The sequence below is a fragment of the Tachypleus tridentatus genome, chromosome 1 (genome assembly GCF_004210375.1).
Source record: "Tachypleus tridentatus isolate NWPU-2018 chromosome 1, ASM421037v1, whole genome shotgun sequence".
NCBI classification, from domain to species: Eukaryota; Metazoa; Arthropoda; class Merostomata; order Xiphosura; family Limulidae; genus Tachypleus; species Tachypleus tridentatus.
In genome coordinates, this window is record NC_134825.1 from 141,328,263 (window position 1) to 141,463,359 (window position 135,097).

A 135,097-nucleotide genomic window follows, 5' to 3' on the forward strand; every position below is an offset into this window, starting at 1 on the left:
TGGTTGTGATTACTGTGTTTTTTCGTATCATATTTTTGTGTTTCAAGATCATACTCAGTGCGCCGTTATTTATTTCTTCGATATGTTAACTTCTAGCATAAGCCTAAGAATTGATAAAATATTTCAAACTTTAATTTGAAAAAAAGAAAAACTTCGTGGAAAGGTCTATATTTTTTATGCATCTAAACTTTTATTTAATTTACACGTGAGGTAAAAAAATATAATTGTTTTTCCCTTAACTTTCCATTTAACTGATTAAGGCACTCGACTCGTAATTCGAGGGTCATGGGTTCGAATCCCCGTCACACCAAACATGCTCGCCCTTCAGCCGTGGGGGCGTTATAACGTGATGGTAAGTCTCACTAATCGTTGGTAAAAGAGAAGCCTAAGAGTTGGCGGTGGGTGGTGGTGACAAGCTGCCTTCCCTCTAGTCTTACACTGCTAAATTAGAAACGGCTAGCGCAGATAGCTCTTGTGTAGCTTTGCGCGAAATTAAAAACAAACCAAACCTTTTAAACGTGTACTGTCGTCGTGATGAGATGACGTTTTAACATTTTTCTTAGTTGCTCTGTTGGTTTATGTGATGTAATAATTATGCTAAATTGTTGTTGTCAGATATGTGTATCAATTGTTACAGTAAGGGTTGTGAAGCCATTGGTTATAACCAAACTTGGTTCGCAGGCGAACTTTAACTTCGAAACCTACACCAAAATCTCTAGGTTTATCAAAACTAGCATGGTCAGGTGATTAGGTCACCCGACACGCAATCTGCGGCTCACGGGTTAGAATCCCGTCCCCGAACATGTTCATCCTTTCATCCGTGGAGGCGTTGTAATGTTATAGTCAATTCCACTATTTCTTGGTAAGAGTAGCCCAACAGTTGGCGATGGATGGTATTTACTAACTACCTTCCCTCCAGTTTATAACTGCTAAATTAAAACGATTAACAAAAATCGCTCATGAGTAGCTTTGCGCGGAATTCAAAATAAAAGAAAAACAAGTTCCCGAAAAGTTTCATATTCAACAATTCGCCTTTAGAAACGTGACCCCTTCCTCTCTCGCTTCCCCTACAATAATAGTTTTACGGCAAGTCTGAAGGGTTGTAACGCGAAAATCGGATTTAATAATACTGATCAGTGATGCACACATAACCTACTTTTAGGCTTAACTCTTAACAAATAAACCATGAGAAGCATGAATGCAAGGTAAGGGGGGATAAGTATTGTTTCTATAGTAACTACCACGCCAGCTGGTGTACGAGTACAAAATTTAATTTATTTTGATAAATGAATTACCATATTTGGCTCAAGATCCGACTTGTGGGCGCTCCAAAGTTAGAGTTTATATTTCACAAAACTACTTAACGCAATATAAACCGGATTACTAAATCCTCGCCTCCCCTTCTGTCCCCCCAACGACACAGCGGCATGTCTTTGAATTTGTAAAGCTAAAAACCGCATTTCGATACCCATGGCGGGCTGAACACAAATAGCTCGTTATGCAGCTTTGTTGTTGCGTACAAACAAAAACTTGTCTTTTTCTCTCCGATAAATATTACAAAATATACTGCTCTTAAGAATTAACTGTATCAAGAAATTTCTATTTAAGGCTACACTTCCTTCTTACGAGCAAGTGTCTAGTTATACTTGTAAAATAATAAAATATTATTTGTTACATCAAAGTATTATTGTTCGAGTGGTAGTTTGTGCTCGTATAACAATATCTGTTCTTTCTTTTAGTGTACACTGTTATTTAATAAATGTGTTACTTCCTTAAACTATGTGTTAGTTGTCTGTTAAAAACTTTAGCAATTACTCCTGTTTTTGAGTAAATATTGAATGTGGTCTAATGGTTAGCATGCCCGGACTGTGAATCCGTTGATAGAAGAACGAGCTCTATAAGAGGGACGGTTAAATCCCGACGTTTGATTGGACAAGAATAACTCGCTATCTTTCCTCTAAACCTGGTAGTTTAGAATTGGGGACAGTGTCAATAACCATTTGAACTGACACGAACAAACGCTTTAAATAGAAAAAAAGAAAAAAAAAAGAAGCGAGAGTTAGGGTTCTTAAATCGCAATATGCAGGGTCGAAACCCGACGGAAATAAGCTCCACCTTTGGATCTTGGAGACATTATAAAGCAGCGGTCAATCCCACTATTTGATGGTAAAGAGTAGTTCATTAGTATAGGCGGTGGGTAATGCCGGCTGGTTGTCTTTCTTCCTATCGACAGTTCAAAATTATGGACGAGAACGGATGGCCCCAATAGTTTTTTTACCAATAAATGAGATCGTACACTGAAGTATTAACAATTTTTTCAAATAAAATGGATAAATCCTATTAAAACAAATCTGTTTTGTTAAACCTAACTGGCCCGGCATGGCTAGGTGAGTTAAGGCGTTCGACTCGTAATCCGAGGGTCGCGGGTTCGAATCCTGGTCCCACCAAACATGCTCGCCCTTTCAGCCGTTGAGGTGTTATAATGTGACGGTCAATCCCGCTATTCGTTGGTAGAAGAGTAGCCTAAGAGTTGGCGGTTGGTGGCCATGACTAGCTGCCTTTCTTCTAGTCTTACACTGCTAAATTAGGGACGGCTAGTGCAGATAGCCCTTGAGTAGCGTTAAATTCAAAGTAACAAATAAACCTAACTGTCTCAGATGTTGATGGGTTGTTTTTAATTAGTGAAGTTTAATTATCCCAATGTCTTCGCTACGCTTTTATAAAAAGTTGTATAATCTTCTATAAGTCCGATTTTGTTTCTCGATAATTGTTAACACAATCAAATGTATTTTCGTGTTGTTGTTTTTTTTCTATTTGTCAATAAACAATAATATTGTAGAAGATGGTTCTCATCAAGCTTAGAAGATTTATAGTGTTAATGTGTTAAAAAAAAAAAAACATTGTCCAACACAACTCGGTTTTAAAAAGAAATCACTTAAATAATGCGCCTTATGGTTTCATATGAAATATCTTTTAACGTGGCTGACGTATATTAAGTCGTGTACCCCGTCACACCAAGCCTTTCAGCCGTGGGGATGTTATAATGTTACCACTATTTGTTGGTAAAAGAGTAGCTCATCAGTTGTGAGTGGTGATGACTAGCTGCCTTCCCTCTAGTCTTACAATGCTAAATTACGGGCGGATAGCTCTCGTGCAACTTTGCGAGAGGTTCAAAACAAACCAAATCTTGACCATCGTCCATATCATATACAATTCGAGTTAATAATTTATAGCCTTAAGTATAATGGAAATGTCAAACGTTTACTTGTGGTACTGATATATTTTATCACACAGACCCATAACAGTTTTATTGTCTTAATCTTTTACATGCCCTACAATAATTACTGTGCGCTGAATCCGAAAACAATATTCAGTTCTCTCCATCGCGTACATATATATTTTTAAAAAATAACATGCACTCTTACATAATTGATTCACCTTCACATTTTGTTAAGCTTAAGATATTGACAACCAATGCCAGTATATTTCTCCAGACCAATCGCGACGTGAAGCCCTAAACGATCGTTCTAGAATCCACGAGAAACACGTATTTTAATAATACTGAAAAATGTTTATTGTGGTAAATGAAATAATAATGTGATCCAAGTAAAACTTTGTTTTTCTTCCCGATTCGTCAAACTGTTGTTGTTATTTGGCGTCTTTTGACGAAACGCCCTCCGCTAGTACAGCGGTAAGTCTGTGGATTTACAACGCTAAATTCAGGGGTTTGGTTCCCCTAGGTGGGCTCAGCAGATAGCCCGATGCGGCTTTGCTATAAGAAAAACACTTATTGACAAAAACAACTTGGCTATCTGCACCAAATAACCGGCACCGAAAATGTAAAAGTGAAGTTATTATAAAATGTAAAAATAAATCAGGTCAAACAAAACAATGTCCACAATTCAGATAAAAGATTTAAATATAATTAAATGAGTCAATAGTTTGTAAAAAGTTAAAAACACAAGGAAGTTGGACGGTCTCACCATCACCAATGACGCTGTCCAACGTCAGGGTTAAACCCATATAAAAGACGTCTAAAATGGTGCCGTCGTTCACAGTTGTAACACCAGGGCAGTAAAACGTCAGCTGTTGTGACTTGAGAGTCACAAAGGCAACACATTGGTGGATCAGTGCCAGATAAAGGAAAATCATAAAAGGTGTCACCAATGTGTAGCTTAGAACAACTTTCTCTTTACAATCCTTACAGTAACAAGATAGACAAAGAAAAAGTTTGATCTGCAAAAGCTTACTACGAGAATATTGACAATGCGCTGGACATTAGCAGCTTTCTGGCTATTGAAGAGCAAGATTGGAAGTGGATAGCAACCGTACTTGTCATAGACTCTCCGAATTTTATCTCGTATGATTTTGGAACTGGTGGTAGAAGAGATGCTAATTCTGAACTTAATGCAATATTACTTATGGTTTTGGCATGCATTGTAAAACAGTGTGTTTCAAAAGAGTGGGATACCTGCTAAAAGTATCCCAGGCTCGAATTTGAGTCTCCCATGCCTTAAAAGGTATCCATGGACGAGGATACTATGGAAAACGTTTCGAGGGTTTAGGATTAGATTGAGTTAGCTGTCTGGACTATCAGTGAGTCACTGCTGCGCCACAGTCGTCTGTTGATGGCTTACAGACGACGGCAGGATCAAGTTCCGAGAGAGCAGTGAAAAGGCCAGTCGGCTTAGTCCAGCTTCCACCGAGTCACGCGGATCGAGTGATATTGACCATGCCCAGTATCTCTCAAAATAATAGGAAAATGGTCACAGGATTGTTATTTCCCAAGTGAAGTGAGAGAAGAGTGAAGAGGAGCACTCTGAGAGATCAATAGCAGTAAAAGACTAAATAGTTACATTAAAATAAGTACAAGTAATATTGAAAAGAGGTTGTGATTCGGGAGGATACACTCTAGAGAACGACCTCTCTCATCAATATCAGCACCATCCCAGAGGAAATTATGTCCATTAAAGTCCCCAGGATTAAAAAAGAGAGATGGCAACTGTTCAACAAGAGCTCAAAGGTCTAATTGTTCATGAGTCTTTCTAGGAGGCAGGTAGAGAGAACAAAAAGTCATGGTATGATCCAAAACAAGGATGGTGACGGCCTCCAAAGGTGTATCGAACTGCAAAGAGAGTGGGCACGAACTTATCGACCACCAGTGCCACTCTTCTATGCACTCGTTCCTCACACAACACACACACACACACATATATATATATACCAGTATAAAAAAAACTTCCGAAAGGTGATTGTATTGGCAGGTTTCAGAAAAGTTTCGTGTAAGGAAAGACACGCAGGATGATAAAAATCAATCAAGACCTTAACGCCATCCAGATTAGAAGAAAAACCTCAAAAGTTTCATTGCATCACAATGGCCATTTTTACTTAGGTGGAGAATAAACTTTGAAGAACCTTTTGGTTTACGACCACACCATTTTTCTTTATTAGAAGGAGGAATATCGATCTCCATAGAGTCTACCCTGTGTCGAATATGCAGGTCTCTGTCAGTAGACGGAGATTCTAGTGACTGTGGGCGTTAACGAATAATCGTTCTACAGCATGAGGCTAAAGAAGGTGGACCCGAGCAGACGCCAGAAGTCAAGGCAGAAGGAAGTAAATCCAAGCAGTCACTGGAGAGAATGATGGAGAGAGAGACAGGAGTAAACGTTGACTTGTCAACTTTCTTATTCTTAGAGCGCAAAAGGCTATTCACATGGCTTAAGAGTGACTGTTGGAAGCACAGGAAGATATGTCTGTACTTCCGCTGTAACAGTGGAATGTAGTGCAGCAGCACATGTCCGACATGTAGTAAAAAGCAACAACTTTCGATTCTCTGGATAAGAAATTTTATTATTAATATTTTAAAACTCTGTACTCCCTTATCCTCCACCCACCGAGGGCAAGAACGAAAGTAAGAGGGGTGGGAACCACAACTCATGTTGCACTGGTAGGCATCTTGGTGGTGTCATCACAATAAACACACGTCAAAGAAACACGAAATGATGCATTTGAATGACCAAACCGCTGGCACTGGAAATATTTGAGAGGATTGGGAACATATGGCCACATCTTACAATTCAGATAATCTGCCTTAACAATAGCAGATGGGCGTGGGCATGAGAACGTCAAGAGCGTTCGTAGTTAGTATAATTCCACCTTTTGGATTATTTGGAGAAGCCTTTTTCGATTTCAACTTAGAATAAATGAAGATTTGTTAAAAAGCGTTTTAGATTTACGTAGCTTGGTATTATAAATTTCATTTATTGAAATAATTAATTGTCGTTAATCGTTTAGTATAAAAGGGATATTATAGCTTTTATTTAATTTTTAATACGATTTAATGTTATAAATGGTTCTTAAGTAGTTCATGATGTGGACGATAGGGTATATATAAACGTAAGCAGAAATTTAGCTTGCATAGTTGTGTTGATGATGGAGTGGTCAGGATTTACCGAAGAAGAATTAGAACGAATCCGTGGTGGATTTGGAAAAGACATATCCAAACCGACTTTAACCGTACAGAATCGTAAGTGTAGCATAAAGATGAGAGGTACTATAATATGTTGACATTTGATAAGAACTTTGGGAGTCTACAAATATAGTAGTAAGCCTATTATTAGAACTAGGATTTGACATTCGTCAAAGTTTTGGGTGCTATTACACATAGCTGCAACATAAAATATATTATCATATAGTAATATGACATTAAATTATTAGCTGAGTTGCATTCGCTTTTAACAAATTCCATTCTTTGTCATATTTACAACTGTTGTAATTTTCCTATCTAAGTCATTATTAATATTATTATTGAACTTTCTTCAGACTAATTGTGTTTACGTTTTGGTTTTTGAAAGATATTTTGTGTATTTTTGTTACTTGCTTCATGTAGTTGAGAGTAGGTGTTTTAAAAACACTTCTCAGGCTCACGATATGTTTAACACGTTGTTTTTTTGTCTTGCATATAATTTTGTTATATTTTTTTTATCACAAAACCACTACTCTAGCTACCGTATTTTTCAGTGTGGAAGGAAAAAAATATTTTTAACAGTTATCATATATTTACTTGTTCAACATCAGCACAATCTTTTATTATTCTTTAGAAAACTTCAAAAGTAGTATCCATAATAAAATAAAATGTGGTTGTTTTATACATTTACATCAAATCATTGTTCATTCATTATGAAAACTTTCAAAACTTCTTTTGTGTAACTGAATTCACTGAAAACAAGCTCTAAAGGTTCATTCTCACTAATCTTCAAACTTGTCTTTTTGATGTCATTAAAGCAATTGCTCACATCATATTTTTAAATATCTTTATTACAGTTTCCACACTTTGGGAAAGAAAAAATGTTTGGTGCTTTTAAACGTTAAGGAAACAAACTGTTTATTTACCATAGAGAGGCATAACAATTTTGACATTTGGTGCATGGAAACACAGGGGGATTGAGACCCCTTTTTTGAGAAAAATAAATGCATCTTATGCACCAAAAAATACAGTATGTATCTTATAATTTAGATATATAATTTATTACTTTCATAAGCTTCAGACTTTGGTTGTCGTCTAGTCTTAGTAACATCCTGCTACTTGACTCAACAATTGAGTTACTGTTTAAATCAGTAACCTGGATGCTACAATCTTCTAAAGTTACACTATCAGAACTGTTTAATGGGTTTTCATGCATCACAAGATGTTTATATATAGGACTTTGTAGTTTTGCTTGTATCTGGTCATACTGATGTTATCTCGTTTAACGGACGTTAAATTTGTGATGGTACTTGAAGCCAACAAGTACTGTTTTCTGTGGTCAGTAAGTAAGATGCATCCTAATATTTCTTTATTGGTGCTTCCATTAGCATTATTGGTTAGAAGGCTTTAATTCTATTAGTTTCTTATTATTGATGAATATGTACAGCTGTATTATTCTATTTAAGTCATTGGAATACACAATAAATTCTTTTTTTTACATATTTATGTATATATGGTGTACTGTAGTATACATGACAACAGTTTGTATCTACAATTTGACTTTTATTTCAGAAACAAGTAAAAGATGACATACTCTTTTAGGAAGTTAACATGTTTATTTGTAGTTAAGCTTTCAGTTTTTTGTGTGTATATGTTCAAAGTTTCTATGCAAACATTTTGTTGTACATCAGAACAGAAAAACTGCTAATGGTATTCATAATAAGGAAAACATTGTTCCAACAGTAATTATGAAAGAACGAAACAACAAACCATGTTAAACTTTAGACCTGGATTGTTGACATCTAATTTAGTTTTTTCATGGCTTCAGAACAAACTTGTTTGTGTACGTACAGTAATGTTGTTTGTTTTTTTAATTTCCAACGACTGCACATAGAGATTTTGTTATCGAGGGTAACAATTATTTTAAAACAATTTTTCTTTTCTGGTGGACAATGTAAGAATCACAGGCCATCCCAAACGAAAGAGCTAAACCTGTTAAAATCTTGGCTGCAAAGAAAGCAGTTCGAGCTAAAAGATCCATCACTTCTACCACTTCATCAGAATCAAGTACAATAAGTCCTGAACAAAGGCTTTCTAAACCAGTTGCAGCAAAAAATAACAGACGAGCACAGAACGAGACCCAAGGAAAAAACATTCTTGTGTCGAGATTGGAGTCGCTAGATAAAAGTGAAAGGGAGTCGCATAAGAACTCTGAGTTACCCATAAACCAACGGACCTCTGTGGAGAGTTGTAGTGATGGGTCAAAGAGTTCTACTTTATCTGGACATGAGCAGGGAAATGGCAAGAAAGGAAAGAAAGAGCCCTTTGTGCAGATTGACTTTGAAAGGAAGCATGACCCTAAGTAAGTAGTTTAGTATTATTATTGTTTATGTTAATAAAAACTGCATTGAAATACTTCACAACTGATGACCACCAGATTTATACTGTAATGGAAATATCCTTAATACCTTTGTTTATGTTTAGTAAAAAGTAACATTTTTAAGTATTTCATGGATGCATTATATTTAATATTGCATAATACAGCTTATGGATTTGTACTTTTAACCAGGTTTAATTGTAAGGCTTTTGAGATTATGCTAATAAGCTGTCAATACATGGCCACAACATCATGTGTTAGTATTGTTTTTTCATTTTTAACTGACAAAATTTTTCTAAACTATGTATGTCATTTTTAATATATCTTCTCCTTCAGTGTGACATCACTGTTATATCTTTATCAGCAAATATATGAAGATATTTGTAGGTATTTGATAATATAATTCTTTATACATATGTGTATGTATAGATTAACGAAATGTACATTTTATGCAATAAATCATGTGAAATTTGGTTCTAACTGTATTTTTGTAGCAGATAATTTATATATACACATCTTTATTCCTGTCTCTATTGTCATTTTTTACTGTGTGAAACTACCTCACCATTTTTCAGTGGACAAAAAATGCTAATTAGGTCATTAACATAATTATATTTATGATTTTAAAACTGTAAGTTTGTGTTCCTTGTTCAAACACCTCACCATAAGACACCCGTTATAAATAGTGCACTCATATACCTTATCTTTAATTTCATAAGTGGGTTTCTAAGAAAACCTTGAGAGCCAATGTTTATAAGAACAAACACCACTTTCTGTATATTGTCATCAAAGCTACTAATAACTTTTTATTTCCATGCATTTCAGATTTTAGAGAACTGGAATTTCAGTTAGTAAAGGTGTGAATTACTGTTTCTAGCCTACAACGTGATAAAATGGTTACCTTGACATTACAAACCTCTGTGTTGTGGGTTTGTTTAATTAATGAAGTACTGTGATCAAAAGTTTATAGGAAAAAACTGAAAGAAGTTATTGTTTTCTTAATCCAACAAAACCAAAAGTACTATATTATGATAAAGAATGAAATTTATTTTACGGTTTAAAACCTGTAAGTATCTTCCATTTCTATATTGAAATGTGTGTCGTTACTTTAGATCCAGTTTCACTTAATTCCAGGAGTAGGTGATATTTGGCATACTGGTTTTGTCAGAATAGATTTTTACATTATCCATATGAAAACTGATACATATTCATACTCATCAAATAAATTATTTACTTGGGTTATGTATATGTTTGATATGAATACAGTATAACAGATGTGCCTAAATGCATTTTGTAGTTCATAGATGTTTCATGCACTGAGCAAAAAGATTTGTGTTCACAGACAAAGATCTCGAAGCATTATTATATTGGTAATTTACTGGTAACACAGAACTATGTATGTAGCACAAAAGAATGAAAATGAACCCATAACTTGCTTACAACTCCTTTTATTTTTTTACATTATATTTATTACACCACAGTTATGATAATTAAGTAATGTGATATCTAAGTTAAAATTTACTTTGTGAAAAGCTATTTCTGTGCAAAATCTATATACATAAATCAAACTTGTCTTTGCTCAGAGATTCTTTAATATTAAAATGTAAAGAGTTCTCTACACAGGTCTGGAGGTTTGGAATTCTTTTGTCACTTCTGTATTGTTACTTAGGTGTAACTTAATATCATCTGATTGTTTGTTCTCTAATGGTTGTTTTAACACTTGTTGTTTTACACAGTAAACAACTGTACTTAACTTCTAAAACTATGGATAAAGGAATTCACCTCTCAAGTTATTTTGGTTAATTTTACCTTAAAAGTTTGGCAATTTAATTGATTAATTAATGTAATTAATTATCTTGTTTGTATCAGTTAAAGTAACTTAGTGTTTCTGATCATTTCTGTTTTCATTTATTCTAATGTTTGATTAATTATGATTCAAATTATAGTGATTGTAAGTAAATAATTGAGGAATTGAAATCAGTGTTTCCAGCTATTACTGTGTTTGATTATTCCAACAAATAATCCATCAGAATCTGCCTGTACATATCATAGTTTCAGAAACGTAGTACTGATTGACTAATCATATATAATTGATTAATGTAGCCATTCATTGATCACTCAGTAAATACCAATGATAGGTCAGTTCTGCCACTTATATACATAAATTCAGTTAAAAAGTGAACAATTTCAAATGGGTAATATTAATCTAAAACCTGTGAATTTTTAATAAATGATTTTGGTATGGTTTCTTCATGTGCAGTAATTTTCAACTTGAATACATATTTAAAATTCAGAGTGGTAGCACTTAAAGCAAATAACAAAGTTCTGAAGCATATTATTAGAAATGTTGCTCAGTTTTATTTACTTGGAACTTTCTGGATGTTCCACAGACACATTTGTTTTATCACTAAGGGAGTTTTCAATAATGCAACAAAAATGATTTAATTCTTATTGTAATAAGTTTTTGTTATGTTTATTTTCTGGGTTAGTATCAAAACAAACATTTTCCTGCTGCACGTACATTTCCTAACATATTTATATTTTATGAGAGTTTGAAATATGGAAAGAAAAAGGAAGGTTTAACTTTAAATAAAAGTGGGGAGCATTGAAAAATGATGCGTAGAAACAGAGGAGAAAACAGTGTACAGTGTCTCCATCTGCAGTCCTAGTAGTTGAATACAAGCCACATCTATAGATGGGTTCCTTATGGAAAGGAATGTGTACGTGCATGTTTCTTCTGTGATAAGATGTAATATGATGGCTATTGTGGCCTTTTGTCCCAACACTGAAGTGATTCAAATATTCTACTGTAGATTTAAATTAGCAGAATGTAATTATAAATGTTGAGCAGACTAAAGGAAATGTTTCTAATAGTTTTTGATCTTTAGTAACAAAATAACTGAAGATATTTAAATGTAGAAGAAATTAGTTAATCAGTCTTCGGTCACAACCATGTTTGTTTTTTTAATTTGTTTGCTCGTGTTTGTATTTAAGCTAGCTGCCTAATTTAGCATTGAAAGACTAGAGGGAAGACAGCTAGTCATCTCCCCACCACCATCAAATCTTGGGCTATTCTTTTATCAATGAATAGTGGGATTGACCATCACAGCTGAAAGGGCTACCATTTGAATCTGCAACCATCAGATTACGAGTTGAGTGTCTTAACCACCGGATCTTTATTGAACAGTAATTGTAATGCAGTTAATGAAGTTGTGCCTAGGTTTCTGTAAATTAAATGTTCACTGACTGTTCCTGATAAGTAGGTCCATGTATTATTATGTCTGTTTGAAGGCTGAAGTTGTAAATGGTAAGTATAAATATAAACAATAACAAAGCTTTTGATATGTACATCAAAGTTGGATGGAGTTTGAGGGTATTGTGTATACAACATTGAAATTAATTGTATGTGAAGTTGTTATCATGTGTTTATAAGAATTAATAAAACTAAAAACTAATTGTAATTTTTCCTGTTATTCTTTTTAACTGATAATTTCAATTATTTTACTTTAAGGCATGAAAAGGAGGTTCTGGAAAAATTCCAGCAACGACAGAAGCACATGGAAGAAGAAAATGCTAAAAGAAGACAACTTCTTGTTAAAGCAATTACAGACAGGTAGAGTTCCCACTTTATTATAAAGCACACATTTTTACATATACCTTCAAATTAATAATTTGTTTTTTGTACAGTTCACTACAAGTGATGTCCACAAACTGACTGTATTCAGTAATTTTGTTATTGCTAGTTATAACATTCACTGCAAAAGAGCTGACTAAATATTTTACAGAATCCTTATTGGTTATATATAATACATGGGGAGGCACTAGTGGTAACTAGCAGTTATATATAGTACATGGGGGAGGGACTAGTGGTAACTAGGATGATTGATTACAATACTGATAATTATTTTTTATTTAAACTTTTTCTAATAGTTTAGAAAACTGTTTAAAAAATTTGAAATCTACATGTACTTATACTAGTAATCATTAGGATTCATTGGATGCTCTAGGGTTAACTTCTCTTGCATTTTGAAGTAAATTACAATTATTCCAAATGGAATTTTGAAGTAAAGGTCCTTGGAACACAAACTTGTTGTGAAAGTATATATTTAATATAAACATACAACACTTTTTGTAACAAACTTAAACTCTCTGACAGCCAAGCTTATTTTTACCAATTTATCTATTTAGGAACTGTTTATGAAACAAGGCCCTGCATGGCTAGGTGGTTAAGGCACTCATAGTCTGGGGGATGCGGGTTTGAATCCCTGTCACACCAAACATGCTTGCCCTTTCAGCCGTGGGGGTATTATAATGTGATGGTCAATGCTACTTTGTTGGTAAAACCAACAGTTGGTGGTGGGTGGTGATGACTAACTGCCTTCCCTCTAATCTTACACTGCTAAGTTAGGGATGACTAGCACAGATAGCCCTCATGTAGCTTTGTGCAAAATTCAGAACAAACCAATTATGAAACAAAATATTTCTATATTTCCAAAGTTTCTTGTATTTATCAATTATTTCATTATATCTTAAAACTATAGACAAAACTTAAGTTTCTATAGCTAAAAAAAAAATAGATAAATAAAGGTTGTACATAAGTTGTCTCAAACCTAATGAAAGCAAAAATATTACTTCTTTGATTTGTTTGTTTTTGACACCTCAGCAGGTTTTGGAATCATAATTCCTGTTCGCTTCCCATTGACAGTTTAGATTAAGGAAATATATTGGAAAGGGAGAAAGTAATCTACCATTGGTCTATCTATCTTTACAAGTGAAATGTGAACGAGCCAGGTGTAATAACAAACACTCTTTGAAGTAAAAATAAACTGGGACAATTTAACATTTTTACTGTTCTCATTGGGAACAGAAAGAATTAGACTAAAAACTAGAATAGTTCCATTTTTTCCTGGGATGTCTTACAACTCTAAGTGTGGCTCATTGGTTAATATGCTGAACAATGAAACTGAGCTTTGTGGTTCACATCCCATTATAATGCATGCATTTAGTCAGCTTAATCCAAACGTTGGAGGTAGCTAAGGTGGACCAGCTGTCTTCCCTTTAGTACACCACTTCAAATTTAGGGACAGCTAGTGTGGATAGCTCTCATATAGCTTTACACAAAATACAATACACAAACTTTATTATTGTTAATATGTCTATTCTAAAAATGCATTTAAGTGTTCTCTCTATATAGAATGTTACTGTAAATAAACTGGTAAAAGTGGTATAGTTCCCAGTGCTGGTAAACTTTGACTTGTGTTTTTGATGAATATTCATAATTTGTAAATATTTCCTCTCGGTGTGGATTCCTGTACGTGGTGAGGGGACCTCCGAGGGAAGGTTCTGATCTTTCAGTTTACCTCCTCTGGAATCTAAACATCCACCCATGTGTGTGCCATGCGTGGCGACCCGTGAAGGGGAGTAGAGGATCCTGGTGGCTGAGGGGTCCAACCTTAACACACCACTTTGGCCTTGAATTCCTGTAGACTGGTGGCCTTTAGGTGGCCCCCCTTGGGTCAATCGGCTGGTCCACTTGGGCTAGAGTCAACCAAGTACCAGTGTTGGAAGTTCTCAACAGGTGTTGTGGACATTGTGCCTGATGCTGGTGTTTTGCTTATAGTGCCCACAAAACCCTGGCGTTGCTGCATTGTCCTTGCATGACGTTGTAGTGCATCCCCTCGGAGGGCTCCATGGTGGGTGGGGTCAGTGGGTACCGAAATTTTTCTTTTTTCCTATGGATCCTCCTTCAAAAATGTAAATAAAATAGTGAAAAAACAGTCAATAGGTAAGCGACTACGTCTTGAAGACTCTGAGCAGCGATCTTCGACATCTGTAACACACCAACTTCATTTTCTTATATTACATTCTCTTTCAGAAAAACCTTCAGGGCAAATGTCCCCCTTTTTTATTCAGAAGGGGCTAGAGGGTCGTGCTGGCTCTCCAAAGTCAGTAAAGAAGCTTTGATCTGGAGACATATTAGTTGAAACATCCACAACCCAACACAGTGAACTCCTCTTGAATTCAACGGCAATTGGGGATATACCTATTGAGGTTTACCCCTCATGCTACCTTGAATTTATCACGAGGAGTTATTGTTGAGAGGGATTTGAAGAACGTCCCTGAGTCAGAAATTCTCGCTGGTCTCTCCACTCAAGGAGATTCTACTGTGAGGCACATCTCCACTCGCAAAGATGGAGTTACACTGCCAACAAATACCCTTGTTTTGACATTTACATCATCACGTGCACCTGCCACCATCAAGGCAGGTTATCTAATTTGCAGGGTATGGTCATACATTCCAAACCCTCTCCGATGTTTCCAATGTCAGAGGTTCGGCCACTCAAAGGCATCATGTTGTGGTTCCCTGACATGTGCTTGTTGTGATAGCAAAGACCACGATGCCTATGAATGTGACATGGACCCACATTGCATCAACTGCAATGGTTCTCACCCTTCCTACTTTCGTTTTTGCTCAACATGGTTGGAGGAAAAAGAGGTGCAGCATTTGAAAACAACCCATAACATTAGTTATCCTGAGGCTCGGAAATTGCTGCCCACCACTCCATCTCGGATATATGCTGCTGCACAACTACAGTGGGAGTGCAGTCAGATCACTTTGTGCCTCCAAGAGAATCGTTTTGAAAACAAATGAAAAGCCTTTTAACCTCCATGGTTAAAAAGGTTGAATCGACTTCCACACTCATCTCTGTTCCTCCCATACATTCCAACAAACCTCAAGATCCACATCCTTCAGTTTCAAATACAGGCATTTCTTCTGATACATCTTTTTCTCCCACTTCAAGAGGCAAAACAATCATTCGTTCGTGTCCTCGGTCATTGGAATCCCCCTCTCAATAACAAAGACCTGCCCACTCGACCCAGGGCAGGATCCATGGAGATTGATAGACCTCCTCCGACTAAGGACAGTAAGGAAAAAAGACGTGGTCGTAAACAGAAGGGTTCTCCAGCCACTTCGCCTACCCATCATTAAAAATGGCCACCTTGATACAACGGAACTGTCGAGGTTTACGTACTAATCTGGATGATATCTAAACACTGATTGCTTCCTACCATCCTGTATGTCTTTCCTTACAAGAAACATTTCTAAAACCTGCTGATACAGTCACCATTTGGCAGTTTTCTCTGTACAGAAATGATAGGCTGTGTGATGGAGGAGTACATGGAGCGGTGGCACTATTGGTTGATCAGCATGTGCTCACCCTGTCTTTGTCACTCAGCACACCCTTGGAGGCCGTAGCCATCTATGTTTCCTTGGGTCATACCATCACTGTTTGTTCTCTCTACCTTTCCCCTGGAGAGACATATGATCAATCAGACATTGATGCTCTCGTTGAACAGTTGCCGTCTCCCTTTCTACTCCTGGGGGACTTTAACGGACATTATTCCCTCTGGGGAAGTGCTGTTATTGACAGGAGGGGTTGCTCTGTAAAGCGTATGCTCTCTGATCACAATCTTTCTCTTTTCAATACTGGTTCTTCCACTTATTTTCATGCACCTAGTCAGTCATTTACCGCTATTGATCTCTTGGTTTGCTCCCCTTCATTATTTTCCCATTTTTCATGGAGGGTTGACAATAATCCACTAGGCAGTGATCATTTTCCTATATTTTTGAGAGAGACTGGCTGTGGTCAATGCCACTCTACCTGCATGCCCTGGTGGAAGCTGGATCAGATAGACTGGTCCACTTTCACTGCTCTCGCAGAACTTGATCCTGCCATCGTGAATCAGCCATCACAAGACGACTGTGTGGCAGCAATAACTAACTGTATTATACAAGCAGCTGCTCAGTGTATTCCTATAACCTCGACACGTTTTCCACGATATTCTCATCCGTGGTGGAATCCTGCTTGCCACTTGGCACGGAAGGCTCAAAAATGGGCCTGGGATACTTTCCGAGATATCCCACACTTTCGAACTGCATTGCTTTCCAACAGTCTGGTAGTACATCTATTGGACCTGATGATGTACACTATGACATGCTGCACTATCTCTCTCCTGCTTTTCTTGATATTCTTCTAATTGTTTTTAACTGGATCTGACAAGAGAATGTTTTTCCTGATGCTTGGCACCAGGCTATTATCTTACCTTTCTCTAAACCTGGGAAAGATCCCAGGATTCCTTCAAACTACCATCCAATTGCTTTGATGAGCTGTCTCTGTAAGACATTAGAGAGGATGGTTAATGCTCGTCTTGTTTGGTTCCTCGACTCAAACAACCTCTTCTTGCCCACCCAGTGTGAGTTCCGACGACAACACTCCATCACAGACCACCTAATGTGATTTGAAACATCAATCAAAGAAGCCTTTCTCAAATGCCAATATCTTGTATCAACATTCTTTGAAATTGAGAAGGCTTATGACACAACATGGAGGTATGGCATTTTGCGAGACCTCCATATATATGGGTTATGTGACCATTTACCCGTGTTTATTAAAAATTTTAATGGGCAGGAGATGCCAAGTTCGTGTGGGTTCGACACTTTCCCATTCTTTTGTACAGGAACTTGTGGTCCCTCAGGGCTGTGTTTTGAGTGTCATACTTTTCAGTATAAAGATAAATGCCATCACTGAACAACTCCCTCTCACTGTTGCAAATGGGCTCTATGTCGATGACTTTCACATCTCGTGTCAGTCATCGAACATGAGATATATATTGAGCAGCAACTACAAACTGCCCTCAATTGTGTAGTGAAGTGGACTACGGCAAACGGCTTTAATTTTTCTCTCTCTAAAACCGTTTGCATGCACTTTTGCCATCCTGTAAAAGCTGTACACTTACCCGGAACCAGTGTAGAATTTTAGATTCTGAACTCCATATCGGTGAAGTTTCACTGCCAGTGGTCCCTGAGACCAAGTTCTTGGGGTTTATCTTTGACCGTAAGCTGACCTTTATACCACACTTAAAGCAGCTACGGGTCAAATGCACAAGAGTACTGAACATCCTCTGTGTTCTCTCTATCACCAGTTTGGGAGCAGATCGATGTTCTGTGTTAAAGATATATCATGCTCTTATTCGTTCAAAACTCTACTATGGATCAATGGTCTATGGCTCTGCCAGACCCTTGGCCTTAAAGATGCTGGACCCCATTCATCATCAAGGACTTGACTCTGCATTGGGGCTTTCCTCACCTCCCCAGTTCAGAGCTTATACATGGAATCTCACGAACCTTCTTTGCACCTTTTCCGTTTGCAGCTGTCTTTACTGTATTCTTCGAAACTTCGTTTCTAACCAAAGCATCCCATTTGGGGATGTGTTTTCCTTCCTCAGTGGGCCTTACTTTATCAAAACAGACGATCTGCCATTGCTCCTTTTGGCCTTTGCATCCAGATGCAATTGGATGATTGGGTCTGTTCTTGGATAACATTGCAGAATCCACTGGTCAGCCCATCCCTCCATGGCTTATTACAGTCCCCATATGTGGCCTTTCTTAAGTCATCTGAAAAAGGCAGATACTCCTGATTGGAAGTACCGTCTTTTATTTACTGAACATCTTTCGAACAATCATTCCATTCCAATTTATATGGATGGTTCCAAATCGGGTAATTCTGTGGGGTCTGTCATGGTTGTGTGCAGATTTCCCCTTTACAGCTTCTGTGTTCACTGCTGAACTGTACACCATTTCTCTTGCCCTGGATCATGTTGAAGCTGAGCAGTACTCCGACTGCACTATTTATACTGACTCCCTTAGTTCTCTGCTGGCCTTGGAATCTCTTCACGTTGGTTCACACCCTGTTCTCACTGATATTCAAAACCGACTGGCCCATTTTTCATTAACATCTACTTCTATCCAGTTTTTCTGAATACCAGGCCACGTTGGTATTCGTTGGAATGCGCTTGCAAACACGGCAGCTAAATCTATATGCTTTGGCACAATCACCACTGTGCCTATTCCATACACAGACTATGGTCATGTATTCAAGGCTCGGCTCAGTGCCAGCTGGCAGTCCACTTGGAGTGAGCAACGTGACAACAAGCTTTTTCAAATAAAACCCTATATTGGGCTTTGGCCATCTAGCTTCCGTAAGGTTCGGAAGGAGGAAGTTGTTCTAACTAGACTACGCATTGGTCCCAGTTTTTTAACTCATTGTTTTCTTCTATCTGGAACTGATGCACCAGTGTGTAGTTTGTGTAACACTCAAATCACTGTAAGCCACATTTTACTTTCTTGCCATCATTAAGAGTCATAATGACAGCACTATTTTAAACATGTTCTGTTCCAGGGTTTGTCTAACATTGGATAGTGTTATTGGTGATGGTGACACTGTCCACCTTGATAAAGTTTTCAGATTTTTAATAGCCATTAATCTTTTTAACCTCATTTAAGTGTTGGATATTTATTCATTGCACCTTTTTAATTGTGGTTCCATTTTCAGAATCTCAATTTCTCTAGTTCAATTTGACATTGGAAAATGGCCAGAACATTAAATAACTCGACACCAGGACTGGAAAGGCCAACTTTAGGTTACTAACTATGCTGTTTGAACTACCCGTTAGTCGTCCTGGCAAGTTGTTATTATAATTTTGCTGCATGTCTTTTAACACTTTTATTACTTTACCTTTTGGTACTGGCCATAATGACACATAACCCGGAACCACGACTGGAAAGACCAACTTCAGGTGACTGACGGTGGTTCTTGTACTTATCTGTTAGTCTTCCTGGCGGGTTATGATAATTATCATTATGCTACAGGATGTCCTTTACAACTTCTCTTACTCTGCTTTCTCGTTTTTCAACGATGTTTTGTTTTACCTTCATTTCCTTTTATGTATTTTACGACATTTAATTTATTTTTACCTTTTTACTGGACGTTTGACGCAGATAGCCTAGCTGCTTTGTGCCATAAAACACTAAATCAATCAATCAATCAAATCAATCAATTGTAAATATTCTCTTGAATTTAACCAGACAACTTTGTTATCATTATAAATAAAAACTATAATGAATGTATTTTCCACGTAGAATCAGATTAGCTGAATAATGGTTCAAGGTTTGGGCTACTTTGTATGTGAACACTTTTATAATTGAAATGCCCTTAATACAACATGAACTTAAGTGTTTTGTAACAAAATAGATAAGTACTTGTGAATATAATTCTAGATATATTTGTATAAGATATTTCAATTTATTTAAACTGAGTGAATACATGTATATAGTTAATACAGAGTTCTTAACAGAATTAAAACATTGTTTCTTGAAACAAAATAGATCGGTATTTATAGGAATTATTCTGAATTTTAATTGTATAAATTCTGGAATTTATGGAATACAGAAAAAAAAGGACCCAGGCTGAAGCCAAGAAACTGTCAAAAATCCAGGAAGAACTAAACCATTTGGATTCTGTGCTCAGCATTGATGTGTCTGTTCTTCGTGACCAAATTGAAACTGCAAGTTTAGAATTTCACGAAGCTCAGTAAGTAATAAGTATTCTTTTGAAGTACTTTGTGAGACATCAGAATTGGATGTAAAATAGAAAATCTGTGTAAATTTATCATTTACAAACTTAAAATCGGGCTTTAGGTGAAATCAAGAGCACTAAGTTTGAATAACAGAAATTCCAGTTAAGATTCCACCTTTGTTCACTTCTTGTCTTTTATAGTTTTGCTCAAAACTTATGTCCTCCTTGATGGTACTAGCTGTAAACTACAAAGGATAGAATTCTGATTTGCCATTCTCAATGCTAACAGTTAAAAATAAAATAAATCCTAAGGAACAATTCTTATCACTTTTGTGTTTGTTCTTTTATTAGTTCTAGAATGTATAAAAAATGGGACATGGATTTCATTTGTGTGTTCTGACATCTTGTCATCCCTTGTTCCTTTGTGAGGATATTTTCTTTATAGATCTTTTTTTGTGAACATCAATGTATAAGTGTTGAAGTAAACATTTAGTTGAATACCCGTTGTATACAGTTGGAGAATGTGTTATTCTTGGTTTTTTTCTTCCACTTGATGTCTAGAAATACTGATCTGTATTGACTTGGCTTTTGTGAATTAATAAGCAAACATGTTTTATTCAGCATTTGTGTGTCAGGTCCCACCTAATTGACTTGACCATCTGTGGTCTTTTTACATTTTTTCCTCACCAGTGGTTGTGCTTTTCAACACCAATCATCTGTGGTTTGTTTTTTATTTTATTTCATCGACATTGTCTCCTTCAGCTTTTGTGTGCTTGATGTTTTTATATCTGCATGTCGGAGCGGATGTATACCAGCGTCCTTGCTTCTCCAGTATTTAGTTTGAATTGGTGGACATTTTCCACATTTGTAAGTTTGTTTAGCTATTCCTTGTGGTTACTTTTTCAGCATCTTTTTTTGCTACCTGAGGAATAGTATATTGCTATAGGTCAAGCTTTTGAAGAACCTTGTCAGCAACATCTTTAACTGCTAGGACTCGGTCCTCAACATCTTTAACTATGTAGATTTTCTCCATTGTATCATTAACTATGAGGATCCTGTCTATGACATATTTAAGGATCCTGTAGAATTGTGGCTCTTGCATATTTCTAGAAAGAGAAAATGTTTCAACTTATATACCAAAGTCTTCTTTACATTGAAATCAAAGTTGTTAACTGTGTATTGAAATTAATTTGGCTAGTACAGTTCTGTGAGGGTTCTTTCCTGTGCACATATTTCTTTGCACGAGCAAGCATCTCTGGAATTCTGTGTGGTGTCATCATCCATTCTGTGCAGGTTGTCAAGAACTGTTTTCCAGGGGGTTCTGTTGCCAAAACTCTGTCCTTGACTGAATGTGGCTTATAGTTTCAATAATTCTCCAGTTTTCCAGTGGTAGGCTGTGTCTAGAGTTTGATGGTAGACCCTGTTTTGTCTAATTGTGATCTGTCAATGCTGATATTTCCATATATATATGTAATTATAGTTGTATTCTTGTGTTAGTCTAATCTTTGGTTTGATCTATTTATCCAATTGTAATAAAGAAATGTTGATTACTACAATCGGCAAAATAAAGTTTTGAAAGAAACGTGTTAGAAACCAGTAAAGTTGAAGTTGAATGGCTGTATAGAAGAGAATTTTCTGATCAACAGTATAAAAATTTGTACAGTGAAAGGAAATATTTGTATTTTTTTTTTCTCTTCTGAAAAGCTGTGGCACAACAAAAGCTTGGAAGTTTTACAGGCTTTCCTTCTTATGTTTTAAACTTCCTTGTTAAGTTAATTTGTGGTTTATTACAAGATAGAAACATTATTTGTAAAATTGATTTAAATCTTTGCAGTTTGGTATGTTGCAATGAACCATTTCATTGATAGTTAATAAATTTCAGACAAACAGTCAACATCTAGTAGGCTTGTACTCAAGTGTTTTGTATTATTCTACAATTAGGAAGCGTTACGATAAAGCAGAGAAAGAGTATGTTGAAGCCAAACTTGATATGTTTAAAAAGATGGAGCAGAAGGAGGAGCTCACAGAGAGGTTATGTACAATAATAGAACAAAACGAAGTTCGCAAATCGCGTAAACTCTATGAGCTGATGAAGCAACTGGAAATGGAATCCACGATTGAAGAATGTGAAGCTATCGGTATTGAAAACGTGAGTAGTTCTTTATTTAAAGAAGGAGAATGTATATAATATAGTTTATCTACTTGTACAAAGTACCTGTTTTATACTTTAAATTTATTAACTTACTGGCTGTGAATTTAAAGTGTTTTAGAAATAATAAAGTTTGTTTTGTAGTTACAAATGTTTGGTGTAACGGTAACGGTATTTTTTGATGGATTATTTAGATTGAGTATTCACGATGAAATTTAGTTGAATGGATGGCAACTACCTCATGTAGAAACACAAGTGTAAAAGATGACGTTTCAAATTGTCATCCTCTACACTTATGTTTCTATGACATTGTGAGATTTTTGTGGCTTAACAATAACCTAGCTACATTTGCTAACAATAGTTGGAGCCCATTCCCCTACCTTACATCTGTACATGGTATTGTTAAAACTATAGTTCTACGTGTCTCACATAGAACTATTAACAACTGACTAACTTGTGACTTTTCTGTTTTTGATCCAAGGTACCTGCCAGATTTCCGTGCAGTAGTATTTGAACATGTAGCTTCTAGGTGTTGTTTTATGCCAAGTGTATTTGTAAGTTAATCTGTACCGCTTGCTTTGGAATAACTCTGCAGTCTCCATCGATACTAAAATACACAAAAGACAATGGTATAACTTACTAGTTTTTCATGTTGCTCGCTGAGGAAAGAACTAATTCTTTTTTTTTTAATGTTACTGAAATTTTATTCTAGTTATATTGTTTTATAATAGCAATTTTTGTACAGAATAATAAATCTGATCTAATGCTGTGTTACTGGCCATTACTTAATATTGTGGACTGAAATAAAGTGATTCACTAAACAGATTTATTTGATATCTTTTAGATCCTGCCTCATTTGTGTTCTCTCAGTGATGCCACCTATTCATACTGTACAACTATCAAACCACCAGGCTCTGCTTCTTCAACCAATAAACCCTGTTCATCACAAGTAGACAAAGAGTTACACAGTTCCATTTCCAAACAAGAAACTGTTCAAGATAAGCCACACACTTCTTGTAAAACAAACAGCGTAGTTTCAATTGAAACTGCACCAGTTCTGCCTGAAGAAAAGACATGCAGTCTTGAAAACACCACACAATCCTCTGGTCTTGTCAATAATCAAGGCTCCTCAATATCTTGTAATACTTTAAACAGTAGCTCTCAAGATGTCCAAGACAATGGTGATTTAAAGAACGGTGAACTTCAAGGTGCCTTTCTGTATAAAAGTTCAGAAACCGACAAGGTTGAAAATACACCAGTTTCATCTGTTACAGACCAACATACTCCCATTGAAGCCACCCAGTCTCTTGTGAAAGTTACTGATAATGGAAACACTTCAGTTTCATGTGAGGTAAAGGCATGTCCTCAGGAGATCCAGGTTTCATCTTGTGAAAGTCACAAGACACCAGAAAGTGATGATAAACTCACAGAGGTCTCCAAGTGTATAAGAGGTACACTAGTTACATATCCTGGAGAAGATGGTTATCTTAAAAATACAGTAGTATGTTTCAATGCAGAAAAACAAGACGTTAGTTGAAGAGTGAATAAATGATATTAAAATAATAAAACTACAATAAAAGCACATTATTCTTCCTGTCTCTGCACTACTACCACTGGAAAGGAGTGATGAACATTGGTGCCAAACATGTTTTAAAATAGTACTGACTAGATTACAAGTATTTGGTATCAGTCCTGGTTGAGTAAGATTGTATATTCCAAGTGCACATGGTTGAAACAAGTATGTTGCTACTGGTGTGTCTAGTTTATAAAACCACCAGCTCAGTCTTTTTTTTTTTTCTATCTTTAACCATTTTTTCCACAATTAATTTTTTTTTGTCTAATTGACAACGGTTACACCTTGTTTTGAAGCATTTAAAGCACCTTAGCGTGATAAATGTTTTTAATTTTAAAACACTTATTATGATTGTTAAGTATGGTATAAAGTGCCACTGTTAACCTTTATAAACACTGAAGTGCCTTTATTGTAAAAGTGTTAATTGTGCAATATTGTGTCTTGAAATACTGTTAACACTGATTTTATACAAAGAACCGTAAATAGTAATCACATGATTTGCCACTTCTACTATTAATTTCTTCAGTCCTGTGTGGCTGCTTGTAGACATATTATACAACTTCACTGTAAGGTAACCCGATTTTTATCTGTCTCTTTTTTTTCATTTTTACATATCATAACTCCTGTATTTTGGTGAATATTTTGTTATGTGAATTGTTTTTAGGTACTGTTATTTAAAAATTTCATCAGTTATTATGTTATATCAAACCGTTCATATTTGGCATCTTGTCTTTATAATTTGGTGTTTTCCCTGTATAAGATTACTTTAGAATTATGTTTTTTTCTTGGAAGGAAATGTTGTATTATTTATATAAAACTGGGACAGAATTGAGAGGTTTTTTACTGATGAATAATTATTTAGAATTTAATTTGTATAGTTAATTCAGAAAAGCTAGAATCAGACAGCTTAATACTATGTCCAAGTAAACAAACAGCATGAAAAAAACCGCTTAGACATTTTATATTCTGTTATGTTGCTACCACTGATGAAAGCCATGTGGACCTAGTCTCAAACACTGTATAGATTGTTTTTCAAGCTCAACTGGCATGTTCGTAATTTTTGTATCTTACAGAAACGTTTGAATTGAATTACTAAAGAATTCAATGAGTCACTTTAAGACTATAAAATAATGATTTAAATAATCAACTGGTGTTTGACATCCACGTCAGATTTGCAGTCTTGGAAAGCTTACCTGGAGCCTTCGGATATCATGGAGGGGTTGTGTAAGGAGAAAATTATACAATCACACCTAAAGACTCATTTAGCTTAGAGACAATTGATATATTGTAGTTTATAGTTAATGTATTATTGTGCATTATTTAAACGCAGCATAAATTCTCAATACAAATCTTTGAACCAGGTATTACCTGGAAGCTAAACTGTGAACCTATAGGTTTGTAATTGACATAACAATAAATTGAACTCTACACTTGTGGTTCTGAATGACATTTTAACATGAGAGAAATCCTGCTGTTTGATTAGAGTAACCCATCGAAGGTGGGTAATGTTGAGTGGTTGTCTTCTCTCTAATCTGACAGTTTGTAGTTAGGGATATTTTTTATGTAGCTTTATTCAAGTATTCAAAAGAAAATCTTAATACATTTGAAGTTGCATAATATTTTGATAGAAATATATGATTGGTATTTGAAGAGAGCCTTTAGGTTTTTTCTATGATATAGTAGAAGAGAATGATTAGATTCTAACATTACTCTGTACAAGTGTTTAATAGTATATTTCTAGGTTTATGTTAATACTGTGATTCTTGACAAAACATAATATATTTTAACAACTGAATTTAAACTTTCCACAACATGAACCAAATAATCATGTCAGAAGTAATAGGTCAGAAACACCAGTTGGACCATAACTATTCTAAGATGTGTGTGAAACTTATTGATTCCATTACTGAATTCTGAAGTATATTGTCATTTTATCTAAATAAACCTAGAACTGACATGAGTGTGAACAGAAGTAATTGTTTTACCTGAAACGAAATCTGTACTCTTTAAGAATTACAATACAGCCGTTTGTATTAGAAATGGACTATCCCAATGTCCCACTCTTGTTAATGGTAATGTAATGGATGTCAGTGCTCTGATGTTACCTGTAATAAAGTGAACAGTGTTAACTATTCTGATACTGTTAACAAACTCACAGTGATATATGTGGTACAATAATGTCAGTGTCCTGATGGTGTTACTTGTATTGTAACAAGTATTATTGTTACTACTTTACAGTGTTGCAATACTGTTAAATGCAGTTATATTGTTTAATGTCTGTGTCAGTTTGGGCAACTACAAAACTGACATTTTATGTTTAAAGAGAAATCAAGGTTGCATTATTTAAATCAAGTAGGTAACGTGCAAGTCTTTTAAAGTTTGACATGATTATGAGTAAGAACTACATGGTGAATGCATATCTCCTTATGTGGTGTACTTCCTTGGTGTTTAATGTTTTGAGATACCAGGTTTAAAAAATGAAACAAAGAAAATATATTCTATTTTTACAGATATTCAACACACTTTCTGTCAGTTGTGATTTGTTTGGTGCTAAAGACAAAATGAATTTAAATGCAATAATTATCTGAAGATTATTTAACTGAGGTGATGTGAACCAAAGTTTGTTACTGTGTGATACCTCTTATCGTAAGGCATACATTCCAGAGTACCACATAACTGTATTTACATCATATATGGCCATTTGTAAAACGTATTTAAACAGAATAGCTTGTGTGACATTATTACTAAAAAATTACATATCTAGAAATTTTTGCAATATATCTGCTTAACCAAAATAGATTTATATGAGCAGCTAAAAAAAACAATTGTGTCTATTTCTAGACATACTGTACTGGAACTGTGATGTTCAAGGATAATGTGAAAAATCAACAAAGCTTAAAGTAATTTGTTGTCTGCAGTAATGCATGGTTGGTTGGTTGTTTGTTTCAGACCCACCTACTGCGTGATGTTGGAAAGACATCTGGCAGATGAACGTGAAAATCTGTGTGAAATAATTAGGTGGTTATTACATCACTGTCGAATAATTTACACGAGTGAACTTAAAGTTCAGTTTTTGATTAATACGACATAAGGAGCTACTGTTGAACAAAACTTGTACACCAGTGTTGTTTTTGTGTTTAAAATTTTATAAAGTTTGTTGTTTTGTAGTAAACTGCTTTTCTTAAGTCAGTGTAAACCCCTTTCATTTGCTGAACATATTATTGTGTTTAAGTTCACAGGCCTTTAAATTATTATAGTAAAACTTGATATATGAAATGTTCTCGTAAAAGAGATGTATAGCTAACATTGTGTTATTGCTTTGGAGTGAGGTGTATTATTTGTAATGCATTTGGTAATTTGTGTAATAACGCACTATTTTTACATCGGTTGTTTGAGCATTGTTTCTAGAAATCAAGATAGATAAAGATATTTTAAATGCAACACATTTTGAATGGAACATTTAATAAAATTGAATATTTACAGTAAAACATGTATATATTCTATTTGAATTTAATAAGTGATGTACAGACCTTTATCTGAAAATCAACAATTGAAATAATGTTAAGTCTGACAAAGTCAAGTCTGAAATGTAAGGGTATGAACCTTGTCATGTGCCTGTACAAACTTCCATATCAAATCTTATGAAATATCACTAACAGTGTAAGACTAATGGGTAATTGAACCCCAAATTAATCATAATTTTATTGTACTTTGCTTCTTAACTCATTTACACTGAGATCACCTACATGGATTACTTGAAGCCTTACCTCTGTTTTTATTTTAAAACCAACTAACAAAATTTTCTAAAATGTAAATTAGTATAAAGAAAATACAATCTCAAATTGTGATATCAAATTTGTAATTGTTCTGTGCTGATATTTTATGTACCAAGATTTTCATTGTATGGAATAAACTTTTCATGTTGCAGGTGCTTGAGGTATGTGTGGGACAGTGGAAAGAACTCGTATACACATCACTTGTGTTGCTTTTCCAGAAGGTTGCCTGGGACACAGGAACGGCTTTTGTCACTGACCTTTGTATTTGTAGATTCTTACCTGTTATAAAGCGTTGGACTTTGCTTACTATAGTTACAGTACGACTAATTGTTGGTCTTCTCTTTGTGAGTTGAAGTAAAACCCTAAGCTGATCCATATTACTCCACTTTCTAAAGTCATCAAGTACAACTGCATATTCCCGATCTCAATACGCCTTTATGGTTAGTGAATGATTATATTTTATCAGAAGGTGCTGTTACATACACTTTTCAGGAACTATTGATTTTCGGTGCTTACAAAACGCCAATGTCAAAACTTAGTTCTGATAAGACGCCATTCCATCACGAGTTTCGGTATGGTTTGTTTGTTTTGAATTTCACGCAAAGCTACTCGTGGGCTATCTGCGCTAGCCGTCCCTAATTTAGCAGTGTAAGACTAGAGGGAAGGCAGATAGTCATCACCACCCACCGCCAACTCTTGGGTACTTTTTTTACTAACGAATAATGGGACTGACTGATACATGATAACGCCCCACCGCTGAAAGGGCGAGCATTTTTTGTGTGACGGGGATTCGAACCCGTGACTCTCAGATTACGAGTCGAGTGTCTTAACCACTTGGCCATGCCGGACCACAGGCTGAGAGTGACTATGTATTTATGTTCAGGTACATATTTCAAAAAAATAATAAATCGATTTAAGTGAAATTTTTACCAGAGATAGGGTGTACCCATAGGACGGTTATTCCCAAAATATGACCCGATTATGGATCACTTTGAAACAATTTTATTTAAAATAATTACTGGGTAAAACGTGATGTTTTTTCGTATAGCAAACCCACATCGGACTATCTGCTGAGTGCACCGACGGGAATAGAACCCTTTATTTTTAGCGTAGTAAATCCGTAGACTTGCCGCTGTACCAGCGGTAAAACGTAATTAGGACGCAATTTCGCGACCGAGCAAGGGTATGGAGTCTTTCTGATTGCTCCTGTTCGTACGGGCGTTTATTTACGTTGGAAACGCTGGTGGAAAATGATTCCGTTCAAACCAGACTTAACTAATCCACAACCGTATTCTTCAATATCTCTCACTATGCAATCATATTTTTAAATATTTTCATTCAACGTCCTCGCTTCATACCTTGAAGTTGTATCGCTTCATTCACGATTATAATAAGAGCGATATAGTAAGTAACTGTCATGTCTGCCAAAGTTAGTCGTTTAAATCAGCTCGAATAAACTAAAGTCGATAATATTCGAAACTTGTTTTATTTGTTGTTGTTTTCTGAGCTGAATAATACTTAGTATTATTTAAATAGTTAATTTTCCACTCGTAAAAAAGAATATAGTATCGTGCCGATAAAATAAAGTATCGTAGCTGATAATAGTGTCACCTTCTATGATTGGTTCATTTATTAGTCATAGTTTCAGATACAGCTTTGCGACTTATTTTGGCCGTGTGTGCCTGTGTATGTTTTTATTATAGCAAATCCATCTCGGGCTATTTGCTCTGTCCACTGAGAGGATTCGAACCCCTGATTTTAACGTTGTAAATCCATTGACTTAGCGCTATACCAGCCGGGGACAAGTATAAGTGAACAACTGCACAGCGGTACCATTTGTTTTAATGGACGCTCTGGTGGACTAGAGGTGACTTGGGGATATTTGAGTCAAAACGGTGGGGTATCGTTATTTTTAAAGTTCTATACTTTTGTCTACCTAATTTATAGTTTGGATAAATTCTTCTATTAAAAAAACAAACACATTTTTGGCGCGAGTGCAAAATACAGCTTTAAAAATATACTCAAATAAATACTTTTACCTGTTTTCTTGTTTTGTTGTTCATTGTTAAGCTCAAAGCTACATCATGAGAATCGAAACCCGGTTTTAGTATTATAATACCAAAGTCTTACCGCTGAGCCACCGGGTTAAAGTGCTATATGTTTGTTTAATTAGGAGCAAAGCCACATTTATATACAAGTTGTGTCAGCTGCGTGAAATCGAACCCAGGATTCTAGTGATGTAACTTTGTAAATAATAATAAGTATTATTAACCCTTAAACAGCGGGAATATTGTAGGTAGCAGCATCAGTTGATGATGGTTGCCGTTTAAGGGTTAAAAACGAAAATATTTTGGGTGAATTTAAAATACAAGCATATGAATGCCCCAAACACATATATTAATGTGTATGCATAAAATCTACAGTTTGTAAAACATATTCCTCGATACGGACCAAGCTTATTCTAAAAACACTACCTCATGTGGATAACTTGTGACCATTAACAAGTTTAAATTTAAACCCCTGATGGTTGGCAACTCGAAGAAATTTAAGAGACGAAAAATAACATTTAGAAACGATATACTATATTTCCAACATTCGGATTGGTACAGTTTATTGTATAGAAAACGAAATTTACACCAATTAGGATAACATATGTTAAAATTACTGATAGAAATAAGTGGAGGTACACTACTAGGAAATTCAACCAAGTTGTGGAAAACGTTTTGTCGATGAACACGTGTATTAACGATGGAATGTATATTGGGATTTATTCAAAAGGCTGAGGACCTTGAAACAAGTAATATAATTTAACAAATTATATATAGTCTCTTTTTTTTTCTGTTTCATCAAATTGAAAATAATATTGACATTCTTTGCGCGTGAATGGAGAATTGATATTTATAAAACTACTGCTGATTTTTTTGTATCTAAATATATTTACGGACCCCGACATCTACCGGTGGCTAAATTATACCAGATTCCTTCAATTCAGTGAGATATATTATACAGCTGAATAAAATAACCTTTCAATATTTTGGGTGCATACAATTTAAAGATACACAATAGTTTATACAATAAATTTTCATTACTTGTGTTGGAAGAATTTGTCTGTCTCAGCGTAAGGCTACAGCCAATATTATCAGCGAACTGTCCATCCTGAGAATCAAACACCGGATTTTAACGTTAGAAATCTATAAATTTGCAGCTGATCTACAGGAGAAGTTTTTTTTTTGTGGGGGGGGAATTAAATAAACTACACAATTATACTTAACTAACCTTTACTCGTAATTTCTCCTCTGAACTTTCAGAATGATTTTTTAGCCAATGAAAAACAGGTGTTTCTTGATGTGAAAAAAACTATTTAAATTTTATTTTTTAGCAAATGGTAAGCCACAGTACGAGCGTAATAGATCGTATAAAACCTACATTTTTCTTAGCAAAAAAGTTATTCTTAAAAAATTTAGCCGGCACTAAAATATATATATTTTTCACAAGGCAATCTGACCATTTTATAACTAGTTGAGCTGAAACATACTTCAGATACGACAGTACATTAATTAGATTCGTATGAAATCTACCACCTTGTGAGTGATAACTTTATGAACTTAAGAGATAACGACACGAATCAGTAGAGATGTAACAGCAATTAAAAGCTTAAATAAACAAAACTTGTCTTTGTTAAACACCTTTACGAAGCTGGCGAAACACAATCATAATCAATTATACTTATAAAGCGTTAGAATTAGGCCTAACGTATTTTTTAACGACACGAATCAGTAGAGATGTAACAGCAATTAGAAGCTTAAAGAAACTAAACTTGTCTTTGTTAAACACCTTTATGAAGCTGGCGAAACATTATAATAATAAATTATACTTATCATAAGGCGTTAGAATTAGGCCTAATATATTTCTAACGCTGCATTCTTCATCTAGTCCATTAGGGATTTTCAAGAATGTATATTAGTATAAGGCTTAATATGTATATTTAACACTGCATTATTTAGGGATTTTCAACACTACGTTACAAGTGTACTTAATGTTAAACTTGTCTTTTCAAAATTTTTAACAACGGTTGTTGGTAAAATACTAGCATATCTTGATGTTTAAAACGTCTAAACAGAGATTCGACTTTCTTTCCTAATCGCAGACATAAGACGAGAATATTAGGTAAAAACGTTCGATTCTATCACAGTAGATTGAAAGACAACGATCAGTTCAGGACAGAGCGGAACAATATACGTTGAGTGTTCTGACAAAACTAAAACTGATTCGAATAGTCTTTGCTTTCGATTTTGTAACCAATATGGTTCTAACATATATATATATATATACATAATACTGTGCACAGACACAAACACACACGTATACGGTAAATATTGTGGTATGGAAAACAAATATTTAATGAATGCATCTACCAGAACCATCCACTATCTACTAGAGCCTTGGCACCAGGTAGTCGCTAGGCGGCGCTCTAGGTGACCGATCATATCACGCTAGCACCAGTCGTCGTCTGAATTATTTGCTGGATCTGTTCTTTTACTAGTTAAAGTTTCTTCCCTACTATGGTGTATATCGCGCCCTCTGTGGTCTGGTTTGTAACCATTTGGCAGTGGCGGCGGGAAATGGCGGAAACCTCTAATGTAATCTGTAGCTTGGCCAAAGCTTAGTGGCTTCTGGAGTTCGTGAAGGCCTAAATGTCCATTTTCATTATAAGGCAAAGTTGGGGTGTATTCCTCATGACCCCTATGCGCATGCTTACGATAATTATGTGGTAAACTAACAACACTGACTGTTCGCCTGTTACGAGTCAAAACGAGGCTCTTAGTTTCGTTGCACTGAAGTTTTCTTTCCCGCCACGTTCTTTGTATCTGCGTTTCAGGGATACGAGTAGGTGAAACATTGACTCTCGGGAAGTTGAAGATGTGTGATGATTTATTTGGCTCTAGTACCGTGGGAGATCGTGACACTATTGGAAAATTTATCGGTTCCGTTGACCCCACATCAATCTGTAACCTTGACGGCTTATTTGGGATTTGGGGTAGTTTTCTTCCCCGTGGTCGATGTTGAAAAGTTAAACTGTGTGCTGAACTAGGACTACAAGAATGCTGCTCTAGCCACGCTGCCCTGCGACTTTTGTTTGGTGCTGGCGTGTGGCCTAGACTAGGCCATCGTTTCTGAAGGCACATATTTCGATGCTCTGGACTGTTGTAGTATCGGCTTGGGGAAGTATTTCGTCGTCGCACTCGAATAGAAGAACGTCCGCGGTGCGGCGAAGTTAGGCCATCACTTTGACGTTTGACTGCTGTATACGAAGAATAGAACTAGATTAAAAACTTGAAGAGATTGAGATCAAATAAAATGATTTTTTTAATGCAATGTTTCCGTTCTGTCGCCAAATCAACATTTCATGTCAGCTACTTCTTGTCATGCAAGGCATTGGTGGATATTTTAAATGTCTTGACTATTAGTGTGTAATGAGTGTTATACTAATTTGTATATCAGCATACTAAATCCTTATTTTTAAAACCATCATACCGTTTTTTTTCTTTTTTTATACAGCTACTATTGATTCTTGTTACGGAAATGATAAAAAAATAAAAATAATATATATATTTAAATTAAACTCGATGTACTTTGATTTGAAATGTGACATTACACGAAATTAAATCACACTTTCACAGTTAAGAATTTTATGAAATCTGCTTTCTGAAAAACTAAACTAAGTGAAACTATAAAAGAAAATAAACCTACTTCTCTTACTCTCTCTACTGGGAGTCGTCTTTCGGTTCACAAGATCTGTTGCGGTATCCGAATATCCACCACAACCTGAAGAAAATCGAAATATCGGGGTTGGAGGTCTTCCTCGGGGGGGTGGGGATGGTGCATAGAGAGGAGGGGATCGCGATCTATCCGTAACCTCTCTCTTACTGCGTCGAAGCTTCTCATTGGTTGCTTGCTGAAGAACCACAACGAAATAGCAGTTTAATAACCTTTCAAAGCGACGTCTAACGAGTAAACAGAAATGAAGAAATAACCTACTCGATTGTGTGAGTATAATTTTATAATCCCAAAAATTTGAAATCTGTCGAAATTAGGTTTAGTGAATGTTTTTGGTTTCGTTTGAATTTCAGGCAAAGCTACTCGAGGGCCATCTGCGCTAGCTGTCCCTAATTTAGCAGTTTAAGACTAGAGGGAAGGTAGCTTCCACTCACCGTCAACTCTTGGGCTTCTCTTTTAGCAACGAATAGTTGGAATGACCGTAACATTATAACGCTCCCACGGCTGAAAGGGCAAGCATGTTTGGTGTGACGGGGATTCTAACCCGCGATCCTCAGATTATGAGTCGAGCGCTCTAACCACCTGACCATGGATGAAATGACGAGCATATTTGTTGGAATGGGGATTCGAACCCGGAACCCTCAGATTGTGAGTGAAGAAACCTAACCAAATGGCCATGCCGTGCCGAAAAAACCCAACATACATCTACATCTAACATAACTAAAGTTATATTAATATACGCGCGTAAAAAAATAAAAGCAATGTTACACAAGATCCTTTTAAGAACACAGATTAAAACTACATGTTCCGTGCAGTATACACCATACACACTATCATTGGTACTATGAAACTACTTCACAGGCCATTTTGTTACGACACCTAAACCGGAGCGAAATAACGAATTATTTACATGTTTTGTATAACTTCCAGAGTGACAAGGACACAAATAAATTTTGGATCAATGTAAAAATGCTTACCTTAAACACGGTTTTTAAATACTTGTTATAAACAACTACTGCTGAACCTCGAGGATTTTTCTTTCTGTCTCTAACTGCTCCCTCAAGTGGCTTAGTAGTGAACTTGAGGGGCTATTTTCGCTAATATCGGGGATTAATATAGAGGACTAGAGTAAAGATAAACCGAGAATAACAGTTAATGTCTGAACTTGACCTTAAATGAAACTGTTACTTTGAGGGGGCTGAAATATGTGCGAGTTTTTTCTTAAAGCCACATCGGACTATATGCTGTGTCCACGGAGAGGAATCGAACCCCTGATTTTAACAGTGTAAATTGGAACACTTACCGCTGTCCCAGCAGGGGACTAGAGTAAAGATAAACCAAGAATAACAATTAATGTCTGAACTTGACCTTAAATTAAACTGTTACTTTAACCTTTTAATAATACAAAGCTACGGAGTAAAAAAGAGTCATAGGGAAATTTTATATATTGTTTTGTTTTAAGCTCTGCCTGTTGAAATACAGTCCTTGTGCTTGGTTACACAGGTCATTTTTTCTGCAATTTTTATTATAACGAGTGCAGAAAATAGATACATTATTTTAGTATTATATTAAATTATAATTTAATCAGTTATAAATGTTATCTATCTATACAGAAATATATTTTCTTAAGCTTATTGTTTGTTTACTAGATGGCGCTTCTAAAAATTGTAAAAAAAAAGACGTACTGTTAGGAAATACGATTTAAGTTTGTTTTAATTTTCTAAGTATTCTGTGATAATTTTAAAGTTTTTTTTAAAGGCTAATAAAACTAAAAACCTGCAACACATTCCTATTAAGAAAGTAGTTTTTTCATTTTCGATAATATGGTAGTCGTAACAATGTTATTATTATTTTTTTCACCTTATAAGTAGAATAAACAAATTAAAGCTTCAAAGAGAAACGCACAACATCGTAACATATGATTCAAAATCACATCGATACACAAGTTGCAGCTCGACGAACCAAGAAGTCATGTGATAACGAAGTGTTTGACCATGTATTTTAAACCAAACCTGTTCATCGTGTCTTCTTCGTCGACTGGTTCCACGTCTTAAGAATTCTACAGAGTTCTGCCAAACGTTTTCCGACTCGTGTCCTTTGTCAATGCTGATATAATAAAACAATAACACTTAACACTTTTAACTACGAGAAACGTGTCTTTGGTTATTACAGATCGGTCAGTTATACAGCATTTACATTTACTATTCACACTGAACTGGAATAGGGCAACTTAAATAAACAGAATAAAAAAAAACATACTTAATAATGCCTTAAGAAAAAAAAAAGTTGAACACTTGAAGTTTTGACATTATTATATAATTAAAAAGAAATTTTGACTTTACAAATATGAGCACTTTTCTGCACCGTTGAATAATACAACTATTACCTTAGGCTTGAATGTTGAAGCGACCCCTGGCGAGAATGCATGGAACGACTCTTAGTGTTATTATGGCGTTCTTCCTTATGTAAATCTTCGTGAATTGTAGCATGCGTGTTGGAATTTCGTACGGCGCCCATCAAACACCGAAAAAAGGAAGGGCGCTATTGAAAACCAACTCCAGATATAGTTAAAACTGTACTACAAAAACACAAACAGATACCGAAATAAAATCTGAACAAGTTTCTTAGCTAAAGTTTTTTTAAAGTATTATGAAGTTTAGGAAAATTATTTGTTTTCAGAATTATCTGCTATTCGGTTAAACCGATTCACAATACTACAAGTTACAAAGACATATATTAGAAAAAATGAACGAACTTTACAACATATTTTGTAAATAATTCGCTACAAAAAGTTATATTTCTATCAGTATTAATTTCTGTATTTAAAAATAATCCAAATAATGTTTGAATGGTTTGTTTGTTGTAAAATTAAGCACAAAGCTACACATTGGGCTATCTGTGCTCTGCCCACCACGGGTATCGAAACCCGGTTTTTGGTGTGTAAGTCCGCATACATGCCACTGGGGGGGGGACTTGAATGGAAAATTGTAGTGTTTAAATAAGAAAGACTGGTTTTCCTCTATAGGAAACTTGTAAAAAGTAAGTTAAGTGTATTAATTGAACATTTTTAGTTGCAGGGTGTCACATGCACAAAACATAATCGTTAATATAAAAAAGAAATATATACCATATTTTTACTTTAATATGAAAAGCTTTTACGTTATGACTTTAAATAGTAAAAGGTTAAAAATGACGTACGAAGTTTTATAGAGCTTATAACACAGATAACGTAATATATACACGTGACCATGTAAAGACACGCCCTCTCATGCCGTGCGATCATACCTAGAAATTTCTACCATGAAGTCATTTTTATTTCTCATTACATCATGACATCAGACAGATTATATTTATTCGCCAATTAGAAATTTAGTGGAAGCACGTGTCCATTGTGTGTGTGTGCGTATGTAGAAAAACATCGGACTATCTGCTATGGTCACCGAGAGGAATCGAACCCTGATTTTAGAGTTGTAAATCCGGGGCACTCACGTAATGACAACCGAATGTTAACTTCAGGAAAACAAATGTTGCAACGATTAGCACATTAATGTCTCCGAAATTAATAAAACCCTTCCATCAAATTCAGTAATTTTATGAGTAGTGGTTGACAAGCGTTCTCTGAGAGAATTCGTCCACAGTGAATAAAAAACGGCTCGTCAGTCTTTGAATGCTGAACAAATTTACATTAGTTTTGTATGGTGAAGAACGTATTAAACCTTTTGTATAAAACCATTACCTCTCAAACTGAATGTTTCATAGGAATACCTTTAAAGGAAATAAACAAACGATAATTTAAAAATTTGTGTTTGTTTGTTTTGAATTTCGCGCAAAGCTACTCTAGAGCTATCTGCGCTAGCTGTCTCTAATTTAGCAGTGTAAGACTAGATGGAAGGCACCTAGTCATCACCACCCACCGCCAACTCTTGGGCTACTTTTTACCAACGAATAGTGGGATTGACTGTCACATTATAACGCTCCCACGGCTGAAAGGGTGAGCATGTTTGGTGCGACCGGGATTCGAATACGCGACCGTCGGATTACGAGTCGAACGCCTTAACAGGCTTGGTCATGCCGGGCCTAAAAATTTTGTGATACTGTTTTGTACAGTAATTTAATGTTTTGTTAGAAATTCTGAGAAATACTAATCGTATATTATAGAATTCGTTCCTGGAGTTCGCCACGTCAGAGCGTATGTTTTATTTCTTTGAAAACCGTAAGTTATCCCTCACTTTTGGGTCACCATGTACGGATCTGCAACTTTGGGAAATCTCATCTAACAGAGAATAAAGAATAAATAAGCAGAATTTACAGATTATCTGTGAGTTTAAAAATTTTTAACTTCTTAAAACAAATATTGAGTTTGTTAAACTGTTAAAACCTATAATGAATTGGTCCCAAGAACAGACTATGTTATTAATTAATACACAGCTCACCTTTTATGGTGATAAACTATACTTTATGTCATTAATTAATGTACGGTTCATGTTTCCCGAAGACAAACCTTTCCTATTTTATTCGTGTTGTAGCTGAACACAGTGTAGACTTACTTTCAGAAATAATTGATGTCTTAGACAAGTTATATCCGGAAAATTTTAAAATGTTTTTAGTAAACGCTTCGAAATAAAAGTGTCAATATTTCACAGCTTCTACAATCTTTTCTAATCGAACAAGAACGTACCAAAGTTGTTGGTTTTTTCATCCATAAACTGCAGAAAGTTTACTCTTGTAGTGTGATTTACGCACGATAAATGGATCACTGGATTTTTATTTTTGGAGCTGGCTAGATTCTTTACAAGTCTAACAGTGATTACTAGATTCTTTACAAGTCTAATGGTGATGACTAGATTCTTTACAAGTCTAATGGTGATGACTAGATTCTTTACAAGTCTAATAGTGATTATTAGATTCTTTACAAGTCTAATAGTGATGACCAGATTCTTTACAAGTCTAATAGTGATTACTAGATTCTTTACAAGTCTAATAGTTATTACTAGATTCTTTACAAGTCTAATGGTGATTACTAGATTCTTTACAAGTCTAATAATGATTACTAGATTCTTTACAAGTCTAATAATGATTACTAGATTCTTTACAAGTCTAATGGTGATGACCAGATTCTTTACAAGTCTAATAGTGATTACTAGATTCTTTACAAGTCTAATGGTGATTACAAGATTCTTTACAAGTCTAATGGTGATGACTAGATTCTTTACAAGTCTAATAGTGATTACTAGATTCTTTACAAGTCTAATAGTTATTACTAGATTCTTTACAAGTCTAATGTGATTATTAGATTCTTTACAAGTCTAATAGTGATTACTAGATTCTTTACAAGTCTAATGGTGATGACCAGATTCTTTACAAGTCTAATAGTGATTACTAGATTCTTTACAAGTCTAATGGTGATGACTAGATTCTTTACAAGTCTAAGTGATTACTAGATTCTTTACAAGTCTAATAGTGATTACTAGATTCTTTACAAGTCTAATAGTGATTACTAGATTCTTTACAAGTCTAATAGTGATGACCAGATTTTTTACAAGTCTAATGGTAATGACCAGATTTTTTACAAGTCTAATGGTGATGACTAGATCCTTTACAAGTCTAATGTTATTGATTAGATTCTTTACAAGTCTAATGATGTTGATTAGATTCTTTACAAGTCTAATGATATTGATTAGATTCTTTACAAGTCTAATGATATTGATTAAATTCTTTACAAGTCTAATGATATTGATTAGATCCTTTACAAGTCTAATGATATTGATTAGATTCTTTACAAGTCTAATGATATTGATTAGATCCTTTACAAGTCTAATGATATTGATTAGATTCTTTACAATAGGAAACTGTAATGGCTGAAACAAAATGTTGATTATCCGGAAAGTAAAAGTCGTTTTTTTATTTATTTTTCTTAAAATGAGTAATTCCCTCAGTATTCGCTACAAATTCAGAAAAACAAAGTTGTTGAAAGTGGATAAAAAGACAACAACAAAACAAACCAGAAGCAAACCATATATAAAGAGAGAACGACGTTTCGACCTTCCTTAGCCATCTTCAGATTAAAATGACTTAGGAAGGTCAAAACGTTGTTCTCTGCTTATCAATAAAAGTGTTAATACTTATAGCAGCCGTTCTGAGATACATTTCTATTTCAAGTGGGTTTCTCGTAATCAAGAAGAGAACCATGTTTATTTGTTTCAATTACCATTCTAAATGTACTCTCGAAGATTACTCTTTTAAGTATGTTCGTTTAAATTATTTTGTTTTGTGATCATATATTAGAAAAGCTTAACATTTTATTTAACCGGGTCTATTGTTTTTATAGACACACATCCTACTAAGATTGTCTGGTCCTGTTATTCTATCTGTATTATATTAAAATTAATTCAGATAAAACAATAAAAATAAACAATCATTGTTAGAATAAAGATTAATAAAACGTTATTTGTTCTTACCCTAAAAATCTGATTTGTAAATGACTTAAGTAAATTCAGTTCGCTTGCTCAGTTTGATTTAACCCCTAGCTGTTCATGAAATTAGATAATATATATATAGCTCCTAAGATTGAAGGTTCTACTGAGGGTTATCCCACCCAGCATGGTGAATGAGGTGTGATATTGGGTGACCAGCTTCGTCGATACTGGAAATGGCAGCTATTGTGTTCTTAACGCATTGTATCATATTCTAATTTGTTTCTTTCTCATGGATTCTGAACTGTACCATACAGTGTACGCGATTTTGAAAAGTGTTATTGTTACCAGTGTTAGTTTTACTGCTTGTTCTCTAAACCAGTAGTTAATAATTATATAGTCTCACACAAGCTACGGGATTAAACATTGTATAAATGCGCATGTTTTACAAAGAAAAATGTCACGGTTTTTATGCTAAAGTAAAGACTTAGCTACTCGCAACACAGATACTCACAGTCAAGTTATCTGAAGTAAAGATCTGGCCAAACCGTGACGACTTCCAATTCTCCAGTATCAACAAACCTGCATAGATCTTACCGGTAGTGAGCGACCCTTCTCGGAGTTCTGGCGGAAATATATAATATTATGAAAAATTTGATGGAACAACAACAAAGAAACAGACAAACTTAATGGTATTTATTAGAACTATAAAGGAATAAGAGGAGAAATGTTAAAATTGTATTACCCAGAATTGGGAAAATATTATTTTGTATAAGAGGCTTAATATTATTATATCACACTTAAGTTCAGTTTCTTCATGTACCATCTTCTGGTGGAATGATTCTATCAATCATCTTCTTAGCTTGCAGTGGCCAGAGCTTCTTGATGGTGTGTCTGAGTTCCTGGTCAGCTTCATCCATTTCCTCGGCTGAAAAAAAAAAAATCCACGGCTTTTGATCTCAGCAAGATGAGCCTTTTACACTAAGAACAACTTATTAAACATTTTTGTAACGAAGTATCACATTAGGAGAAAAAAAGAATCGCTATTGTCCTAGACTTAACAACAACCAAGTTTCACACCTATTATGTTGTGAAGAATTCGTATAATTCGCTTTACTGGAGATATGGGTGACTGGTTTATCCTATTCTAGCTTACAATCAATGCACAACTCACCTGGTCTCATTTTAATGCTCAGGTTTTCTCTTATCAGAGCAAAAAGGGTTGTTGTAAAATTCACTCTACCATCTTCTGACACAGGCATATTCATACGGATCAGTTTCTATAAAAATGGAGAATCTTGGATGTCACTTGGTGTTTCATGAGACATGTTGACTACAAGATTTTATGCTAAAAACCACAACAATATATCCTTATTTTATTCAACATTACAACGAGGACCTTCAGTATACCATACTTTATTCAACATTACAACGAGGACCTTCAGTATTCCATATTTTATTCAACATTACAACCAGAGCCTTCAATATACCATACACTATATTTTATTCAACATTACAACCAGAGCCTTCAATACACTATACTTTATTCAACATTACAACCAGGACCTTCAATATACCATATTTTATTCAACATTACAACCAGAGCCTTCAATACACTATAATTTATTCAACGTTACAACCAGAACTTTCAGTATACCACACTTTACTGAAAGGTATAGTAAACAATAAGCAGAGATTCCAACTATTTCAAATGACTGAGCGTAATGATTGCAGACAGAGCCCTTTCTGATTTGCCAGAAGCAAGACAACCTGGTGAACGAGGCCTCTTTTTTCCCATCTTATAAACGATTGCATTGGTATTTCTATACCGCTTAGAAAACGAGAAATACCCATCTACGCGAGCGCTGATTGGCTGACAAGCACTGATGACGTAACTATGGATTCCCTCAAGTACCCAGTATGAAGAAGCACCGCATTCAAACTATTGGTAAACGTCAGAGATGCAAATATTTTTCTGTTATTTCAAGCACAAACATGATTATCGCAAGTAGCCATTTGGACTGTGTCTTTTATTTATAATAAAAAATTATTTGTATCTCACTAGAAATTTTCTTTTCACCCCTTTCAAGCCCTGGGGGAACAATTTATCACTTTATTGTATACGCCTATATAATACATAATAATTTGGGAGTTGCAACAAGTCGTAATATATGTCTGTATGAGCGTATAGTCGTAATGTATACACCAAAATCGTAATGATTACGCTCAAATCGTAATGGTTGGCATCTCTGCAATAAGTTACTTGTCGTTTAAATGTCTAGATAAACAAGTTACTTTTCGTTTAAAGGTCTAGTAAACAATAAGTTACATGTCGTTTAAAGGTCTAGATAAACAATAAGGTGCTGTTATTTAAAGGTCCAGTGTACCTTAAGTTACTTGCCGTTTAAAGATATAATAAACAATAAGTTACTTGTCGTTTAAAGGTTTGGTAAACAATAAGTTATTTGTTATTTAAAGGTCTAGTAAACAATAAGCTATTTGTTATTTAAAGGTCTAGTAAACAATAAGCTATTTGTTATTTAAAGGTCTAGTAAACAATAAGTTACTTGCCGTTTAAAGATCTAATAAACAATAAGTTACTTGTCGTTTAAAGGTCAAGTAAACAATAAGTTATTTGTTATTTAAAGGTCTAGTAAACAATAAGTTACTTGTCGTTTAAAGGTCTAGTAAACAATAAGTTATTTGTTATTTAAAGATCTAGTAAACAATAAGTTATTTGTTATTTAAAGATCTAGTAAACAATAAGTTATTTGTTATTTAAAGGTCTAGTAAACAATAAGCTATTTGTTATTTAAAGGTCTAGTAAACAATAAGTTACTTGTCGTTTAAAGGTCTAGTAAACAATAAGTTATTTGTTATTTAAAGGTATAGTAAACAATAAGTTACTTGTCGTTTAAAGGTCTAGCAAACAATAAGTTATTTGTTATTTAAAGGTCTAGTAAACAATAAGTTACTTGTCGTTTAAAGGTCTAGTAAACAATAAGTTATTTGTTATTTAAAGGTCTAGTAAACAATAAGTTATTTGTTATTTAAAGGTCTAGTAAACAATAAGTTACTTGTCGTTTAAAGGTCTCGTAAACAATAAGTTACTTGTCGTTTAATGGTCTAGTAAACAATAAGTTATTTGTTATTTAAAGGTCTAGTAAACAATAAGTTACTTGTCGTTTAAAGGTGTAGTAAACAATAAGTTACTTGTCGTTTAAAGGTCTAGTAAACAATAAGTTATTTGTTATTTAAAGGTCTAGAAAATAATAAGTTACTTGTCGTTTAAAGGTCTAGTAAACAATAAGTTATTTGTTATTTAAAGATCTAGTAAACAATAAGTTACTTGTCGTTTCGTTGTGTTGCTGATAATTAAAAATGTATTAAGAACAAATCTAACTATAAAAGGTAAACTACTTGATTTCTTTGATATTCAATAAAAGAAGGAACTTACAGTTACTCGAAAATAACAATATCTGCTGATACTACCAAGTTATCAAGTGGCGAGAAATATTGTTATATTAACCTAGCCAATATTATCAGAAGAGATCACCATTGAAGATAGGAAAAAAGAAACAAAAAGAACACAATGTCGTACTATTTAGAACAAATATTATAGGTAGAAACAACTGTTCATGATACAATAAAAACCGTTGTATTACTTTGAGCTAACGTTTTTTTTTATTTTCTGGCTTTATTAACTGTATAAATTAAAGCATGAATTTCCGATGATGAGTTAGACCACTGATTTTATGAATAACGTACGACATTTATATTCTTTGTTTGACTAGACACTGTTCTGTCTGCCTTGTAAGTGAGGCTTACCTTATAAGCGAGTCTGTAAGGGCACTTGTTTCCAAAACCTAGAGGAGGTTCCATGTTCCTCAACATTTCGTACATCTCCGTATAATGTATATATCCGCTATAAAAACAAATTTTTTTTTTTTCAAACATTGTACGTACAAATATATATATATATACAATAATAATCCAGTTAAATATTTGCCATTCGCAATCGGACTATGTCAAGTGTTAAGAGTTACTACACACTAAACTTATAGCAATACAACCTCATTATAATAATTTAATTATCAAATTATATTTTCTTCTGGGGAACAATTTATATATATATATATATAAATTCCCGCATAAACTACTGTTTCCTGAACACGGAGTCGCGGATATCCTAGTTGCTTTGCGCCATAAAACAGCAAACCAACCAACCAATGTGAACACGGAAGGTTCGCCCACAGTCGTTTTCGCCATTCTAACAGGCGTATGAAACGTCGAAAGGACACTATTTTAAGCCATTTGCTATCAGTAAATAACTTTAAATATTATTGCCTGCCAGCAATATTGTGGCTTAATCATATGTTATCCGTTTCACACTACCTTATTTATAATAGCCAATTTTTGTGAATAGCTCTTTTTAAAAAAATAACTGTAGTAGTGTATGATCTCGGGAATTCGTTAAAAAGAACACTATCTATATGCTCGTGAAAATATCGGAAACAGTGAACGAGGCATGACGTCACATCGAAAACTCACGTGGCATTAGGATCGTACTCTGCCCACGCGCGGATGAATTCGTCAAGGTGGTGGGCTCCCAGAATGGATGAATCTCGTGTCAGGTAATCAAAGTTGTCCATTATAACGGCAACGAAGAGGTTCAACATCTGTAAGAAAACATGATGTTATTACATTTACACAGAAACGTGACAACTGTTTGTTTCAGAGTAAAGCCACGAGGAACCGAACCCCGGATTTTAGTATTGTAAATACGTAAACTTACCGCTTTCTCAATGAGTGTTCGTTTGTTTGAATTGAAGCACAAAGAAACACAATGGACTATATGTGCTCTGCCAACCACGGGTATCGAAACCCAAATTCTAACGTTTTAAAACCGCAGGCATGACGCTGTGTTATTGGGGAGGCCCCACCGAGTGACATGCAGCAACTAAACCAACAATGATACAATTAGATCTATCCACTTAACAATGTTATCTCACAGTAATTAAATACGAAACTCACTACAGTCATTCCTTCTCTATGGCAATAAAACTTGTATAAAAACTAATCTTAAAATGTTTCATTTCGAACAATCTGCCTCATTCTTATCGGCGACTTGTTTGTTATGAAAACAACAATAATATGACTAGTTAATAGTGGTGCAGGAACTGGGGGAATGATTTGTGTAGAGGGACCAAGCGGAAGTGATAACAGTTTCATTCCAGTGGAGGAATTTTTATGAGACCAAAAACAAAGAAATTACATTTAGAAATTCTAAATGTTTTTTAATTAAAAGAACAATAAGAAGAAACAAACACAAATATATTACATAAAGCCACCCGTTATACTTATTAAAACCACCTTTCATGTGTAAGTGGTATTTAACAACTTAAGGTTCGTTGAAAGTTGCTTTCCGCGACAAAAAGTAATTCCAACGCCACTGCTTGCCGTGTGAATGAACTCGCGAACACATGATCGTACCAACCCAACGCATCACAGGACTACTATATCACATTATATATATGTATAAAGTAAAATATGTTTCGTTAGAAGCACATGCTGACTAAAGCCAAACGTTATGTAACTAACTTACTGCTATTCAAACCAATAATCTCCAGATATTGCATGATATAATTACAATGACGTCATAGAGCAAACAATTAAATCTTGATGAGTGTTTTGTTTCTAATAATTAATGAGTTGCTTGAGTTAAACATTTTTCAAATATCAGAAATCTGAACAGGTAACCTAACGCATTATGTTTTAGCCCTAAAAAGCCCTTTCAACCGCACTTGTCAAGATATATATAACTCAGATCAAATTTTATAATCTCTTTCTGTAGCCTGGAGTAACATAACTACTGTAGTTAAATCAGTATTCGGAAAACTTACCAAAAACGAGGAGAAAAATATAAAGCTAACGAAGTAAGTATACGCCAAGTTGCTTCCACACTCGCTCCCGGACTTACTTGACCGAGTGTCACAGGGTTGACCTTTGACACAGGACAACATGATGGCTTGCCAATTTTCTCCTGTTGCACACCTAACGTATCATGTGGAGAAACGGGTTAGCTGTTAATAAAGACATCGAACTGAAGACAATTATCTCAACATTTCAGAATCACTCCCTTTCTATACAGCTTTTTATTTCACTTGTAAAACGTCAAAGAATCAAACAAAAACGTCTAGTAAACATTGGAATAGTTATAAAAAATATTTACCTGAAATACAAGTTAAGAGTAACTTCGTTTGTTTAAAAACAAAGGAAATTCCAAGTGATTATACGCGAATAAGTAAGTGTTGTTTTGTAATACAAGGTGATTCACTAGCGAATTGATCAAGTTGATGAGATAAATAAATGGTCTTAAGCCATTAATTAATTAAATATTCAACAGTTTTAAGCCATTAATTAATTAAATATTCAACAGTCTTAAGCCATTAATAAATTAAATATTAAACAGTCTTAATCCATTAATTAATTATATATTCAACAGTCTTAAGCCTAAAAATAATTAATTATTCAATTTAAATGATTGTGGCCAGCAGTTTGTAATAAAAATTGGCAATCTAAGTTCTTTAGTTTTACCGTTATCTATGGATATATTTTAGGGAAAAAATAATAAATTATAAGTTTCGAAAAGCAGGCGTTAGACGCTTGTAAAAACAAACGTTTAAAACCAGTATTGTGTAATTGGTTTGTTTGATTTATTGCAAAATTACGAGTCGTATCTGCGCAAACAGTCCTAAGTTTGAGTAGAACGAAGGTAGCTTAGTTAACACCACAGACAACCTACACCTTCACTCTTAAAACGCACCCACGATTCCAGAGTACGGAGCGTGACAGATACACTACATGGCTAAAAGTATGTGGACACCCGACCATCACAGCCATATGTGCTTGTTGAACATCTCACTCCAAAACCATGGGCACTACCATGGAGGTGGTCCCCTCTTTGCTGTTATAACAGCCTCCACTCTTTTGGGAAGACTTTTCACTAGATTTCAGAACATGGTCGCAGGGATTCACTCCTATTAGTGAGATCGGGCGAGAAGACCTGGCTCGCAGTTGGCGTTCCAATTCATCCGAAAGATGTTCGATGGGGTTGAGGTCAGGGCTTTGTGCAGGCCAGTTAAGTTCTTCCACACCAACCTCGGCAAACCATGTCTTTATGGACCTCGCTTTGTGCACGGGGACATTTTCATGCTGAAACAAAAAAGGGCCTTCCCCAAACTGTTGCCACAAAGTTGGAAGCACACAATTCTCTAGAATGTCATTGTATGCTGTAGCATTAAGAATTTCCTTCATTAGAACTAAAGAGTGTAGCCCAAACCATGAAAAGTAGCCCCAAACCCTTTTTCCTCCTCCAAAAAAACTTTACATTTGGCACTATGTATTCAGGCAAGTAGTGTTCTCCTAGCAACCGTCAAATTTACCGTCAGACTGTCAGACAGTGAAGGATGATTCATCACTCCAGAGAACGCGTGTCTACTGCTCCAGAGTCCAAAGGTGGTGTGTTTTACACCACTCCAGCCGATGTTTAGCATTATACATGGTGATCTTAGGGTTGTGTGCGGCTGGTCGGCCATAGAAACCCATTTCATGGAGCTCCTGACAAACAGCTCTTGTGCTGATGTTGTTTCCTGAGGTAGTTTGAAACTCGGTAGTGAGTTTTGCAACTGTAGACAGAAGGTTTTTATGTGCTACACGCTTCAGCGCTCGGCGGTCCCGTTCTGTGAGTTTGTGTGGCCTACCGCTTCGTGGCTAAGCTGTTGTTGCTCCTAGACGTTTCCACTTCACAATAACAGCACTTAACAGTTGACTGGGGTAGCTCTAGCAGGGCAGAAAATTGACAAACTGACTTGTTGGAAAGGTGGCATCCCATGACAATGCCACGTTGAAAGTCAATGAGGTCTTCAGTACGACCCATTCTACTACCAATATTTGTCTATGGAGATTACATGGCTGTATTATTGATTTCATGCACTAGTTAGCAATGGATGCAGCTGAAATAGCCGAACCCACTAATTAGAGGGGTTGACCACATACATTTGGCCATGTATTGAATATATATTATGTGATATTGGACGCGAATTACTGAATCTCAGCTTCACTGACCGCTACACTAACCATCGGCCTCGCCGCGCACATACGATTTGGTAGCTCATACACATAAATATTCTTCATAACATTAACTTAATTAGAAGAATGACCAGTGGTACAATAAACTGTTTATTTCTACATTGTTAACTGTGACCTGTTATTACTAACCAATACTTATCTTTCTCTGTGACCTGTTATTACAAACCAGTTTCATCATCAGAAAATGGTACATAATAATTAAAAGATAGCAACAATATAGTAAAAACAAAAATTCTAAAAGCTTTTTAATGGAAATAATTAGAAGTGGAATGAAAAACAAACAGAGATTCGCTGTTCTCACGTGGTGCCAGCTGCTGAATTAGATAAAGTAATATTCAAAAGTAACGTGATTTTAATTAATGAGTACGTCCATGGGGAAGCAATACTGGGGCAGATGTGGAACCATCAATAATGAGGTAATACAAGTAAAAGGAAGGGTTCATATATCATACAATCACAGGACTTTACGTCTTAGTGGATATTTCTAATCGTGTAAAAATAGAAATATGAAAACAAAATACTGTGCAATCATCCAAACATTTACAAATGAAGAACAAGATGGCATAACAATGTTAACTCTGTATTTTTTAGAGTAATTCACCATTGTTGATGTCGAAATAAGTTGGATAAACGTGAATACTTTATTTTTTCCATATAAAATAAAAAAATCATTAAAAATAATTGGTTGAAATACTTGACCAAAACAAGTCTGACTTAATTATTGTATTGCTGTATCTCACAATTAAAACAAAAACAATAAACACTTTGGGGCGACTCACTGTTCATCTACCCAGGAGGACCAGGTTTCGTTAACCTCTTCCTTCTTCCTTTATATTTTGGTTTTTGCCAGTTAGACTCCTAGCATAGTTTGTTCTTCGCCAAATTTTTGTCCTAATATTATTTATGTGGTTTACCCACGTTAGTTTTGAGTCGAATGTAAGTCCTAAAAATTTTGCAGATGTAGCAATCTAAAGGAGTACTTCATTCATATAGATCTCTGGTTGTAGTTTTTTATGTTTAGTTAACTTTGTGAATACTACTAGCTGTGTTTATTTTGATTCTATATTTTTGACAATATTCACTTATTCTATTTAATTGTGGTTGTATGTTTGTGGATGCTATAGCTGGTGTTGGTACACTTTTTCAGATTGCTATACCATCAGCGAACTGTTACGAGTATCCATGATTTGGATCTTTAAGTGGCATATTGTTCACATACGTGATGAATAGAATAGGGCTAACTACCCCTCCTTGAGGAACGCCAGCTTCTGGAGTAAAACACTTTGAGTAGGTCCCTTCAACATTAACTCTACATATTCTGTTTTACAGAAAGTTAGATAACCAGCGAATAGTTCCCCGGGTAGTCCTATTTCTTGCATTCGGAACCGAAGACCGAACATACACTGTCGAATGCTTTCTCGATGTTGACCCACCACGAGTATCGAAATCCGATTTCTAGCGGTATAAGTCCGCCAACATACCACTTTGCCACTGGTGATCGTGTGTATGGGATCCATAAGGGAGCCCGAATCAGCCAAAATAGTAACTACAGTTAAAGGGGGGAGTAAATGAATGGGGCTCAATTACTTTTTATACGGGGGGACCACTGTATGAAATATTTTGTTTTGACACTTTAACGTTTTGTGGAATATATTATCATCTTGTCAGTTACCTTAAACAAACGGGGCATTACAATCACGTAAGTTGGAATATTAGCTAGTGCTGGGTACGTTAGACCAGATTCTAATTTAGGTTACGTCTGTGTTTTGTTAGTTACAGCTTCGTCGACGTGAAAGAAATCCAAGGACGAGAGGTGGATTCGTAGCGGTCGACTCACCTAAACAAGAGCATCAAGGACTGCAGGAAGGACCGGAAGTTGTTGTGACGGTTTATATCTGAATCTGGATCAAACTGGATGTTCCCGAACATCTGGAAGAGTTACGGACAACGATGGAGGAAGAGAAATTATTTAAAAGTCAGAAAAAATGGACTAAGAATCATGGAATAAAGACAAAAATACTTAGACGCATGCGCTACTAGGACTAATTTAAGGCTATACCTTGTTCCCATGATTTTTGGACTTTTCCTCCTAAGCAAACCATATTAGAACGACCAAGTTGCTTTTTTAAAACATCATTAACACAGTCACGATATTTAAGAAATGTAGATGGTTATTGAACCTAAATAATACACAATAAATAGTTGATTACACATACAATTTCAGAATTATCTCTACTATGTTGAAAACAAACGTTTGAATCTTCCTTACCAACCATTTTCTCCCTTTCAGTTGTCGGGGCGTTATAAAGTGAGGGTCAATCCTGCTATTCGTTGGTAAAAGATTAGTCAATCAATTGGCGGTTGATGGGTGTTGACGAACCTTCTAGAATATCGCTACTAAATCAGTGACAAACCAAACCAACTCAAGAACAAAGAAACACATTTTCATTTTCAACTTTTAAAAGCTACCTTAACCTTTCTGAAAGCTTTTGTTGGGCCTAATTATTCTATTTGTGACGGATCATCAAAGCTACACCGTGGTCATGTAAGCAAGCTGTCCCTAATATAACGGGAATGACAGCTAGTTAACACATCCAGCGCCAAGTCTTGGGATACTTTTTATTGATGAATACTTGGATTGCTCTTCACAGTCTAACACGACACGGCTGAAAGAACGAACATGTCCAGCGATGGGTTTTGATCTCGTAACCCACATATTGCGAGTTGAGACCCTAATCAACACGCAATGCCAGGCTTTTCTGGTTAAGAATATAAAATATTGATAAAGTGTTAATAAATCTAATAACCTATCATACGTAATGCTAAAACAATCAATCAAAGATATAATATTATATCGTCTATTTAATAACAGTGTCGCAGTTTCTACCAAATCCCTCTTAGCGATGTGAACAATGTTAAATACATAAATCTGATGATAGTATAACATTTCACAAACAAATGAACGCTTTAAAGATGTGAAAAATTAGTTAGTGAAAACATAAGCAAATCGTTTTAAGTTCTAAAGAACTAAAATGACAAAAGTCGCCATATGAAATAAAAAAATACATATGAATATATGGATAACTTACATTACAAAAACAAACATATAAAATAAAAAACCAACAATAATAACTAAGATAATTTGTGGCTAATTTAAATTACATCTGTACAACATATCGTTCCTTTACTAAATAAAAATAAACTCAAGCTTCGAGTAGCTTAAACTATACTTTATAACACCTATCCGGTTGAGTTTTGGTTTGTTTTGTTTTGAGTTTGACGCAAAGCTGCTCAAGGGCTATCTGCGCTAGCCGTCCTTAATTTAGCAGTGTAAGATTAGAAGCAAAGGCAGCTAATCACCATCATCAACCGCCAACTCTTGGGCTACTCTTTTATCAACGAATAGTGGGATTGACCGTCACATTATAAGGCTCCCACGGCTGAAATGGCGGTCATGTTTGGTGCGACGGGGATTCGAACTCGCGACCCTCGGATTACGAGTCGAGTTCCTTAACCAACTGGCCATGCCGGGCCTCCCCGGCTGAGAGAACGCCCATTTGTGGCGACATGTTGTGATCCCGTGGCCAGCAAATTGCGATATTAGATACATTTTTGTACCTAAGTATGGCTAAAGATAATTATTAGATAACCTTTAGTTCATTTGTATTGACGTCACTTTCTTATCTATCCAAGATTACAAGAACTTATTACTGTTTATGTACTAAACGAGTTTCGTATCCGAGTTGGTATGAAAATAATTAAATAATCGTATAGAGAGCACCACTTGTGATTGATTGTTTGTTTTGGAATTTCGCACAAAGCTACTCGAGGGCTATCTGTGCCAGCCGTCCCTAATTTAGTAGTGTAAGACTAGAGGGAAGGCAGCTAGTCATCACCACCCACCGCCAACTCTTGGGCTACTCTTTTACCAACGAATAGTGGGATTGACCGTCACATTATACGCCCCCACGGCTGGGAGGGCGAGCATGTTTAGCGCGACGCGGGCGCGAACCCGCGACCCTCGGATTACGAGTCGTACGCCTCTACGCGCTTGGCCATGCCAGGCCCACTTGTGATTGGACAAGTACACATAAGACTGGTAATTCTAAACCAACCCTTCTCTTTCTGGTGTTCAACAATTAAATACATATTTTAATAATTAAACAACCCTTTGAATGAAGTCTACTCTTAATAATTTTCTAAGATATCGTATTTATTTACACCTCATTAATTCCACTTCACTATAATATTCATTTTAACTGCAGACGATGAACAGTTCAGCTCAAAAAAACAACAACAACAAAATTATTACAATTATTTTTTATTTCCAATGTACGAGAAACGAAATTCGTAATATTTGTTATGTTCTGAAAGTAGGTTTTGGATTTATAGAGGGTGCTCTGAATGAGCAAACATACGTTTGCAATTTACTTTTATGAAACATGTTTTATAATATAAAATAACAAATTTAAATAGCAATTTCGTTATTTCTTCAAATAAATCAAGCAGAACCGTTTTATTTATTCAGTCTTATATCAAGTGAAGGACAACATAAAACAATCAACACTATACTCTTGAATATTTTATTGTCACGCGTAACTCAAACAGTTTTTCAAAACTTTAATATTCATATGACATCAATATTTCATTAAAAGATATTGGGAAAAATTCAGTAAACAAAATGCCGAAGAAAAATATTTTTTTTATTTGAAAACTAAGTGAAGCGTTTTATTTTCACACAAAACTCAAAGTTTTGTACAGTTAATATATTATATCGTCGTGTATTAACTTCATTCACCAAACAGACGAAGTTCTGACAAGTTAACGATGTTTCTGTGAAACATACACTTCAAATAAACCGAAACACAAAACCCCACAAAGTCATCTTCACCTCATGACACTTACCTGCATTCCAATTATAGCATATATGAAGAACAACATGGCGATAAGTAAACACACGTATGGCAGTGCCTAAAAAAATATGACAGTGGGTGTTAATGTAATTTATTATAACAATTAAACTACACTTAGTTTCAGGAACAAAACAGTGGGTGTTAGTGTGATTTATTATAACAATTAAACTACAGTTAGTTTCAGGAACTAAACAACTGGTGTTAATGTGATTTATTATAAAAATTGAACTACAGTTAGTTTCAAAAACAAAACAGTGGGTGTTAGTGTGATTTATTATAACAATTAAACTACAGTAACTTTCAGGAACTAGACAGTGGGTGTTAATGTGATTTATTATAACAATTAAACTACAGTAACTTTCAGGAACTAGACAGTGGGTGTTAATGTGATTTATTATAACAATTAAACTACAGCACCTTTCAGGAACTAGACAGTGGGTGTTAATGTGATTTATTATAACAATTAAACTACAGTAACTTTCAGGAACTAGACAGTGGGTGTTAATGTGATTTATTATAACAATTAAACTACAGTACCTTGCAGGAACTAGACAGCTGGTGTTAATGTGATTTATTATGACAATTAAACTATAGTTACTTTCAGGAGCAAGACAGTGGGTGTTAATGTGATTTATTATAACAATTAAACTGCAGTTAGTTTCAGGAACTAAACAACTGGTGTTAATGTGATTTATTATAACAATTAAACTACAGTACCTTGCAGGAACTAGACAGCTGGTGTTAATGTGATTTATTATGACAATTAAACTACAGCTAGTGATGTCGAGAAACCCACTTGTTGAAAAATTTATATGCAAAAACGGCTCGTTTGGGTTGAGAAAATATTTTACATAGAAGAGCGAACAACGTTTCGACTTTCTTCGGTCATCGTCAGGTTCACAAAGAAAGAGGTAACTGACCGGAAGCTGACCACATGTTTGAAAGGGGTTGTGTAACTAAGTGTCGGAATGTAGAGGGCGGTGTTAGATGTTTGAATATATAATTTTATTTATTTTATTATATTAATATAGGTATAAAGGCGTTCCTTTATATTGGTTTATTTTGGGTTTAAGTTGTTGTATAAGTAAGGCTTCTTTAATTTTGCGTTTGTTTATGTTTGTTTCTTTATTTAGTATTTGAGTGTTTTCTATGATTATGTTGTGTTTATTTGACTTGCAGTGTTCGAAAACGTGTGAAGGTGACTTTTTATGTTCTTTGAATCTGGTTTCCATTTTTCTACTTGTTTCTCCAATATAGAAGTCGTGGCAGTTATCACATTGTGTTTTGTAAATAATGTTGGTGTGGTGTTTGTCAGTGTAGTTTTTATTAACCTCAGTTTTGTGCCTGGTTTTTGAATAAATTTGGTATTAACTGGAATGTCATATTTTGTTACTAATTTTTGCCAAATGTTGGTTATTTGTTTGCTGATGTCAGGAATATATGGTATACAGCAGTATATGGTTTCGTGATTTTTTTGATTCGTGAGATATATTTACTTTAGTTGGTTGATTTTGCTTTCTGTCTAGGTGTGTGCGTATAATGTTTTCTACTGTTTGTGGGGGAAACTTATTGATGTTGATGAAGTATTGTTTTATTTTGTCTAATTCATCGTTAATTTTATCTGATGAGCATAGTTTTACGGCTGTGTTTATTTGGTTTCTTATTATGTTGAGTTTTTTGTTTTGTTTCATGTGCTGAGTCCCAAGGAATGTGAAATTCCAACCATAGAAATCAAAACATGTTTAGAAGACCTAGCCAGGAGACTTGTGATACTTTCTACAGAGAACAAAAACAAGGAAACAACCAAACACAACCAACAGAAAGAAGACAACTTAGATAATTTTATTGACATCCAACAGCCAAACTTCCCAGGTAAAACTACAAATTTATATTTTCCAGAAACACCTAAAAACAGCATCTTAAACGATTTTTTCAAAGAATTTTCTCACAAAACCAGCAACATAATTTCGCAAAACAGAAAACTAAAAAACAACCTTACAAAAAAGAGACATTAATTCCATTAAAAACCTAAAACAAGACAAAAACATAAAAATTCTAAAAGTAGATAAAGGTAACGCTATAGTCATAATGAACACGAATTAATACATCCAAAAAATGAATAACATCCTATCAGACACGAACAAATTTAAACCAATACACACAAATCCAACAAAGACACACGAGACGCAACTGAACAAATTACTACTACAAATGAAAAAGGCCAACAGAATTTCCCAAACACTTTATTCCTACCTACGTAAAACCGACTCACGCACACCGCAAATATACGGCATCCCCAAACCTCATAAACCAGATTGTCCATTACGACCAATAATGTCCACATATGAATCGTTTAATTACAATCTTGGTAAATACATAGCATGGGCATTCTCCAAATATGTAACATCAGCCAGCTCATTCATCAAAGACTCTTTTAATTTCAAGTCTAATCTAAATCAACTTAATCATAAAGCCTTAATGGCCAGTTTCGATATTATATCCCTCTTTACAGAAGTTCCAACCACTGAAGCCTGCAAGATAGCCTTAGAACTCTATATCCGAGACCCTAACCCAACCATAGAAATTCCCAGTAACCAGTTAGCAACCCTAATAGAATTCACCACGATAAAGACAAACTTCATGTTCAACAACTAAAACTATATACAAACAAATGGCCTAAGCATGGGCAACCCAGTATCACCAGTTCTAGCCAATATTTTTTATGACACAAGTTGAAACACAAGCAATTAACACAGCATTACATCCACCACTATACTGGTACAGATATGTAGATGACACGGTTGCGGGATTCAAATCTACAGAACACATACTTAATTTTTCAATCACATTAACTCTATACATCCCAACATTAACTTCACATGTGAACAGGAAGAAAGCAATCAAATATCATTTCTTAACCTCAAAATTACAAGAACCGACACACAATTCAAAACAGAAATCCACCGAAAAATCACCCATACTGGACTAAACATTCCTTTGGACTCAGCACATGAAACAAAACAAAAACTCAACATAATAAGAAACCAAATAAACACAGCCATGAAACTATGCTCACCAGATAAAATTAACGATGAATTAGACAAAATAAAACAATACTTCATCAACATCAATAAGTTTCCCCCACAAACAGTAGAAAACATTATACGCACACACCTAGACAGAAAGCAAAATCAACCAACTAAAGTAAATATATCTCACGAATCAAAAAATCACGAAACCATATACTGCTGTATACCATATATTCCTGACATCAGCAAACAAATAACCAACATTTGGCAAAAATTAGTAACAAAATATGACATTCCAGTTAATACCAAATTTATTCAAAAACCAGGCACAAAACTGAGGTCTGTAAAAACTACACTGACAAACACCACACCAACATTATTTATAAAATACAATGTGATAACTGCCACGACTTCTATATTGGAGAAACAAGTAGAAAAATGGAAACCAGATTCAAAGAACATAAAAAGTCACCTTCACACGTTTTCGAACACTGCAAGTCAAATAAACACAACATAACCATAGAAAACACTCAAATACTAAATAAAGAAACAAACATAAACAAACGCAAAATTAAAGAAGCCTTACTTATACAACTTAAACCCAAAATAAACAATATAAAGAAACGCCTTTATACCTATATTAATATAATAAAATAAATAAAATTATATATTCAAACATCTAACACCGCCCTCTACATTCCAACACTCAGTTACACAAACTCTTTCAAACATGTGGTCAGCTTCCGGTCAGTTACCTCTTTCTTTGTGAACCTGACGATGACCGAAGAAGGTCGAAACGTTGTTCGCTCTTCTATGTAAAATATTTTCTCAACCCAAACGAGCTGTTTTTGCATATAAACTACAGTTAGTTTCAAGAACTAGACAGCTGGTGTTAATGTGATTTATTGTAACAATTAAACTACAGTTACTTTCAGGAACAATACAGTGGGTGTTAATGCGATTTATTATAACAATTAAACTACACTTAGTTTTAGGAAGAAAGCAGTGGATGTTAATGTGATTTATTATAACAATAAAAGGAAAGGACTGAATGGTTTATAGCACATGTGACTCTAACCTTAAAAGACTGAATAAATGTCCACAACAAGATACGAATGGTGTAACCCTGTCGGAGAAGCTTGATGAGACGAGCAGCTCGAAATAATCGGAGAAATCCCACATTGAAAAAGTTCGCCTACAATAACAGCGATAAGTAAAATTTTTAGATAAAAAACCAATAACATTGAAATATAGACTTGTGCCTAGATATCATGTATCAATTTAACTACAGTTCTCACTTGTTTAAACAGAAATTTAAAATTAGATTTTAATTGCTGTCAAGTTATATACTCACCAATATAATATCTTACATTTACGTATTGTCAAATTTTATGACAATTTCTTACAAGAAATATGTTTCAACATGATGACTATTAACGCCCCTAAAGTAGTAAACCAAATCATAGAATAAACATAAAAAATGATTAAGTTAATTAACAAAGCTCGGATAGTAAATAATAAAAATGTAAACGTAATCTATACTTACTCCAGTTTCGACCACCAGGGCGTCAATGACACTTCCAACCACTGTTATAAAGTCAAACGTATTCCAACCGTCTTGAAAGTAATTCTTTGGTTTTATTTTCAAAGAAAAATCAATTTTTTATTACTCGCGAAATGAAAATAATAATAAAAAACCTAGTTGAAAACCTCCATAGCTTAATCTTCATTTTACTAATTTTCAAAATTTAAAATGAATAAAATTTTCTCGCGATATTCACGAGTTGATTACTGTTAATGTTCAGGGAGATTATTCAGTAAAAAGTAGATATCGTCTGAATTGAAGAAAAATGTTCGTAATATTTTTTTACAAATAATATTTTAAATATCCAGATAACTGATATTTAATCAAGTATTGTAAATTTCCAAACAATAAAAGTGTTGCAAAAAAAAACAATTATTGTAAATTTCTGAACAACAAAAATGTCGCAAAGAAAACAATTGGAAATTTCAGAACAATAAAAATGTTGCAAAGAAAACAATTGTAAATTTATGAACAACAAAAATGTTGCAAAGAAAACGGTTATTGCAAATTGTTAAACAATAAATGTTTTGCAAAGAAAACAATTGTAAATTTATGAACAAGAAAAATATTGCAAAGAAAACAATTATTGTAAATTTTTTAACAAGAAAAATGTTGCAAAGAAAACAATTATTGTAAATTTTTGGACAATAAAAAGTTGTAGAGAAAACAATTATTGTAAATTTCTGAACAATAAAAGTTGTAGATAAAACAAGTATTGTAAATTTCTGAACAACAAAAATGTTACAAAGAAAATGTTATTGTAAATTCCTGAACAATAAAAGTGTTGTAAAGAAAACAGTTATTGCAAATTTCTGAATATTAAAATCGTCGCAAAAATAACAATTAACTTAAGAAAACCTATCAACCTACCAGTACTACTGAGCCTATATTGTTATTATAAATGTTATTACAATCGAATTCATTTTAACAAAGAATTTCACTAATTATTCTGAAAAATAAAATAGCTTTTGGTACGTAAAATCTTACACCAAAATTATCAGAATCACAGCCGTCGAAAGACGTCTACAAAATATGATAATTTCAAGTTCATGTCTTACACCACCTCTTCTGTGAGAGATTTACAATAATTATCTACTCATAAATAAAGTACAGTAATATAATAAAATAAATCACACACAGGTCGGAATTTTGTTAAGTTACCCTAAAATATGAACTGTCTCTGGCTACTAGCAAGGTAAAAGCGATTCCAGCAAATATACAGTAATGGAGTTTGAAGTTGTTTTCGTCTGTTTAAAAGTTTATCACAATACTGCACGAGTAGGTTCCTTTTTAAATGACCGATACTAAGCCTAACATAAATTACACATATAATAACAGAGTAAAAAACAGAGTAATTTTAATTATCAAGTGAGACAGTAAACATTACTTTGAGTAGCTTTAGAAAATAATCTGTTGTTTTTTTTTAATTAAGCACAAAGCTACACAATGGGCTATCTGTGCTCTGCCCACCACGTGTATCGAAACCCGGTTTTTAGCGTTGTAAGTCCGCAGACATACCGCTGAGCCACTGGGGGGCAAAAATAATCTGAAGCGGAAAACAGGATAATAGGCTGTGCTGCGAGGATATCAAGCACCGAATTTTAGGGTATAAGCTTTAAAACTTGGGCTGGGTAGTAAATATTGTAATGAAAGTAGATTTAAGAAAGGGTTTATTCAGTCGCTTTATATTTGGGTTTTGTAGGCTTTAATGACATTGGGTTCTTTACTCACGTTCACAGCTTTTAAGTTTATATCTTAATATCATTGTTACTTACCTAATCCAGGAGTTTACAGCGATAAGTCTAAGGAACTATAACGCTGGAAACCCGGGTTCAATACTCGTCGTGGGCACAGCACAGATAACCAATCGTGTAACTTCGGGCTTAAGCATAGCAAGACTTTAACCACTATTATACACACAGAAATAACAAACAAAAAATTGTTTTAACGACCAGGTTGTCCTTGACAAAGTAATAATCACTTTCATTATTGTTGGATGTAACGCAACGAGAGTAAAAATAATTTGTTCAATAAATATGTATTGTTTGATATTTTGTTCCCAAACTTCCACATTCAAGATAACTACCTTTAACATAAAGGAAAAAAAAAACACTTGAAGGACAATGCTTTAATTCTTAATAATGAAAAAAATAGTCATTAAGTAGCCATTGAACAAGAGATCAAACCCCGAGACACGTATTAAGTATTTGTATATTTGTAGTTAAACACAACAAGCTATCAGTGCTCTGCCCACGACGTGGTCCCTACCGTTGTAAGTACACAGACATACGGGTGTGCCAGCGAGGGACAGGGGTATTAAGTGTAACTTTACAAACAGAATCATTTGATTAATTTAAACAGGATATTTGCAGAATGCGTGCTGCATGAATCGAACCACAAACTTTGGCGTTATAAGGCTCGAATCATCTACCGAGTCAACAAGGAACCGAATCTTATTACAGCTGTACTTACTGATGTGGCAGAATTTTCGATACTATAGAAAGTTACTAAAATGATTTTTCCCTGAAAAAAAAACAAAAACAAAACAATTCTTATCAGCAAATAACTAATCATCTCTAGTTCTAGGAGTGTTATAGCTTTAGTTTTTCGGCACTGCTTTAAAAAAGAACCAAGTTGTATCTGAATACATCACGAGTAAATGTCGATAATACAGACATATTCCATTTCACACATATCTTAATTTGCTGCATGTGAAATGCTACCTTGCAGAATGTTAACCATAAAAAATATTTCTATTTATACTTTTTAGAAACTACGTACAGGCAGGGGTCGCTACGTGCACACAACATTTTTATGACAGTGTCTTAAAAGACGGATTATTTCTTACAATTTGTCGCTGGCATTTTTTAAAGAACTAAAAAGACTGTTTCTGTTGAAATATAAGTTTATATGTATATATTTTTTATTTTAAAGCGAGTTAAAAACCGACTTTTTTAACTTTGTACATTGAACTGTGAATTATTATGTAGTCCAAATAGTCTTTCATTACTAGAATGGAGTATTGTTAGGTGGTTCAACACAACCTTTTATTACTAGAATGAAATCCTGTCAGGTGGTTCAGTAGAACCTTTTATTACTAGAATGGAGAGTTGTCAGGTGGTTCAATAAAATCTTTTTTACTAGAATGGAGTGTTGTCAGGTGGTTCAATAGAACCTTTTATTACTAGAATGGAGCATTGTCAGATGGTTCAACAGAACCTTTTATTATTAGAATGGAGTATTGTCAGATGGTTTAACAGAATTTTTTATTACTAGAATGGAGTATTGTCAGGTGATTCAATAGAACCTTTTATTACTAGAATGGAGTATTGTCAAGTGGTTCAATAGAACCTTTTATTACTAGTTTCACAGTTATTATTTTAGTATACCCTAAGAAAGGATTGTCAGCATCTGGGTGTAATTCTACATTCACTGTCTAAAACGTTACAGAAATATATAGAAACGTATAATTCTCGTTTCATCTTTACTACAAAGCTTGACGTGAAAAGAAATGGAAAACTAACCTATACTTTACTAACACAGTAACACGTTCATGTAGCCTGTAATTAGTTAGATATTATCTTAAAACTGACAGTTTGTTCCCGAGTTAACTCGTAGAGCGTAAGTGACACCAGTGTGATTGTGGAATTTGTTTATAATAATATTAGTAAAAGAAAGATAAAATCACCAAACCTTGCATCCAAACGCCATTAGCTTGAGAATACATTCTAAGAAGAACAGAGCGGTGAAGGCAACGTTCATGTAGCTTAAGATATCTAGGTACAAAATGCTTGCTTTGTGGTTCTACACTCGGTGTGGTGTGAGCACAGGAGAGAGAGAGAGAAAAACCGAAACGAAAATAAGAGGACGTTTCGAATATTAACCAAAACCACATCTGTAACATTTTTTTAGGCTCACCGAGGGCTACAAATAATGAATTCGAGTAATATATATAAAAACAACACAATGTTAATGAAGTTTAAAATAAAAGTGTATGTTAGCTTTTAAATGCTGATGGAGAAAGTATGGCCTGATTTATATAAAAATTATGCCTATTTTCTTCGAGTAAAACAAATTTAAATTCACTGAAGTTGACAACTGTCACAGTTTTAAAGACCTCAGCCTTCGCAATTGTTCAACTACTGAATAGAAACAGTCGTAAGTGTATTTCTTTTCATAATACTTGACAACAACACAAACCATTTTTAGCAAAGTATAAAAAGTTATTAAATAGCCACGACTTTCTAACCAAATAAATAAAAGTTTCTTGCAAGCACAATGCATAAACGTATTGGATAAAACCATGCAATTTGTGTTTATTGTGTTAGGGTTAACATATGTTGAAGCATGTCCGATCTTTTCCCATGTATAAAACACATCATCTTATGAGGTCGTTTAGTGTTTGGAGAGGCTACATTGAAGATGCAAAAAAATTACTGGTTAGTATATTAGTGTGACCAAGTTAATTAAAATATTCATTTGTTGTTCTATTTCTTTATCTGATAACATGGAATATAACGTATGTATTTAGAACGTTCATGGTGATGCGGGTGAACTCAGGCATCTCGAGGCTACCTGGGTTTTTAGCTAGATGAATGTTAAGTCTTTTTTTAATTATTATTATTATTAAAGTGTGTACTTAGGCGTATTACAACACACGTACACATCGCAACTCTGACCACACTAAGACAAAAGCTAGTAGACTTTGAGTCAATAATCTTTTGAAGATCAAACAAAAATCTGGCTAACATTCAGTTTTGTTATACGGAAACATGTCACATGCAGCAAACACGAGCTAACTAACAACAGTTAAAGACGGAAGAAAGTTAGTCGGTGGATAACACATGTGATAGTAAAAAATCAAAGAGGCCACTTTAGTAAAACTTATTATTAACCTAGGAGATGGTAAAGAAGGATAAAGTAACACTTGTTCTTAAGCTATGGGATGGTCAAGAGAGATAAACTCACTTGAATGGCACCTAAAATATACTGACTCAAATCATTCAAAGTTATTCATGTTTTCATGACGCGCGTCTCAACTCGACTCGTATGTTCCAAGATCAAGTTTTATATTTGAAGATTGTTTTTTTTTTGTTTTTTTGTTTAGAAACAAATGTTTCGGACTCAAAATCAGCAGAGACTACACAATATTATCGATGTTCCACAAGAAGGCGCCATTCAGACGAGTGTTAACTAACTTGATTAGGATCTCTCCTTACCCTGACTCCAAAAGCAGCTAGCTTCAGGATACATTCAAGGGTAAAGAGTGCAGTGAAAGCCGCATTCATGTAGTGGAGATTTTTCTTGAAGAAATCACTCTGATTGTTAAACTATACATAAAGTAAACAGCAAACAAAAGAGATTGTGTGAAATTACACTTTTGTAAAACAACACCACGAAACTTTAAAGGGTGCATATAGGTGCATTAACATGAATGTTGGAAAACGTTTATAACTTAAGACACACGAAATCCATTTGCACTAGCGTAAGAAAATGTAAACAACTTTATTGTGTCTTTTGATCTGATTAAAACCTCTTCGCTAGAAAAGTTAGTCTTACAGAAATCTATATACAGTAGTGTTTACGTGTAATGAATTCTTTGGTGTTATCTAACACTTGTTTTTTTGTTATTCAAGGCAAAATATATTTACCTTGTCTCTTGGTGTACCTAGCAACCATTTATTTAAAAACTATAATGACCAATGCTACGTGTGTTTCTTCAGTTGTTAAATCTACAGTTAAACGACAATGTTTTGGTAGTTGTTAGTGCTGAGATTAGTAAACGATACAGTTAACGGTGAATACTGATTACTGTTACCTGTCTAGGAGTGAAATATATTTACAGTGTTTAGTTATAAATAATACATTTAAAATTACTTTAAATACTGATTGATTAATAATGTTTCGGATATTAAAACTAAGGATAATTTAATTACGTTTCAGATATGGAAACTAATTGGTGATTAATAGTGCTTTGGATATTAAAGTTATTACATATTTCAGTGCACTTTGCAATATTGAAGTTAGTTTTATGGTTTATTATAACATAAATATGATAAACCAGTACAGTGTATTACAGTGGACATTATGATTTACCAGTATGGTTTATTATATTGGACACTGTGACGTACCAGTGAATTATATCGTGATTTCAGTGGACTGAACTAAAAAGATATTTTAAAGAAATTTAAATTGACTGGTATGACAGGAGATTCGGAAAAATACAGATGGTGAAACAGGAAATTAGGTCACCAAAAATGATGTATGAGAAAAGGTTGTCTGAAAATGTGAAAATTAACAGTGAGGATTCCTTTCAATACATTAAGGGTAAACAGAATGTTAGAATGAGGATAGAACAGTTGAAGGATGGTAAATGAAGGCTTGTATCTGATGGTTATGAGATGGTAGGATTACTAAATTAAGGGTAAATAGAATGTTAGAATGAGGATAGAACAGTTGAAGGATGGTAAATGAAGGCTTGTATCTGATGGTTATGAGATGGTCGGATTACTAAATTAAGGGTAAACAGAATGTTAGAATGAGGATAGAACAGTTGAAGGATGGTAAATGAAGGCTTGTATCTGATGGTTATGAGATGGTCGGGTTACTAAATTTTTTTGTAAATCTAACAAGAAGATGCATCACATTATTTTAACATGAAGTTTTGGATCTAAAAACCACAATCTATAGACACCTTAAAGGCATGCTGGAAGTGTTCCGGTAAGACACTTCTATCCGGAAGGTTAGGGTGAGGTCAAGATGTACGTTATTCAAACTTTTCACCATCAAGCGTAGCACTGAAGCAACGTAATTAATTTATTAAAAATTAATTGACAAAGTTCATTAATTTCACTGGTTTGGTTTCTTCTGAATTTCGCGCAAAGCTTTACGCGGGGTATCTGCGCTACCGGTCCCTAATTTAGCAGTATAAGACTAGAGGGAAGGTATCTAGTCATCACCCCCCGCCAACTCTTGGGCTACTCTTTTACCAACGAATAATGGGATTGACCGTCATATTATAACTCCCCCACGGCTGAAAGGGCGATTAATTACACTGTTAGCAAAGAATTATTTATGTAGATTTTTTTACAGTACAGTTATTGGGGGTTCTCTTCTCTCGATACCAGGGTGTCATGGAAATATCTTTAGGGGTTAAAAATGCCACGAGTTATTATTTCACTAACAGATACAAAGTGACGAGTCAATATCTAATTTGTTGTACTCCACTTTCCCAAAGTAACTGAACAGGTATGTATCCGTATGTACCTGGAACAGGAAATAATTCGTATGGACTGACACAAGTTATTATCTGTATGTACTAATGTAGGTAGATATCTCTATGCAGTGCCGAATTAAAACAATCGTAGATCCTGAGCACCTTTTGCTCGTAGGCTCTACCAGTCGTACAAGTTAAACCAAAAATTATCTTTTAAGGAAACCTTTTATGGACCCATAGTTTTCGTAGGACCTCAAATTTTTGTATGCCTTAGGCACTGTGTCTACTGTGCCTAATAAGTAATCTTGTCTGTATCTTCTGATAAAAGTACGCTATCCGTTAATGAGTTATTTTACTGTTCTCAACTGTTGTAGTTGTGGAATACATCAACATTCTTGTTACTTACTAATGAACTATGCTTCATGAACCACACAGCATGAAGGATGGACAACAAGGTCTTTGTGAAGAGAAGAACTGAACCTGAAGGTGTCTAAGAGTTGTCTCATTACGTAATTAATTCATAGTTGAGTTACTTTATTATAATACAGATAAAAAGATATTATTTTTGGGAACTTTGACAATGTTAGGCGTTCTTATTTTCCCTCTAAATATATACTTTAAAAATGTCAGATATTTATGTAGCTATATAGGTGGCGGTACATAGCAACTAAACGAACACAACTCATTACCCATTGGTTTAAATGCTTACAACACTCCAGCGAAATACAACGTCCCTTACCGCCACCTATATAGCTACACAAATTTCTGACATTTTTAAAGTATATATTTTATTATTTTTTTACCGTATTACCATTTCAAGTATATTTTATTGCGTACACAAAACGCGTTTACGCTCCTTCTACTGCTACGCTGACGATAAGTGGCGACCCAACACTTAACTACTGATAAAACATGTTCGTCTTTTCGAATCAACTTTTCCATGCATTAGTAGTTGATCGTACCTACTTAACTAGCCAAGAGTCAACTAAAGAACTCTGTATTTTACTATCATGCTTACACACTCAGTCGAAAACAGAGACTTAAAAACCTACTGTATAACAAACGTGCATCTAGTATACCATAATTAGGGACTACAACTTGCTAAAAGCCGAAACTACTACAACTCTAAACTATGTGATATCTAGAAACGTTGGTAACATTGAACACTACAACATAAAGTTGTATTCAATCATTTATATATATATATATATATATATACGCAGAAAACGTCTAACGTAAGTTTTTTTTGTTAGATGTGACATAAAATGTAACAAAAATAAAAATTAGATCAACTATGAATCCAACACATATTTGAGGAAGTAAAATTATATATCTACATATGTATGACAATTTGATGCTTTCGTCAAACTGCCAATTTAAGAATTAATTAATTATATATGAGAGCCATCTACAGGTACTTTTTTAAATAAATGAAAAACCATTTTGACATTTATATTTCAATGAATAATGAACACTGAAAGAATGCCAGAGAAGGTTAATCCTTTTAAAATACTTATTTTGACATAAATTCCATTTTGATTTAGAATTAGAAATGGAAAATATAAATGAGTTTGTGCCTAGTAAAGAAACCTTTATTTCGGTTTTGGGTAAACCCGAGCGGTGTCTTATACAACTAAACAGCCAGGTCAGAGACCTTAAGGTTTAGGCATAACCGTCCTTAAATTCTGAAGTCCTTACAAGATGAAAGGTATCTACACTCCAGTCCTAACTGAATAGTAATGTTGAATGTAGCTCTTATAACACGCTCAAAGCTGAATTACGGAGCCTGTTTAGTAGCAGAGAACAGACGTAAACTTTGAACCTTCTAAAGGGCAGCCCAGTACGTTGAACACGAGATAAAGCCTAGACAGGAACAATTACAATTAACACTTACTTTAGTCGAACATTGGGTGTAAATTTAACTTCCAGAAAAATATTTTCTGATCTGTGAAGGTTTAAAAGCTTTAATTTTCTCGTGATAATCTTAAAATTAGAAACTGAAGAAAATACATAATTGTTCCTGGTAAGAAATAGTTGTGCTATGTTAATAAATAGCAAAGGCTTTGAGCGTGCATGGATCTTGTACTTTACATTATGTACAGATCTTGTTTATATAAAAACTTTGTAAAATAATCTTCTATCGGCGCTTTACAAAATATTCCTCTTTCAAGGTTTGTTTGTTTGTTTTGAATTTCGCGCAAAGCTACACGAGGGCTATCTTCGCTAGCCGCCCCTAATTTAGCAGTTTAAGACAAGAGAGAAGATAGCTAGTCATCAACATCCACCGCCAACTCTCGAGCTACTCTTTTACCAATGAATAGTGGGATTGACCGTCACATTATAACGCCCCCACGACTCAAAGGGCCTCTTTCAAGACACACACTCACTAAATACATCAGTTTGATACGAATATCATTCTGGGTTTTAAAAATCTTAGAAAAAACAACAACAAGAAAAACAATTTCAACTGTATAGACTGGACAATATCATTGTTCTAAATCATTCTTTAGCTTACCTTCATCATTAGTAGTATAGTGTTTAGTAGAATGAGGATCATTATGATATATTCGAACACAGTGGACACCACAAGAGACCAGATTTTGTACTTAGCGCCATATTTGTTTTTAGGCATATATCTTTGTAATGGTTTTGCTTGAAGTGCAAAGTCTATGCACGATTTCTGAAACAAAACAGAATAATAACAACTCTTAACATGTATGACGAAAACGTAGCCAACGCAGTGTTATCAAATCGAGTCCACATGTTAGTGTTTGATAGGTAACTTACTAAATAGAGGTTTGTTATTGTCAATGTTATTATAAGCAACACAAACACTCATAGTTAATCGTAGCTTACCAAGACATTAAACCAGCACGTGACTTGGTGAGATTTTGTTTCCATTCCAATAGAGCGCACATGAGCAAAATAAAACTTTATCTTGGAAATTATGAACGTTATAAGAACTGTACAGCTAGGTAATTACAATTTGTGTTTTACTTATATATATATATATATATGTTTATTTGTGTGCATGTATGTATGTATATATGTATATATATATATATTTGTAATGAAAACCGTGAAGAAATAGTTGCGTGAACTATTACACAGAAACTAGTTGTGTGAACTATCATTACCAAGGTCAGTTGTGTGAACTATTACAACAGAGGCTAGTTGTGTGAAATATTACAACAGAAATTAGTCGTGTGAACTATAACAACAGAGGCTAGTTGTCTGAACTATTACAACAGAAGCTAGTTGTGTGAACTATTACAACAGAAGCTAGTTGTGTGAACTATCATTACCAAGGCTAGTTGTGTGAACTATTACAACAGAAGCTCGTTTTGGGAACTATCACAACAGAGACTAGTTACGGGAACTTTCGCAATCGAGACTAGTTATGAGAACTATCATAACTGAGGCTAGTTGTGTGAACTATCACAAAAAACAAACAAACTAGTCGTGTGAACTATAACAACAGAAGTTAGTCCTGTAAACTCTCCTAATAGACTTATGGTTCGAGTGTATTTTATCTGATTCTAAGTTGTGATAGAATTGATTTATTTACTTATTCTTGCTTTCCTCACGATTGTTATGAACAAAACTTGTCAGTTACTAAGCCTAATTAAACAAAACTTTTCAAATACTAAATCTAATTAAACGAAACGTTTTAACTACTAAGCCTGATTAAACAAAACTTTCCGGCTACTAAACCTAATTAAACAAAACCTTTCAGCTACTAAACGTCATTAAACAAAACCTTTTAGCTACTAAACCTGATTTTTATCTATTTCTCCTTCTTCAAGCTCCTTTTCTCCTTGCTCCTGAAAAGTAATGATGATCAAGGCCACAAATATGTTGACGAAAAAGAAGGGGAAAACAATGAAGAAGACAACGTAGAAGATTGACATCTCGATTCGAAACAGTGGTAATGGTCCATAGTTACGATAGGTGGCGTCCATAGAATTCTTTAGAACCCTGAAAAGCAGTGTATGCATCTTGTGCTTCATATCAAATCTTGAAGTACGTTTGTTTGGCAATATACTTTATTGTAAACCTAAAATGGCAAACTAGAAACAGTTGCGTGTTTATGACCCTCATCCCCACAATTTTGGGGGAAGGTTATAGGAGAAATGTCTTACAAACTTAAGAATTGCCGATAAGGGGAATAAACGTAGAGTACCCAATTACTTTTTCATGCAGGAGGGGCCAATCTCTTGTAGTTACGCCACTGTCTAGAGGTTCGTGTAATTATAATTCGTAATGCAACAATAAATAATATATAGTTGTGACAGTAAACAAAAGTAACAAAAGTGGCTAATTTCACAGCGAAAAGAAGACAGAACGACCTAACATTATAATGTTCTTTTTATTTATTTTTCTTTTCACGTCTAATCCTAATAGTGGTAACCAGCTTCTAGGTTAATTCAAGCTCACTGTATAAATATTAGTTAACATGGTTTGGAAAGGTTTTTAACACGTTAAAAGATTAATTAATTAAACGCACTTTCAGTTAGAGTTGATTCAGCTTACAAATTTATTAAGTATGATAAAAAGCATTCAGCCAATTAGTGTAACCCTAATAATTGATAGATGATCTAAACCACAGATACCTGACAAGAATTTTAAAACTATGCTAATGTTCAGATCTTATTTTTTTTGTAAATTCATGAAAACAAACTGCTAAAGAAAACTAAATTTCAGAAACAAAACTAGCTTTCATATATCAACCTCGTAGTTATTTAACACCTTTATTTTACAGTTCCTAGTATATCACCCTCGGAGTTATCTTCAAAAAAACCATTTTACAGTTTCCAGTGTATCAACCTCAGAGCTATCTTAACACTTTCATTTTACAGTTCCTAGTAGATCAACCTCGGAATTATCTTAATACATTCATTTTAAAGTTTCCAGTATAACAACCTCGGAATTATCTTAACACATTCATTTTAAAGTTTCCAGTATAACAACCTCGGAATTATCTTAAAACATTCATTTTAAAGTTTCCAGTATAACAACCTCGGAATTATCTTAACACATTCATTTTAAAGTTTCCAGTATAACAACCTCGGAATTACCTTAACACATTCATTTTAAAGTTTCCAGTATAACAACTTCGGAGTTATTTTAACACCTTCATTTTACAGTTCCCAGTGTATCAATCTCGAAGTTACCTTAACACATTCGTTTTACAGTTCCCAGTATATCAACCTCGGAGTTATCTTAAAAACCCCAATTTTACAGTTTCCAGTGTATCAACCTCGAAGTTATCTTAACACCTTCATTTTACAGTTTCCAGTGTATCAACCTCGTAATTATCTTAACACCTTCAATTTACAGCTTCCAGAGTACCAACCTCGGAGTTATCTTAACACCTTCATTTTACAATTCCCAATAGATCAGCCTCGGAGTTATTTTAACACCTTCATTTTACAGTTCCAAGTATAGCAACCTCAAAGTTACCTTAACACATTCGTTTTACAGTTCCCAGTATATCAACCTCGTAGTTATCTTTAAAAAAAACCATTTTATAGTTTCCAGTGTATCAACCTCAGAGCTATCTTAACACTTTCATTTTACAGTTTCCAGTCTATCAACCTCGAAGTTATCTTAACACCTTCATTTTACAGTTCCCAGTATATCAACCTCGTTCGTATAGTATATAGATCTAATCAGGCTCGGCACAGCCTGGTAGATAAGGCACTCGAAACCCTTCGAAGGTTCGAAACCCCGTCTCACGAATCATGCTCGCCCTTTCAGCCATAAAGGCGTTATAAAGTTACGGTCAATCCCACTATTCGTTGGTAAAAGAGTAGCTCAAGAGTTGGCGGTGGGTAGTTATGACAAGCTGCCTTCTCTCTAACCTGACACTGCTTAATTAGAGATGGCTAGAGCAGATCGCTGTCATATAGCTTTGCGCGAAATTCCAAAGAAACCAAATAGATCTTATCATACAAAACATTCCAGTTTAAACGTAAAGTCTTAAACTCAGCAAACAATTTTACTTATTCCATTACTTTGGTTGCTTGACTTTTGGTAGCTACTGAGTTTTAGTGTACTTACTATGTGGTAAGTTCAGCTCTTGCAAACTCTGTTTTTTAAAACGAACTTTCTGTTTGTACTCTGGATAAAAACTGTTTATGCTTGTGCTAAACAATATAGTGGTTTATCATTTGCAGTATATCGATCAAACTCTCGTGGTATAATTAATCAAATTTTTAATAACATTCAATTGCGGGCATACTAACACAACCGAATATATTAATGGTTGATTTCTACATTAATTGAGTACGTTATTTTAAAGCGATTTTGAAGTCTCACCACGTGATTACTGGCCATGTCTCCACGTTCGGTTATGCTCTACCCGACGACCACACATCTTGACAACAGCCCACTAGCGTAGTTTCAAATGCACGAGTTTTCAATGTAAGACTATCATGTCTAACGCATATCACTCCTTCCTGTTGGCTTTCCTTTATGTAATATTTGAGGAAAACCTTTTTCAGTGCCAACTAGAATATTCTTATCCTACAGAAATCTATAGATTCTGGGTTTGGCGACTTGACTGATACGTTCCGTAAAGAATTGTACAAACACTCATTTTATTCTGCATTTACTTGAAATATACGACGGTTGAACAGATATGTCGTGGAACCAGCTTGTATATAGGTGATTTATGTCGCTTGTACAGATAGATATCCTCCTTTATTAAGTTACATACTTTTGCGTAAGACACGTGTACGGCCTTTGCCATTGGCTTTTAATTTAGTGAGGTCTCATCTGTTACAAGGTATCGCAATTTGTTCCTTACCACAGCTGGGGTATGACGTACTGCAGGTCCATTTCTAAATGGTCCTGGTATCTCCAGATGATCCAAATTCTTTTGTTTTCCAATTTCAGTATGTAAAAATGGCATATCAATCTCGTAAACTTTTTACCCATTATGTGAAAATATGCGTTTGTCTTCTTCATTCTTTCTAAAAACGGTGCAATGAATTAACTTAAAAAAGCCCAAAACGTCAGCGTTTTCGAATAGTTGACTACTCTTGTAGAGAGAAAAGAATAGTCAGCTATTCAAAAGAGCTTGAGTTTTGGGCCTTTTTTTTTAAATTCAACGTTAAAATGTAGATAAATACATGTCGTTTCACTGTAATTTTAATCCCTTTTTTCACGTGATTTGGTGATCGTTTTAAGATTACGTATTTAGCCGTACATAAGAAATTGTAACAAAATATTCTTGACTGAAATCATAGCCGGGATAACAAAATATCCTTAAATGTTGCCTGTTGTGATAAAACACCCTGATGTGGACTTAACAATTTAGACTTATTAAGTGTGGTAACAAAGTTCAAAGGCCTTTAGTTACAATTGTCATTCTTTATAGTACAGAAAGGTTTAGTTGTGTCTTGGTTATTTGTAGAGCAAGTACAATTTAAAATTTTTACAACCACGAAAGCTACTTTTGTTTTCATAATCTGTAGGTCTAATAATCCTTAAACACAAAGCTTTTTCAGTTTAGGATCTTAGTTTGTTTTGAATTACGCGCAAAGTTACTCGAGGGCTATCTGCGTTAGCCGTCCCTAATTTAGCAGTGTAAGACTAGAGGGAAGGCAGCTAGTCATCACCACCCACCATCAATTCTTCAGCTACTCTTTTACCAACAAATAATGGGATTGACCGTCACATTATAAAGTCCCCACGGCTAAAAGGGCGAGCATGTTTGGTGTGATGGGGATTCGAACCCGCGATCCTCAAATTACGAGTCGAGTACCTTCTCCACCTGGTCATGCCGGACCTTTTTAGGGTCTTATCTCAATAGCATTATAGTTATTAGCCGCAACATAGCGGCTCTATGTTTTGATTGTTTTTTTTTTTTTTCAAGTATAAACTTTTAACTTATAGCTTCGTTATCTTTTGACCCAGTTGAAATCTAATTACAATTTTGGACTCAGGAAATCAAACCCTTTCGTTTGACGTATTTGACCACGCCCAATGTTTCTAACCATGTCTAAAAGAATTTCAATTTGAGGGTAGGCTGTTAGAGGTCCTGATGAGCAATAAAATCGAATCGGGCTTGCGAGTGCTCCACATTGCTGGCGCACAAAAACATAGCTAATTAAAAAAAAAAGGAGGAAAGGTGTCAAAAGTTAATTTACTCTAATTCTGCCTAAAATAATTTCAAGTGCCGCGGGTATTGAGGATTCCTTCTTGTTGTTTGTTCGAACCTGTAGTATTGAAAATAATTAAACTAAAATAAACTGCAACAGAGTCACGTGTTGCTAGTTTACACTCTGATTGGTTGTAGCCCAAGTATTTAGAAAGTGCTTGATTGAAATTAAGTACAAAACTGCACAATGGGCTATTTGTGCTCTGCCCACTAATCAAAAACCCGGTTTCTAGCGGTGTAAGTCCACAGACATACCGCTACGACACTAGGAGGCAATTAAAAAGTGTCAACCTATAAACGTGCATGAAATCATACTATGCTCAGTAGTAGTAGTAGCAGTATAAGTATAGTTAAAAAAAAGTAAAGATGTATTTAAAAAAGACAAATATTTTGTCTCTCAAAAAAGTAAAAAAAAACAAAACAGCATCGATTATGTTTAACGAAATTCACAAACTCATTTAATCCGAAATAAATTTTCTCAGGCGATTGTTGATAGAGTAAAAGTAATATATATACACACACACACGTATACATTTATCTATATAAGTAACTTACGACGGCCAACCTTCTCCTGTTGATACAGTAAACAGCGTCAGCATGGCTGACATTACGTCATCGTAATGAAAAGGCTGCTTTTGCCATTCTCGTTTGCTCACGTCCGGCGGACCACCATCTCCCGGAAACAGGAAGTAGTATCCGCTGTAAATACAAATAATAAGAAAATGGCGGGAGATGAACGTTTCAAAACTATAAAAGAAAAAATTTCCAGATTTCTTTTTTTTTTCACAACATTTCAAAAACCTGTTATTGTTCTAGCAACAACTAAATCTTTGAATTATATGATAAAACGGAAAGGAAAAATATGGAAAAAAAGGAAAATAAAATGGGAAAACTTTTCATCTCGGGGAAATCATAGTTCAGCCGCCATTTTTTATTTGAGCACTATACTTTGTTGCGGATAAACAAAACGAACTAAGAATGAGATTGTGTTGAAAAGCAAGGAATAGAGCGGATTAATCAATGTCTTACCTTGTTTACTGACAGCTTCTACTCTCCAAGTATTTATAATTATCTGAAGCGTGTAGAGACAAAAAAACTCTTTATAGTTCAGACGATTATAAAACTTTGGTAAGGTAAAATTTGTCATTAAACAATAAGGTAAGAAGTTCATTAATCCCACCACTAAAGTATTTTTCCTACACTAGACGAAGACGATTAATTTTTTTCTGTATTTCTTAGAAATTATTTTGGAATAATATTAAAAGGTTTCTGTTTTGTTCTGAATTTCGCGCAAAGTTACTTGAGGGCTATCTGCGCTAGCCGTTCCTAATTTAGTAGTGTAAGACTAGAGGGAAGGTAGCTAGTCATCACCATCCATCGCCTACTCTTTTACCGACAAATAGTGGGATTGACCGTAGCATTATAATGCCCCCACGGCTTATAGGGCGAGCATGATTGGTGTGAAGGGGATTACGAGTCGAATGCCCTAATCACCTGACCATGCCAGAGCCCAAAAGGCTTTGGTAAAAAACAACAAAATTCATACAGTTGTTATTTCAGATGCTATCTTCGAGAGCAATATCTACTTACTGGTTAATTAAAGTAGAAACGTATATGAAAGTACATCTGTTCAGCTAACGGTATTCAAGCAAAGAGCTAACACTTAGTATAACATCACGTCATTAGCTTCTACAAATGGATACCACTTCCGTCTCTGACGTGATGAAGATCAGTGTTATACCTTGTACTATCACATAATGATTATGAAATGTTATTATTCTAAACAACAAAAGAAATATGTGTTACTAGTTGGACCAGGAGTGTTATTATCACCAGCTGAGACCTATACATAGTGATTTGACCACTGCCCAGTTCAAAAGAGGAATGATTCCTGGTCAGGATTCCCTAAGCTATCCTTTATTCCTACAAATAGAATAAATATAAGAACTTCTTAATGACGAGAAACCCACTTGAAAAAAAATGTATCTCAGAGCGGCTGGTAAGGGTATTAACACTTTTATTGATAAGCAGAGAACAACGTTTCGACTTTCCTAGGCCATCTTCAGGTTCACAGAGTTTGGAGATGACCGTTGCCGGCCACATGTCTTAAGAGCGAGAGTATAAACGAGTACGGGATTGTAGGTGGCGTTGAAGTTGGATGTTAGATTATTACCAATAAAAGTGTTACTACCAGCCTTTTGAGATACAAATATTAGAACTCTCAGTGTTGAAGCAAGCATAGAACTCACTATTTGGATATGTATCTTCTATTCATTCGTTATGGATAAAGATTTTCTTAATATTCTACAGGGTCACGAACGATCATGATTTTTTTGTTTGTCCTGTTCTTACATGTGATTGAAATGTGTACAGTTTGTAACAGAATATTGACTATACAAAGAATCCCTTTATACACGTTCTTGAAAGGTTACTGTTATCCAAACCACTCGTTGTAACAACAGGATCCCTTTCTACACGTTCTTGAAAGGCTACTGTCATCCAAACCACTCGTTGTAACAACAGGATCCCTTTCTACACGTTCTAGAAAGGCTACTGTCATCCAAACCACTCGTTGTAACAACAGGATCCCTTTCTACACGTTCTTGAAAGGCTACTGTCATCCAAACCACTCGTTGTAGCAACAGGATCCCTTTCTACACGTTCTTGAAAGGCTACTGTCATCCAAACCACTTGTTGGAAAAACAGGATGTCTTTCTTCACGTTCTTGAAGGTTACTCTCATCCCAAGTAGTTGCTGTAGCAACAGGATCCCTTTCTACACGTTCTTGAAGGTTACTGTCATCCCAACCGCTTCCTGTAGCAACAGGACCCCTTTCTATTCGTTCTTGAAGGTTACTGTCATCCAAACCACTCGTTGTAACAACAGGATCCCTTTCTTCACGTTCTTGAAGGTTACTCTCATCCCAAGTAGTTTCTGTAGCAACAGGATCCCTTTCTACACGTTCTTGAAGGTTACTGTCATCCCAACCACTTGCTGTAGCAACAGGATCCCTTTCTATTCGTTCTTGAAGGTTACTGCTATCCAAACCACTTGCTGTAACAAAAGGATCCCTTTCTACACGTTTTTGAAAAGTTACTGTAATTCCAATCAATTGTTATAATAAAAGAAACGAAGAAAATTAATGAAACACAGATATATTATAGTTGTGAATATTTTTTTATCACCATGTACATAACTTTTTTTCCCATGTAATACTGAGTCACGAATCATTTGAGGGGGGTTTTAAATTAATTTGTCTTAAGTTCCTTGGTAACTGTACCACATCTCAGGAGGATTTGTTCCACTCACTTGCATTCTTTCTGTGTGAACTTCGACTCGTCCGTGCAGTAGAAAAACTTGCCGTTAAAAAGCTGAACAGCTATCACAGCAAAGATGAACTGGAAAAGTATGTAGACAATGAGAATGTTGAACACGTTTTTTAGTGACGTCACCACACAGTCGAACACGGCCTGAAATAAAACAATTGAATTCGTCATCTTAAAAAAAAACTTACGTGTTTAAAGTAGTACTCAGTGAAAACACATTGTGAAACAAACCATTACTAAACGATGTTAAAATACACACATATAAAATAATGTTAGGTTTGTAGTATACACGCCTATCATACGATCGTTTCCTAGCATATGTCACCATTCAACATTAATATGACCTTCAGGTATAATAACATGCAAGAAATGTCTGTACCTTAGCTATATCAGTATTCGAGGTAAAAAGATATTTGACAATCTTCGGGTTTTCGGGTAACACGTGACAATAAAATGTACAATCATATATTTGGTTATGTTTTTGCACTAAAACAAAAGAAGCAAACATCTGTACTTCTTTCTTCCAAGCAGGCCCGGCATATCCAGATGGTTAAGGCGTTCGACTCGTAATCCGAGAGTCGCGGGTTCGAATCCCCGTCACACCATACATGCTCGCCATTTTAGCCGTTGAGGTGTTATAATGTGACGATCAATCCCACTATTCGATGGTAGAAGAGTAGCCTAAGAGTTGGCGGTGGGTGGTGATGCCTAGCTGTCTTCCCCCTAGTTTTATACTGCTAAATTAGAGACGGCTAGTGCAGATAGCCCTCGAGTAGCTTTGCACGAAATTTAAAACAAACCAAACATATCTCCCAAGCAACAACAATTATCTTAACAAGGTATCTCCCCTCATGGTAAGTAAGTGCAGTAATGTGCACGCGGTCGAGCGGCTATGTCCAAGACCTCTGTTTATGCCTTTATGCTCCAAAATTACCTTTTATTCTCTGTCATAAAAGTAACTAAGAATCAAGATACTCCACTATAATCCAATACCTTGTTTACTACCAGTTACTAGGAAAGAAAAAGGATTTCAACTTCAGGACTGTTCAGTTTCAGATCGTAAAAGTATACACAAAACTAATAAAATAGGAATATTCTTCTCAGCTCCCAAATATACACCTTGCAATGTTTGAAAACTGCCCTTTTTCTCAAAGTAAATTAGACGACAACAGAATGTTACGTTAAGGGTAAGAGGTGGCGTCCACCTAGCGGGTGCAATAATAGTCTGTTCCATGTTCAAGTTTTTAAGCACACGATTCATGTTCATGCTGTAAAACATTTGAAATAAAAGCCACGTGTTCATGTTTTGAAATAGGAGATTCACGTTCATGATTGAAATTAGACGGTTCATGTTGTTTTGAAATAGGAGATTCACGTTCATGATTGAAATTAGACGCTTCATGTTTGTTTGAAATAGGGGCTTCATGTTCATGGTTTGGACTAGACGCTTCAAGTTTGTATCTTGAAATGAAAGTTTCAAGTTCGTGTTTTAAAAAAGAAATTTTATTCTATATCAGAACATGTTAGGTTTAAGACTTATAAATGCTAAAATCTTAAAATACATCCTTTCACCATGCTCAAGCCAATCTCTGATGAAATGTAAATCCTGAAATTTGATTTACTTACCTTCAATTTGAAATCTGGGAATTTTGTCTTTTGGATCTGCTCAATTATGTTTGGGGTTTGATAACCTTAATTTTAGGGCCTTCTAACTTTCAAATTGAGTCTGATAAAGTCAATATTGAGGTCTCCTAACATTCAAATTCAGTCTGATAACCTTAATTTTGAGGTCTCCTTACCTTCAACTTGAGTCTGACAACCTTAATTTTGAGATTTCTTAACCTTCAACTTGAGTCTGATAACCTTAAGTTTGAGGTCTCCTAACTTTCAAATTGAGATATGCCAACTTCCAGTTTCAGATTTTTTTGTTTTAATTTTGGAAATTTCTAACTTTCAGATTATGGTATACTTATCTTAAGTTTAGGATCTACAGACTTAATGTTAGGATTTGCTTACTTTACGTTTAAGATCTTCTTACCTTTAATTTGGGAACTCGTTTGATGGTTTTGAGTGGTCTAAGAACTCGGAGAACTCGCATAGACTTGATTGTACTGAGGTTTTGTCCAGTGCTACTCCCACTGGTGACACACAAGAAAAGTGGATATCTATACTGACAACTGTGACACATCGTAACACCACTATAGTTATAACAGGTTTATATATATCACAATTTATATATCTAAAGAAATGTAAACGTCTATAAAATCAGTAAAGTATCAGACCCATTTATATTGTGAAAGGAAAACGTTTTATTGGCATTCAAACTATATACCTCCTGACATGTTATATCCTCGTGAGATATTATTGAGATTTATAACCCGAAAATACTGCTAGCAGTATCAGTGGGGTCTGATTGATATAAGTAAGAATATTTTCTTAGTCTAGATTAAACAAAGAACTAATTTTTAGCTATGATCTATGCAGATGGATCCTTTTCAGACGTTACTGATGGTTAAGAGGTCAAACTAATGGATCAACAGCTTAAGCCTATTAAATCTAATGGATTAACAGCTTAAGCATTTTAAGACTAATGGATTAATAGAGTAAACATATTAAAATTAATAGATTAACAAATTAAAAATGTTTTAGACAGTTTCCTCTTAAAAACAATATAACAATTACATCAATTTTTCACCGTTAAACTGTTGGTCAAAACACTATGTAACACAAATCTTGTTCCTGAATAGTATGTGTTATTTCTTAATTGCTTATGTTGTAAAAGTACAGAAAATGGCCATTATTCCCTTCAAAGTTTGCTTTTGTGACCTGGATAATGAAATTTAACTTATTTTCTATGTAAAAACAGGCAAATTTGCACATTTTCATTTACATAAGGTCTGAATAAAACAACATATGAATCAAGATTTACATGTGTTTATACTAAAGTTATACAAAAATGTTTAGAAGTGAGTAGGTTTTCGAGATTTGCGACTGTAATGTAAATCACTTTTACGTAACAGCCCCCAAATATAGTCTCCCATCATGTTTTCCTTATACGCTCCCAGGTCACAAAAGTAAAGTTTGAAAATAAAATAGGTCTTTTCCATTTACTTTAGGCATAAGCAATTGGGAAATAACACTTTCTGCCCAGGAACAAGAAAAAGTAAAAATTTTGTTACATGGTGTTATCTAAATATCTGATAGAAAATAAACGTGATTCCAGTTATCCTATATGTATATAATACTTACGCAAACGCAAAGGCAACAAGAGCACAAACGACAACAACAGCATCTAGAATATTCCATGGATCTCTACAATAAGATCCCGGATGTAGAACTACACCTTGATCGACCACCTGCCATTAAAAAAGAAAAAAAACGACTTAAGCTAACATGCAGATTAGTATAAACCAGTGATGGGCTTTCTAGGGCTGAAGTAGCCCGAAAATACTCTCGCTTGTAGCCCCCGTATCCAACAAACAATGGTAACTGTTAAAACTAGTTCACTTCTTAATGCTACAAATAACGTACCCCCAAAAAATGTAGAATGATGACCCCTAAAAAGTTTTCTTCCCAGCCAATCAGGCCCCTCACTGGGAGGATTCTGGCCCCGCCCCTCTATCAAAGAAGGGAGCTTATCTTACAACATTTTCGACATCCAATCCAACAAAACACGAAAATAAGAACATTGAAGAAGTTCAAAATGTATCGAATTAAAAATCAGTTAAACAGAAAGTTCCTTGGAAACTCACAAAAGTATATTTCTATCAGTGTAGGAAGTGAATGTTATAATGTATTAATTTAATGTCACAGAACATTTTTAAACTCTGCAAAATCCATTTTCTGCGAAACACAGAATGTGTTCTGTCTTTCTTCCACAACATTTAAATAAGTGTTGCGAATTATTCGGTGTTAAGAAACCGTCATGAAAACTTTCTACGTAATTTAAGGCAGATAGTTCAATTATTTAAGGCCACGTGGTTAAGGCACTTGAGTCATAATCTGAAGGTTGCTGGTTCGAATCCTTGTCGCACCAAACATGCTCGCCCTTTCAACCTTGGGGGCGTTACAATGTTACGATCAATCCCACTATTCGTTGGTAAAAGAGTAGCTCAAAAGTAGGCGGTTGGTGGTGATGACTATATGCCTTCCCTCTAGCCTTATACTGCTAAATTAGGGGCGGTTAGCGCAGATAACCTTCGTGTAGCTTCGCGCGAAATTCAAAAACCAACCAAACATTTATTTAACTTTATTTAACACTGGAGCACATGTTTAAATACAAGATGCTGAATGTTTCAAAACAGCAGCTATGTATAGGTGATAAAATAATATATTCTCAGGTTTCGATTTTCTTTTTTTACTGGTGTGTAGAATAGATTTACTGGGGTTTGGTTTACACGTTTTGTTTAGTTTGCTTCTTTAAGTTACTTAAAATTACGCAATTGGTGTATAAAGTTTTTCTTTCGTGAAACACAAACTTGAATCACGTAGCTAGACTTTATTTTAATGTTTTGACTTATCCACGGATAATTATCCGTCAGAAAAGTCACGACCTATATTTTGAACCCTTGGCGGATAAGCTGCAAGCTTCAGGCTTTATAACGCTAAAAATTAGGGTTCGATCTCTGTGGTGGGCATAGCATAGATGGTGCGTTGTGCAGCTCTATGAAATAAATATTTAGCGTACTTGAGAAATGACAAAATTATTAGAAAAATCATTATATCGATACATTAATTTTGTTTAAAAATGATAACTCATAGTACATGTAATGATGAAATGTGGTTAGAAACCTCTTAAGTTTTCAGAATCTCAACCAAAAGCATTATTATTATGAATTATTAAACACTATTTTGATATTAACTTCAACTTTAGAAGTTAAACTTCCTTTAAATATCGGATATTTTAGTATCAGTATTTTTGTATGTTTTAAGGAGCTCAAAGTTCGTTAAGTTTCACCTTTAGTATCATCTCTACCGTAAAAACGCCAGTAAAAACATAATCCAAGTAGTTAAGAATTCTGTTCTTATCGGAGTCTTCAACGACGGGATCTTCTGCAGCTAAAGATATGCTGCTAAGAGATATGATGATCATGACGAAGAGATCGAAGTATCGAAGGTTGACGACATAGTGAGCGGCCCGACGAATTCTGTAAAATAGTTGACGTGACCGGTTTTAAACACAAGTATAAAGGAAAAAAAAACTCAGAATATTTACACAAGTAGCTGAGAAACGAAGAAGAAACAGAGATATTTATTTGTTCTTTTTACATAATGATAAGGAAGTAATTACGTATAAAAACAATACAGTGCATTGATAAAGAAGTTGTTACATATCAAACAATCCAATACATTGATAAAAAAGTAATTATTTATCAAAACAATCCAATACATTGATAAGGAAGTAATTATATATCACAACAATCCAATACATTGATAAGGAAGTAATTATATATCAAAACAATCCAATATCTTGATAAGGAAGTAATTATATATCAAAACAATCCAATACATTAATAAGGAAGTAATTATATATCAAAACAATCCAATATCTTGATAAGGAAGTAATTATATATCAAAACAATCCAATACATTAATAAGGAAGTAATTATATATCAAAACAATCCAATACATTGATAAGAAATTAATTATATATCAAAACAATCCAATATCTTGATAAGGAAGTAATTATATATCAAAAGAATCCAATACATTAATAAGGAAGTAATTATATATCAAAACAATCCAATATCTTGATAAGGAAGTAATTATATATCAAAACAATCCAATATCTTGATAAGGAAGTAATTATATATCAAAACAATCCAATCTCTTGATAAGGAAGTAATTATATATCAAAACAATCCAATATCTTGACAAGGAAGTAATTATATATCAAAACAATCCAATACATTAATAAGGAAGTAATTATATATCAAAACAATCCAATATCTTGATAAGGGAGTAATTATATATCAAAACAATCCAATACATTAATAAGGTAGTAATTATATATCAAAACAATCCAATACATTGATAAGGAAGTAATTATATATCAAAACAATCCAATATCTTGATAAGGAAGTAATTATATATCAAAACAATCCAATACATTAATAAGGTAGTAATTATATATCAAAACAATCCAATATCTTGATAAGGAAGTAATTATATATCAAAACAATCCAATATCTTGATAAGGAAGTAATTATATATCAAAACTATCCAATATCTTGATAAGGAAGTAATTATATATCAAAACAATCCAATATCTTGATAAGGAAGTAATTATATATCAAAACAATCCAATATCTTGATAAGGAAGTAATTATATATCAAAACAATCCAATATCTTGATAAGGAAGTAATTATATATCAAAACAATCCAATATCTTGATAATGAAGTAATTATATATCAAAACAATCCAATATCTTGACAAGGAAGTAATTATATATCAAAACAATCCAATATCTTGATAAGGAAGTAATTATATATCAAAACAATCCAATATCTTGATAAGGAAGTAATTATATATCAAAACAATCCAATATCTTGATAAGGAAGTAATTATATATCAAAACAATCCAATATCTTGATAAGGAAGTAATTATATATCAAAACAATCCAATATCTTGATAAGGAAGTAATTATATATCAAAACAATCCAATATCTTGATAAGGAAGTAATTATATATCAAAACAATCCAATATCTTGATAAGGAAGTAATTATATATCAAAACAATCCAATATCTTGATAAGGAAGTAATTATATATCAAAACAATCCAATATCTTGATAAGGAAGTAATTATATATGAAATCAATCCAATATCTGGATAAGGAAGTAATTATATATCAAAACAATCCAATATCTTGATAAGGAAGTAATTATATATCAAAACAATCCAATATCTTGATAAGGAAGTAATTATATATGAAATCAATCCAATATCTGGATAAGGAAGTAATTATATATCAAAACAATCCAATATCTTGATAAGGAAGTAATTATATATCAAAACAATCCAATATCTTGATAAGGAAGTAATTATATATCAAAACAATCCAATATATTGATAAGGAAGTAATTATATATCAAAACAATCCAATATCTTGATAAGGAAGTAATTATATATCAAAACAATCCAATATCTTGATAAGGAAGTAATTATATATCAAAACAATCCAATATCTTGATAGGGAAATGCTTAGCTATTCTGATGTCGATAATAATATGGTGAAATGTAGCTTTATTATGTGAACTAGAATCTTCTCTATGTTGATAGAAAAGTATTTAGTCATTTCTTTCATGTTAGAACAGTAATTTAGATTTTGTCTCAACCCTTTTTATGAGTATAATAATTTAAATGTCACTTCAACATGACGATTGGTATGTAACAAAGTTCACTTACAGAGTTCTAGAGAACTTTCTTACACAACAGTATAACAGAATAACTTAGTTGTCTTAGAGGACCTTAAGTTTCACACTTATGTTTTTCTGAGGTAATGGTACTATAACAACTTACAAATTTGTAGGTGATAAAAGAAACATTGACGAGTAGGGCAGCATTGGTTTTGGACCGGTTATATCGTCATCGTCTTTTGTTTCGTCTTCATCCGCTTCAATTTCGTCATCCTCTGAAAACATATATAATGAACCTTTTTTCACATATATATATATATATAAATATAATCCTCACAATATCAGCTAACGTGCTCCAACATGTATTTTATTACAGCCAGTCTTAGCTATATCTCATGACATATCTCATTTGTTTGTTTTTTCCTGTGAATGACAGATTATTTATAAACTTTCACCAAACAACACACGTCATAAGTAATTAAAACATGATAAATTCATATTTTCATACACACATTTGAAATGAAAAACAGAATTATATAAATAAATATAGCTGGGAAGGTTTCGTAATCGAAAGTACATTGTGACGTTTTTGTGCACGAGTCCAGACAAGTATATTTTTTTACCTAACAGGAACATTAATATTTCATCAGATTCCCAACAGCTAGAGTAAGGTCATGACTGTGTTGAAAAAATAATGGTAACTATTATATCCGTGTTTAATTATCAAATACGACCAAGCGTGATCAAATAGTTAGTGTGCCGGAATGTGGATCCGACTTTTCATAGTTTAAGGTACCATTGACCAAAAAAAAAACAAAAAAAACCTTTGCACTTTGTCACTATATATCGTAAACTTCAGCGTCATAAGAGTGAAAGTGAAATCCCACTATTCGATTAGAGTAGCCAAAGAGTTGGCGGCGGTTACGGCTGAGTAGCTGCTTTTCCTCTTGTCTGCCAGTAAAAAAATTCGACTCATAATCTAAGGGTCGCGGGTTCAAATCCCAGTCGCACCAAATATGCTCGCCCTTTCAGCCGTGGGCGCGTTATAAACTGACAGCCAACCCCACTATTCGTGATAAAAGAGTAGCCCAAAAGTTGGCGGTGGTTGGTGATGACTAGCTGTATTCCCGCTAGTCTTACACTGCTAAATTAGGGGCGGCTAACGCAGATAGCCCTCTGTAACTTTGCGCGAAATTCAAACCAAACCAAACCAGATCAAAATTAGAAACGACTAAACAGATAACCCTATAGTTGCTTGGCGCGAAATTCGAACCAAACCTTACCAGATCAAAATTAGAGACGACTAACGTAGATAACCCTCGAGTTACTTGGCACGAAATTCAAACCAACCCTTACCAGATCAAAATTAGAGACGACTAACGCAGATAACCCTCGAGTTGCTTGGCGCGAAATTGAAACCAAACCTTACCAGATCAAAATTAGAGACGACTAACGCAGATAACCCTCGAGTTGCTTGGCGCGAAATTCAAACCAAACCTTACCAGATCAAAATTAGAGACGAAAAACGCAGATAACCTTCGAGTTGCTTGGCGCGAAATTCAAACCAAACTTTACCAGATCAAAATTAGGGACGAAAAACGCAGATAACCCTCGAGTTGCTTGGCGCGAAATTCAAACCAAACCTTACCAGATCAAAATTAGAGACGACTAACGCAGATAACCTTTGAGTTGCTTGGCGCGAAATTCAAACCAAACCAGATCAAAATTAGGGACGAAAAACGCAGATAACTCTCGAGTTGCTTGGCGCGAAATTCAAACCAAACCAGATCAAAATTAGGGACGACTAACGCAGATAACCCTCGTGAGGATTTGAGTTAACAGATAATCTCACCATCATCCGATATTCTGATGAAACGTTCTTGTTTCCTTCCATTAACACTCTGATCAACTGTCTCTTGGCTGCATTTCCATCTTCTAGAATTTTGGCTGTTAGTGTTAAAGAAAAATAATATGTTTACAAAGTATAAATTGTATTTTAAATGAATGAATAAAAATGACTTAAGAACAAAAACTAGTTTAAATTGTATAAACAATCCACCATCACCAAATCTTACTTAGAAGAAGTTTATACTAACTTGTATAAACAATCCATTATCACCAACACTAACTTGTATAAATAATTCATCAATACCAACACTAACTTGTATAAATAATCCATCATCACCAACACTACTTAAAATTGTATAAATAATTCATCGTCGCTGAAGCTATTTTAATTGATCTAAACAACTGAAGTATTCTGCAGTTGAAGTAAAAACTAATGTATTCTGTAGTTGATGTACAAAAACGGATGTATTCTGAGTTGATGTAAACAACTAATGTATTCTGTAGTTGAAGTGAACAACTGATCCAAACACTAACTCACTATTTGCACTGGGAATTTACGTTATCCGGGCCAGTATGAGGTGAGGGAGGACAGAACTGTATTTCATGGTGATTTGTCCTGAAACTATTGATGTCCAGTTGCAAATCGGTCGCTTCCTTCGCCAGCTAGGAGAACAACACAAAAAAGTGAAGTTGTTAAAGAACTATATAAAAAACACAGAGTTACATAAAGTCTGTACTAATTTGCACCAAACACTCTGGATGGTTTAAATAATAATAATAAAAAAAATGAATAGCTAATAGTTAATTATTTTGATTAAGAAAAATATAAGTTAATTCTATTGAATAATAATTATAAGGACATTCGAAGGCAAAGATCCATTATAAATAAATAATTAAATAAATATTTTTTACGATAAAACGCCAGCTGTTCAACAATTAAATTATTCCAATTAAATCTCATGTATAATATAAACGTAACTTGTTACTAGACTTTCTATCTTGCTTTTGTTACTAAGACACAATATATATATAAACATCAAAAAAGATATTAGCATTTCTGTATCTGTAAATAAGCCTTACATCTTGGTTATTGTAAACTCACATATTTCTGTTAGTGTAGGCCCGACATGGCCTAGCGCGTAAGGCGTGCGACTCGTAATCCGAGGGTCGCGGGTTCGCGCCCGCGTCGCGCTAAACATGCTCGCCCTCCCAGCCGTGGGGGTGTATAATGTGACGGTCAATCCCACTATTCGTTGGTAAAAGAGTAGCCCAAGAGTTGGCGGTGGGTGGTGATGACTAGCTGCCTTCCCTCTAGTCTTACACTGCTAAATTAGGGACGGCTAGCACAGATAGCCCTCGAGTAGCTTTGTGCGAAATTTCCAAACAAACAAAACAAATCTGTTAGTGTAAGTCACCATAATGTACAGAACAGGCGTTTGGATTTTCTGTAATAATATTTCTGGTTGAGTAGCATCAAATATATATTAAGAGAAGAGAAAGCGTTGCTGCTTACGTCATTATCTGGGCCTAAAATGACCTAGTGGTTAGCGTGTCGGATTGTTAGTCCGAATATGAATGGTTCGCGTCCCAAAATACGTATAAAAAATCAAGTTCCCACCTTCAGGCCGTTAGGGCGTTATACGTGTAGCAGTCAAATCTCATTATTTGTTTAGAGTGGCCCAAGAGATGGCGGTGCATATTTGTTAACTAGCTGCCTTCCTCTAGTCTTATAGGTCCAAAATTAGGGACGGCTGGCTCAGATAAACCTTGTATAATACCCAGTATAAACCAGATAAAGCCTGTATAATATACGATACAGACAAGCTAAAGCCTGTATTACATACAATACAGACCAGATAAAGCCTGCATTAGATGAGATACAAACCAGATAAAGCCTGTAAATATATACGATACAGACCAGACAAAGCATGTATTATATACAATACAGACGAGAGAAAACCTGTATTATATAGATACAGTCCAGATAAAGCCTGTATTATATACGATACAGACCAGATAAAGCCTGTATTATATACGATACAGACCAGATAAAGCCTGTATTAGATACGATACAGACCAGATAAAGCCTGTATTAGATACGATACAGACCAGACAAAGCCTGTATTAGATACGATACAGACCAGACAAAGCCTGTATTATATACAATACAGACGAGAGAAAACCTGTATTATATAGATACAGTCCAGATAAAGCCTGTATTATATACGATACAGACCAGATAAAGCCTGTATTAGATACGATACAGACCAGATAAAGCCTGTACTATATACGATACAGACCAGATAAAGCCTGTATTAGATACGATACAGACCAGATAAGGCCTGTACTATATACGATACAGACCAACCTCCTTTTCATCTTCGGTTTCATCTTCTTCAGCTGCAGTGAGGTCTTGAGCGTTTGCCAAGTTGTCCACAGCGATGGCAAGAAACACGTTCAGAAGTGTGTCTTTAATGAAGTTAAGAGAAAATATTTTGTACTAACATCCAGATTAGTTCTGGACTAATATTTACTTTCAGCAAAATAGCAGTGACACCTATTAAAGGTAACTCAAATCCTTGCTGCACCTTTCCAAGGCACGTGGGGTCTGCGATTTTAAACCCCGGTTTCAAGTGGCAGAAAGAAATGAAAATAGTGACTATTGCAGGTTTACCACAATTTACAGCTGGTACTCATCAAGGGGGAATAAAATGTCTTGCTAAAGCACGAAAATAGTCAGCCTCGAACCCGCAACCATCAGTCACTTTGTTAACCTGAAGATGACCTTAGAAACTCGAAACATTGTTTTCTACTTTATTTTAATAAAAGTTTTAATACCTGTACCAATCGTCTTGAAGTACAACCGCCTATGAGCCCAAAACACCTAACCACTGAGCCATACTACCCAGAAGAACATCTAGTTTACCCTTTTGTATATGTTATTAGTTCGCCTCATTCAGAACATTGTACTTAATGTTTTGTGTGTATGGATATATATTTATATACATATAATACAGTCTTGGCCAAAATATTTGCATAATACTGTTCTGTATCGATGCTACTGCCTATATGCATATAGTAGTTTTTGAGTGAATGCCTGAGTGGCAACAGAGAAAGTAACGTACGATCAGATAGACATGTACGAGTTGTTATTCTTGTCTGTGTCAGTTCCTTTAAAGATTTGTTCTTCAAATCACACCTATACACCTATTTGTTGACATAATCTTTATCGAAACAGATCAACGCTTTGTTCAGACATTTTCTCTATCCTTGGTTTAGAGTCATGCCTCATCACGTGCCACAAGTTAAAGGGCGTCAAACTGTTCAACTGTCCAGAAATGGTATGAAGCAAACAGACTTCACTAGTGGGGTGCCCCCAGTGTATCCAGAATCCTGAAACGTCATCAGACTGCAGAGAATGTTGTTTCAGAAAAGTTTATTGATAAACACCGAAAACATACAGTCCGAGATGACCGTTTTTTGATTAATTTAACACATTAAAGTCGAAAAAAGTCTTGCAACATCTTACGACAAGAATAGGATGAACACATTCATTCCAGGGTATCCAAAAGAACAGTGAATCAAAGAAGGTTATTTTGAAAGAATGACTGTCTGAAAACCAGTATTAATCATAATTCATCACAGTCACTGCGTTACTTGGGCAAGACGCGATGCCAGCTTAAAGTTAGGACACTGGCGATATGTCATCTTTTCAGATGAATCCTGTTTCTGGCTTGTTAAAACTGATGACAGGGTTCGTATTCGTCGTTTTTCTGGAGAACGGATGAGGGAAGCCTGTCTTTCCCACAGAAAATACACATGAGGTGGTACAGTACATGTTTGAGCAGCTATTCATCATTGTGGTAAAACTACTCTTGATGTTTTCCAGGAAAACGTCAATGGCACCTCCTACAGGCGTCACATAGGGACGATATTTCTGTCATATGCTGGGACAAGGTTTGGCAATAACTTTGTTTTCCAGGATGACAATGGCACCGCCAATAGTACGCGTAACGTAGAGGTTTATCTCCATCAGGTGGACTTTACAAGATTGACATAATGAGCAAAGTCTTCAGATTGCAATCCCATTGAAAACTGTTGGGCACAGTTGAGCTGCAAAATTGCTAATCACGACCCTAAATCAGCAACTGTAGCTGAGATGCAGCGCCTTCTAGTGACGCTTTAGAATAAAATCACGGTTGATTACATTAATAACCTTGTCTACAGCATGCCACCCCACATTATGGAAATAATTAGAGTACGAGAAGGGCTGATTAAGTATTGAATGTTTAATATGAAGAGATGTAAAGTTATAGATGCTATTTATAATAAATTGGTATTATGATTAGCCATCACACGTATTTTGGTAAGGATTTCTTGTGGTAGGTAAAATACTGAATTACTCATATTTCAACAGGTGTCTGGTAAAATTGTTTGTTGTTCTAATAAATCGTTCAAGATGTTCATAGAACCTGTCTCTTTATACAAACTACATATGTATTTGTTTAATATAAGATGCATTTTTAGGTTTGACGACCCTAAGTATATTTGTTTTCTATCTTGCTGACAATAATGATCTTATTGGTTACAAAAAATGTAAACATTTTGACCAAGACTGTAGTTATATTCATATATATTAACAGTCAATGCGTGCTGGTCTACTGCCTGAACAATACAGTTTTGTATACTAATTGGCACATACTCTAATATATACTGACTCGTCGTTTCTTTGGACAGAGAATCAATCTTATGTCCACTAACTTATGCACTGAACAAACCTTTTAACTTCTACTTAGTTGTCATTTTTGTGGTATATTGTTATTAAACAACTTTGTGCTACTTGCTACCTGTCTAATGGTGTGTTATCTGATATTTGGTGAGTGTTGTGCTACTTGCTACCTGACTAATAGTGTGTTATCTGACGATTGGTGAGTGTTGTGTTACTTGCTACCTGACTAATGGTGTGTTATCTGATGTTTAGAGAGTGTTGTGCTACTTGCTACCTGACTAATGGTGTGTTATCTGATGTTTAGAGAGTGTTGTGTTACTTGCTACCTGTCTAATGGTGTGTTATCTGATGTTTAGAGAGTGTTGTGCTACTTGCTACCTGACTAATGGTGTGTTATCTGATGTTTAGAGAGTGTTGCGCTACTTTCTACCTATCTAATGGTGTGTTATCTGATATTTGGTGAGTGTTGTGCTACTTGCTACCTGACTAATGGTGTGTTATCTGATGTTTAGAGAGTGTTGTGTTACTTGCTACCTGTCTAATGGTGTGTTATCTGATGTTTAGAGAGTGTTGTGCTACTTGCTACCTGACTAATGGTGTGTTATCTGATGTTTAGAGAGTGTTGCGCTACTTTCTACCTATCTAATGGTGTGTTATCTGATGTTTAGAGAGTGTTGTGCTACTTGCTACCTGTCTAATGGTGTGTTATCTGATATTTGGTGAGTGTCGTGGTTCTCCTGTTTCCGACGAACACCGGAAGTTCTGTTGACTGGCTACTGGTTTAGAGTAATTGTCAGAGAGAGATAGAGTAACCTAGAGGATGCCGAACTATTTTAGATTTATGAAATGATATATTCTTTCTATAGTACATCTCTTTCTATATGTGAATGAACAAATCGAACCAAGGTCTTAGCGAGTAGCTCGCGCTGAGCTCGCGACGTGGAAAGTAACCTAAATTAACAGTTTTCTATCAACTGTTTGCGACGAACAGATATTTTTCAATAATTCATTTTTCTACGATAATTACAGAGAATGGTGTTAAAAATTAAAAGAAATACTGTGAACTTGTATTTCGGAGTGAGCTTTTAAATAAGAAAACAGTTGTTAAAGGGAAACAAGCAGAGTATGTGGGTACGTCAGTTATAGAGAGTCAGGAACTGATTTATTGACCTTCAATAAAACATACGTCACGTTTTTATTGATCAATTTTAACATGTTTCCATTTAGTTTCTGTGAATCGTTCTCGTAAACTGTTTTTTTCTTTACGAAAGATTTCATACTCTGAATAAACTGTTTTGCCTGATGGCTAGAGGGCGTTTGACTTGCAATCTGTGAGTCGAGGGTTCAAACCCCTTCACCTTGCACCCTCACCCTTTCAGCCGTGGAGACGTTATAAGTGTGACTGTTAATTTCATTTTTGATTGGTTAAAAAATAATAATCCAAGTGTTAGTGGTGGGTGGGAATGGAATGACTGGTTTATTTCCTTATGGTCTCTCACTTCTAAATTAAGGACAGTTTGCGCAGACAGCCCCCGCGTTGATTCATACAAAATTCAACAAACAAATTATATAATATCAAGTTTAGAGTGCACCTAAATTTTCAAAGTCACATATACTTTCGTAGAAAAAAACAAAGAATCGTACTTCTTTCGTCAACGATTATTTCATAAACAATATAATATGATCCCAACATATCTGATGATTTCTGTGTATGTTTATTAGAATCGATTATTAAAGTAGTACATCACCAAAGGATACAGTTACCAAACAACACCAGTACAATAAAATACAGACTGTAGATCATTCCGCTACGGATTCCACCCTGAGATTCGATCCCATGATACATCACTTCATTCCAATCTTCTCCAGTTAAAATCTGAACAACAACACAGAAAACACTTTTGTAATACCTCTTTGTGTCATGTTGCTATGGAGTTAGAATTATCGGATCCAACGTGACTGGTAAACCAGTGAGAACCTTGTGTGGTGTTTCCTAGTGTCTTTTACTCCTATGTTTATAGGAATTTCAAAAATGCATAGCACCCATGATATTAATTTATACCAGTGATTTATTTTAGTCTGGCTTACGCTGTAATCGTATGTAAAATACATTACAAAACAACTTGCATATAATATATATTCCCCACTATATGAAGCCAAGTCTTTTCTAGGGTTACTCTTAACGGGTGGAATTCCCCGAAATGGGTATAAACCAGTGACAAACAGTAAACTCTGATAGATTTCGTTCGACATATATTTTTATCAATAGGAATTTTGCTGTTTGCAAGATTGCGCTGGGCTTCCATTACGTAATTTTATTATAACAAAATTTTTAATATGTTTATTGACTTACGTTGTGATGTTCTGAAAAACTAGGGAAATGTTCGTCATATGAGGTGGACGTTGTCGTTGACAAATATAACAACGACTTCAAGTAGAACAACCAATGTTGGTAATTTAATAGTAACTATCTGTAAATAATCATCAACTATTTCAATTAGAGTAAAAATATAATAGCTTGTGTCAGAAAAACGGATCTTCACTTCAATAATAACTGTTTGCGACTGTTATGTATCCATTTTAGTTAAAGTTTGCTACAGAGTTAGGTCTAATTCTGAGGGGAGTTCTTTACTATATGTTTATGTGTTTTACTTATAGCAAAGCCATATCGGGCTATCTGCTGACTCCACCGAGAGGAATCGAACCCCTGACTTTAGCATTGCAAATCCGTAGACTTACCGCTCTACCATTGAGGGATTTACTGTATGTTAAGTAGTTTTTACTAGAAACTGGATTTCGATACCCGTGGTGGGCAAAGCACAGGTAGGAATTGTATAGTCTTGTGCTTAATTACAAACAAACATAAACTAGAAATCGGTTAAAAGTGCATCTAACGTAAGTATTCACGCGCATGCTCAAGAAGCGAAACCTACCTGAAAGACAGTGAGCAAAGCAATGGGAAAGGTGTTGAAATTGGCAGAGGGGATTCCATCAGGAAAATTAAAACTACAGAAACAGAAAGAAGAAAAACATAAACATTAGAAGACGTGGAGTAGAATACAATTATCTACGTGTTACTTATTCAAGAAGAAGTAAGGGTGAATGATATCGATTATAAGGTAGGTCATGAGTTCTTCCACATTTCGCAGCAAGAATAGATAAATGATTGAAAACTGGTTACATGATATGTAAGATAGGTATGTGAATGTTATGTTGGAGCAAGCACCTTGTTATAAATAATTTATTATTAACTCAACACTTATTCACCTGAAAGGACTGTAACCACACAATAGGAATCAGTGTAGTTCATTATAATACTGTAACCACCCAAGAGGAATCAGTGTTGTTAATTATTATACTGTAATAGCCCAATAGGAATCAGTGTAATCCATTGTTATACTGTAATAGCCCAATAGGAATCAGTGTAATCCATTGTTATACTGTAATAGCCCAATAGGAATCAGTGTTGTTCATTATTATACTGTAATCGCCCAATAGGAATCAGTGTTGTTCATTATTATATTGTAACCGCCCAATAGGAATCAGTGTTGTTCATTATTATACTGTAATCGCCCAATAGGAATCAGTGTTGTTCATTATTATGCTGTAACCATCCAATAGAAATCAGTGTAATTCATTGTTATACTGTAATCATCCAATAGGAATCAGTGAAGTTCATTTTCATACTGTAACCGCCCAATAGGAATCAGTGTTATCCGTTGTTATACTGTAATCACCCAATAGGAATCAGTGTAGTTCGTTATCATATTGTAACCACTAATAATACTTACGCGCCACCAAAGAGCTGCATCCCTAGAAGAGCGAAGATGAGAATGAAGAGGAACAGCAGGAAGAGTAGGCTGATGATAGAGCGCATGCTACTGAGAAGTGAAACCACCAGGTTCCGCAGAGAAGCCCAGTACCTTGAGAACAGAGATGTTAACCCTAAATATTCACCAACTGAACATACTGGAAGCTTACAATCTTCGTACACTGATCGAAAACCTACGCTCGAGATAGTAAACAAAAATAACCGGAGACTTACTTGGTAACTTTAAAAATCCTAAGCAGTCTCAGGGCTCTTAGAACTGATAAACCGAAAGAGCCATCTCTAAAACTTGACCAAATGACCTCGAAGATACTACCAGCGATGACCTGCCATAGAAGAAGCATCTTTTAAAATGAAATAAAAAAATCTTCGTTTGAAACCTACCGGAAGTAATCTGCATTAAAAAATTATATTTATAAAAACAACAGGGTAAATATATGGTTAATATGTACTAATAACAACGCGCTGTGACGGACTCATCTCTTGAAATAGTTTAAGAAACCTATATTGAGATATTTCGGCGATAATCTAACCCACCCGCCCCATGCAACATCGTTTAGAACCCCACAGAAAATGATGAGAAATATTACTATATATAAAGAGCAATGTACATGTTCATTACTGAAAAATATACCAGAAAGAACAAAAAAAAAACTTTATTTGGTGCTAATGTCAACAAAAAATAGTCCTATCAAATAGTTTTATTTATTGTAATGTTCTACGCATGAAAATAACTAATTATAAAATAAAACCCAATATATTTTACAGATTGGAATGCTTTGATTATTTTTATGTGAATATTAAGTTGAAACTAAAGTCACTGATTCTATGTTAACATTTTTCAACACCGGCAATTAGGTTTTTATTGTTGTTGAACTTGGTGTGATAAAACATTAACATAAAGCCATACTTACCACACAATCAAACCTATTAAAAGCCGATTCAAAATATATATGGGGTCCTAAGGCATACATTTTCATCAACATTTCAAAGACAAACAAGCCCAGAAATACGAATTCTGCAAAAACTGAAATAAATAAACGTTGACTTAAATAAATCGCTATTAAAACATATGGAACAAAAGTTAATCGTAATCACGATCGTAATCAACTTTTACAGCAAAAAATGTTTGTATTCAAGTTAAGATCATTTTAACAATACTGGATTTGTAGTAAGTGTCAAGTATAGATTTGTTAACAATATTGGATTAGTGGAAAATGATATGGGTAGGTTAACTGTTTAACAATACTGGATCTGTAAAGTGTCACATGTGTGCGTAGTTGAAATTTTTAACAATATATCACGAGAAAACAATAAATGGGATTTTTTTATCCTATACTTTAAACCTGACAAATATATAAAAACAATTCAAAACAAATGATCAGTAATAAGTTATTTTTCAATACAGTAGTATTTCATTGACACTTCTCTCTCTCTCTAGTACCCCTGGTTCAGCAGTAAGTCTATGGATTTACAACGCTAAAATCAGGGGCTCGATTCCCTCGGTGGACACAGCAGATAGCCTGATGTGGCTTTGCTATAAGAGCACACACACACACTCTTTCTTTCCAATGGCCAGGTGGGTTAAAGTATTCGACTCGTAATCCGAAGGTCGCGGGTTCGAATCCCCGTCGCACCAAATATGCTCGCACTTTCAGCCGTGGGAGCGTTATAATGTTACGGTCAACCCCACTATTTGTTGGTAAAAGAGTAGCACAGGAGTTGGTGGTGATGACTAGCTGCCTTCCCTCTAGTCTTACACTGCAAAATTAGGGATGGCTATCATAGATAGCCCCCGTGTAGCTTGCACGAAATTCAAAAAACAAACAAATTTCTTTCCATTTATTACCATTCTAAATGTTCTCCAAAGTTGTTCACCACGAATATACGAAATCCATTTTGATATGATTAAAATAGTATCGGAAAAGTGTGTGTGTTTTCTTATAGCAAAGCCACATCAAGGTATTTAATGAATCCACCGAGGGGAATCGAACCCCTAATTTTAGCGTTGTAAGTCGGTAGACTTACCGCTGTACGACAAGTTACGATTATAGGCTAAAATAGTTTAGAGTTGCTACGGGAAACATATGGAAATACTTCTAATGCTCTATTTATACATACATAAAAAATCTGTGAGCCAAGGTGGCTGGTTGTAGTGCTCTATGGTGACGCACACAGTGTTTAAGAACACTAGCACTATCACGAACCAGTAGAATGAATGTGTCTTCACCAAATGACGGATTAGAAACCTACGGAGGAAAATAAATATTTAAATAGTTCTCTATAGCTAACAAATTTCATTGAGACGCATTGTTGAAATTCTCATTTTGACCAATTGGATTAATAGTTTCGGCCTAGAAGGTACGTCACGTGACTTATGGACTATTAAGTAAAGTCGAGGTCTCTAAAATGTGGAACATATTTGCTCGTATTTAATTATTTATTAATCAGTAATAAACAAGTAAGTTAGTTATCTAATAGTTTCACAACTCACCACGAACTTACAGGTTATATTTTAGGCAATATTTCCGCTTTACCCAAGAACTACAGAAGGGATTCACGTTAGGGTACACCCCGCCCCATCTTTGGACCCACACTGGGGTACATACCTCTTCGGCTTTCTAAACATATTCTTCTAGCCTATTTATGCACGTAACTGTTGTGTCCATAACGTTTCTAGTTCATTAATGCCATAAATTAATACCACTAATGACTGCTGGAGTCTGTATATTCAACATAAAATATGAATGATTTTTACTTAATGTGTTCATGCGGTTATTTACATTACAATAGCCAGAAACATAAAGTCATTAAATATGTGTTTCTTCCATCACTGTCCTGTGGTAGTGAGCGATCAGGAAATGAGTCAGTAATTTAAAGGTTCAAGCGAAAGTGATAAGAGAATAAGAAAAAGGAAACTGAATTTCCCGACGCTCCATTCTTAAAAAATGTGTCAAATTATACAGTCAGCAAAACAAACTAAAGGAAGAAAGAAAATAAAAAACACCTCATTTCTTTACGATATTCACCATGTGCCCTCTCTAGTCTGTAAAGCCCATGACAATGATATTAAAAAGCTTTGATTCCTAGAATATATTACCAGGGAAATTGGGATTCATCATCGCCTGTTTTCAGAATTTCACTGTGGATTTATAAACTTTAGCTGGTCTTTAACTTGAAAATTAAAAAAAACGACGCCAATGATTTCAGACAGTACATGTTTTTGCTAGTATAATTTTATTTTATTTGGTGTATCGACCGTAAACCTGATAATTCGTGGCTCCAGTCTCGTTGTCTCAAAAACTAGCTTCACACTTCGATCTTTACAAGTGCACTATAAATGTGATGGTCGAACCCGCTATTTAATAGGACGAGAGTATCTCAAGAGTTGGCGGTGGTTGCTGTTGAGTATTTTTCTATCATTTCAAAATTAGGGACGACTATGTGCTATCTGCCAAATATAATAAATAATGAGTTATTTAAAAACTGTACAACTGTATCGTTTTAAACCTGGTTATTTTGAGCACTTACATAATATTAACATATCGAATTTATTTAGTTATTTATTTGCAAAATATTTCAAAGCATGCTTCTATTAAATTAGGAAAAAAAATCTGGAAAAACAATTCTTACCTGAAACGCTTCTCCGCCCTCCAGAATTCTTTACAAGCCTTTTTTTTTTTTAACTTTAGCTTTGAAACCGGAAGCTCGAGCAAAACCTTGTAAATAAAACAGGAAACGTATATCTGACTTTACTGTTTCTATATATATATAATAATATCTTAGTAATATTCGATACTTTTCGTATAAATGAGTCTCGACTTGTACAACATTACGAATTCCTGGGGAAAGTGTATAAATTAAATTTTTTGTAAAAAAACAACAACCTTGCTTTCATCAACCTGAAACGTGTTAACGACTTTGAGCTAAAATAACATTTCAACAATTAAAAAAAGAAGAACTGTGGATAAAGTATGGAGTTCGACAGCTGTGACGGGCAAAGCACAAGCAACCCAATTTGTAGCTTTGCGTTTAACTACAAACAAACAAAACAAGAAAAGTAGGTCAGAAGCAGCGCAGCTTGGACTGACATGACGTTCACTCCTAATCAGGTCTGACAAACCCGATGGACAAACGTTTTGATGTTAACCATTCCTGGTGGTCTTAGTAAGATAGATGACTCAACTTGCTGACACTAGATGGAGTTAATACTTTTAGATGACTATTGTTTGTGACATTCGTATGATAAGGGAACAAAATAGCTCAACTTGCTGACACTAGATGGAGATAATACTTTCGGATCAGATTGTCTGTGACATTCGTAGGATAAGGGAATAAGATGACTTAACTTGCTGACACCAGATGGATTTAAGCTGTTAAGTAACCATTTCTTGTGACATTTGCAAATTAATGGAATAAGAATATCACTCTAATGAATTTTTTTTTTAACACCGTCCTATATTAACTTGCTGGTTTGAATTTCGGCCAAAGCTACACGAGGGTATCTGTGCTAGCCGTCCTAATTTAGCAGTGTAAGACTAGAGGGAAGGCAACTAATCACCACCACCCACCGCCAACTCTTGGGCTACTCTTTTACCAGCGAATAGTGGGATTGACCGTCACATTATAACGCCCCTATGGTTGAAAGGACGAGCATGTTTGGTGTGATGGAGATTCGAACCCGCGACCCTCGGATTACAAGTCGAGTGCCTTGACCCCTGGCCATGCCGGGCCCAATATTCACTACCGTCTCTTTTAAACGTTTTATATTATGTGTTACATAAAATTCACCCTCATCTATGATGAAGTTATATTTTCCTTTTTGACTATCCATTCAAATATATTATTTTAAAGACGTTCATTAATTTGGATGCTTTAAATTTTTTTTTGCTTATACTTAAAGTTATTCTTCTGTGGAAGAGTTGAAAGTTTTGGATTTTGATTTCAAAGCGATTTCTCAGTGCTTGGTGTCATTTAAACTAAATACCTATTAGTATGTTTAAACAATAATTTATTGCAAGCTAACTGAAACCAAAGTGATAACATACAACATTTGATTAAGTTTAACTACTTTCAATGACTACGATATGCTGTTAAAACGCATGATTATCCATCCACGTTACACAAAACACAAATATAAGAGAAAACTGAAAAGATTTAAAAGAAAGTAGTTAGGCAATAGGTTAAAGATCATATTAGTTTCCGGCAAAATTATGTACAGTTATTTTAACATGCACTTAAAAAACATGGAGAATAAAATTGTTTACTTTTCATCTCATCTTTCAAATAAATTACTTAACATCAAAAGAGAAATTGAAAATAAATATTGAATGCAAAATGTATTTTGAACATTTAAAAGGTTTATTCAATTTTCTTATAAAAAGAAATCAGAACTTTGGTGAAAGAACACTCTAACGTACAAATGGAGGTCAAAACGGGCACCCCAATTTGTAGCACTTCTACAGGTAGTCTTTTTAACAAAACTGATGAATGTAAATAAACAACAACACTGGTTTTAATACCCACGACATTATCAGGGTGCTATATGTCTTAAGAAACTTAACTTATAATTCAGGTGTAGTCCATTACCTTTCAGTTTACTCTTCTTAACAGCCACTGTAGGAAGAAAAAAAATCTTTTAAAACCCAAACTCGTTAAACAGCGTGCAGAAAAGAGAAAAAAAAATATATTAAGTAAGTAAGGTATAACAATAAAATAAACAACTTATAATTGTCATTAAGAAATATTTATACTTTGATTGGCGGTACATCACAGCTAATAAAGTTTGTCAAACTTTGTTTGTCCCTGTTAGTACAACGGTAAGTGTACGAATTTGTAATGTTAAAATCAGGGGTTCGATTCCCCTCGGTGGGCTCCCCAGATAGTCCGATGTGGCTTTGTTTTAAGGAAACACACACAAATCACGATGAAAATAAAATCCGGTTAATACATTAGTTCTAGGCAATAGATGGCGTACAAAATCATTTTAAAGCAAGATTAGAGACTAATTGTGTGTGTGTGTGTGTTTTTTTAGGCAAAGCCACATCGGGCTGTCTGCTGAATCCACCGAGGGGAAACGAATCTCTGATGAGGCTAATAGTAATTTAACAGTGTATGAACTTCAATCAATGTGTATTATTTAATATATATAAAACAAAACACAAACGGTTAGAGATAGCTCAAATTTAAACAAACATAACAACCTAAAGCAATCTTTAAAGCAGTATGAAGGCAGGCGAATAACTAAGAAAAACAGGTATCGTTCTGGGGTTGTAGTTAATAACCTTAAATAAGTATTGTAATAAAAATATTTACGCTATAATGTATGAAGATCAGTTTAGGCTCAAAGACTTTTTGTCTTGTTTACACTTTCACACTAAAGTAATTTTATATTTCAATAAAGAAAAAATTCTGCATTAAATGAAGGATTTAATTCAGATACTTTTTAAATACCGTTTTGACGAAACTTTTCAGCCACTTGAAATATGACAGAAATTAAGTTCACATTCGTTTCAATACAGATTTATATATAAGACTGGAAAATCTAGGCTTACTGGAAAACGAAGTCAACAGACAAGCAATTGTTTAATGCGTTGGTGAGTGAAGAGCGCTACGATTCCCAATTAAAGTTGATAGATATAAAATACACGGTAAAGTTAAATTAAAGAATAAGATAACAAAATTAATCATACAGAACATAGAACCCAGTACTGAGAAAATGCCATAATTTATTTCCAGAAAGATGGTGTAATTTTCAACTGTTAGAACAAACACAAAGAAATACTGAAAAAAAAGAAGGGAACTATATCAATCACATCACTTTAAACGTTTGCTAATACAGTAGGTAGAGATTCTTAAATTTAGATGCTTGTACTACGGATGGTACGTGGAGCTAATGTTAGTGGTACGACAAAAGATCGATGTAAAAAATATACAGTTTCTCTTGAGCCAAATTTCAGCTTCTGGCCTACATATACTTTCCTCTATTTTAGACTCATCGGCGTTATTTTCCTTTCAATCTAACAAACAATTGCAATATGTATTCTTAAATACGTCATAATAAAACGTTCATATCCTTCCCATTAAGGATGTGAGTGTTGAAAATATTAATTTTCACCCTTTGTTTTAAACTTCAAAGTTTAAACAAAAACCGGTACACAAGACTGAAAATATTGAGACCCAGTGTAATAGAATATGCCAGAAAAATGTTATAATACGACACCGATAAATGTTCTCTACAATGCTCGCTCGGTTGTAAATACCTATCGTATTAAGTGTCCTTGTTTTATTTAGTATTAAGAAAAAAAATTATAATTTGAACTCTTTCAATGTAATCTCAGAGTTCATTCCAGGCTTAAAAACCAATTACTGATGACATAAGTAACAATCTTATTCAGTTAGTAGAAGTACGCTAATATATACATAGATCCTTATTATTCTACAGTGTGAACGAGGCTAGGAACGAGAGTATGAGACAAAACAACAATGGCTGCAGAAACAACAGTATTTTAGGGCTAGGACTAGACGCCAAAATTCTCACTTAACGCGTTTTCATACGGTATTTAATGCTGATATATTTTTGACTATTGCTATCTGTAAACAGATACTTCTCAACAGGGGCGTAGTAGATTTTTTACACCCGATGGGGGGATGATTCTTGCAACCACTTATGTGGACTGTTCAATTTGCAAATTGGTAATCTCTGATTACGTGAACCTGAAAGCTGTAAACATGCAGTCACAGAGTAATCTTGTTGCCATGATACTTGCTTGTATATTTAGGCCTACTGACTGATACTTACGAACTATCGAAAAGCTTAGAAGCACGCCTATATTAAAGATGTACATTTTGGCTACTGAAAAAGTCTACATCTAGACCTAATTATATAATTCGATTGGTAAGAACACGAGAATCACAAGAACAAACACACAATTTGTAGGCCTGTAATGCAATAAAACAATTCAACAGACAAAACTGTAGGGGGGGATGATTGTATGCACCAAACCCCCACCTAAAATGAAGGGGGGATGTATACCCTTCATCCCCCCAGGATCTACGCCCCTGCTTCTCAGACACTGCCATTTAGATCAGGGGCTTCTACAGTGAGGATCGCGGACCTCCTGGGGTGCCACAAGAAATTGTAGTGAAAACCACATAAAATATAAAATTACATAATATTATTATGGTACTCACTACTTACATTAGATGGAGAGAGGCCTCTCTCAGGGTACAGAATGTGCTAAGGGGGAGGGATGATCAGAACGTGTGGGAGTCTGCGATTTAGATCCAGCAATAAGTATAGAAAACATGACTCAATATGCTTTCTTTATTTTCACTAGATTCAACAAAATGCATATTTTACCGTCATAATCTGCTTCTTCGTCGTCGTCGTCTTCTGTGCTTTTTCCACGAAGATTTTTTAATTTCTTTTTCTTTGCTGCGGCCTTTCTTCTGGCTGAAATACACGTTACAACATTATCAGTTTTTGTTTGAGGAAAAAATCGCCAAACTGTCGATAGGGCCTCCATACAACTGTCATAAATAAGATTAGAAAATTTTAAAAACGATTTACATGTCGGCTTTATATCCTTACATTTCCAAAGTATCTATTATAGAAATTGGCGCGAACTAATGATTAAGCTGAACGTTGTCACGAAAATACCGAATTGATAGTACAATTTTTAACACTCAAAAATCAGCCAAACAAATAATTAACCATTTATCGCTAGCACAAGTAACAACAATGAGCAAACAAAAATAACAGTCTACAGTCAGTACACTTAACAACAAACAATATAAATGTTGAAAAATATTTACTTTAATAACACACAATAGAACTGCTGACAGATATTATATTTAACAAGCAATAGAACTGTTGACAAGTATTATGTTTAATAACAAACAATAGAACTGTTAACAACTATTATACAGGGTGTTCGGAAAGTCACTGTGCAGTTTTGTAATCATATACATATATAAGTGCACAGTGACTTTCCGAACCCCTGTATTTAATAAGAAACAACTGAACCATTGACAAGTGCTATACTGAATGACAAAAAATAGAACTGTTCACAAGTGTTATGTTTAATAACACACAATAGAAGTGTTCACAAGTGTCATATCGAACAAAACAATCTTCGACAATTTTGTTTTTGCAAAACTATCACAGGTTTTTTTAATAGTTTTTAGTCTTTAGTTTCTACTTTAAACATACACAGCAGAGTTTTAGTTCTTGTCTGGTCTGAATGGTTACTTTTAAAATTAAAAACATCAGAGAGGTATTTGAACAACAATAAATAATTGTCTGGTTCTTTCAAGTACGATGCCTTTGTTGTTGTTTAAGGCCGAAAGTCACTTTCTGTTACTAAGTCGTTGTACTTTTTCTGTGATTTATATTCATGTAACTGTGTTGTATCGAAAGAAAGTACAAACGAAAATATAGTTGTATTCACAATGAAAAGTCAAAAGGCAAACCAAGAGAACATACAGTTTCATTAACAGTAAACGACAAGGAAACACACGATTTCATTAGCAATGTACGATAAGGAAACATATGGCTTTATTCGTAATGAGGGGTAAGAAGTGTTTTTTTTCTTTGTTTATCGAAGTTCACGCAAAGTTACTCAAGGGCTATCTGCTCATGCCGTCTTAATTTCGAATTATACAGTAAACGCAAAGGAATTAGTCAACATCACCCACTGCCAACTCTTGGACTATTCTTTATCAATAAACAGAAGGATTGGTCATCACATTACAACTCATATATGGTTGAAGGGGCGAGCATGTTTGTTGATGGGATTCGATCCCGTGAACTGCAAGCTGCAAGTCGAGCACCCTAACCTAACCATTAGAACTTCTGAAACTTCAACGAAAAAAGTGTATAAAGTGTTACCAATCAATAATGAAAGAAATAAAAAATGTTCATCTTATAATAAGAATATTTATAATGTTACTTAGCTTCAAGATATTTTACAATGAAAAAATAAAAACTATAGTGCATAAACACCAGTATAAGATTTGTTTACATTACTAGTGTTAGTTATTTTCAAAGATTTAAATCATCTATTAGGTAGGTTTCCACTAACTTTAATTTTTATGCAATGTTACATAAAGTTTGTTTTTATATTACCTTCTATAATATGTATTTTCTCCTCTTCTGTTGTTCGTTCTTCTGCTAGAATCACTTCCTCTAGATATGTACAAGATATATAAATTTCCTGAATAAGTATTGTACTTGATCTTTATAACAATTCCAGTTGGATATCTTAACCCTAAAATTACCGATTTCATGTTATGGACCTCGTCTGCCTTTAAAACATATGTTTCTTAATTATATGGTCATCGAAGGTTTTCGTGGGTCTGTGATTTTGTGGTTTACATGGTTCATAAAAAAAAGTCGCAGAAAAAAATGTAGAAAAAAAACCCACAACAATTATCATTAGCATTGCAAATAATTCCACCAATTAGTGGTAGGGGCTCTCAGCATTTTGTATAGCAATTTCACACAGTCTGGTTGTACACTTCTTTGAAAATTATGTCGACATTGGAAGTTCTAGATTTAAGAGTTAGGCTAATACCCATAGTCATGTAAAAAATACTGACAAACTTCGCATATAGCTGACCAAGTTTTTTTTTAAGTTTTAAATTTCATCTATATGAAGTGAGCTGTTCGGTTTCACTCGTTACTTTTGGACTTTCTTGGACTTACCTGCTTTGCAAATCCATTCCACATATCCGTTTAGCTCCCTTTCTAATTGTTGCTGGCGTCTAAGTTTTAAAAAGGCTTGTCTGTTTTCCACTCTCTCTCTTTCTTTAGCAAACTCACTGATAGCAAAAAAGAAAATTCATGAGACAAATGCAAATAAAATTTTAGTTATATTTGCATGGAAGAAAAGCTGTAATTTAAAAAGAAACTTCCTATTCAGCAAGTGAGGTGACTGTAACAACATTTGTTTAATCCTAACCTGAGAAAATTACTCGAGTTAGTCATAAACACAAGCCAAGTTTGCCAAGAGAACGTTTTACATTGGATTCTGAATATATATATGTAAGAATAGCAGACGATTAAACAATGCATTCTATTAACTGTGAGCCCCCCAATGACGCAGCGGTATGTCTGCGAATTCGCTAGAAACCGGGTTTCGATACCTTTGGTGGGCATAACAAAGATAGTCCATTGTGTAACTTTGTGCTTAATTCTAAACAAACAGGCAATTAACTGTAAATATTTATTTTCCTCATTTAAACATATAATTTAAGTGGAAATGTATTATAATACAGTGGAGCGCCATAAAGACGCGGACCAGTAAACCGCGAAATCGCTTAAGCCGCTGTAGCAAGTCTTGTCACCGCTAATTTAAGAACGTGTAAAAACGCGGCTTACGAATTTAATTCTGGCTTTATAACTTCAAAGGGATATTTAAAAAGGATTTGCTTTAATTTGGGAAATATGTAAAATATATTACAATAGAAATCGACCGTTAATCTACCTTATCCGCTCTCTGTGTCAGCTTTATGGAGGCCGCCATTGTTACCAAATCACACCTCTCCATACATTAAAGTTAATCCGCGGTAAATCTGTGAAAAAAGTGATCAATAATTAAAGTATTATTTTTAATTCGATAATCCGATATTTTTGTGGAATTGTATAAATATTGGCCACAAACCCAATAGAAATCACTCCATTGTTGATGATGTACCAGTAGCTTCCTCAATTTTCCACAAAGGTTTAAACCGCGGACCACTTAAGCCGCGGTTAAGCAGATTGACCCCCCAAATACCGCGGCTTAAAGGCGCTCCACTGTATTTAAGTAAGAACGTAGGAGCACTATATAATAATTCCCAGTGTGCCACTCGAGAAGAAAGGTCAACCTTTCGAAAGCGCTCGGGTTATAGGGGTTTTATTTCATATTTAATGATGTGTACTCGTCACTGGGCTGAGTTTAGTATATAAACTATATAGTTGGTTGTATATATTTTTAGTATATGATCTATATACATAGGTTGTATATATATTTAGTATATTATCTACGTTGATAGGTTGTTGTCTACGTATTTAGTGTATGACCTGTATAGATAGTTTGCCTCATACATTTTTAATATATGATCTATATACTGTAGATAGGTTGTTGTATATATCTTTAGTATATGACACACATATAAATAGGTTTCTGTATATATTTTTAGTATGTGGTCTATATTGATAGGTTGTATACCTTTTTAGTATATGATCCATATATACATAGGTTGTAGCAATTTTTAGTGTGTGATATATATAGAAATGTTGCTATGTACCTTTTAAACATATGACCTATGTAGACAGGTTTTTGTATTCCTTCCAGACTGTGACATAATTTTCAATCATGATATGCCCAACAAAAATAAATCAGTTACTCATAACTTGAGAAGTCCTGTGACTTCTTTCAGGTTGTTTGTTTTTTAACTGAATAAAAAACGATATTACTTTGATCTATAAGCCGATTTTTTTATAAAATCTTCCAAGGAAGCTTAAAGGTTTACCAAAACATATCTAACAAAAATTAAGTAAATATCGTATCAACACCAGATTTACCGATCCGTTTTTCCATATATATTTTATAAACCTTCTATGCACCAAACTTGGAAAGACAACTATTTGTCTACAGACCCAAAACACCAAAATACTCTGTTAGAAACTTTACAAAAAACAAATTTAGCCTAATTCGTGATAACGGGAAACCTACTTGAAATAAAAGTCTGTTCTCAAGATGGCTGGTATGGGTATTAAAACTATAATTAAAATGAAGGTTTTATTACCCATAACAGCCGTCTTGAGAAGACAAAGTTAGCATAAAGCTTAAGATACTGGTTTGGTTTGGTTTGAATTTCGCGCAAAGCCATACGTGGTCTATCTGCACTAGCTGGCCCTAATTTAGCAGTGTAAGACTAGAGGGAAGGCAGCTAGTCTTCACCACCCAGCGCCATCTCTTGGGCTACTGTTTTACCAATGAATAGTGGGACTGACCGTCACATTATGACGCCCCCATGGCTGTAAGGGTAAGCATGTTTGGTGTTCGAACCCGCGACCCTCGGATTACGAGTCGAGTACCTTAACTAAGTGGCCGTGCTGGGCCCTTAAGATACTACAAGAAACATTAATTCTGTAAATGTTTACTCACCCACTGAGAACACCAAGTACTAAGTTGAGCATGAAGAAGGATCCGAGTATGATAAGTGGAACGAAATAGATCCAGTTGAATGTGTTTCCCAATGCATCGTTGGTCTGAAAGCAATGAAGCAAAGAGATAACAGGACTAGTAAAAAACATGCATAAGTTAGACAAACAAAGAAACCACCAACTAAGAACCAAAGGAGAAAATTTAAGTTATACCTGACAAAGTAAAACAACAAAGAGAATACTAGTGGTACCACTCTCACTATGGTGCCGATTACCACTCGTATCAACGGCAACCAATGACGTCATTGTAATACGGTTGCTCGCGCTATTGTGGTAGTCATGTCAACGTTTTACACTTTATGATGCGTCTCATTCGATTCACACTCTTAAACCCTAAACCACTGAAGCCTTTTCCTCCAACTCCACCTGAATCAGTTACCAGTAAGTTCTTACAGAACCTATATCTGATTGTAGATATGTTAAAAATATCTATACCTGGACTTGGTCTTTACATGGACGATATATTTAAAGGATCTTTACCTGGATTTGGTCTTTATGTAGGCAATATATTTAAAGGATCTATAACTGGTTGTAGGCGATATATTTAAAGAATCTATACCTGCCAGTGAAGAATATTGAAAGTGAAAGACACATACCCAATACAAAATAGATGTCCATCCTTCTTGAGTTATACATTGAAAAACTGTCAACATAGCAAAGAAAATGTTATCGAAGCTGGTGATTCCGTAGTTTGGGCCAATCCAGCCTTCCAGGCATAAAGCAACGCTGACGTCACATGTATGAGCCCCGACTGGAGCGATTTCAGGATCAGGAGACTGAAAACAAGGAACTTCTTGTTCTCCTTCCGTAACAATTTCCACTTTGAAGAAAGTAAAGAATGTCCAGTTTAAACAGGTACCAAATTGAAGAGATTTATAGACCGTTTGGAAACGATCAATGTATTGTAATCAAAATAATTAAGAAATTTATCAGTGAATATGGAACGGTTTGATAAATATTAGTTTCCACTATGTAACTTGGAAGTGTTTAATTGTAGACTTTTTAAAACGATCCAGATGTCAATGAATATGACTAGTGGCATCAAAGAATGAACTAATAAGAGTCAGTGAATTATGAAAATAATTAGTGTGGTTTAAGGGACCGTAAAGGTAATTAGAGTTATTTAAGGTACTGTAAAGGTAATTAATGTGGTTTAAGGAACTGTAAAGGTAATTATTGTGGTTTAAGGGATTGTAAAGGTAATTAGTGTGGTTTAAGGTACCGTAAAGGTAATAAGTGTGGTTTAAGGGAATGTAAAGGAAATTAATGTGGTTTAAGGGACTGTAAAGGTAATTAGTGTGGTTTAAGGTACTCTAAAGGTAATAAGTGTGATTTAAGTACTGTAAAGGTAATTAGTGTGGTTTAGAGGACTCTAAAACTAATTAGTTGATTTAGTGAACTATAAATATAAATGAATGTGGTTTATTGATCTCCAAAGGCCACTAAACTGGTTCTGGAGATATTTTACTGAAGGTGAAAAAAGCTGTGAAGATAAACAGTTGAACAAAGTAATTTATTTCTATTTTTCTTTATTCTACCGTTTGGAACTGAAGAGATCCTTACTTACTTCTATCTTCTATGCTGTAGCATGTTTTATGAAGAGCACCACTATAAAACTCGAGACCAATGATAGCAAAAATCACTATGGCAAACAATACCAAAAGACCAATTTGGAGAAGAGGAGCCATCGCTTTCACTATTGACTTTAACACGACTTGAAGACCTGTGGAATGGAGAAGAGAAAGTTGTTCGCAAAAAGTAGTTTTTATCACAAGAAGCAACCTTGACGTATCTTCAAGCTCTAGTAATATTATTTAGAATCACTTTCACTTAGGAAATTTAGATCAAAAACATCATTATGTATTATAAACTGGTGAGAGTAAATAGTCGCAATGTCTGAAAAGAAAATGTTTCTAACTTGTGGAGGGTTTTCAATGAAAATATAACAAATCGTGGATAAAATAAAACAGATTAAAAAAAAACACATAAAAATAAAAAAATGAGAAAGAAAAAAGAGATTTATTTATCTGGTCAGAATCAAACGTGTGAATTAATTTCTGTAGATAAGCCTAAAAACGAAAATGGAAAGGTTGTTGTTAGCCTGCAGACGTACTGTTCAGCCGCTAGGGGGTGAAGAAGGAACGATTATTATTTTAAAAACCATTTAATCTTTTTAGTTTACTCTTTTTCTTTTTCTCATTTTACTTATAAAGAGCTAGATGAAAAAACGTGGAAAATATGGAAAAACAAGGTAGGACAAAATGGCGACAATAAAAAGAAATGTGGACTTTACAATTCATGGTTTCTTTTGACTTTTGTGCAAAGCTACTCGAAAGTCTATCTGGGCTAGCCGTCCTTAATTTAACAGTGTAAGACTAGAGGGAAAACAACTAGTCATCACCACCAACCTCCATCTTTAGGGCTATTCTTTTCCTAAAGAATAGTGGGATTGACCTAACATTTTTACGCCATCACGGGTGAAAGTGAACACCACTCACCACCAAAACTATTCACGGTTCCATCATATAATTTATAATTTGTTTTTTCCACTTTGTCATTCCAGTCGTGGAAGATAAAACACAGCTCGAAGTTTATTTACCGTTCATTTTAAACATTTACCACGTGAGTTCGATATCCAATGACACGAGATGCTTCATTTCGAAATCTTGAATAACAACACGGATTTGTCCGGTACCTTAGTATGTAGGCTGCTATAGATGTGTTTATCATTTAAATATCGGCTTAACACGGGTGCACAAAATTTGAAAGAAATATTTTAATCAAAGTTGAAATTTAAACTGTCCTGTCTGAGAGAAAGTAATCATGTGTAACCTGACAATATAATATCATTATCACTTCTCCTCTTTCCTCTTGCAAACAGAACCACGATCCACATCTGGTGTAACCTGACAATATAATATCATTATCACTTCTCCTCTTTCCTCTTGCAAACAGAACCACGATCCACATCTGGTGTAACCTGACAATATAATATCATTGCAAACAGAACCACGATCACATCTGGTGTAACCTGACAATATAATATCTCACTTCTCCTCTTTCCTCTTGCAAACAGAACCACGATCCACATCTGGTGTAACCTGACAATATAATATCATTATCACTTCTCCTCTTTCCTCTTGCAAACAGAACCACGATCCACATCTGGTGTAACCTGACAATATAATATCATTATCACTTCTCCTCTTTCCTCTTGCAAACAGAACCACGATCCACATCTGGTGTAACCTGACAATATAATATCATTATCACTTCTCCTCTTTCCTCTTGCAAACAGAACCACGATCCACATCTGGTGTAACCTGACAATATAATATCATTATCACTTCTCCTCTTTCCTCTTGCAAACAGAACCACGATCCACATCTGGTGTAACCTGACAATATAATATCATTATCACTTCTCCTCTTTCCTCTTGCAAACAGAACCACGATCCACATCTGGTGTAACCTGACAATATAATATCATTATCACTTCTCCTCTTTCCTCTTGCAAACAGAACCACGATCCACATCTGTAACCTGACAATATAATATCATTATCACTTCTCCTCTTTCCTCTTGCAAACAGAACCACGATCCACATCTGGTGTAACCTGACAATATAATATCATTATCACTTCTCCTCTTTCCTCTTGCAAACAGAACCACGATCCACATCTGGTACCCTTCTGTTTTACCAATACCCCAAATCAGCTCTCAATACCCACCCTTATATACAGTGCCAGTTTTCAACAATCAAGGACAACGTAATATTTTAGATAACTTAAAAATTGCTGGACAGGACCAGACGAGATTAAAATAAGATGTGGACAAGACTTACTTGATATCCCAGACACCAGCTTCAGTGGACGTAACACTCTGAGGGCCCTCAACGTTCTCAAATCTACGTCTAAGTTATCAGGGACGTAGGAGGTGACAAATCTGAAAAAGGTAAACCTAGACTAACTACGTCTACATCTACAGAACTGAAGGAAACTAATGGACAGAGGGAGGAATACATTCCACATCGTCAGGATAACTGATGAAAAGAGATTATAAGAAAGGGTAATCATAAGGTTTATGAAAGAGGAACAGGATTTTTGTGGTGAAAGATCCCCCCCTCAGGGATGTTCGGGGGTTGAGATCCATTTACAGCCCCACTAGACGTTTGTCTGAAAGGGGTATGGTAAGTACTTAAGAAACTCTTAGGAATGGAGCTGGAACAGTTTACTGGTGATGGAGTTTACATTGATTGACAAAAGGAAAGGGTATCTCAAGACGGTTGATCTGGATATTAAAACTTTTATTAAAATAAAGTGAAGAACCATGTTTCGACCTTTTTAGGTAATCTACCTAAGAAAGCAAACAAATAAACACTAAGCGCAAAATTACACAATTGACTACCTAGGCTGCTGTTAAGGTTTTTCAACTGATAAAATAAAAAGGACCCAAATCTACAGGAAAGACTAAATTTCGAATAATTAATTTAAATAAATCACCTGACGTAAAAAATACCACAAGAATTCAAACCATTGCCCGAGCTCATTGGTATTTTGTACATAAAAAATGTTTCATCCTGCTGTTGAAATATTTTATTTTTTATGTTTATCTTTGGCTGTAGAGGGCAGTAATGTCGTACATTTATTTATCAGCATACCTCCCTTGAGCGAATCATTATGGGTTTTCTATTATGAGTGAATGTATGAAACTGAGGTTTCATTATTTACCGGTGTGAACCTGACACTGAAGTCCTGTGAGATCAAAAACAAAACACTGACACGAATCCGTGATTAGTGACATTGCAGAAATTAAACTTTCCCAGAATGCTATGTTTCTAACATCAATCTACAAGAACACTTGGTGGAAATACAAGTTAAGGTATCTATCCAGGAACGTGCCTGGGACAACTAACTCTACGGGCTACTTAGTTTGTCAAAACAACAAATCTATCTTGGAATCACTTGACGACATACAGTAGGGAGATATAAATAAAGGGGTCCTACTGGGTCACCAAGGAAACTTCGGTTCAGAGATCGCTATGGCTAACATCGACGGGCAACGCAACAGGACACAACTTACTTGGCGTTCGAGATACTAATTTGAGTGGACGTAGAACTCGGAAGGACCGCACCATACGTAAATCTAAATTTTCGCTCTTCTCAGCTGTGAGGTTTATGATCCTGGAAGATGGCAACATTATTAAAAAAAATCGCAGATGCTTTCTAAAACACTTCTAACATGATGTAATGAGTTGGCTGCTGAAAATCCAACCACTTAATAGTGTCACTGTTTATAATAGTAGAACACTATGTCATGTTTTGTAATAGTACAACGTTATGTCGTGATTTATAATAGTACAACATTATGTCATATTTTATTATAGTAAAACGCTCTGTCGTGGTTTATAATAGTACACCAATATGTCTTGGTTTATAATAATACAACACTATGTCGTGGTTTATAATAATACAACACTATGTCGTGGTTTATAATAGTACAACACTATGTCATATTTTATAACAGTACAACGCTGTGTCATATTTTATAATAGTACAACGCTATGTCATATTTTATAATAGTACACCGCTATGTCGTGGTTTATAATAGTACAACACTATGTCATATTTTATAACAGTACAACGCTGTGTCATATTTTATAATAGTACAACGCTATGTCATATTTTATAATAGTACACCGCTATGTCGTGGTTTATAATAGTACAACACTATGTCACGGTTTATAATAGTCTAACATTTAAGTATTAAAACTTCTAATTCATTGATATCTGTAGTTTTAATGGTGCTAACCATTTTGAGTCATTTAACTTTTATTAACAGTTCTTCTATAATAGGAAATATTTTCTCAGTAAATCTTAAGTGTCTTAGCTTAGTTCGTAGACGTTTTTGATTTTACTCGGTGTTACTGCTATATTTCACAATGCAATGATTCACTATGTTCCTTATCGTTCTGTGTTACTACGTAATATTCTGTAATGTAACAATAAGCCGAGAAACGTACTTGGATACAGTTTTTTTAGAAAGCGAATTTATTACGATTGTTTAACAATGTTAATTAATTTAAAATTCAATGTTATATATCTATAGTGTTTGTGAATACAATCCTAGGGGTTAGAATCAGGAAAACCACTGACATAAAATGAGATTATTTCTAAGCCAATGTACTAATGTGTTAAAATTATAAAACTGTTACCTTATTAAACAGTTGCTGAAAACAATATGTAGAGACCTGAAGAAGATGTCAAATGATAAAAAATAATAATCAAAGAGATAAAAGCACTATAACTGGCAAGCTAAGGGAGCGCCATAATTATAAGTGACACTTGTGAAAACAAAAATAACAGTGACACCTGGTTGATTTAAATTATAACAAGCTTCTGAGACATGTTGAAAAATATTATAACTACCATACAAAAAAAAAAACAATTTTTAATAAAGAATATTCTTGGAATTTGTATGATAAATGGCTTTAAAAATGTGTTTACAAATAGGTTTTTAATGTTTTATATTCCCAAGCATCACTGATTCGTTTGATTTGTTTTTAGTAGAGAAATCAAATAGAACGATGCATTTTTTTAAAACTTTGCAGTAAATTCCGGTTCAAACTGGTCGAGAAAAAAATATCGGTTTATAACCACAGAGATGTTTCAGAGGACAAATCAACTAAAACTACAATGTTCTTTATGTCACATAGTCTCATTTGTTTAATAATTATCTTCTGATGACAGCAACTGGTGATGCACGCGAGTAAGGGAAAATGTAGCTTTAAAAAAAGTAAAATTTAATTAGAAATCATTCACTTACCCCGTTACAACTACAATAAAGTCCATCATGTTCCAGATGTTCCGCAGGTAAGCTCGCTTGTGGAGTATTAACCCTAATGCTAGGATTTTTAATAAAGATTCTGCACAGAAAATTCCAAGAAAGTAGGGCTCTGTTTTCTCCTGCGAGGGTAAAACAAAAGTCAGACTATCACATCCAACAGGGTGAAACAAAAGTAAGGCTATGACATCCAACAGGGTAAAACAAAAGTCAGACTATCACATCCAACAGGGTAAAACAAAAGTAAGGCTATGACATCCAACAGGGTAAAACAAAAGTCAGACTATCACATCCAACAGGGTAAAACAAAAGTAAGGCTATTACATCCAACAATGTAAAACAAAAGTCAGACTATCACATCCAATAGGGTAAAACAAAAGTCAGACTATCATATCCAACAAGGTAAAGCAAAAGTCAGAGTATCACATCTAACAGGATAAAACAAAAGTAATCAGTGATGACGAGAAACCCACTTGTTGAGAAATTTATATGCAAAAGTAAGGCTATCACATCCATTACAGTAAAACAAAAGTCAGACTATCATATCCAACAAGGTAAAGCAAAAGTCAGACTATCACATCTAACAGGATAAAACAAAAGTAAGGCTATCACATCCATTACAGTAAAACAAAAGTCGGACTATCATATCCAACAGGGTAAAACTAAAGTCAGACTATCACATCCAATAGGGTAAAATAAAAGTCAGACTATCACATCCAACGTGGTAAAGCAAAAGTCAGACTATCACATCCAACAGGATAAAACAAAAGTCAGACTGTCACATTCAACATGGTAAAACAAAAGTCAGACTATGACATCCATCAGTGTAAAACAAAAGTAAGGCTATCACATCCAACAGGGTAAAACAAAAGTCAGACTATCACATCCAACAGGGTAAAACAAAAGTAAAGCTATCACATCCATTAGAGTAAAACAAAAGTCAGACTATCATATCCAACAGAGCATATAAGAAATACGCGAAATTATAATGGTTAAACAGCAGGTGTTCTTCGTGAAATCAAATTAAAGTGTCGACAGTGTTATTTAAGAAATGTATTTCCACCTTAACCAGAAGCGAGAAATGTGTAGGAGTGAAGGTAAACAACGTTTGAAACTATTGGTTTTGATACATTGTATAAATATTAATAATATAACCAAATAGCGAGATAACTTTATTTTTCTACAGTCGTATCAACATAGTTTTTTAATGCCACTAGTTTTTCATTTCCTAGTTTTTATTTTCTATTTCGTTAAGTTTTTGTTCCAGTGTTAAGGCCAGTACTCACAAGTTTCTGGGACAGACTTGATCTGTCTCCGTTCGGCAGATGTTCTTCGAGTGCCAGCACTATACAGTTTGCAATGATGGTCAAGAGAACAGCATACTCGAAAGGAGTGACGACGGGTAAAGAAAAAAAATTGTATTTCAACAGTTTTTAAACTAGTTATGTATTTTCTTATTGAAAGAAACAAATATCCAGACACATAATAATACGCAACTTAAAAGCATCAGCGCTTCTTTGCCAGCAATACACAACGCAAAACATAAAAACATCTCGTTCAAAAGTGCTGGTGTTTCTTTTCCGACAGCACATTACACGAGAACACGAAATAAGAAAGTGTTAGCGATTTTGTTGCTGAGTCCTAATTGACGCTTACAAATATGATTGGTATAAAAACCTAACTCCTAATTTGTTTCACCAATACCTTGCAGCACGTGCTCCGTATATATCCGAGACTAAAGAACACCAATAACAAATGGTATAAATGCTGGTTTCTAAATTATCGTTAGGGTTTTTGTTTGTTAATCCTAGAAATTATTTATGATTTTCCTGATTTTATTTATTATACCATACGTTAGGTACTTAAGAAAAGAACCAATAAATATATTGTATGGATTTATGTCTTTTCAATAATAATAAGGCTTCACAAGTTCAGACAAGTTGACAAACCTAGCCATTTATGTGTTTGCTCTTTCAGAATAAAGCTACCACTGTGTCCACTGCAGGAAATCGAATCAGGGATCTCAGCATTGTAAATCTGTAAACTTACCGTTTTCCCACCAGGGGATTATAATCCTGAGAAAAATTACCTTAACAGGAATTAAGGCCGTTTATAGTAAGATTTTCAGTCAAACTTCCGCCGATTCTAACTGTAGTTTCATTGGTAGAACAAGAGCGATAGACGACCGAACATAATCATTTGTGATGTCCAACTACAGTCCGTTAATACGAGGGCTGTTCAAAAAATACGCGGACTGACGTCATAAAACAAAATGTACTTTACTTAGAAGTTACAGGTCTGGGACCCTTTACTCTCCTCCCAACGCACACACTTATCCCAACGGTGTTTCTACTTGTTGAAACAGTCCTGGTACGCTTCTTTTGTAATGTCCTCCAGCTCCTTCGTCGCATTTGCCTTAATCTCGGAATCGTCTCAAATCTTCTTCCTTTCAAGGGTCTTTTGAGTTTGGGGAACAAGAAAAAATCGCAAGGAGCAAGGTCAGGTGAGTAGGGGTGGGTGGGGAAGAACAATGATCGAGTGTTTGGCCAAAAACTCACGAGTTCTGAGGCACAAATTTCGCAGCAACGCGGTGCATCTTCAATTTTCGGTCAAAATCGTAACAAGATCCAATTGATATCCCACACTCTTCAGCAAGCTCCCTGACAGTCAGACGTCGATTTGCTCGCACCAGGGTGTTGATTTTGTCGACGTGTGGGTCGTCAGTTGACGTGGAAGGACGTCCAGGACGCTCATCATCTTCAATGGACTGTCGACCATCCTGAAAACGTTCATGCCACTTGAAACATGCCGTACGATTCATAGCAACATCACTGTAAGCCGTGTTAAGCATAGCAAAAGTTTCAGTCGCAGATGTTCCAAGTTTAACACAAAATTTCACAGCAAGTCGTTGCTCCTTCAGGTCATTCATTCTGAAATACGCCAAACGAAAAAATCGCACTTCACTTAAAACCGCGTAGCTAATACACAAATGAAGATATCTGCACTCGGGAAATGGCGTCGTAATCAGCTGATCTGTGCGAACCTAGCGACACCAAGCGGATTCCCCTGGAACCAACTGGAGCCGCGCAATTCAAACAGTCCGCGTATTTTTTGAACAGACCTCGTAGTTAGAATCGAAGGCGAACAATACGTATACGACGGACATAAAACAATAACTTCGAGAAACAGTAGAAGACGTTAAGTAGACGTATTTACTGGTTACTTCACTCCAGTACTTTTTAAACAGTCTTGGCGAGTTATCGGTGATGCGTCATTTGAGTATAGGACAAAAAAGGTTTTGACGAATGTCTAGCGTACTCCTCTGTTGTCACTGTACAACTCTCACACTTCTAGCGGTTCAGCGCTAAATACCAGGTTTGGATAACCCTGTTGGGCACAGCGCTGGTAGCCCTTTACATAACTTTGCGCTAAGCAACAAACAAACAAGAACGTTATTTTTAACCAATAGTATTTAATTGTAATAACAGGTTTCCAGATGTTTCAGTCATCAACTCTGATTTTTTTGTTCCACGTTTGTCATTCAAACAATAAACAAGGTAATAGGATATCTCAGCATTCCTAATATATTATTAGAGACGTCAGAATTTGTTTTTCTTATAGCAAAGCCACATAAGACTATCTGCTCAGCCCACCGTGGGGAATCGAACCCCTGATTTTAGCGTTGTAAATCCGGAGACATACCGCTGTACTAGCGGGGGGCAGAGACGTCAGATTTCCTTAGAAGAGATTTTGTTCTATCATGAAATAGTAACACGACAACCGTTTCAATGAACTAATTACTGATATGCGCACAGAGCAAGAAAGATGAAGAACAGACTGACATGCTACCTTTATGTGGTGAAAACCTACAAAACAAGAACACGATTCTATTTTGGTGATTTTTTCCTGGCAATACATGGCGCAATACACAGAAACATGCAATATTGAAGTATTGGTTTTTCTTTTCCGGCAGTAACTAATCGGAGTGCAAAATTAAGTATATTTCTTACTTTAAAAAAGGGTTAAAATAGCTATTTTTTTTATTGTTTTGTTTGTTTGTTTTTTAATTTCGCGCAAAGGTATACGAGGGCTATCTGCGCTAGCTGTCCCTAATTTAGCAGTGTAAGACTAGAGGGAAGGCAGCTAGTCATTACCACCTATCGCCAACTCTTGAGCTACTCTTTTACCATCGAACCGTGTGATTGACTGTCACATTATAAAACGCACCCACGCCTGAAATGGCGAGCATGTTTGGTGTGACGGGGATTCGAACCCCCGACCCTCATATTACGAGTCGAGTGGCGAGCCAAATCTAGATGTTGTAAGTGTTGTGCTGACATGTTGTTAGACTTAAAAGTATTGTGGCAACACGTTGCCAGATAACGTAATTGTTATGGCTACAGGTTTCTAGGTGTTATAAGTATCGTGGCAACACGTAGTTAGATAACGTAAGCGTTATGGCTACAGGTTTCTAGATGCTATAAGTATTGTTGCGCCATGTTTCTAAATTTTACAAGTATTGTGGCTACATGTTATTAGATGTTGAAGTTCTTTTGGCTACTTGCTTCTGGATCTCGTGTTTATATGTTTCTAGATTTTGTAGTTGTTGTGGCTACTTGTTTCTGGATCTCGTGTTTACATGTTTCTAGATTTTGTAGTTGTTGTGGCTACTTGTTTCTGGATCTCGTGTTTACATGTTTCTAGATTTTGTAGTTGTTGTGGCTACTTGTTTCTGGATCTTGTGTTTACATGTTTCTAGATTTTGTAGTTGTTGTGGCTACTTGTTTCTAGATTTCGTGTTTACATGTTTCTAGATTTTGTGGTTGCTGTCAGTGGATAATAAATTTCACATAAAAGATTTACACGAAGCTGGTTAGGCTCTCCGACAAATTGGAGCAGACTTGAAATACTCTCCATAAACTGTCCAATTCACCTTAGATCGTGAGACTGAGACAGGTAAGTTAGACAATAGGAAAGGATGAGGCAGAACACCAAAAGTCAATGATATTTATGTTAAGTATTTTCATTTATGCAGTCTTTGGGACAGTAGGAAAACTGCCACTAATTTCAAGCATGAGATAAACAACCATGTATTAAATGGCAGAAAAATGTCCAGATCTACAGTATCCAGAAGACTCAACGGGAATAGAATAACGGATCGTAGAGATTAAAATCTTTTTACTTCAATTTCCAAATATTACCAAGAAACTGAAACTTGCCAAAAAGTACAAAAACTGGACTGTTGATTGATGATTGGAAAAGGGTATTGTGGATGATTCTAAGTTTGAAATATTTGATTCAAAGTGTAAGTTGTACGTCCAGCGAAAGAAAAGCGAAAGATACTTACTTCAATGCATAGCATCAACCCCGAAAGATGGGGAAGACAGTGTTATGATTTGGTGGTGTTTTTATGCTGGGACAACAGGAGATATTTGTAAAATAGATGGAATAATGTACCACTGCAAGTACCTTCAGGTACTAATCTGTTATCTGTGGTTTGTATATTATTGGTAAAGAATTCTACTATCAAAAAGGTAATAATCCCAAATACTCATCCAATCTTTGCAGAAATTACTTAGCTAAGAAAGAAACTACCGAACCAACTGAGCGGATCTGGAATTTGATAGGTCAAAAACTTGACAAACCTGACGTTACTTTTCAAAGAAACTTTATGGGAGTGTATTAGAGACATTTGGAGTAAAACCTCAAAGGACACTTTGATTAAATATTTTGTGACAATACCTGAAAGACTGTCTGCAGTTATTAAAACAAAAGTGGGACACACAAACTATTAACTGTTTGCTGAACTCAAGCACCTCCACTGAGTTTCTGTTGTCCTAAATTTGAATAGCAATAACATTTTGATGTTCGACATGTGATTTACCTTCCATTGTTCTTTAAAAGTAGCCTGAAATATAATTTTTGACTTTGTCCTAACACTTTTGTACAGTACTTGATAACCTGGAACAACAGTGCACTGTCACAGTGGGTAATGGCTGTAGTAACAGTATTCAAGTGCATGGTGGATTATCCCGTCTAAGAATACAATCAAAATGGTGTTACTTTAGTCAGTCGTCATGGAAATCAAATAAGTGTACAAAAATAAAATGTAATAAATAGTTGAATAAACAATTTTTCTCTGATAAACTGTATAACAATGAAATATCAGAAATTATAATTTGTTTATCTAAAGCGAAAAATTCTTATTAATAATAAAAGCCTACTGTGGTGTTATCTGTACAAGGGAATACCTTCGTGCTGTTAACGTGAGCCTACTGTGGTGTTGTCTGTACAAGGGAATACCTTCGTGCTGTTTAGGTAAGCCTGCTGTGGTGTTGTCTGTAAAAAGTATTTTCTTCGTGTTGTTATTGTGAGCCTGCTGTGGTGTTATCTGTACAAAGGAATACCTTCGTGTTGTTATCGTGAGCCTGCTGTGGTGTCATCTGTAAAATGGATTTCCTTCGTGTTGTTATCGTGAGCTGCTGTGGTGTTATCTGTAAAAGGGATTTCCTTCGTGTTGTTATCGTGAGCCTGCTGTGGTGTTATCTGTACAAAGGAATACCTTCGTGTTGTTATCGTGAGCCTGCTGTGGTGTTATCTGTAAAAGAAGTCTTCTATAGAAAATGAAAGAATAGACGAAATAAATCAAAGTATTTGTTTGTTGTTAAACACGAAGCTATGCAATCGACTATCCGTGCTGTGAACACCACGGTATCGAAACCCGATTTTTAGCAATACAAGTCTAGGGCCTTATTGACGAAACAACGTGGGAGCTCGAGGCACTTAATCTCAAACTTTGTCAGATGAGATTAAATAAATAAATATTTTGTTAGTTAGACCGAACCTTAGTTATCGTTTACTCTCTGTTGTTTGTTAATTGTTAAGCAAAAGAAAGTCAATTTATGTTTGTCAGTTCTACACGCATGTCGTTATTAAACACGATCGAATGTTGTACGAGACAGATGGTTCAATACCGAAAGGTCTGATTGTACTCAACTATTGAGTTTACAAGTTAATCAATAGTATTATAAAACTAACGCTCTACGAATATTGCTTCCACACTCATTATTTTTAAAAATAATAGAAGTAAATACTCATAACCTTTGAACTCCCACTTGAGAGTACGATACGTTTTTAATTAATTATATATATTATTATTATTATCTTATAATAAATAACATCCTTGTAAGTCGCCCAAGAAATGTAACTTCACATCCGGGTAGATTAGTACGTATATAACACAATGTTTGGTTTGTTTTGAATATCGCGCAAAGCTACACCAGGGCTATCTGCGTTAGCTGCTTCTAATTTAGTTAGTTATCACCACCAACTACCACCTTTTGGAATACTCTTTTAACAACGAATAGTGGGATTGACTGAAACATTATAACGGCCCCACGTGTCAAAGGGCGAGCATATTTGGTGTGACAGGGATTCGAACCCGCGACCCTCGGATTGCGTATAACACAAGGTTCCAGCTAATTTGAAACAAAAGGTAAAATTAATATTTTGGAATATGGCATCAGGACGAATGATAATGGCAAAATACTGAAAACTTTGTCACGTTATGGACAGACACTAAACAAACGTACTAGTAAGAGGTAGTTGTACAAAGATATCAAAACACCTCTGAAAGCTGACACATACAACTAAAAATAAATTATGACAAACTAATCCTAGTGTAGTATACAGTAATTCATGATGTAGTGACAGGGTTACTTGTCCTAATCGTTCGTAACTTTGATGTAATAAACAGGTAAGGCAGCTAGTCAACATTATCCATCACCAACTGTTGGACTACTTTTATCAGATCGAAGTGTTGGCTTTGACCGTTACTCTTATAACGCACCCATGTGTCTAAAGTGTGGAAATTGTTTTCTCATGGCAACGGGACGAAAACATGGTAATATGAGGTCTAGGTCACGTTCAGCCCTGCGATAAAGAGGTATATTATAAATAATTGTGGAGGGGAGCGAGAATCAAAACCAAAACCGCATACAAAGTTACATATTATAAAATAACTGCATCTAGAAGCCCACAGTACATCGAAAAGTGCCAAATCATTAAAAAAAAACACATGTTTACCCCTCTCTGCCCCTAGAATTAAAAACAAAACAGAAAGCAACTTTTTCTATACCTCACGCATAGTGTGAAGCCATTGTGCATACACATGTGCAAGAGAAATATTTCGTGATCACAGAGACACCGTAATCACAAAATCTGATTGGTTCTTGTGCAAAAAACAAACAAAAAAGAAGTCCCTGATTGGTTCATAATGTAGAGAAAATAAAATATTAATTGGTTCACTGCGTACAAAAAATGAGGTAATTCCTTTCTTTAAATAAAAACCGTGTCTATGTTTCAATTCCTTATAACGAGTTTCCAATAGAACAACTCAGTTTAAAACTGCTTGGGGTTAACATACTAGTACGTATGCACCAGATGTTCCTTCTTAGTTGTTGAAAATCAGCATAATTTGTTTTAAAAAAAACAACCCTAAATAGAAGGTAGTTTATCTGGAACATTGGTTACGAACAACAACAAAAAATAAAGATTTGCATTTATAATAGTGCAGACCAAAATATTGCTCATAGTTACTCAACGAAACACATTAGTAAACCCTAGTCCAACATTTTGTTGTCAAATTATGCATCTTTACACAAAAAAAAGATACATGAAATTAATACGTAATTTGATAAATAAATACGTCAGAAGAAGAAAAGCTGTAGGAATTAGGTCGCATTGGATCACAAGTTGGGTGCCCCGGCTGTTAAAAATAGTTCATTTGTTTTGAATTTCGCGCATAGCTACGTTAGGACTATCTGCAATAGCCGGCCGTAATTTAGCAGCGTAAGACAAGAGGAAAGGCAGCTAGCTAGTAATCACTACCCACCACCAGATCTTGGGCTACTATTTTACCAACCAATAGTGGGATTGACTATGACATTATAACGCCCCCACGACTCAAAGGGCGAACATGTTTGGTGCGTCGGGATTCGAACCCCCGACCTTCAGATTATGAGTAGAGTGCTTTAACCACCTGGCCATGCCAAAATCAAAGAAGCCATCCTTATACAACAACTAAACTCAAAATTAAACCAGCATAAAGGGAAACCTTTATACCTATACTAATTAATAACCTGACATCTAACTGCAACGCCCCCTACAATCTCGTACCCGTTTACACTCTCGTCCTTAAAACATGTGCCCGGAAATGGTCAGTTGCAAACTCTCTTTTTGTTAACCTGAAGATGACTTAAGAAGGTCGAAACGTTGTTCTCTGCTTTATTAGTAAAAGTGTTAATACCCATACCAGCCGTTCTGAGATGCATGTTTTTACATCTATCTGTGTAATTACTCATTACACATTGACCTCAACGTGGTTTTACGTCAATGTGTGTTATAACTCTACACACTGACTCAAGGTGTTTTTACATCTATGTGTATGATAACTCTGCTCTCAAGGTGTTAAAGTAATTTAGTTATTGAGAAGCTATTTTAAATTGTCAATGAACATGACATTATTATCCATGAATACCATCGTAAAGGTTGTGATTCTAACAGGTTCTGGTACGTGCTAGGAAACACGAACCTTCCTAACGCAGGCGTACATCTAATCTTAATGTAATGTATCATGTGGCTGTCAAAATATTTTAACCAGCTCTTTATATGAAGCTAATAAACAGAAGGCTAAGTGGTATTTTTATATTTTTCTGAATTACTAGAGAGAACTAGTAATCCGAGGGTCGTTGGTTCGAATCCCAGTCACACCAAACATGCTCACCCTTTCAGCCTGGGGACGTTATTATGTGACGGTCAATCCCACTATTTGTTGGTAAAAGAGTAGCCCAAACATTGGCGGTGGGTGGTGATGAGTAGCTGCCTTCCCTCTAGTCTTACAGTACTAAATTATGGACGGCTAGCGCAGATAGCCTTCGTATAGCTTTGCGCGAAATTCCAAACAAACAAACCAAATCATAACAACTAAAGTAAAGGAACTTTCCAAAGAATAAAATCTGTTTTCTTTTTCTAACTTTATTACCAAATGGACGATTAAGCCGTAAGTGTTCTAAATATGTTTCAAATATCAGTTTTTAACAAAACCGGTGGTGAACAGCTGTTCAGAACGATTTCTTCGAGTTGGGATGTTTATTAGATTATAATATTTACTTTGGGATTTCAGAGAACTCATATGCTTTCTTTTCATTTGGTAGAAAAACTCCAATTATTGCCTGAAAGTAATGGAAAATGTTACATAACCTTTTACAGTTCTTACACCGATTTATTCGACTCTTTGTTGTTTTAAAAGCGAATTCACATAATAGGCTAATTGCGCTTTGTTCGTCGCGGTAATCAAACCTCCTATTATAGCGCTAAGCGTATTTTTGAGCCACCGAGGTATCTATGTTTACCAGAAAGTGTAACCGATATAATTATCTATTCTACAATATTCTCATATCCCAACAATTCCAAATTAATACAATATTAAACAGAACATGTTGATAAACGAAGTTCAACAATGCAAAAAATGTCGTAAACTTGTGTCTTAAAGGGCTATTAATTGTTTCCTTTACCTACAGAGAGCTCTACAATCTCACACTGAACTTCTAATTTTACAGTTCTGGAACACCACGCTTAGTTTAGCGTTACTAACTGACTATGGGTTTCAGATAACGAGATTTTAATAAATGTCATATAATTATTTGTCACGTCATACGTAGGCTATTTTGTCATTCACTTTCTAAACACTTTTTTTTTCTGTATTTCACCAAACTCAAAACAATAACGAATAAGGTAGAAAATAGCAAAGATTCTTTAAATCAACTTTTGTGAAATTCTCAGAAATTTCAGAGTTTTTAGTGTATAAGCAACTCTGCACTGCATTAAATTTTCATATATTTTCATGTTGTTCTTTTTTTATTGTTTATTTCATGCCTCATTACGTAGTAGGTATTTAGGAAATAAGGCGATCTTTATTTTTTTTTAAATCATGTTGGATCCAACACGATCCCATAACTTACGTCTGTCGGGTTTCTTGCTACGATTTACGATATGTTAATTTAAGATTAATACCTTAAAATTAACATCTCATTGCAAATTAGTGAAATTGATTATAGTATTTTGAAATCGCGTGCGCACGTTCAAAACTGACACTCTACGATCGTGATGACGCACGTGTCGATTACAACCCTCCCTCGGCGAGGAGCCTTCAGTTTCTCCTTCACTGCCAAGACTGTTTTTACCACAATGCAATAACTTAAAGTGACAAATACAAAACCTAGTTTTACTGTGGAGTTCTGACCGATTGTTGCACCACTCGCTATTGGTTGGTTTTATCTGGGATTCAATAGTAGAATATCTGATAAACTATCACATATCCTGGTGTCTAATACTTGTTCAACGTGTGTTTAAATACACGTCGAATTAAATCTTTTCTCGATAGAGATGAAACTCGTCAAAACCGTATCGTTAATAGATAGATATAATTTATGGGTCAAACTTATCGGTTTCATCCTTTATCTGGAACTAAAAATGTTCCGGAACTCCACCCTGGTTCCAGTATACCCATGATATTCAATAACATAAATCGTAGCTAGATGCTTTATACGTAAGAGAATTTGTTTGTCTTTCTATCTATCTATACATCCATCTTAATTTCTGCTATTCTGTTTATCTGTATTTATCTGTTTCTGTGCCTTCTTTCTGTCTATCTGTCTGTTTTCTATATTTTTATATACCTACATTTCCTCTTCCGTCTATCTGTACGTTTATTTTTCATCTATCTGTCTGTTTTTCCGCTTTTATATACGTCTATCTGCGTACCTATCTGGCTAGTAATTATATCAGAATAAGTTACTATAATTCCCTATTATACTTATTTTTCTTAGTGAGTAGAATACAAGTAGCTTATTGTGTGGCTTTGCAATTAACAACTAATAATTTTGTTTGTTTGTTTGTTTTTGAATTTCGCACAAAGCTACTCGAGGGCTATCTGTGCTAGCCGTCCCTAATTTAGCAGTGTAAGACTAGAGAGAAGTCAGCTAGTCATCACCACCCACCGCCAACTCTTGGGCTACTCTTTTACCAACGAATAGTGGGATTGACCGTCACGTTATAACGCCCTCACGGCTGAAAGGGCGGGCATGTTTGGCGCGACCGGGATGCGAACCCACGACCATCAGATTACGAGTCGCACGCCTTAACACGCTTGGCCATGCCGGGCCAACAACTAATAAACAAACCACTTTTTTACAATAACAGTTAACTTTCTCTGGCCTTCTTAGGGTTATGAAGAGACAGGGCCAATGAAACGTTAGCCATTAAATAACCGTTGTCTTTTTAACAACGTATGACTCAAACAAAGAACGTCAGAGTTTAATGAGGCTGCTAGTAATTCTGGAGAAAGCTTGGATTTTAGACTTGGAAGCAATAAATGCTCTTAAAACATATACCTGGAACATTTTAAAATTCTAGATATAAATGATACGTTTTTCACAGGCCCGGCATGGCAAGGTGGGTTAAGACGTTCGACTCCTAATGTGAGGGTCGCGGTTTCGAATCCCGGTCGCACCAAACATGCTCGCCCTTTCAGCCGTAAGGGCGTTATAATGTTATGATCAATCCCACTATTCGTTGGTCAAAGAATAGTCCAAGAGTTGGCGGTGGGTGGTGATGACTAGCTGACTTCCCTCTAGTATTACACTGCTGAATTAGGGACGGCTAGCACAGATAGCCCTCGAGTAGCTTTGTGCGAAATTCAAAACAACAAACGTTATACACAGTTAAACATTTCGTAGGTTAGACCACAAAATAATATAAGACACGTTTTTGATAGTTAAAGATTTTATGGATTAGACGTTTCGAAAGTAATCACCAAATAAGGTTTGATTGTTTGTTTTTATTTAAGTATAGAATTTCACTCTGCCTTCCATAAAGGTCAAACCTCGACATTTAGCATTAGAAGTGAAGTGGACGGAAACACGAAAGTGAATATTTGAAAATAAAAACCCCAAATTGCGTCGTAACTTATTTCAAATTCGAAAAGCCGAGTGTCAGCTTGTCTTCGTCTTGTGTCACGAGATCAGAAGAAAAAGATAAAACCTCGCCATCTTGAATGAAGTAGGCAAAGAGCTGAAGTCCTTAAAATCTGAACTAACGCCACCCATTAAAAATGAACCAGAAAAAGGCTGAAGTTCATAAAATTTCAACTAACAACACCCACCCATTAAAAAATGAACCAAGAAAAGGTTGAAGTCCATAAAATCTCAACCAGCACCACCCATTAAAAACAATAATCAGATAGATCTGTACACAGACGTATAGACAGAGCCTGGCATGAAGATGCACGTGCTTACACATGAGTAAATGAAAAATATCTGGGTTTTGAGACAACTCCCAACTTCAACATTCATGCATTCCTCTATAACCGACCGTTTGCGCCAGAATCGATATTTAACTTCACTTAGAAAGATATGCATTTTCGACACTGTTTCGTAGGTTTGAAAAACAAGACAAAAATATTTAAAAAAAAAAAGACTTGGCTAAAGAATCTTTTATACGTATAAAATTCACTTCTATCTTTTACGACAGAATGCCCCGTTTCTCCTGGAGTTACTGTTACTACTAGATGCTTGCACTTTACGTTTTGGGGGAATCGGTTTTATTGCGTCGAATAATATGTATTTTGCTCATGGCTGAAAGAATCAGATGGCCTTAGTTGTCGAGTGTTTGTTTTTTAATCTTGGAACCAGAACCGTCTTAACTGAAGTATCACACATGCCTGTTGTTAAGTTAAGCTTTACCTTAACATCCTCACGGCTGAAACTTAAACCCTAAACACAAATACATGTCTAAATGTAAACTACTGACTGAGAAATAATTATTTTTGTTATCACGAGTCATGAACTCCTGTACTGTTGTTCTAACGTAACGAAAAACTTCCAATAAAAACGAACTTTAACCACGTGGTTAGTCAATTACTGACTTACAGAGTGAGACAAAAAATAGTTTATTTTTTAAAATTTCCCCCAAAGTCGTACAAAAGCTACCTACGCTAGCCGTCCCTAATTTAGCAGTGAGAGACCAGATGGAAGGCAGCTAGTCATCACTACCCACCGTCAACTCTTGGGCTACTCTTTTACCAACGAATAGTGGGATTGACCAGAACTTTATAATGCCCCCACCGGGAGTTACTTTACATCATTACATTCTTTATTTACCCAAGGTTAATGATTATATGCAACATTCCCCCAAGCCATAGACCAAACTTGTAATAATAAATTGTGAAGACAAACTTTTTCATTAATTATTATTTTACAAAATTATCATCAGTCATCTGACAAACAATCATGAAAAATGAGCATCGAGTCACGTCTTCGTATAATAATAACTTTGGAGCTGTAACGTTTTCATGATGATAAAGACAGTTTAAAAACTGAGTAAGTTTTAACGTCTTTAATATGGCCCCGCATTGCCAGGTGGTTAAGGCACTCGACTCGTAATCCGAGGGTCGCGGGCTCGAATCTCCGTCGCACCAAATATGCTCGCCCTTTCAGCCGTGAAGGCGTTATAATGTTACGGTCAGTCCGACTATTCGCTGGTAAAAGAGTAGCCCAAGAGTTGGCGGTGGGTGGTGATGATTAGCTGCCTTCCCTTTAGTCTTAAACTGCTAAATTAGGAACGGCTAGCACAGATACTCTCATGCAGCTTTGTGCGAAGTGAGACGTGTTTGGACTGGAGTTATCGGGCGGCTTCTCATTTGTCTCATATTTCCATCGAGAGTTTAACCGTTTAGCCTTACGGAAATTAAATATATATCAGCTGATCCTTCATGGACCTAACACCTTGACCGCGATTCAGATGGATGTTAGGTGTGACATCTCTTTAATTCACTCACGCGTGACATTATGTGAATGAGTTTCTTAGATTTTGAGGGATAAATTGTGTAATTATAAGATGAAAAATTTTTCAATTGTTAAAACCAAAAATATTTACGTAACACGTGGATGGATGCTTCAGAATTGTTACTTTTTAATTTTTCTTTATTCTGGTCTCAAATTAAACATTTTAGTTAATGTTTCTAAATCATCCTTAGGTCGCCTGCAATGTTCACGTTTTTAACATGAAATCCTAAATTACTGTGTTCCAGTTCCAGTCATATTAATGTGTTACAGTTCGTGTTATCCGCAGCTAACAAGTTCTAAGCTACAGTTCGTGTTATCCACGTCTAACAAGTTCTAAGCTACAGTTCGTATTACTCACGTCTAACAAGTACTAAGCTACAGTTCGTGTTATCCACGTCTAACAAGTTCTATGCTACAGTTCGTGTTATTCACGTTTAACAAGTTCTAAGCTACAGTTCGTGTTGCCCACGTCTAACAAGTTCTAAGCTACAGTTCGTGTTGCCCACGTCTAACAAGTACTAAGCTACAGTTCGTGTTATCCACGTCTAACAAGTTCTTTATTATCTGGACAAGTTTAGTCCTAGGTTCAACCACCGCAACAACAAGGAGCGAAGTCGAGAAAGACGTTTTATCGTTTTATAAAGTAGCATAGATGTGCTTCCACCTTGAGCTATGACCTACACTGTCATTTTTCACTATTATTCACATTTAATATTTCTGTGGATTTCCATCAAGACGTTTTTTCCGTCGTGTTCTTGATAATATGAAACAGTATACTGGTGTTCCTGCGTGATAAAAATTGTAGAGTGGCTAAAAATTATAATGTTATTTTACAGAAAACCTTCAAGTTACTGTTATAATACAAACGTATTTTTGATTTATCAAAACTATATTTCCCATAATTCATTCTCCACAACTGGGAGGGTCAAGCGTACTGAAAACCTTGTTATATTATAATAGTCATTATGGTTAAAAGCCCCTAAATTAGTAGATAAAGAAACCGTTGGGTGCATTTTTTTTCCATGCACGTATTTCCATTAATCAACAAGTCTACACAACAAACGTCTCTGCTAGAGTACTTGGAATCCACTCATGTATTTCAGCGCACGGGATCTCATCCCTAGAAGTTGGAGCGAGGCTACCAAACCATTACCATAGCAACCCACAAGAACCAAGGAGAAACGGAGAACCACTGCAAAGTGGAACGAACGTCTCAGAAGCATCGGTTTACCTATCACTTTGATGTACGACTTGAAGATTAGCTATGCCACAGTGGGTTTCTTTCCATATCGATCGACCTTCCAGTATAGGAAAATGGACGTTCTTTTCGCGTGACTCGAGAAACGAAATTTTAGGGGAAATCTTTATAATTCGACTCATATCTAACCATAAAGTATTAATAAAGTTAATGTTAAGCAAAGAAACAAAAACAAGTAAAGGTAAAAAGTTACCTGGGAGAAATATTACCCATAAAAACTATTAAACAAGCGGAAATTCTCAATAACCGTGGCACTTGAAAATCTTTTATGCAGGGTTAAAGCAAATTAATCTACAAGACTTTTTTTAAAACCATTTTCAATTATATTTTTGTGTGTCACCAATTCCAAGCATATTTCATCAGGACCTCTACCAGTCTACCCTAAAACTGATATTATTTTAGGCAGGATTAGAGTAGCTTAATATACGAAACCCTGTGCGAATGAACTACATGGACCGAAAGGATTTTATCTCCTGAGTTCAAAATTCTAATTAGATTTCGTATTAGTCAAGATATAACGAAGCTATGAGCTAAAAGTTTGTACTTGAAAAAAAACTCTGAGCCGATATTCCACGGCTAAAAATATACTAAAAATATTGTTTTATTTCAGCTTAGATACTTTATAAAACTAATAACGAACTAAATTTTTAAACGACGAAAATGAAAGTTTTAACTTGTTCTAAAACTATATTTTCTGGATTTTGTGTTTGTTTTGAAAACTAAAAAAACGACGTTTATTTTTCAGTTGGTCTCACTGTAGACCACTCAGCAGCAAGTATGAGGGTTCATAGTTTTGAAATTCAGGTTTCGACACCAGCGAAGACCAGAACATAGATAACCCATTGTGTAGTTTGTGCGTTAATAGTGAAGGTTTCTTCACTATAGTTAGTTCACAGGAAGTTAGGGTGCTTGACCCGTAATCTGAAGGTCTCTGTTTCGAATCCTCGTCATACCAAATATGTTCGTCCTTTCACCCTGGGGTCGTTATTATGTGATGGTCAATCCCGCTATTCATAGGTAAAACAGTAGCCCAAGAATTGGCTGTGAGTAGTGATGGCTAGCTGCCTTCCCTCTAGTCTTACAGTACTAAATTAGGGAGGGCTAACGCAGATAACCCTCGTGTAGCTTTGCTCGTAATTCTAAACAAACAAAGGTATAAAACAGTGAAGAAACTTTTTTTTTCAGTTGTTTCATTAATGGTAACAGTTTAAGAATGTTTAAAACGTGAATGACTCAACTTTCAAAATGTCTTTTCAATAATTATTTATTAAAGATGTATTTCTTTCTAAAGTTTTTGAAAAAAACCTGAAGCTGAATATTTCTCCAAACACCAAGTCGCTGAAACTAGATATATCCCTAAACACCAGACCACCGGAACTAGATATATCCCTAAACACCAGGCCACCGGAACTAGATATATCTATGAACACTAGGTTGCTGAAGCTATATATATCTACAAACACCAGGTTGCTGAAGCTAGATATAGCCCTAAACACCAGGTCACTCGATATATATATAAACACCAGGTCGCCCAATATATATATATATAAACACCAGGTCACTGAAACTAAATATATCCCTATACACCAGATCACTAAAGCTAGATATATTCCTAAACACCAGGTCGCTAAAGCTAGGTATATCTATGAACAACAGGGCACTGAAACTAGATATATCCCTATACACCAGGTCACTAAAGCTAGATATATCCCTAAACATAAGATCGCTGAAGCTAAATATATTTTCAAACACCAGGTCACTGAAACTAGATAGATCCCTAAACACCAGGTCACTAGAACTAGTTATATCTATAAACAGCAGGTCGCTGAAGCTAGATATATCCCTAAACACCAGGTCGCTGAAGCTAGATATATTTATAAACACCACGTCACTGAAACTAGATATATCCCTAAACATAAAGTCGCTAAATCTATATATATCTACAAACACCAGGTTGCTGAGGCTATATATATCCCTAAACACAAGGTCACTCAATATAGATATATCTATAAACACCAGGTCACTGAAATTAGATATATCTATAAACACCAAGTTACTGAAACTAGATATATCCCTAAACACCAGGTCACAGAAAATAGATATATCCCTAAACACCAGGTCACTGAAACCAGATATATCCCTAAATACCAGGTTGCTGAAGCGAGATATACCCCTAAACACCCAGTCACTGATGTTGAGTATTTTTCCAAAAACAGGGGCACCAGAGTTGAATAATGTTGTGAACACCAGGTCACTGAAGCTGGATATATCTATAAACACCATGTCATTGAAGCTAGATATATCTATAAACACCAGGTCACTAAAGCTAGATATATCCTTAAACACCAGGTTGCTGAAACTAAATATATCCTAAACACCAGGCCACTGGAACTAGATATATCTATAAACACTAGGCCACTGGAACTAGATATATCTATAAACACTAAGCCACTGGAACTAGATATGACTTTAAACACCGAGTCGCTGAAGCTGGATATATCCCTAAACACCTCGTCACTGAAACTAGATATATCCCTAAACACCAGGTCGCTGAAACTACATATATCTATAAATATCAGGTTCCTGAAGCCTGTATATCCTTATACACCAGGTTACTAAAGTTAGATATATCCCTAAACACCAGGTCACTGAAACTAGATATATCTATAAACGCCAGGTCGCTGAAGTTAGATATATCTATAAACACCAGGTTGCTGAAGCCAGATATATCTATTAACACCAGGTTGCCGAAGCTAGATGTATCTATCAACACCAGGCCACTGAAACTAGATATATCTACAAACACGAGGTTGCTGATGTTGAATATTTCTCCAAAAACAGGGGCACCAGATTTGAATATTGTTGTAAACACCAGGTTACTGAAACTAGATATATCCCTAAACACGAGGTTACTGATGTTGAATATTTCTCCAAAAACTAGGTCACTGGAGTTGAATACTGCTCTAAACACCAGATCGCTGCAATTGTAAAGGTGGTGGTCAATTCTAACTTTATGACATGCAGATGCCAAAAAGTTTAAAATTAGGGACAGTCGAGTGTAGTTTGTCGTCACGATTGTGAAACAACAGAAGAAAAGAAACGAATATGTTGAGGACGGTTTCTATACGAGTCAAAGGTTACCTGGATGTTGTAAATTATGTGCCTATTTTCTTCAGTATTAATTTTTATGACCTATCGCATTAAGGTACTGATGAAAAAGGACAGATAATAGTAGCTAGTGAACGTGAAATCAAAACTCAGTTTAAAAAAACGTAATGGGTCTTGGTTATCGTCTCTCAATTAACAAGCATAGTGAGTCTGGGTTATCGTCTCTCAAATAACAAACATAAAGGGTCTTAGTTACAGTCACTCAATAACAAACATAACACTATGTAACACAAATTTTGTTCCTGGATAGTATGTGTCATTTCTTAATTGCTTATGTTGTAAAAGTATAGAAAATGGCCATTATTCCCTTCAAATTTGCTTTTGTGACCTGGATAATGAAATTTAGAAATTAATGTATTTTCTATGTAAAAACGGGTAAATTTGCACATTTTCACTTACATAAGGTCTGAATAAAACAACACGTGAATCAAGATTTACGTGTTTATACTAAAGTTATACAAAAATGTTTAGAAGTGAGTAGTTTTCGAGATTTGCGACAAAAATGTAAATCACTTTCATGTATCAGCCGCCAAATATAGTCTCCCATCATGTTTTCATTATATCCTCCTTGGCAGTGGCATTCAAAGTCCAGTATATCTTGGTGGAAGCACTCTTCTTGCACCTCTGAGTATGCTCCCACGTTCTCCTTGAATGTATTAAAATGAGCGTCAAGGATATGGACTTTCAAGGACATCCTGCAGCCCATTTTGCCGCAGTTGTTTACCAGAGTCTCAACCAATTCTACATAATTTTCGGTCTTGTGATTACCCAAGAAGCCCCAAACCACTGCGACAAAGCTGCCGCAAGCTTTATTTCCTTTCTACTGAGCTTCTTGGGGAATTCTGTGCACTCCAGGATCTTTGTTTGTGGTCCAACGAAGACACCAGTTTTGACCTTTGCCTCAGACAGCTCAGGGAAGAAGTCTTGAAGGTACTTGAAGGCTGCAGACTCCTTATCAAGAGCTGTAACAAATTGTTTCATCAGATCCAATTTTATGTGCAATGGTGGGAAAAACGCCTTCTGGAGGTCCACTAGTTGCTTACACTTGACATTGTGCCTCCCCACAGAGAACTCGGTTCGTTGTGGCCAGTACTTTCTGTTGTAGTGCGCTGCGGTGTTCCTGCTGTATAATATAGAGTTTTCATGTAGTACTTGCAGGTAAAATAAGGTGCCCAGGGTTTGTTTTGATCCCCGATAGGCATGCCGAAATATGCCTTGTAGGCTTCACATATTTTAGCAGATGCTGTCACAGAGTACATTTTCGCACTTGTCTTGATAAATTGGCCACATACATAGCAAAATGTGTCTGGAGAATGCTTGCAGCTTCTTGATGCCATCTCCGATAAAATAAGATGGGTCTGTGTGTTCACTTAGGCAGCTGAAACTAAACTGAAGTGGTGAGTGGTGAGCCCCTGTATATATATTACCATGGAATGTTCTAGAAAAGTCTAAAAGGTACTTGAAAGTTCTGGTAAGTTTTACAGTATTCTAGACAGTTCTTGAATTCTTGTAAGTTCGATAAAATTCTCTATCAGCAACTCAGCACTTAATCTACCTGGAATATTCTGGAAAATGGGTAAATTTGAAAATTTCATTATCCGGGTC

General features: G+C 35.0%; 1 protein-coding gene and 1 pseudogene across 3 annotated transcripts; one reads left to right on the plus strand and one right to left on the minus strand.

Moving 5' to 3' along the window:
• The first annotated feature begins 6,410 nt into the window (after positions 1 to 6,410).
• On the plus strand, positions 6,411 to 27,473 carry LOC143225743 (RAB6-interacting golgin-like). Of its 2 annotated transcripts, none has more exons than XM_076455685.1 (6): positions 6,411 to 6,529; positions 8,429 to 8,831; positions 12,358 to 12,459; positions 20,138 to 20,278; positions 22,205 to 22,412; positions 23,257 to 27,473. In XM_076455685.1, exons 1-6 carry the CDS (start codon positions 6,433 to 6,435, stop codon positions 23,947 to 23,949), a joined length of 1,644 nt encoding a protein of 547 aa, XP_076311800.1. In that variant the 5' UTR covers positions 6,411 to 6,432; the 3' UTR covers positions 23,950 to 27,473. The 2 variants fall into 2 exon arrangements, with proteins under 2 accessions (XP_076311800.1, XP_076311798.1); XM_076455683.1 differs by having other exon boundaries at positions 6,427 to 6,553.
• Positions 27,474 to 30,192: 2,719 nt separating this feature from the next.
• Positions 30,193 to 115,550, minus strand: LOC143225751 (voltage-dependent calcium channel type A subunit alpha-1-like; annotated as a pseudogene). The gene is made up of 41 exons (XR_013014056.1): positions 115,450 to 115,550; positions 114,146 to 114,285; positions 111,165 to 111,265; positions 108,889 to 109,044; positions 107,918 to 108,141; positions 107,263 to 107,366; positions 104,814 to 104,929; positions 104,235 to 104,294; positions 102,468 to 102,560; positions 99,695 to 99,721; positions 97,739 to 97,824; positions 96,227 to 96,354; positions 95,020 to 95,132; positions 94,322 to 94,431; positions 94,068 to 94,199; positions 93,210 to 93,282; positions 92,035 to 92,152; positions 87,903 to 88,016; positions 83,863 to 84,031; positions 81,297 to 81,486; positions 79,589 to 79,695; positions 78,378 to 78,477; positions 76,323 to 76,483; positions 73,569 to 73,712; positions 68,623 to 68,824; positions 67,362 to 67,526; positions 61,324 to 61,434; positions 57,592 to 57,675; positions 57,124 to 57,240; positions 53,009 to 53,074; positions 49,941 to 50,032; positions 45,856 to 46,006; positions 44,504 to 44,631; positions 43,781 to 43,877; positions 41,127 to 41,232; positions 40,776 to 40,880; positions 40,467 to 40,576; positions 35,926 to 36,080; positions 35,552 to 35,645; positions 33,513 to 33,717; positions 30,193 to 33,063 (listed from the first exon to the last, which is right to left on the minus strand). The product of XR_013014056.1 is annotated as a voltage-dependent calcium channel type A subunit alpha-1-like (transcript).
• Between the last annotated feature and the right edge of the window lie 19,547 nt (positions 115,551 to 135,097).

Excerpts from the sequence above, each read along its gene's own strand:
- LOC143225743 (XM_076455683.1), top strand. The coding sequence starts at position 6,433 with ATGATGGAGTGGTCAGGATTTACCGAAGAAGAATTAGAACGAATCCGT. Across the intron at positions 8,832-12,357 it reads GAAAGGAAGCATGACCCTAA|GCATGAAAAGGAGGTTCTGG; the intron begins GTAAGTAGTTTA and ends TTTTACTTTAAG. Across the intron at positions 20,279-22,204 it reads TTAGAATTTCACGAAGCTCA|GAAGCGTTACGATAAAGCAG; the intron begins GTAAGTAATAAG and ends TTCTACAATTAG.